The sequence below is a fragment of the Mytilus californianus genome, unplaced genomic scaffold (genome assembly GCF_021869535.1).
Source record: "Mytilus californianus isolate M0D057914Y unplaced genomic scaffold, xbMytCali1.0.p SCAF_5, whole genome shotgun sequence".
In the NCBI taxonomy this organism is placed as follows: Eukaryota; Metazoa; Mollusca; class Bivalvia; order Mytilida; family Mytilidae; genus Mytilus; species Mytilus californianus.
The window spans coordinates 36627874-36741810 of NW_026262701.1; the positions used below are offsets into that span (position 1 = coordinate 36627874).

Sequence of the window (113937 nt, forward strand, 5' to 3'; positions counted from 1 at the left end):
TCAGACGCGTTCCATTTTTGTATTTGGCAAACTTCATACAGGAGCTTCTAAGGCGAAATGGAAAGCTAGCCTTATCCTTTAACGTCATGTTCTGCTATAAAGATGATGTCCTCTGACTGAATAGTTCAAAGTTGAACGCATCCATCCCATCGAACTTGAAATAAAGAATACAACAGATACAGTTAAGTCTGCCTTATATCTTGACTTACATCTAAAAGTTGACAATGAGGGTCGGTTAAGAACAAAAGAATACAAATATATGGATGATTTAAGATTCCCAATTATGAACTTTCCATTTCTATCTAGTAACATTCTGGCAGTACCTACATATGAAGTATATATCTACCAGTTGAGATGATATTCCAATATTTCCTATCATGATTTCCTTGATAGAAGGTTTCTGCTTACAAAAAAGCTATTTAAACATAGGTTCCAAGCAGTGAAGTTGAAGTCATCCCTTCGAAAATGTTTCGAACCACATCACGAGTTGGTTAACCATGAAATACCTTATCTGTTTAACGGATGACGACGGATGTGTTCCAATAGTCATTAACAGAATTTCGTCCGTCTTTTCCTCAAATATGATATCCCCGAATTAGTATTTATCACCGAGTTTGAAATCAGATGAGCAACATGCCGGCAGCCACATTTGGAAAAGAATTTTCTTACCCTTTCGGAGCACCTGAGATCAGTCCGGCTTTTTTTTTTTTTTTTCTTTTGATCTTAGTTTTCTATGTTGTTTTTTGTTTACTAATGTTTGTCTTTTGGTCTTTTTTCGTTGTTTATTTTTTTTTATTGTCTCGCGTTGTTAATTTTCCATTGATTTATGTATTTAAATATCCCGTTTGATATCTTCCGCTTGTCTTCCGTGTGTCCGAAGCTAGAAATAACTTCCTTAACTGTCAAAGTTAAAGAATTAAATGCAATGAATGTATGAATACTTAAAAATTTCAGGAGCTATAGAAAGAGAGTTGAAATTTAAACATAACGCCAACTTTCTATTTACTTTTTGGATAACCCTCTTTTGAATCTATAAAAACAGAGAGAAGCGTGCAAGAAGTAGCATTAAGTAGTTCCTACGAAAATACAAATCATATATCTGCTGTACGATTTGAACATATAATTCGACAAAGTATTATTAATAAGGGAGTTCAGCACATCCAAATTATTCTGTTTTAAAATGCAGAGAGATTTTCAAAAATGTCCTTTTAATGGTAAAATCAATAAAACATTTTTTAATATTTATTGTCTTAAACAATCATACAAACCGCTATAAAAATGTGTTAATTAAATAGCAGTTATAAGTTACAGCAAGACATACATTTGCATTTACTCGTACCGATTGGTACATTCAAAGTTCATATTTCGTCAATTTCCTATCTGCACTTGGGCCTATCTGACAATGCAGACATAGCCTATACCATTAAAGTTAAGCTTCTATAACGAATAAACAGGTAACTTTCAAATTTTATTAATCGAACTTTGAGTTATCGATGGCGTAATGTTAATTAGGTTTTAAACATTAGAATAGTCATTTTATTTACAACATGCAGTATCCATACCTTTTACCCTCATGAATACATTCTTTATGAATTTATAGAACAAACTAAAATATTGCAAAAACTACAATATAGCATTCTTGAATTCAAGCATTCTTTCTCGTGGCATACTTATAGCGTTGATTTTTTGTCGTTTTTTAATGCCGGAATTGGGAAGTAAAACTCCTATTTGGGACATTTCCAATGTACGTTATTACTCTCTATCGTGTCTGTCCAATGTCAAATCAAATATATGTTCATATCTTTGGTTTTTCCCCCTGTGAGAAATGTGAGGTTAGTTGAGGAAAGGTCTCTGGTAATGTATGTTTAATTCAATCACAACTTGTTCATAGCCTTGGAGCGAGTTAGAGCTTAAAAAGATGTTGTATGATTACCGATGAGACATGTCTCCACCAGAGACCCAATGACATAGAAGTTTACAACTAACGATCACCGTTCGGCCTTCAACAATTGTATGCCTTAAAAAGACAAATATTATCTTCATCAATAATGAAAAAAACAATCTGATAATTATCAGTGTTAGAATAATTTAACACGTGACGAAACATCAGATACTATGACATAAACCTGAAGAAATATTTTGTCTGTTGAAGTCTCAACCGTACGGAGAAAGACTTTTTCGCTAAATTGAATATTGCAGTATGGAAATTCAAATTATTTTCAAACAGCATATCGAAATATAAAAAAATAAGGAAATTTAGTATGATTGCCAATGAGACAACTATCCATTTAACACTATTTTTTTACTTGAAAATGATTTCTAGCTTTATTGGTTGCTGTTTTATATGTTTGACCTAACACGTCCTTTTTCGTATGATAATAATTTGTCTTACTCGGGCAGAAAATACACTTTATGCTTTAAAAAGAAAATATTATCTTAATTATTAATGATAGAAAACCTGATTATTATCAGTGTTAGAATAAAATAACATACCCTTGAAAAATATTTTGTCTGTAGAAGTCTTAATCCTACACAGAGAACTGTTTCGTTTAAAAGAAAAATATTATCTTAGATAATAATGAAAAACAAATCTGTGTTTAAGTCTCAACCCTACAAGGAAAACTTTTTCGTTACGATGAATATTGCAGTATGGCAATCTAAATTATTTTTAAACAGTATCCTTCGAATCTGTGATTGCCGAAATAAAAAGTTAGGTATTGTTCAACAAAGACACGGCTTAAGTACAAACATCTTAAAAGTAAAATTGAAAGGATTTTTGCTTTTAAATTTGTATGAAAAATATGTTCAGAACAAAATATTCAAGTAAAATTATAAATGTGGTGTTGATGCTTTTACAATGTACAAATGCTTTTTATATAAGATATTTTACATGTTGACATGAATTCATATTACATGCCTTAAAGTTAACGATTAGATAAATTTAAGAGGAGTTTAAATGATATTAGAAAATGAACAGGTTAACATGTATACCCCTATCATAATACAAACATGTCTGATTTATAAACGTACAAATTAATACAAGTAAGTTATTCTGTATCATATTTCTTTTGCTATTGGTGAAATTTATCATTATGAATGTATCGGATGAGTTTATGTCTTACAAAAATGATAAGGGAATAACTCATAATGGTTGACACTTGTAGTTGGCATATATGAGACATATGTAAGTTTGTGTTTGTACACATTTATGTAGAGAACATGTTTCAATACCGCATTTCTGACAATATTGATAATTGATAAAATTTAATATTGAAATGGTATGTAGAGTAAATAAATATCAATTGCAAATTCAAATACAATATTAAATACATTGTTTCTTTTTCATTTTATTTTCAAATCAGTATTTATTTATGTAATATTCTTTCTATTTTCTTTCAATAATCTTTATGTCAATTCTGTATGTAACATATGTTCATTGAAACTTTAAAGCTGCACACAAAAGAATTAATGCTTTAAACAAAATTAATGGTCAATTTATGTTCATCTTATTCCCTAAAATATATATAAAAAAATCATTATGTGTAGAGTATTACTTTGTTTCATGATTGTTAAATAGAAACTACAAATATTAATGATGACATATTATAACAATACATTATTTAAAAGCAAAAGCAATTGAATAAAGGTGGATGGTAAGTAATGAAAACAAGTAGCAACAGTCGTATTCATCAAACTTAAATACACTAATAACGCGGTGTATCCTGATCATACTGTTCTGCAAAGCACGGTGACTTGGTGATTAGATCGTATGATGGTGGTACCGAGGCTTGTGTTGAGTTTGGACCGGTTTCGTCGGTATAAGCTGGAGGCTGCTGCATATATCCAGGGTTTTCTATACCAGTAGTACCATTTTCAACTGGCCCTCGAATCTGATAAAAATGCATTTGTATAACTCACATTGAAAAGAGAACTTAAATGCGTGTCTTTGCTGACCTTCTAATCGCTTTTGAAATTAATGCTGGTTAACTTCATTCGTACGGTATGGTTAACTGGCAGACATATTAGCAATAATATTCATCAACAATTTGAATGTTAACTATAAAACATTTGCATTGTAAAATGATTTTAAGTCATTACTTATGATACCAATTGCTTTAAACATGCAGATGCAGAATATATATATATTCAAATACATACATTATAATACGATCGAACATAAAGAAAATTGTTGAAGGTGCATTACTGTTTATTTAAAATAAACTGTAGTCGGTCACTATTTACACATATATTTTGTACTTAATATTGGATTTCATTTCTGAATCGTTTAAATTTCAAATTTGTTTAGTAGTAAAACTAAAAAGGGATGACATATATGCATGTATCAAAGTAAAACAGTTATCAAAGTAAAAGTATGAACCAAAACAGTTGAAGAGCTATATGACCAAAAGTGAAGTAAAAATAACAGCCAAATCCATCTAAGGTCAACGTTTGCTTAGATAGCTTTAAACATTTGATAAATGCTAAAAAAAAATATATATAACAAATTTTTTCGAACACACAAAAGTTGCAGGATAAATTTACAAATGTAAATATTTACAATGAGGTATTTCTACTGTGCATGAAACTTAAGGACTTGAAGTTTTTGTTTATATTTAGTACATTTTGTCATGAATTAGAAATGTTATATTTGAATGTTATTTTAGATATTTCACCAATACACTTACCGCTGTTGTTCGTTGAATAATTGTGCCTTGTGAACTTCTGGATCTATTTGAACACCAATAACAAACAGCTACCCAGAACATTATTTTTACGACAAGAAGTATAGGAAGTATCCTGGAAAAATACATAGACATATAAAGTATATAAATCACTTTAACGAAGGTTACAGCTCCCTCAGGGGTTGTTTTGCATGGATAGCTTTGGCTGTTCCGTATATGCCCTGATTTTGATTTTGATCTTAAAACGATTTGTGAATGTGGCCTTTTTCATTTCTTGGGGATTATCATTTTGATAAATATATATATATATTTGATTAAATTGTGAACATTCTTTATATAAGCTTCTGTCGTAATTAAATATAGGTAACAATTACATATCTTTTCCTTCAATATACTATATGATTGGAATTGTCAACTTATTTCTCGGACTTTAATTTATTTTCTTACTGTGGATTATTTTTCAACACATTCTAACCTTTAAAATTAGTAACAATTAATCAATTAATCATTTTACATTTAACTTACTAATTGGTTTGACATCTCTTAAGCGAACGTAAACATATGGTTAGAACTTGCACGTGTTTTCTTCTATAACAATCATGCATAGCTTTCGGTCCGTGCAAGCAACCACTCGATCAAGTGTGCTTACGTAGAATTTTAATAAAGTCTTTTACTGTTAAAAGAACAAAATTACAACTATATGATGGAAAATAAAATACATTACATTCCCTGCGATAAGAATATTGTATATCTCCGGTTGTCGGATTCAAACTTTCTTTAATATGTGAACCATTCTAATCTTTCTTACCATTATATAATTCCTTGGTTTATGGTCAAACTTAAACAAGCTTTTTGAAACGAAATGGTTTAAATAAAAGAATTGTATAAGAAGTATGGATTCGGATGGAATAATCCACTCGCAACTGATGTAGCTAATTGGTTATCCTTTCCAAATCCTCTACTTCTTAGTTATTATGTACAAGTTTTTGTAGCAAAAGTCTAACCGTTTCAATAACAGATGATATCTCACATTTATATTACGTTTTGTATAAGTACTTAGCATGCCGTTTGTGAATTGTTATTCAAATATGTAGTTTGTTTTATGCGTCTTCTTTGAAATGTCGGTCTTCATTTTACAACTTTTTTATATTTTAATGAAATACCTTTAATATCTTTAAATCGCTACCTATCCATTTAAATGATAGCACATTTTCCCATTTCAAACACAATTATTTGTATATACTGTAAGAATATTCGATATTATAATTTTCATACTTACACAAATAATGGAACACTTTCTCCCATTCTGAAAAAAAGCTAAATATATTTATAACGTAACAGTGAATAATAGCTAATCTGTAACTTATTAACCTTCATACACAATGTGTTAAACCCAATAGATTGTGTCTGTTAAGAATGGGATTTGTTAAAATTGATTGATTACAGATTGAGTGTAGAATTAAAACAGAACCCACAGTGATCGTCTATAAACGAGTAATGCATAGATTGGTTGCTTTTTAACGTCAAAGAGAGACGAAAGATACAAAAGGGACATTCAAACTTTAAGTCGAAAACTGATATTTCATAAGTCGAATGACAAACAGTGTATGCGATCAGGACAAGTTAATGTGATCTGAATATAAATAAAATATAAAAGGTTAACAGAATGCTAAACAGTACAACAGAATGCTAAACAGTACAACAGAGCACATTAACCACCAACTTTTGAGTTAAGTTGTTGACTTAAGTGGGTCTAAAAGGAACAACCAAATCATCTAAGGTCAACTTCGACTGCGGGAGCTGGAAAAGTAAAAAGAATAATTTACCTAATGAGAATTTAAGAAAGGTTTGTTATAAATCATGTCAGTACCAAAATACTGACTTCGGAGCTGATGACACCCTCAGGGATTAATATTCCACCAAGAGCGGTATCGACCCAGTGCTAGAAAACGTAATAAAAGCTTATCAATTTCGTTCGTCCTAAGCGACTTTCTGTACTACCTTCATCGGGAACGCTGAAACCATAATATTTGAAAGCCAAGATGTATAAATACCGAAAACGTGATGAACCAAATGAATAAAGGGGATCTAAAACGTACAACCAAATCTTTCGAATGTAAAGTTTTCCTGATGTAGTAATCCAATATTCAACTAACCGGTAACAAGGGAGATACTGTTAACGAGAACTGTATATAACAAGAAAGAATAATCTAAACAAATATGAAGTTGTGTTTTTCCAGTCTCTTTATTATACATTTTAATTTATGTCAATTTCATCTTTTAACGCAGATGACTTACCTTTATTTATCAATGTTTGTTGTAATAAACGGCTTATACAAAAATTTATATCAACACAAATTCTTCTATACTTCCTGAAACCTTATATTGTGTTATTTTACGTAGGCAATACAATAAATTTGACGACCCGAAACGACGCGAAACACCTTTAGCATCTTTTGAAAGAATATTTTCTCGCCATTACTTCACAATTTGAAAGGATAAACTCTCTCAAGTTTTCCGTTTTGTTTTAAGCCGATGTTATTTTTCTGGTTAACAACATCCTATCATAAAGTATCCGATGAGCGTCGTCCAACAAGTTGTACATTGAAAACAGAATTATATCTTATGATAAGAACCATTTGATCAGTGCTGCTGCTAAAACACTGATAGTCTGACCGGATGTTGAGGACCGTAGCACAGGGGGTATTCTTTAGACATAAAGGCCGGGGATGGAAAATATGCTCACATCAAAGTGTCGGAATCGAAAGCAAATCACCTAGAAGATCAAATTTTGAAAACTAAACGTTGATAAAACATATCTAGCCTTACACCCCAAAATACTGATATGGATTGAATAAAAACGAAACATTTGTTTTAAACATATAGAACCATGGCATTAAAAGAAAGCCTTCTTTTGGCTCTTTTTCTTTAGCACTTTAGTTCTATTACCCTTATGCATTATATTTGTAATTCATTTCTGCCTTTCAAACTTTTTCTAGGGTAATATATAGGTTGGTTTTATCCAGCGATACTCGAGTACTCGCTCGGGAATATATCTTCAGCACGGAAACAGAAAAGTATGTACTTTACATTCTGTGGTTTGTTGTTCAACGGACGAAAAATCATCTACATAAGTATCTAGGACAAAGAATTACACGCCGTAATTAATAGCTCATTACCTACAAGTACATATTTAATGTTTACAAAGGCGTACGGATAAGAAGTTTAACTACTCCCTGAGGGTCACCAGATGATGTTACGAATTTATTTTATTTGGAAACATTTCCTTGTCAAATATTATTTGGGACAGTCAGTTTTGCAACATTGTAAATAACAGTCTTGCAGATGAAAATATTTGCTCTGACGATACCGATGTGACAGAATGGCTACGGTATGTTTAGTTTAAAGTGTTAATCTAGATATAGCCAGCGTATTTTGGGAGGCATTTTAAACGACAATTTAGCACAAGCATTCGTAACCAAATGTATTTTATTTGCTAGTATGATTAATCAGTGATGCCTATTTAATTTTCTGAAAGAGGTTCTCAAGGAGATCAATTTTATATAAAGAAGACAGCAATATTCTAACAGGAAACCGATAAGTCGAGTATCATTTTGGTATTCACTACTCGGTACTACCGAGCGATACTCGAATACTCGATTACTCGTTGACATCCCTATTAATATATATTGGATGCCCAGTATTGTCATAAATTCAAATAGATCAGGTGGACTAAATAGGAATGCATACACATAAAATCTGCTGACTAACAAATGATTTCAACATCGGAAACCTGTTGTCTCTAATTTACCGCAATCATTTTGTATCACAGCGTATAAACATCAAAATATAAGATAAAACTGCAAAAACCAGGTAAAAAGTGACTCATCCGATCACCACAAACATTTGCAAGTTTGGCTGTACCTGTAAAAAACTTATTTCAGACGGAATAGCACATCTTAAATTTACGGTGATGTTGTTTACCGAGTCCAGAAATTTATATACGATCCGGGTAAACTTATGAATACTTCTAAAAGGTTACCAATTTAACACTTTGATTATATCTTTGAATATTATTTTTATTGGTATTAATATTTATTTTGTTATCAGTTAATTAAAACCATACTAAATAGTATTGTTATATACATATGCACTTTCACGGTAATACTATCTGTTGATATATTTTGGCATTGCAAAATGTCATGTCTTTCTCTGACTGTTAATGACGTCTTTACACTTAATTCATAGTTGTCTCATTGGCAATCATACCACATCTCCTTATTTTCATATAAAAATCAGTTGAAAAGGGCTTAACTCGTCAGATTGATACAAAGTAGAAAAACATCTAACAAAAACACAGACCGGACATAAGAGGGCATTTATACATCCCCACAACAAAAAAGACACTAAGTACAGATCTGAGAGTACTCGTAGTTACTGATAGCCAATTTCGAAAAAATTATGATAATCATTTGACTTCTTCGGACATATAATCTACTTTATGCATTAAAAAGAAAAAAAATATTATCTTAATTAATAATAAAAAAATAATCTAATTTTTATCAGTGTTAGAATAATTTAACTCGTGAGGAAACACCAGATACCATAACATTACTTGAAGAAATATTTAGTCTATAGAAGTCTCAACCCTACACAGAAATTTTTTTCTTTAAAATGAATGTTGCAGTATGGCAATTGAGATTATTTTAAACAGTATATTTTAACACCGTTTTTTACTTGGAAATGCCTTTCTAGCTGTATTGGGTTGCTGTTTTATCTGTTTGACCCAAAACTTCTTTTATTCGTACGATAATCATTTGTCTTATTCGAGCGGATAAACCACTTTATGCCTTTAAAAAAAGAATAATATTATCATAATTAATAATGAAAGAGAATCTAATTATTATCAGTATTAGAATAATATAATACGTGACGAAAAATCAAATAATATAACATAAACTTGAAGAAATATTTTGTCTGTAGAAGTCTTAATCCTACACAGAGCAGTGTTTCATTCAAAGGAATATTGCAGTATGGCAATCTGAATGTTGTTTTTTACAATAACAAATATAACAGCAGAAAAAATACAACATTGTCTTAAATAAAAACAATTAAGTCTAATGTATATTAAAACAAATAACCAAATTTCGAAACCTTCGGTTCTGTGATTATCGAAATAAAAATTTAGGTATCGTCCAACAAAGACATGGCTTAAGAACAAACATCTTAAAATGAAAATAAAAAGGATATATTTTTTTGAATTTGTATGAAAAATATGTCCGAAAAGAATATTTAAGTTAAATTATAAATATGGTTTTGATGCGTTTACAATGTACAAATGCTTGTTACATAAGGTATTTTGCATGTTGACATGAATTCACATTGCATTAAAGCTTACGATTGGACAAATCTAAGAGGAGTTTAAATGATATTAGAAAGTGAACAGGTTAATATGTAAAACCCGACCATAATGCATTTATGTCTGATTTGTAGTGTACAAATTAAGTTACATGTTATTCTGAATCATAATTGTTATTAAAATATTTAAACAATTGAATAATTGCTATTTTTGTAATAGGTGAATTGATGTCTTACAAAAATGATAAAAAAATAAATCATATTTGTTGACACTTGTAGTTGCCCTACATGAGACATGTGTAAAAGAGGGACGAAAGATACCAGAGGGACAGTCAAACTCATAGATCGAAAACAAACTGACAACGTCATGGCCAAAAATAAAAAGACAAACAGACAAATAATAGTACAGATGACACAACATAGAAAACTAAAGACTAAGCAACACGAACCCCACCAAAAACTGGGGGTGATCTCAGGTGCTCCAGAAGGGTAAGCAGATCCTGCTCCACATGTGGCACCCGTCGTGTTGCTTATGTTATTACAAATCCGGTAAATAGTCTAATTCGGTAAGTCACATTCGTGAAAAGGGAAGGGTATTGTAGTTACGACATAAGGAACATATCCGATATCATCTGTGAAACGGTTATTCCATAACGGTCAACCAACTCGTGATGGCGTCCGTAAAATTTACGAAGGGATGACTTCAACTTCAACATTTGGAACTCTTGGTTTAATAGCTTCCTTGTGAGCAGCAATCCTCTATCAAGGAAATCATGATAGGAAACACAAGCCCGGGAATATCGTATCAATTGGGAGATATATACTCCGTATGCAGGCGCTACTGGAATGTTGCTACATAGAAATGGAAAGTTCACAATTGGGAAGCTGAAATCATCTCTTTTGTCGTAAAGTTTTGTTTTCAACCGACCCTCATTGTCAATTTCTAGATGTAAGTCAAGATATGAGGCAGACCTAACTGTATCTGTAGTATCCTTTATCTCTAGTTCGATGGGATAGATTCGTTCAACATAGTCACCAAATATTGTATTATTTAGTGAGAGAACATCATCTATATAGCGGAACGTAGAGTTAAAGGATATTGCTAACTTCTTATCTCTCTTCCTAAGAAGCTCCTGTATGAAGTCAGCCTCATAATAATAAAGAAAGAAGTCCGCAAGAAGAGGGGCACAATTGGTTCCCATTGGAATTCCGACAGTCTGTTGAAAAACACGTCCTCCAAACGTAACAAATATGTTGTCAATCAAGAAATCAAGCATCTTGATAATGTCAGTTTCGGAAAATTTTTTGTTTGAATCAGAGTGATTCTTTACAAAGTAGGATTTATCCCTCCCCAAGACAAGATACGTGTATCTACGTTCGCCATTCTTTTTAATGAAACAAAGTATTACCAACTCTTTCAATTTGTCTTTTAGTTTGGAATGGGGAATACTTGTGTAAAGTGTAGAAAAGTCAAATGTTTTAATACTATTGCAAGATGAGAGAGTCTTAGATTGTATGTACTCTAAAAGATCTTTGTAATTTTTTAGTATCCACATCTGATTCACGCCACCTCTTGAATATGCAGTTTCACAATAACTTTGGAGCCCGGCTTTGATTGCTGATAAAATAGATGTTAATAATTTAGTAAGAGGTTTCGTGGAGCACTTGGAAGACCCAGCAATATACCGTTGTTTGTAAGGACACTTATGTAGTTTAGGTATCCAATACAGTGATGGAAGATCCAGTTCTTCGTCTTTGGAATAAGCTCGTGTTTGTACAAATGTAAAGAGAACATGTTTGAAAAGACATTTCTGAAAATATATATAATCGTTGAAGGTTAATGGATGTTTGCTACTGATATGGTATGTAGAGTGAAAATATCAATTGAAAATTTAAACATAATACATTGTATCTTTTTTGTTTTTTGTTTAAGGGCATACGATACAGTTGCAGGGGCAGATAATCACGATTTCAAAACTTTTCGTGTTGTTTTCGCAACGTTGATAATCAGAACGTTGTAATTTCGCGATGTTTCTAATAAGAAATATTACATTTTGCGACGTCGCTTTAAATGTAGTAACATTTGCGGAAAATCAACTGACGTCATAAATCCTTTCGCGCGAATTTGAAAAAAGTACCTGCTAAGAAAATCAGCCATATCACGAGAATTGTTATATTTATTCATTAATAATGAAGTCAACATTATTATATTGAAATGTGAAAAAAATCAAATCCACATTCATAATTTTGTATGTGTTTTATTTCATATAGGAAATGAATAAAAGAAATGTAAATAATAATACGTCGATGAGACAGAAATCCAACTACAAAAAAAGCCCAATAAGTAATTTAGATATCAACGTACTGTCTTGATTGTACGGATAAATTTAACAGAGACTATCAACAAAATGACAAAATAACATAATAAATAAAGACAACGCCTCATACTGTTTGACTTTGAATAGGTACATTAAAAAGATTTTTGAATTTAACCCAGTTGAATATATATGTGTATGAAGAAGAACTGTCAGTTAAAAAGACACAGCTATAAGCCCGGTATTATAGATCAAAACAAAAACGCACCCGTTGACGTGCTAAGCATACCCCTCTTGTACATATTGAGAGAAAAAAATGGAAGTATCGGCACACAGGAATTAGGTATCTGACAGACCAGAAAAGTGTTCACACGTTGCATTTCATTGATGTTAAGCTGCTGACCAAATATGAAGACTTTCTTTAATTTAGTTTCTCAGATATGTTGGACCACCGGACGGATGGACAAACAATGTGGTTGCGCCCACATCGAGATTGGAGGTATAATACAGACAAGTAAGTCAATAATTATATGTACCGTAATATAAAAAAATACCGTGAAGACAAGCTTAGGTAAATCCTCTATTGATACAGAATCATGCAATCCATGCTCTATAATACCGACTGCTGTACTTCTTATGAAATGTTATACTACACCGTAATGGACTATTGAAACAATTACGACATGAATTTGCTCGAAACAGCTCTAAATATTCACTTTTTAAACATGTTCAGAGTAGTTTCTAAGCTGACCCTAGTTAATGTGGGTATGGTTATTCGTTCATATTATGCCTATAGATTAGGCCGTTAGTTTTCTTGTTTGAATTGTTTCACATTTTCATGTCGGGGCCTTTTAACTATACGGTGTGGTTTTTTTGTTTTTTTTTATTGTTGAAGGCCGTACGGTGACCTTTAATTGCGTTTATCTTTGTCATTTAAACTATAGTGGATCGTTGTCTCATTGGCATTCATATACCAATTGTCCTTATCTTTATATTATCCCACTCACTTTATAATTGTTTCACATTTTGTCATGTAGGGACCTTTTGAATAATTAAAACTATTCTCAAGCTGTGTTGTCTACATGAATTGTAGGACTAATGTCGGACAGAGATGCAAATTCATTTTTCATCAGATTTATCTTTTTTGTTTACGAACATTTTTTTTCTAAAAGTAATTTACTAGAATACTTTTTCTATCCAAGTTTCGTAACAATTCATAAAGGTTTGGTAAATATTTTATGCTATTTTACGAGTTACCAGCTTTATAAATTTTGATGATTGATATCATTGCTTTCGAAAAAAAAACCTTGGCTATACCACTGAACTTGACAGCGAAGTCTTGAACGGCGGGAATGATTTCACGACGTTGTTGCGATTAAAACTTATTTCAACGCAGTTTAGCGACTTATTGGCAAACGTCCCTTTTGCCTTTAAAAATCAAGGTTTATTGCTTTTATTGAAAAAACAAGCACCTGGACCCCCAGTTTTTTCTTTTGCAATCAATCAAGTAATGTCTAAAGAACGCTCCGCTAAAATTTTAAGAAAAAATCAACGATCGATTTTTTTCTGCACTTCTGAAAGAGGGACGAAAGATACCAGAGGGACAGTCAAACTCATAGATCGAAAACAAACTGACAACGCCATGGCCAAAAATAAAACGACAAACAGACAAATAATGGTACAGATGACACAACATAGAAAACTAAATAGACGCAAAAATATTGTCAACTTCTTTATTTCACTAATAGTAATATAAATTCAGAAAATAATAATTTGCTTTAACCTTAATCTTGTTACAGCATGTTGATGCCATTGATCAAGGGAACATTTTTGTCTTAAATAAAAACAATTAAGTCTAATGTATATTAAAACAAACAACCGAATTCCATAACCTTCAGTTCTGTGATTATCGAAATAAAAATTTAGGTATCGTTCAATTTAGGTATTGTTACAGCATGTTGATGCCATGGATCAAGGGAACATTTCACAAAAAACCAATTAAGTTATGACTGTTCGTTCAAAAGTATTGTTACTTTCCTTAAAAGTCCTTATTTATGAAATTTCAGGGTTTTTTACTTCAAATATGCATATTTCGAACCAAATTATCTAAAAATAGTAAGTCAAGAAGGTATATTTTTCTTTGCATATTTTAAAAGTACACATTGAAATTGATTTCTCCGAAAATTTCAAGAAAAATTCAATGAGGGATCTCTACTGTATCGTATGCCCTTAAATCAGCATTCATTTATAAAATCTTCTTTCTACTTTCTTCCATTAATCTTGATGTCAATTCTGTGTGTAACATATGTTCATTGAAACTTTGAAGCAACACAAAACGATTAAAGCTTTATACAAAGTTAATAATCAATTGACATGCATCTTATTCCCCAAAACACATATAAAAAATAATTATGTAAAGATTCTTTCGACTTTGTTTCATGATTATTAAAAAGAAACTACAAATATTACTGATACTTATTATTACAATACATAGGTTAAAAACAAAACACCTTTGAATAAAGGTGAACGGTAAGCAATAAAAACAAGTAATAACAGTCGTAGTCACCAAAATAAAATACACTAATAACGCGGTGTATCCTGATCATACTGTTCTGCAAAGCACGGTCCTTTGGTGATTTGATCGTATGATGGTGGTACCGGGGCTTGTGATGAGTTTGGTATGGTTGCTTCCGTATTAGCTGGAGGCTGCTGCATATATCCAGGGTTTTCTATACCAGTAATACCATTATCAACTGGCCCTCGAGTCTGATAAAAAAAATACATTTGTATAACTCACATTGAAAAGAGAAATGAAATGCGTGTCGCTTCTTATCGCTTTTGAAATGAATACTAGGTAACTTCATTCGTATGGTATTGTTAACAGGCAGACATATAAGCAATATCAAGATTAGTCAACATTTCAAATGTTACTTTAAAACATGTCCATTGTCAAATGAGTTTCAATGATTATTTATTATACCAACTGCTTTAAACATGCAGGATATATATACAAATACATGCATTAGAAGTCGATAGACCATAAAGAAATCGAAAATGCATTACTGTATTATCTTAAATAAATCATGGTGATTGGTCTCTATTTACACATATATTTCGTAAGCTTTTGTTACTTAATATTGTATTTCATTTCTGAATCGCTTAAATTTCTAATTGGTTTAGTATTGAAATTAAAATTGATTGATTGATTGGTTTTTGTTTAACTCCACTTTCAGCACTATTGTGCTATTTCTCGGCGGTCAGTTTTTATTTGTGGAGGAAGCAGGAGTGCCAAGAGAGAACCACCGACCTTCAACAAAAAAACTGACAATCCTCGTTGTATTTAAAATTGGAGTCGAGCGCACCTGTAACGTGTTAAATTCGTACTCACAACCACAGTGTTGACAGGCTAGTTATACAGTAGTTCGTCTACCTAGACCACTCGGCCACCGAGGCCCCAAATAAAAAAAAAGAAATATACAGGTTTGAATGTAAAACGTTTATTTTAGTAAAAGTTAAAAGAGAAAAACAATAAAAACAATATACATGTAAATGTCATGTGTTCGACGCGCTTTTCTGAATGTATCTTCATCAGGAACGCTGAGATCCGAATATTTGAAAACCAAAGATGTATAAGAACCGAAAAAGTTGAAGAATTATATGACCAAAAAGGACATAAAAATAATAGTCAAATCCATCTAAAGTCGACATTAGTTTAGACAGCTTTAAACATTTGATAAACGCTTAAAAAAAAATATTACAAATTTTTCCAAACACTCAAGAATTTGCAAATGTCAATATTCACTATGAGGTATTTCTACTGTGCATGAATTTTAAGAGTTGTAGTTCCTTTTTATATTTTACACATTTAGTTATGAATTAGAAATGTTATATTTGAATGTTATTTTAGATGTTTCACCAATTCACTTACCACTGTTTGTTGAATAATTGTGGTTCGTGAAATTCGGGATCTATTTGAACATCTGTAACAAACAGCTACCCAGAACATTATTTTTAGGACAAGCAGTATAGGAAGTATCCTGAAAAATACATAATCTATATTATATTACAACTACACATTTTATTTTCGTGCACCCCATACTAAAAATTGCATGATAAATTTTTTTTTACCTACAAATATACATTTCAGTATGTCTTTGTGCATTTAAACATCAAAACTCTATCAGACAGGTACAAATACTTAATACCGAATCAAACCTCTTTAAACAATCTGCAATATGTGCAATAAATTTTTTTACATGAGATTATTTATTACAACTGTGTCGGCAACAGTGCAAATGATTGGTAAATCTGGAGAGAGCTTAGACATCCATCTAATAACCAGTGATATGGTAATGCCATTATAAAGGCAATACAGTGTGATTGACATTTCCGACTGATAAAGTATCTAAATAAAATCATCATATACCAGGATAAAAGCACTAAGATGAAAGTTACAGCTCGCTCAGGGGAGTTTTCCTGCGATGATATTTGGCTGTTCGGTATATGCCCTGGTTTTGTTTTGATTTCAACACGATTTATGAAATTTGCTTTCATAATTTTTGCGTTTAAGTTTCCAGGGGAATAAAATTTTGATATATCATTTAGTACATACATTGCCTCACGTCTTCTTATATATGCTTCTGTCGAAAAATATATCCAGGTAACAAATGTTTTTGTACTCGTATGAAGCAGAATACATTCAGAACCTTCTAAAAGACAAAAAGAAAAAGCACCTTGCAAAATTCTTTAATTTTACTTTCAGATATATTGATGATGTCCTATCACTGAATAACCCATATGTCAGTGAGTACTTGCATCTCATATATCCAAGTGAACTTGAAATTAAGGATACTACTGATACTAGAATGACTGCTACATACCTTGATCTTTTCCTCAATATTGACACAGATGGATGACTTCACACTAAAATTTATGATAAATGGGTTGATTTCAACTACTCAATTATCAATTTCCCATTTCTCAGCAGTAACATACCCTCTGCTATGTCGTATGGCGTTTACATATCTCAATTGATACGTTATGCTCGTGCATGTTCACACTATACAGACTTCATAAACAGGAGTGTTCTCCTTACGCAGAAACTGCTTCAACAGAGGAGGAAAGATTAAAAATGACACTCCGTAAATTTTATGGACACCATCACGAATTGGTTGATCCATACGATGTGTCTGTGTCTAAACTAACTAATGACATTTTTACCACCTCTTAGATAGTTGTTTTAAATCTACGTCGTCTGTCTTCCAAGTGCCGAACGTGACCTATTCCCGAATATGACTGTTTTGCCGAGTGTGAATTTGCATTGCTATACGACGTGCCTCGGTATTTATACATCCAACATTCATGTATTTATTTATGATGTTTCTGTTGTGGTTTCGGTTAGATATTGTGCTATGTCTTATCGTTTGTGGTTTGAATTTTGTATTTTTAAATGTCTTATTTGTCAGTATAGTCGAGTTAATTTCCATTTTCCATGGATAAATATTGTGCTAGTCCAAATTATTATGACGTCGTCACAGCATTTATTTAAAATAGCCTTTCAATACCGTCATAGTCATGATAATTGTTTGGACTAGTATTATGAAAATAATTGTATGAATTTCAGGATTATATATTCGTTAAAAAAATACGTCACTGTTTGTGATGTCCTGTGCCGTCGTCAATGGAAGATGTTCGTTTTTATTCTGTGGTTTACATGTTGTAACGACTATTATATTATTTATTTGTGCGTTTCTCTGTGCTGAGTGTTCTTGCGTTTGTATGTGCTGTATTTCTGTCACGTAGTGTTGTCTTTTTATCGATATTTTTTAACATTGCCATATAAGCGGGAGGTTTGGCTAGCTATAAAACCAGGTTCAACCCACCATTGTTTTATCAAAATGTCCTATACCAAGTCAGGAATATGGCAGTTGTTATCAAATAGTTCGTTTCTATGTATGTTGGCGTTTGTTTTTGTTGCACTTTAGTGTTTCTGTTGTTCCGTTGTTTTCCTCATATAGTTGATGTGTTACCCTCGGTTTTAGTTTGTAACCCGGATTTGTTTTCTCTCAATCGATTTATGACTTTTGAACAGCAGTATACTACTGTTGCCTTTATTTATAAAAAAAATAAGGAGATGACGTATGATTGCCAATAAAAAAACTATCCAATAAAGTGGATGTAAGCAATTATAGGCAACCGTACAGCCTATAATAATGATAAAAACCCATAACGTATAGTCGGCTATAAAAGGCCCCGACATGAAAAATATGAAACAATTCAATTGAGAAAACTATCGGCCTAATTTATAACAAAACAATTTACGAAAAACAAATATGACAGACAAGAACCAACGACAACCACTGAACTACAGGCTCCTGACACTTGGGACAGGGACATAACGAATGTGGCGGGGTTAAACATATTTTTTCAGATTGCACATGTTTTGCTTTAATGTACAATACTGTAGGATATTCTATCAACTTATTTCTCTGGCGTTAGTGTTCTTTCTGTGGATCATGTTTCAAGAATTTATTTGAAACTGAAGTTAACTTATGTTCTAACCTTTAAAGTCAGCAACAATTAATTAATCAACCATTCTAAACTTTAGCTTACTTTTTGTTTTAATCTCTCTAAAGCGAATGTAATATTTAGGGTTCGAACTTGCACGTTTTTCTGTGATAAGCATCATAGTCTATGTTCCATACAAGAAACAACTCGACCACGTTTGCTGACATAGAATTATTATTTGGCAATAAAACAAAATCTATTTCCATATGGCGGAAACAAAAACACATTAAACTCTCTGTGATTAGAATAATGTGTATATCCGGTACTAAGAATTTGAACTTTCTTTAACTTTTGGATACCTAAATACACATGTGAACCATATGGATACAATCTACTATCGTTATATAATTCCTTTGATTTTATTTAAATCTTAAACAAGCTTTTTACACGAAATAGTTTAGAAAAGAGAATTGTATAAGAAGCAGGGATTCGGATACAATAACAATCTCACGTCTGACGTAGCTCGTTAGTTTTTCTTTCTGAATCCTCTACTGTGCTATTTTTTAGCACAAGTCTAAACATTTCGAAAATAAATGATAACTCACATCTATATGACTTTTTGTATTGCGCATGCCGTTTGCGAAAAGCTATAAAATAATAATCGTATGTAGTTTTCAATCAGCATCTGCTTTTTATAGTCGGTCTACATTTTTTATCTTTTTTATATTATGAGATACCTTTAATATTTTTAAATAACTATATGTCCATTTAAACGACACAACATTTCCCATTACATTTCAGACAGAATTATTTGTTTATAAGAATATTAAACATAACATATGCATACTTACACAAATAATGGAGGACTGTCTCCCATCCTGAAATAACAGGCAATATGTATGTATTACAGAACAGAGAATAACAGCCAATAATGTAACGTGTAAGCCTTCATACAAAATGTATGAAACGACATATATTTCGTCCGTTTCAATGGGATTTATCAAAATTGACCTATTAGAGAATGTCCTCAGAGAAGCGTGTATAATTGTACCAGGACTCACAGTGATTGCCCAAAAACGATGGATGCATGGATTTATTGTAGCATTTACAGTTATTGCTTGTTGACGAAAGGAGAATAATAATATGTTTAAAATAGTGTGTAACCAGTGACAAACAACTTCCAGATTGTCATGCTTTCTCAGCACTATTTGATTGAGTAATGTCTTTGACTACGGACAAACAGTTGTGACAACGTCGAATCATAAAATGGAAAACGTAATGTTTAAAGTCAATGACAATGTCATAATACATATCACCGAATCAAGCTTTGCATCTTAAATTTAAATGTTGCAAGTTGTGGTCATAAATATTTCGAGCAGACTCAGACTCAGAATTCAATCAATCAAAATACAGGATATGGTGTTTCGAGACTCCGAGTACTGAAGTAAAGTTTTAAGACCGAAAGCCCAGGACTCAAAATTAATCGGATGCAAATTTCAGTAGTCTCTAATTAAGAACAGTTTATGTATTGGTCCACATTTTTTTAAGATATATTTTCATATGATTGCCGTACAACAACTAACAAACAAGTATTTTTTCTTCAAAAACGGAATCACAAGAACAAAATAAAAAAATACTGGGTAAAGGCTATTTATTGGTGTTTAACATCAAGTGACAAACAGTGTATCCTATCAGGACAAGTACAGGTTAATGTGATATTGGTATAAATAAAACATAAAAGGAGATAACAGGAATCACTTAAGCTGCTTGTTAAATAGTACAACAAAACACATTTACCACCAACGCTTGATGTTAAGAAATATAAAAATATAAGGGAGAACTTTGATTTGTATAAGACCGACTCGCAAAGCCAGATTTAAATAGTCTGATGTCATTTACTCGAGATGGAAGGAAAGGTTGATAGTATAGATATTTTTATGAAGTCATAAATACAAGTCCTGTTCAAGAACCATCAACTACGTATCTTCTTCGTGCGTTCAATACGCTTTTCTGGATTAACTTTCATTGTGAACGCTTAGATCCAAACATTTGAAGTCAAGGATGTATAAACACATACAGACGTCAAGAACTTAATGATTGAAGGGATCTGAAAAAAAGTTCAAATTTATCTCAGGTCATCTTAGCCTGAGGGAACTGGAACCTTGATTTCTAAATAATTTATTAATTCGTTAACGGAGAATACATAAAAATTTTGTTATAAATCATGTCAGTATCGAAACATTGACTAAAGAGCTGATGATACCCTCGGGGATTAACGTTCCACCAACAGTGGTATGTCATACACTTATCCAGAAATTACCCTTAACTCGGAAATTTGCCTTTATCTAATTACCCTCAACCAGGGAACAAACATATTCTGTAATATTTTTTCAACAAAGCAAAATTTGTCAGGTATTTTTTTTATAAGATTTATAGTAAACTAACAAACATTTTTTGGTATATAGTATTGTGATAATTTTTGAAGAATGCACAAATATTGACATAAATTCTTATTTGTAAAGGGAGAATACATCAAAAAATTGTATTTCATTGAAAGGGAGACAACTGCAACGTATCACTCTTAAACGGAAACGCGTTTACTTTTTTCTAGAATGTTTTATTATTGACTAATTGTTAGAACACAGAAAGGCATATCCAATATTTAATCAACTATGAATTAATAGATGTAAATGAAACCCATATGCAATTTTATTTCTTCACTAATCTTCTAGCTTTGAAGTTCGAAAGTAATTTTATTTTTGTATAATTAAGGAGACAATCATTTGATTTTCCAAGAGCTTGAACAGGAAGATTTTGAAAATTAACATATTGGCCTGGTAGGAGCCGAAAATGAATAACCTTGCATAAGAAAGGATTTAAATGAATATATTTTAAATAAACACAAAGTGCAGGAAACAGGTGTGTACAAAAGTGAAAATAAATTTTCGCGCAACAAATATAAGCGTGCATAACGTTATGAAAGATTGAAATCCGCAAAAAAAAGTCCTTCCCCACCTTCTCCACCCAAATAGCAAATGGTCGTCCACAAAATGGATAGAAATAGCTGTACAAAGTTTTGAAGTGCAAATGTAAGAATCACTCTGTCTCCCTCGGCAAATCTACCAATTTAAGCGGACTAGACAGATATTTGAAGAACATTTCCACAGTTGTATAACACTACTCGATGATGTACATAAACATTTATCATCCCGATCGTATGAGGAGCAGATTAAGGCAAAATTATTGTAGTTATGGACGGTCGCCTTTAATTGCTTAATACATCCACTTAACTTTGGTGGATGGTTGTCTCATAGGCAATCATACCATATCTCTTTCTCTTTATTCTAAAGTATTTCAATGCCTTCATAATTCGAATTCATGATATCCAGTTATATTTCATGAACTTTACAAATGATCGGTCAAAATTGCTTTTTTTCAGGAAGTCCTTCAGTATTTCAGGATATCTTTAATCTATTTGGAGCTCGATATTATTATATTTTTTTGTTTGTGTTTCTGTTCTTAAAATTTAACCATCATGGCCACCATGACTAAAAACTTGAATATAGGAATGATATAAATTAATTGTCTTATATTTAGAAAACCATAATAATATGAAAATGTGTCTTTCCAATCTCGTTTTTAAACATTTTAAAATTAATACGATTTCATCTTTTACAGATGACTTACCTTTATTTATCAATGTTTTTTGTAAAACAGCGGCTTATATAAAATAAAATGTTTATCAACACAAATTCGGCTACTTCCTGTAACTTTATATGTTATATTTTACGTAGGCAATACAATGAAGTTGACGACCCGAAACGAAGCGAAAAACCTTGATCATCTTTTAAAAGAATAGTTTCTTGTAATTACTTCAAAATTTGAATTGAACAAAAGGATAAATTCATTTAACAGTGCTCCTAAATTTGCGTTTTGTTTTAATCGGATGTTATTATTCTAATTGACTATATCCGATTATAAAGCACCTGACGAGTGTAGTTCTAACAATCATGATAATATAAGTTGTACATTGAAAATAGAATCATATACCATTTGATCAGTAATTCTGCTAAAGCACTGTTAGTTCGATCGTATATCAAAGACCGTAGCACACGGCTATCATATTTGGCATAAGGGGCGGTGTTGCGAGATGCATCCACTTCTGGGTGTAGGATTCCAGGGCAAATCCTTTGAAAGATCACAATTCGGAAAACCTAACGTCTGTAATCGGCTGGACCCTAAGTATCAAACAAAAAAAACTGATAGGGAGTAAATCGAAACGAAATGGTTTTTTCTAAAACATATAGGACCCTTGCATTACAAGAAAGCCACCTTTGAAGTTTGTTTGTATCTTTGTCTTTGACCTCTTTGGTTCTATAACTCTTATGCAATCAATGTATGGTTCGTTTCTGTTTTTCGATTTTTTTTACTGGTGAAAGTACTTGGACATTATTTCCGATAATTTTGATAGATCAAGTAGACTAAACTTAAAATCTGCTGACTGACAAATGATTTGAACATCGGTAAACTATTGTTGTCTGTCATTTGCCGCCATAAGATTGTATCACAGAAACTTTGTGTTTCGTAAATTGAAAAATATTTTTGAGAATTTTTTATAATTACTATTGTTTATGTGACGAAATTTAAACATTCTACGCTTTCAAATGGTTTTTGCATGAAAATATATCCACTACTTTACGTTCTTTAGCTGGTGTTTTCCATTTTTCAAATTACAATAGATCAACTTTAATTGTTAAATAAACATGTAGTTAATGCTGTATCATACTATCATAGCGGACAGCAACCAACCACAACCACTAGATTACAGGCTCAATACTTGACACAGATACATAATGTTGATGGGTTCAATATGTTTGTTATTCTTCCAACCTATTTCAAGAACAGTGGTTTAACAGCACAACATACGAAAACTGCAAAAGCAGGTGAAAAACTCATGACTATTTTGATCAGCACAAACGAAACAAAACAAAAAACATCAAAGAGTACTCGTAGTCTCTGGAAACTAGTTTCAAGTTATATTTCCACTAATAACCATACGATGTTTTCGAATTATTTGTGACTTTTTGAAACGGTTAGGATCAATTCCCTCTGATTGCGTTTCATCCACAAGGAAAAGTTTTAAATCAAATCCTTCTGGAATTCGATTATTTTACAGTCATATCATATATCAACAATCGTCCATCCATTTTGCATATTTCCATATAATAAAAGCGCTTTATATTATTGATGCAAAATTAAAAATTATAAATTTTTTGTAAAAAATTTTCATCGATGGACGACTTCCACAAAAACTAATTTATATATATGAAGCTATACTTTCAACAAAAATTTGGGTTTGGTTAAGAATGTCCTGCTCATACCTTTTATTGTCATTTTTTTGTTTTTTTACATCTTTCAAAATTGCAGTTTTCAGTCATCTCTATGAGCAAATGACTACGGTCATCTGATAACGGATATTATGTTGTATTTACCTCTTTGTGGTTATAACAAACACTTAGCCAAGAATGCCATATGAAAGTCGGATTTTCATACATTAAAATAGTTTCAAGACTGCAATTATTTAGCGTATAATTGAACTTTGTATTTAATACTAAACTTTCGACGTTAAATAGAACAACTGATCTCAACTATTATTATTTTGTTTTTGGATAACCCTCTTATAAATATATAAAACAAAAACAATCGATCAAGAAGTAGCAGACATTTTGTATTGCATTATGGTTAAGCTACTATAAAGTATGAAAACTGTTAACTTTCAAATTTGATTAATCAACCTTTGAGTTATAGATAGTGTTATGTAAATGAGTTTATAAACATTAAAATAATCATTTAGCTTTCAACATGCAGTTTCATACCTTTTAACCTCATGTATCAATCTGTTAAATAATGATAGAACGTAATAAATGATTGCAAAGATTAATATAGAGTATTATGAGCTTGCTATCAGTATTTCGAGCATTCTTTCCCGTAGCATTAAAAATAAGAAGGTACATCTAGGTCAAAGGATAAAACTTTAAAACATCACTGGTATGTTTGTGTTCATCATTTTTATAAGTATATAAAATAAGCTCCTAAATTAAAGGCAATAGTTGTTTACCGTTGTTCTAGTCATTAAATTATACAAATCAAGATAAAAATAAAAAGCCTGCGGAAATTTCATGAACTCCAAACCGACCGAAACAGTGTGAATGTCTTCTACGGTGCATGCATCAATCGTCATGAAAGAAATTTAATTCTAATTCACATGAAGGTTTCTAAAGCATTGATGAAACCCTCTTTTACAAACTCATTCATTAATGTGCTTTCCTTTAATTCAGGTCTACTCCCGTCATATCGCTGTACTTGCAGCTGTGAGTTTGTCGTCTGTTATGTCGAAATTGTAGAGTGAAGTTCCTATTCGTGACATTTTCAGTATATGTTACTTCTCTTTATCATGTCTGTCCCATGTTACAACAAAATATCTGTTTATTTTTCAGTGTTTTTTTTTTTTTAAATGCAAGGTTACTTAAGGGAAGATCTGTGGTTGTCTCTTTTTAATTTATTTACCAATTGTGCATAGCCTTTTAGCGATTTAGAGCTTGACTTACTATTATGTTAAAGGTACTTGTCTATTTTCAAAACTGTTTATGGATTTAAAAATGCCTTTCTGATTTCATTATGTTGCTGTTGTAACTGTTGCAACACCTCCTTTATTCGTATGATAATCTTTGTCATATTCCGTCTGATAAACTACTTTGCGACAAAAAAGGGAAATTGTATCTTCAATTAAAAATATTAAAATGGATAATAATTACCAGTTTTGAAATAATATAAAACGTAACGAAACGTCAATTACTGTAACATGATTAAACTTGAAAAGATATTGTCTAAAGAAATGTCAACCCTGGACAAAAATCTATTTCGAAAAAAATAATATTGCAATATACAGCCAATTTTTTAAACATAATCGAAGCATTGCAGTAATTGATTGATTTTTAAAAATTATTATTGAACATTATTTTTTTCAAAATGTGTACATTGTTTAATTGAAACACAATAATAACTATTACAACAACAAAAACAACATTGTCTTAAATAAAGACAGTGAAGACAAAGTGTGTTAAAAATTAAAAACAAGTTCTACAACCTTGCGTTCTGTAAGTATCGATGTATCAAAGTTAAATATATTCAAACAAAGACATACCACAATTACAAATATCTTAAACATAGAAATAAGAAGGAGTTTAATTCGGAACGTAAACGCATCATGGAATATATAATGAATTTCGTATTTTGAATATTTCCTGAAAAGAATAGGTAAGTTATATTTTAAATATTGTTCTGATCCGTTTACAATTTAAATATTCATCTTCACATACAATATTTTACATGATTATATTTACTTCCAAATAGGATATGAATGAACAACCCTTCAGGGAAGTTTATATAATATTAGAAGTTAGACAGTAGTTCTTGGCATTAATAACCCAACCGTAATACATTCACTCCTGATAGTAAACGAAAAAAAAATATACATTAATATAGTGTGCACAATATTTCTTATCAAAATGTTTAATTGCCATTTTTGTAATACGTAAAATGTATTATCATGAATATATCACATCAGTTGGTTGACTTACAAACCTTGTATGGTAATAACTCAAATCTGTGACACTTGTAGTTGCCCTACATGAGATATGTGAAAGTTCGTGATTGTACACAGTCAGGTAGAGAACATGTTTGAATAAGGCATATCTGAAAATACTGATACATCGTCGAAATTTCAGTGATGTTTGATATTCATATGGGATGTAAAAGCGTGACTCAATTATTACAGCTTAAAATTGTTTCTTGTTCATTTATTGAATCTTCTTTCTTGCATTTTGTTTATTTCAATTATGTATGTAACATATGTACATGGAAACTGAGAAGCAACACACAAGAACTATAGATTTATTCAAAGTTAATCGTCAATTTATATGCTCCTGATTCCCTATATTAGATTTACAAAATAGGTACACTAATAACGCTGTGAACTATAATTTTCTGCAAAGCACGGTGATTTTGTGTTTTGGTCGTAGGCTGGTGGTACCGAAGCTTGTGTTGCGTTTTGACTGAGTATTTCGGTATCAATTGGAGGCTGCTGCATATATCCAGGGTTTTGTATACCAGTTATACCATTATCGACTTGCCCTTGAATCTGAAACAAAAAATAATACGTTTGTGTAAATCTGATTGAAAAGAGAACTTAAATGTGTGTCAGCATGACCTTCTTATCCCTTTTTAAGTGAATGCTGTTTATATTCATTTATACGGTAGTGTTAACTTATAGAAATTTAAGCAAAATCAAGATTTATCGACAATTCAAATGTTTACAATAAAACATTAGCATTGTAATGTATTTTCAATTAATAATAAAGTTACAAAATGCTGTAAACATCCAGGATATATACTAATACATGCATGAGAAATCGATAGACCATAAATAAATTAAAGATGCATTACTGTGTTAATAAAAAACACTTTTATGGTAATAGATCTCTATTTACACACATATTTCGTATGCTTTTGTTACTTAATATTGTATTGTATCCTTTGTTAATTTATGTATCATTGTCATTTTGCTTAGTTTCTTCTCTTACCTATTCTAACTTCGGACTGGGACTTCTTTTAAACTGAGTTTTACTGTGCCTATTGCTGTGTTTTTGTTTACTTTACATTGGTTAGAGGTATGGGGGAGGGTTGAGATCTCACAAAACAGCCTTCCAATTGATATTTTATAGTGTGTCTTTCTATGTTGTGATGTTAAACTATTGTTTCAAAAAAGGGAGAAGGTTTGGTACCATTAAAACGTCTAATCCCGCTGCAAATGTTTGCACCTGTCCTAAGTCAGGAATCTGATGTACAGTAGTTGTCGTCTGTTTATGTAGTTCATACATGTTTCTCGTTTCTCGTTTTTATAAAGATTATACCGTTGGTTTTCCCGTTTGAATGGTTTTACACTAGTAATTTTTGGGGCCCTTTATAGCTTGCTGTTCGGTGTGAGCCAATGCTCCGTGTTGAAGGCCGTACCTTGACCTATAATGGTTTACTTTTATAAATTGTTACTTGGATGGAGAGTTGTCTCATTAGCACTCATACCACATCTTCCTATATCTATTTACCCTGTCGCATTCTTGCGCCTGTCCCAAGTCAGGAGCTTCTGTCCTTTGTTAGTCTTGTATGGTGTTTTTTTTTAATTTTGGTTCATTTATATGCTTCGGAGTTTAGTTTGACGTCCATTTTCGCTGAACTAGTACTCATTTTTGTTTAGGGGCCAGCTGAAGACCGCCTCCGGGTGCAGGATTTTCTCGCTGTGTGTATGACCCATTGGTGGCATTTGACTGTTTTCTGCTCTTTATTCGGGTTGTTGTCTCTTTGACACATTCCCCGTTTCCATTCTCAATTGTATATGTCATTTCTGAATCGTCTAAATTTCAAATTTGTTTAGTAGTATATTATAAAGGAATTCTCTTTATATATATATATATATATATATATATATATATATATATATATATATATATATACAAGTCTAAATTGAAAACAACGTTCAAACCTATGATTGCGTTGGATAAAAACCGCAATTTTTATACGTGTGCATGCAAAACAAATTTCTTGTTAGAGGGGTCTAAATACAGCACAAACAACATTTTCTAAAAGACCAAAAAAAGTGAAAAAGTATATTTTAACAAAACGCATTTGACTAACAGGTCGAACAACAAATGTTCTTAAATCCTGCTGACTGCCATTGGCGATTGCCAAATAAACGGATCACAAGGTGTAATAAATGGATCGTAACTATAAATTTAATACCAAAAAGAAAACAATAAACTTGCGGCGAAGATGGTATACCGCAAACAAGGTGCAAAGATTTTTTGTACACCATATCCGGATTTCGACAATTAATGTCTCTTCAGTGATGTTAGGAATCGAAACGGTTATTGAAAGGCCACATAATTTACCTCAATTTAGGATAGACTCTTGAATTTTGAGGAGTCAAAATAGGATGAACGGATCATATAAACCCGAAGGTAAATATAATACAAGCCCAAACGAAAAAATATAAACAAGTCTAAATTGAAAACAACGTTCAAACCTATGATTGCGTTGGATAAAACCGCAATTTTTATACGTGTGCATGCAAAACAAATTTCTTGTTAGAGGGGTCTAAATACAGCACAAACAACATTTTCCAAAAGACCAAAAAAAGTGAAAAAGTATATTTTAACAAATATATATATATATATATAAACATGTATCAAAGGAGACTACTTATCCAATTAAAAGTTATAAGAGCTTGATTTAAACACATTTAATAAACGCATTGATAAAAAAACTTATTACAATTTTTTCCAAACTCGCAAATGTTGAAAGATAAATTTGTTTTGTCATTATTTTCATTTAAATTTTTCTTCTACTGTACAAACAACTTTCGAGTTGTAGTTTGGGTTTTTCTTTAATATTTTTGCACATTTTGTCATGAATAAGAAATGCTATTTTGAATGTTTCACGATACACTTACCACTGTTTGTTGAATAATTGTGGTTCGTGAATTTCTGGATCTATCTGAACATCTATAATAAATAGCTATCCAGAATATCAATTTTACCACGAGCACCATAGGAATTAGCCTGAAAAAGATTGTCGGATTATACTATCTTACAATTGCATATCTATTTTATTTTCGTGCACCTCTCACCACAAATTGCATTAACAACTTCTTTTACTAACAAATAATAAATTTCATTATGTCTTTGTGATTTTAAGCATCAAAAACACTTTCGAACAAATATACATACCGTATACCGATTCAAACGGCCTTTCCTAATGAGCAACGTGTCCACTTAAATTTTTGTCATGATGTTATTTTGTTAAAACTCTGGGGGAACAACAGTGCAAATGACTGATGATCATAGAGAGTGTGTAGAAACCAGTGATATGGTACTGCCATTATAAAACTGATACATTGTGATAGAAATTTCCGACTGCTAAAGTATATAAAAGCACTTAAACGAAAATTACAGATCCCTCAGGGAATTTTGTATCGCGGAAAGTTTTTGGCTGTTCTGTTTATGCCCATAGTTTGGTTTTGATTCCACACGATTCATCAATTCAACGTTCGAAAAGTTTCTTTGTTGTGTCCTGTGGAACATCATTCTGATATATTATTTTGTGCATAAAACTCATAAAGCGTAAATGAATGCAGCTAACAAATGTTGTTTACATTGCACATGTTTGCCTTCGATATAATATACGGTAGGAACTTATTTCTCTGACGTGAGTTGTTTTGTTTTTACTGTGGGTTCATTTCTCAAGAATCTACTTTCAACTGAAGTTCATTCACATTATAACCTTTGAAGCCAGCAACAATTAATCAATCATCCATTCTTACATTCAACTTACTAATTGTTTATCTCTCTAAAGCGATTGTCATATATAGGGATCGAACATGCACGTGTTTTCTTCGAAAATCATCATGTTAGGTTCGTACAAGAAACAACTCGGCCACGTTTGCTGACATAGAATTATTGATAACTTCCTTGACAATCAAAAAGAGCAACGAAAATACATTAACTCTCTGTGATTAGATTAAGGTATATCTCCGAATGTAAGTTTCGAACTTTCTATGACGTGTTCGATACCTAAATATATATGTGAACCATATATATACAATTCGTCATTTCACGAGATAATTAAACATTTAGTGACTATGTTGAACCCATTTTCCCATCTAACTTGAAATAAATGATACCACATATACATTTAAGTCTGCCTCATATTTTGACTTTTATCTAGAAATTGATAATGAGGGTCGATTGAGAAGAAAACTTTACGACAAAAGAGATGATTTTAGCTTCCAAATTGAGAACTTTCCATTTATATGTAGCAACATTCCACCAGCGCCTGCGTATGTAGTATATATCTCCTAGTAGATACGATATTCCAGAGCTTGCATTTTCTATAATGATTTCCTTGATAGATTTGATGCTTACAAGGAAGCTTTTAATGCAAGATTTTCAAATGGTGAAGTTGAAATCATCTCTCGAAAATTTTACGGACGTCATAACGAGTTGGTTGACCGATGTGGAATATTTGTTTCACAAATGACAACGAATATGTTCCAATTGTGGTTACGACAATCCCGTCCTCTTTTCTTCGAATGTGACCTACCGAATAAGACTTATCAACGGATTTGTACTTACATGAGCAATACGACAGGTGTCACATGTGGAGCAGGATCTGCACACCCTTCCAGAGCCCATAAGATCACCCTGTTGTTGCTCAGTATTCAGTTTTCTATGCACTGTTTTGTCATGGAATGGACCTTTTATTTTCGACGTATGAGTTTGATTATCTTTTTGGTGTTTTTCGCCTCGCTTTTTTATCGTTATATAATTCCCTTGATTTATGGTCAAAGCTTAAACGAAGTGGATTAATTAAGAAAATTGTAAGGAAAAAGAAGTAAGGATTCAGATACGATAATCATGTCACGACTGACGTAGCTTGTTAGTTATTCTTTCCGAATCCTCTACTTCTTATTAATTTTTAACTATTTTTTTTAAATAAAGTCGTCTAAACGTTTCGATAATATATGATATCTCACATCTATATTACTTTTTGTATAAGTACTGTGCATGCCGTTTGTTAATCGATATTCACGTATGTAGTCTTCTTTCTGCGTTTGCTTTGAAATGTCGGTCTGCATTGTATATCTTTTAGATATAATAAAATACCTTTAATATTTTTTAATCACTACATGTCCATTTAAAAGGCACTTCATTTTTCCATAGCATTCCAAACAGAACTATTTGTATATATCAATATTCAACATTACAATTTTCATACTTACACAAATAATGGAGGACGTTCTCCCATTCTGAAATAACAAGCAAATGTATTTATTACGGAACAGCGAATAACATCTTATCCTGCTGTAACTTCTAAGTCTGCATACACAATGTGTGAAACCCCATAGATTTCCTCAGTTTGAAATGAGATTTATTAACATTAATTAATTAGAGGTTGTATTTAGAATTATGACAGGATTAACAGTGATTGCTTAAAACGATGGATCATACATTGATTGGTATCTAACGTCAACTGACAAACAGTGTACCCTATCAGGACAAGTACAAGTTAATGTGATCTGAGTATAAATAAAATATAAAAGAATAACAGGAATCACCAAAAAATCTGAACAATTCAACAGGGCACACGAGTCCCCAACACATGGTCCTTTGGAAAACAAAGGTCTAAAACTAAAGACAAAAACAACAACGAAGAACCCTGCTTTGTACAAGACCGATCCACAAATGTTAATTTCCAAGTATGAAGTTTTACCCCGACGTATGTCAAACCAAACGGGAGCAACACAAAATCCGCCAAAATAGTTTGGTGACAATTACTTGGTGAGTAGGAAATGTTGATTGTATAGAATGTCTTTGAAGTCATAATTACAAGAATCAACCACTACTGTACTTTAAATAAAACTAACATTTGTTTATTTCGTCCGCCCGAAGCTCTTTTCATCATTAACCTTCACCAGGAACGCTTAAATCCAATCATTTGAATTCCGAAGATGTATAATACCTACAAAAGTGAGGAGCTAAATGACTAAAAGGGATCTAAAAAGCATTTATAGCGGGATTTGTAGCCTTAGTTTCTAATAATTTATCAATTTATTAACGGTAAATTTAAGATTGATTGATTGATTGATTGATTGATTGGTGTTTAACGCCCCTTTCAATACTATTGTGCTATTTCGTGTCAGTCAGTTTTTATTGGTGGAGGAAGCCATAGTGCCCGGAGAAAACCACAGACCTTCGGTAGGAAAACTGACAATCCTAGTCAATTAAGATTGGAATCGAGCGCACCTGCCATGTGCGAGATTCGAACTAAGAACCTCAGTGTTGACAGGCGTGATACAGCGGTGCTACTACTTAGACCACTGGGCCACCAAGGCCCATTGGAAATATAAAGAAAAGTTTGTTATCAATCATGTCAGTACCGAAGCACTGACTGCTGTGCTGGTGATACCTTAGTGACTAACTTCCCCCCAGCAGCGGTATCGACCAAGTGCTATCAAACGAAATTAACCCTTTATCAGTTGTGTGCTTCCGATGCAATTTTCTGTGTTTACCTTCCTCTGAATAGCTCAAACCCAAATATTATAAAGCCAATAATATATAAATACTTAATGGGTAAGGAGATAAATGACTAAATGTGACCTAAACAGTATAGTCAAATTCATCTTAGGTGAACTTTGCTTGGTGGAGTGATTCAATATCCAACTAAATCGTGTAAACAGGGAATATATTGTTATAAAGAGTACTATACATTACAAAATATAATCCATAAAAATACCGGTATGAAGATGAGTATTTCCGATCTCGTTTTAGTACCTTAGTGTATGCCAGTTGTATCATTTAACTCAGATGACTTACCTTTGTTTATTAATGTTTGTTGAACAAAACGACTTATACAAAATATCAACACTGATCGGACTACTTCCTGAATTCTCATATTTACTATGTTACGTAAGCAATACAATAAAGCTGATGACCCTAAACGACCCGAAATACAGATGTTTATACATTTACCTTTAGTATCCTTTAAAAGAATGTTTGCTCGCCATAACTACAGAGTTTGAATTGAAGAAGATATAAATTCAGTTCACAGTTCTCTGAAATTTGTCGTTTTGCGCTAATCACATGTTATTGTTCTGTTTAACAACATCCTATCATAAAGTGCAAGGATCAAGGGCAACTTCCCTGAAGATCGCAGATTCGGAAACTTAACTTTTGTAATATATGTGACGCGTGAGCATTACACAAAAAAACCGGATAAATTTAATAAAAGAACGAAATGTTTTTAAAAGGTAATGAGCCATGTTTTTAAAAAAGCTTCTTTTGAATTTTAGTTTGTATTATTTGTTAGACCTCTTTGATTTCGATTCTCTTTTACAATATATGCATAGTTCGTTTCTGTTTTTAAATTTTTTTCTATTGGCGATGGTCATTAGATAGCCAGTATTGCCAATAATTTAAGTAGATCAGATGGGCTAAAAATATATATGCATGCACCTAAAATCTGCAGACTGACAAATCATTTGAACGTTGCTTAACTACTGTTGCCTCTAATATACCGCACTAAGTTTGTATATTAAAAACTATAAGAGAGAAAATATTATAATTATTATTTTTTTGGTGTGATGCTTAATTGAATTTTCTACGCTTTCGAACGACTTTTGCATGAACTGATATCCACTACTATACGTACTTTAGTGGTGTTTTTTTCTCGTTATTTTTTCTCTCAGTTGCAACCGATCAATTTTAAAATGCTAGATAAACATGCAGTGATGCAGAATTATATTAAATTGGCGGACAGCAACCAATCACAACCACTGGATCACTGGCTCCTAAAATGGCACAGAAACATAATGTGAATAGATTTAACATGTTTGTTCATTTTTCCCCAGGAACAGTGGTGTATAACAGCACAACGTAAGAAAAAAATGAAAAAAATTGGTGAAAACTTCTTGTCTCATTCGATCAACATTTAAAAAAAACAAACAAACAACAGGAAAATGTTACAAAGCATCGATCAAAGAGTATTCGCAGTTACGGGAATCTAGTTCAAAATAAAATTTCAACTAATAAATATTCTAATATTCCGGAAGTATGTTTTCAGTGACTTTGCAGTAGTCAGGCTTGGGTTTATTCGTTCTTTTTTTTTAAACAGACAGGGCAAATTCCACCTGTGCTTCACTCACAAGAAAAAGTTTTTTAAAAACTATAAAAAAAAAAACGTTCAAATAGAATTCGATTGCTTAAACAATTTTCAATCCGTTTTGCATATTTCCATATTATTATAATGTTATTTAGCGCTATATGTTCTGGATGTAAAATTAAAACTTTTATAATAATGGACATCTCTAACCAAAACAAATGAATGGATATAGCTTAATTCCAAACAACAAAACTTTTTGGTTTAGAATGTCCTGCTCATACACTAAAAAATGTAATATTTGCAGTTTTTTTAAGTCATCTCCAGGCGCTATTGATTTTAATCTCTCTTCAGAAATACGACATACTACGGTTACAAATATTGAGGCCCTCGATTATCATTGAAGAGACATTAAATTTGAAACACGCATCTGGTGCAGTAAAATTGATAAATTAATAGCTTTAGTAAAGCAACAATAGCATAGTCGCAAGCATCAGAGCTTTCCTGCTGCTATTATGCTTGTCTGTACGTGCAATAAGCATAAAACAATTTAGGCGGCATGGGATTTTCTCAAAAATAAAGCCTTATAATTATGTAATTAGAGTACGAGTCAATCAAATTGATATCTATAGATTATCATACACCAGCCCAGTCGTCAGCACTTTTGTGTTAACATGAATTATCATTGATATGATCATAATTATAAATTAACTGTTTACAAAACTTTGAATTTTTGAAATACTAAGGCTTTTCTACTTCAGGAATAGATTACCGTAGCTGTATTTGGCAAAACTTTTAGGAACTTTTGATCCTCAATGCTCTTCAACTTCGTATTTTATTTGGCCTTTTTAACTTTTTTTCTATTTGAGCGTCACTGATGAGTCTTTTGTAGACGAAACGCGCGTCTGGTGCAAATACAAAATTTAAATCCTGGTATCTATGATGAGTTTATATACTATGTTCTTGGTTTCTGTTTAAATTATAGTGCATTTAATTCTGTGTTAGGGGCTGAGTTTTGGTTGTATTGAGGTGAGAGATTTTAGTTCATGTCGGAACGGTGAAAAAGGCTATTCACTATGTTTTGGTGAAGGCAAGTGTGCGTACTGATTTTGCATCATGAATATATACTTGAATGCGATATAATTTCTATTCCATTGATCATTCATAATTTCTGTCTTTATAGGTCTTGATGTTGTTGGGTTTTTTGTCTTTTCTTTTGTGCTTTTTTTTCTGTTTTGGCTTTCCAGGATTTTGGAACTGTGTATTTAACTAAAAAATTCTTTAACCGCAAAAGATTTAGTATTACATGATTCAATAGGACTAACAGAAGCAACATTCGAAAATAACACAATATGGGTTTTCTTATCTCCATTATGTATCATTAAATCTTCAAAGAATCTCTTCACTTTTGAGGCTAATGGCAACTTTCTGTATCTTGTTTCAAACAATTGTCACTGTATATTACATCGCCATAATTTTTCTCTAAACGTTATCTAATTCTTGCATTTTTGTATTTTGATCTAGAATTTGTTGTTGTTGTTGTTTCATGTTGGTTTTTATATAATGTATGTCCTGGCTTTGTAAGTCAATTGTCTGCTTCAAATTAGTAATTTCTCCTTTTTGTATTTCTATCATCTCTTCAAAGTTGTTGACCATGTGATCCATCTTCTCAAATTTATCTTTGAAAATTGCTTCCCCTAGAAAGCACGTGGTAATGGCACTGCCAAACATACTTGACAATGGTTCGGTCGTCACCTACAATTAGATGAACACAACAAAATTATCAAATTCTGAGTATCTGTACACACTTGTACTAATGTTACAAGATTGGCCAGACTGAAACCATTTCTGATAGATTTAATACTTGAGGCATCTTCAACTTCATACTTTATTTTGGCCTTTTTAAATATTTTTATTTGAGCGTCACTGATGAGTTTTCTGTAGACGAAACGCGCGTCTGGCATACAAAATTTTAATCCTGGTATCTATGATTAGTTTATTAGTGGTATTACTTTTCAGATTTCCAGTTTAATTTATGATCGAGATCTTTATCGAGTGATATTTACTTCTAGATACAAATTATCTAAATATCATAATTTTGAACTACAATTGAACACTTCTAAAAATCAAGCATAGCGCTTGCCAATTAAGAGCTGACATTGTGTATAGATCCGGACGAGTAATACAGCCTTTTAAGAGTCTCTATTCAATGTCAAAACAACTACTATCTACTTAAAACAAATATCTGCGTAAAATAGTTAGGTACAAACATAAAATGGCTTTACGAGTGTGTCATAAAACATAAAATTTTGCAATTGTTTGTTAAATTTCCTATTTTGAGCATTTTTGACAGGCGTGTGAACATGAAAAGGGTCGTCCAAAAAATCCGTAAAGAGGATCACTGATATATCATTTCTTCACATCAAATCGTTTAATTATCATTTATGCAGATGGAAAACATATTATATTTTTCAAATTAAAGTCTTTCTATGATGTTTCAGTACTTCTTTCTTTAATTTTTTTCTGTTTTTAACTTTTTTGTAATTGTGGCTGCAATGTTTAAAATCTCATATATATTAAATTTTCTAAGGAGATAAACTACCATAAATGTTAAATTATTTCATGTACCAAAGTGTGGTAACCTATGGTCCTTCAACAGATTTGAAGTAGGATTTCTTTCCATTTTTTTGTCAACTATTCAAATTTCCATGGCAATAGTTGAAGACAGATATGATAATCAACCATACTACAAGTCTAAATAGAATCACCGTTGTGTCATTTTCTCAAGTGGTTAAAGCAATTGGTCACTTTCAGAATTTTCAAATATTTTCAATTGATTGTTTTGTTGATTTTTCCTCTATCTTCAATTCTGTAAATAGGGGCCCTATAGATAATGCCGGACAAGTTTGATCACAATAACCTAAGTGTTTTCAGAGGAGTATTTTGCTAAAGTTAATAGTGCACCACCGATAACAGACTATAGACATCATTTGGCTAAAGCTCACACCACCCTTTGGGCCAAATAAGTTATTTTGAATGTTGTAAATGTGAATTGTCTATGGTGGCTGATAAGGCCATTTCGCGTTTTCTGACAACGCCATAGGGCTAAAACTTCTCTACTTCACGTTTTCACTTTTTTTACACTTTTTCCACGTTTACGCACTATAGAATATGAAAGGCGATAAGGGGAAAGGCAAAAAAAAGGAAATGCCCTTATCCTGCCACCATAGAGTAGTGCTATGTTAGGAACAATTCTGATTTTACATCCACTGTTTATAATCTCATGTTTTTCATGTAAAAAGCACTTTTACTTTGAAACTGGTAATAGTTTGCCAGTTTTACAACACACTTATAAATCAAGATAAACAAAACAATGTGTCCATATGAAGCCATGCCCAACTCACACCATCCTATGTCCATACTCAGTAAACCTTGAAACCAGGGTCAAAATCGTTATTTGTTAAATAGTTTTAAAATTCACATCACAATGGACATGTCCTTAGTTTCAAGTTGATGTGACCAAATCTTCATGGTAAACAACCTTGGAGGCCGTACGGTGACCAATAGTTGTTAATTTCTGTGTCATTTGGACTCTTGTGTAGAGTTGTCTCATTGGCAATCATACCACATTTTCTTATTTTTATATTAACCAAAAAATTGAACCTGAGTTTGTACTTATTTCCCACGATCGCATTTCTGTGTTCAGTGTTATTGCTGGGACTTTTATACTAACGGGAATGGAAACCGTTACACCAATCAGTGTAATAATACTCAACATCACGGTCGTTAGAACGAGACTTTACCTGCGCGAGATTTATCTATACGCCATATTGTTTTGACAGTGACAACATGCCTTGATCGTATAATCTTTGTAATTTGTTTTTATTTTTCAGTTATTCGAAACGATAATCCTTAATGTAAACACGATTACTATAATGATAAAAGATATTTCGATCTTTGACAGTTGTTATTAATCACCAACTCCCAGCTTAAGTGTAAAAATGACATCTAAAGGTTGAATATTTTTCAGGATGATAATAGCGTGGGGACGCTGTGAAAACTAGTATGATTCATAAAATTGCTTAAAACTGTTGATTGAAAAGAGATACGCAGGTTCTGTTTGTTGTAAAATAGGTTATAGGTTGGATTTGCCTATTCCTATTGTCACTGATTAAGGTGAAAAGTGAAATATAAATCTCCTTCTCATTACAAATGGAAATCACATGCAGGGCTCAAATAAATTATACTGTTCCTTTAAAATTGCTTACTCCTATTTATATGTGCAATATTTGTATTAAAATCGGAGTGTTTTTTGCTTAGTAATGGTCTTCAGGTGGCATAAACATATGACTTCGTGAAAATATGTCCAATAGGTTCCACAATCAGAACTACAAAAGTAGGCCCTTTCACAGATTTTGCTGCCATATTGAAATTTAGGTGTAAACACGAAATTTAGAAAAGTTCAAAACAATGTGGCTATATTCTTATGAGACCCTGGATACCTTTTGTTATAGGGATTAATATGAACTGAAATTGCCAACATTGTTTTTATTGCACACTTATTGTTTTTAATTAGGATTAATTATGATCTGTTAACCTTCGACACGTTGTTTTCTTAGCGGTCAAGTAAAGCGCCGTCATTTCTACTATATTTGTTTTATTTTCAAAACTAATATATTGACTACTTGTTAATAATTTTTGTAAACAAAAAGAAAAGTAATTATCTTTCAAAACTACTTCGAAGATTAAGTTGAAATAAAGAAGAAGTTGTCCCAGTTTTAATCGGCATTAGTTTATCCCCGTGTGAAAACATTTATTTCAAGTCAATGAATTCAATTTGTTAAAATAGTTTTATTATTCATATATTTTTAGGGGGCCTCAATGGCCGAGTGGTCTAAGTAGTTACTACTGTAATCACTAGCCAGTCAACACTGAGGTTGTGAGTTCGAACCCCGCTCGTGCGGGTGCACTCAACTCCAATCTTAATTGACTAGGATTGTCAGTTTTCCTATCGAAGGTCGTGGTTTTCTCCGGGCACTCCAGCTTCCTCCACCAATAAAAACTGGCCGCCATGCAATAGCCCAAAAGCTGTGCTTAAAAGTGGCGTTAAAACACCAAAAATCAAAAATCAATCAATCATATATTTTTATTTTTCGCATTTAATTATTTTTTTTTTAATTTCAAATCCACCTATTTTAATGGTATTCTATATGCTGACTTGTTCGCCGAAATCTATTGTTTACGTGTACCGAAGGCTAATTAACCATGTGGCACAATAAGCTGTCAATCAAAACAAAAAATCAATAATCCGCTATCAGGACAATGAAATCTCAACAGATAGATCAGTTTCCAGTCCCGTTAGTATAATAGTCCCAGATTATCGGGGTCAAAATCCTAATTTTCCATATAACTAAACAAGTTCATATCATAATAAACATGTGTACCAAGTTTCTTTGTGACTACACCTTCATGGTCAACTACATTTACCAAAAGCTGTAACCTAATACAGGCCAGATAGACAAATGTACAGATGCACAGACCAGAAAACATATTGCCTTTTTACTACTGTAAATTCAGAAATTATTGCGAGGTTTTTATTAACGTGAATAATGCGACTTAGTGATTATCGCAAAAATAAGAACTGGCATTCTGATATCTGATACATATATCTCAATGCAGATTTTCCTCAAATCGCAATAATTTATCAAGCATTTTTGTCCATTCTTCAAAAATTGCTATTAATAAATGCACAAAATAATTTCTGAATTTACAGTATCACAGACTAGGCATACAAATTGCATACAACTTTCCTTGAATGTTTTATTTGAATCGATTTCAACTTAAATGGACATAATCATAATGCTTACATACAATTACAATATATAATATTAATTTCATTAAATGAGATAATGATGTATCTGTTCTAACCATACATTCACTCCAGTTCTCCTGATGGAAATTTTATTACACAAGAAAATCTGATGAAAAATGATAAGGACTAGATTATTCATTTGAAATTATTTAGAAGTAAATAGACTTGGTTTGAAAATCAATGAGGATCTGAAGATGAAATAAAATTAAGGAGAAATTGAAGGAAACCAATGATATGTTATGTCACAGTGCCTAAATTGCAACAATTACCCAATATGCACCCATTTTGCAAAAAAAGCAGCGTCAATCTTATAGTTTTTCTCCGAGACTAAACAGCTCATATTCTTATTATTTGCCATTTTGTATGTCTTACAACATTGCTGAATATACTTAAATAGACACAAAACCGTTACATAATATATCAAAAAACAAAGTATCCAGTGAAAAAATGTAGAATTGACGGAAATGTTACATGCAACATCAACAAAATGTCAACTTTTAAAATTAAAATAGGCCACAGAAATCCATTTCTTACTAAATACATAAGTAAGAATAGACTATTGTCAAATTGATCTACAAATGTCGATAAATAACACAAAACATCAGTTATCAATTTTTACTGAAGTAAAGTTAAGCAAGCATGCCATTTAGTTACTCCTTATAACAGAATCTTGGGTCATTTGGAGGTCGTTTCAAACTCCTTTTTCTATTATTCAGTATAGATTAAAAACTGATTTTGAGGATTTATATAATAAATAAGATAATATCGACAAAATAAACACAGAATGGAAACATTTGTCTGTTTCTTAAATAATAGTTGCAATTTGGGTACCCTCTTGTTATTGCTATTAACAGTTTCAATCACTCTGTATATAATAATAGATTATGTGTTTTTGTAGATTCCTAATACTTTTTACAAACATCATAATAAATACAAAATAATAATTAGCTACAATTAATTAAATAAAGTCATGATTTGTAAAAACTATTGTAGGCAAATGTTCACAATGATACCCCAGTTAAACGGATTTTCTTGTGTGTTGAAATATATGTTTAACGTAAACAATAATTTAAATTTGCATCTGAAAGATACATTAATAATTAGATATTTTGAAGACTGACTAGTCAGACTTCAAGCTTTAAGGCTGTCTCATGATATTTTGGTGTACATTAATTGATTCTCAGTTGAAAATCATGCAAATATTTATTACCCGAGTATACTCTAGTATACCCCAATATACAATTGCGTCATATGGAGAAGGAAAAAAAATATCAAAAATTAATTATTGTCTTTATAAAACTCATTAAAGACAAAAGAAAAGCAAATTTGTGATAGACCATATTGTTTTTTAATCTTATTATTGCCAATGAATAAAAAAAATGTCACAATATAAGTTGATAGCTTCAAATATAAGTAAATTGAAATGTTAACACAAATCCTTTAAAAATTAAAATAAATCTTATTAAAGGGGAGTAACTCTGTTTTTTCAAATATGAAAATCTAAATAAACTAATATCTTATGTTCACAAATTAAGCTCTGTACATTGCTTAGGAACTAGTTATATTGAGTACATGTATTTTACATCAAAGATAATTATTTTAAGAATTATGAATCATACACACACACACACAATTTTTTTTTTTTAATTTTACAAGAGTTTTCCTATCCTGGCAGCGTCTGGTAAACATGGTAAACCATTTGCATGTTATTTTAAGAATTCTATATAATATTTTTGTAAAATACATCCCCAAACAAAATATTTGTATAAAATGATCAAAATTAAATGTAGAAGATGTATGCCAACATTTATCCATATAATATAATGTATCAATAAGTATAGCTCAAAGCTATCAAATGCATCTTTTAGGACAAAATAATTAAATAGATGAAAAAATTAAAACAGGATTTTTTTTTACAATTTCCAAATCTATCTTTTCAAAAACTAGTGAATATATGAATTGCATAGTTTAAATGTTAACATCAATGTATGTCTATGTTATGTATACTGAATAAAATTATTGTTATATTCAAAAAAATATTTGAAAATGATGAAAATATTAAAAAATATTTGAAAATGATGAAAATATTAAAAAATATTTGAAAGTTGCATGCAATAATGTTCAAAAATATTTGAAAATTGTAGTGATATTCAAAAACATTTGAAAATTGTCATGATATTCAAAATTATTTGAAATTTGAGCCAATATGTAAGAATAGTTCAAAATTGTCATAATACCTTAAAATATTTGAAAAAGGTGGTAATATCTGTTATAATTCGGTCATTTGAGAATTGTGGTCATAGAAAAGAGAATTAAGAATTTTGGACATCAATATTGATGCAAAAGAACATTCTCCTATAACTTACTTATCATATGCTTTTAGGTGTTTGGAGAAGAAGTCATATGTTGAACTAACATGCTGGTCTTTTTAGCAATTAAGTGATCAATTATGGTAGAAATTCCTGAATAATTAAATCATTTAAATTCTATTTATATAAATGATGATGAAATAGGCAAATAAATGTTAAAATTGTTAATTTAAAAAAATCCTAAAATCCTAAAATATCAATGTCTTTTCATTTTTCTTTCCAACTTTTTCTGTTTCTTTTCATCTTGTTCTGGAGCTGGAGCAAAAAACCATGGTCCTAGTATGTTGACCCATAATAAATAAAATGCTCTCCCTGGAATCTGCAACATAAAGAAGGAGGATTGTTATTTCTTTTATTCCATTAAAAAAATATAAATATAAGTATTTAATGTCAAATTAGGTAAAAGAGATATCATGGGTGTTTTTCCTGCTTTTTTCTGTTGTTTTGTTACTTTATCTTTGACCTATAACCTCAAACCTGTTATTCATATTCATTAACAATGTTGCCTCTTCTGCCTACTCAAAATTGTTTACTGTAAATGCAGAAATTATTGTGATGTTTTTATTAACGCGGATATGTGACAATATCAGGTTTGCAAAAATAAAAATTTGCATTCAGAATTTTAGTTGTGTTCTTCCTCCACCAATTTTTTGCAATTGCATTAATTAGATCTTGCATTTTTACCAGTAGTCAGTGATTTGCAATAATTAATGCACATATTTACAGTACACAGTAATTACAACACTTCATATAATCTGCAGTTCTGATATTCAGAAAGAGTAAGGATCAACATACTATAAACATTTAAAATCAGGAAACCATGATTTCTTAGTTGTATGATGTGAATAAAATTTCACAGAAAAATCAGAGTGTTCTGAGGTACGCTGTTGAGTTACAAATACTGGAAATGAAAGAAAAGTTGTTGAATGTTGATTCTTTGAAATAACATATGACCCCTTTGTTTAAGTCTTTGAATTTCTTTACTTAAAAATGAAAAATTGCTGTTTCATCAACTTGGTAAAATTATGAAATTGCCAATGATGAAAGGGACTGTTGTGAACACCCGGGTGAGTTTTGACAGTCAGAAAAAACAAAGTGATGGACAGGAAAGCAACTTCTTTGCCCTAGTTGACCAATAGAAGAGAAATATTTGATTCAAAGCAACCTGTCATTTCCAGAGATCATTTATGAAGGAACAGATAAAGCAATTACCCTGTTCTGGGCCTCGCCTGCTTGATTTTATTCTTGTTTTTTTCTTCAAAGGCTTTCATAGAGAGCAAATATACAGTAGATGGAATAACTGGTTAATGACATCATAAAGGCACGTGATTTGAAAGATTTGCCAATTGAATGACATCGCAAGAAAGCTCTCTATAGTTCATTTAAACTCAGGAATTTGAATAAACATGCAACAAGAAGTTTCTAGAATGGTGTCCATCGAGTCCTTGGTATTGAATTATCATAATATTATTCAGGGTATTACCCAATGTAATTACTAATGGCTTGAATTTTCTTCCATAGAAGGCAGCACAGATATTGAAGCTATTATTATAACTAAAATCAGTAAATGGAAATTTAGAATGGGTAAAATGACTTGTTCCCTGTTTTTGAATACCTATAACATATAGTTGGCCACACAGATATACAATACATCTTTTTCTTTACAGTGTAACACTCAATGTAAAAACCCTTACCCTATTTGGAGCACCTTGGTTTTTACCCTTGTTTTTATTGGTGTATAAATAAACTCCTGTGTCTTTAGGTTTTAACCATCATTATCCTTTCAACCCTTATTTTGAGTCAGACAGATGAAATGATAATGTGCAACCAGAATCCATAGAAGTAATCTTAAGTATGAGGTATTATAAACTAATACTTACCACCAACCATATCAGCCAAAAATAGTTTGATATAATGCTCAAACTTTGGACGATACATGTGTATAAAAGAATATCTTTAGCATGTCTGAAATAGAAAAGTTATTTTCAGGAATATACAGTGGGTTCATTTATATATTTGTATATCTTTTGTATCAATTTTTCATTTCACGGATACCTATTTTGAGTTTTCATCTTTCGCACCAATTAAAGTTATTAAAAATTTGTATTTCGTTAAGAAACTTAATTCATGTATCTCCTTACCTACAAAATTCAAGAAAATATTTTCTAATGAAAATTAATTATGTTTATGAATCTGCAGTAAGACTTTGTTTTGGGAAGTCAAAACTAGTAACGCATAGAATAAAAAATTATGACATCTCAAATCATGCAAAGAACAACAAATATAAAGTGACAACATTTTAAATTTAATAATGATCTTTTTGGGGGATTTTCAGTTTTATTGATAATATCAATAGTAAAGCATTCCAAAAGACAAATGATCAAGGCCCCACTTGGAGAAAAACAAAAAGTCTCGTAATTTCAGAGTTTATGAATAGAATCATTGGTATTGTTGGGTTAATGTCTCATTATCAAAACACCCAACATCACCTGATACTCATGATCAGATAATTATATTGTTAGGTCCTATTGAGCTGTATCTCTTGGTATTGTGTAAAGATTTTTCCTATCATACTATTCCTAGATAAATTTTACTGCCTTAGTACCTTGTGTGACATAAATTAATAACTTACTCGGACATTCCTTCACTCATGTTAAGATCTATTTTACTGCCTGCCATGTGTGACATAAATTGATAACAACCAAAGTTTAAGGCAACTGCGAACACAGACAAAGTCTGAAAAAAATATCATAATGTATGTACAGTATTAAAATAATCAAAAGCAAGAAAAAAATTCATTTACATGTAAGAATCAAAGAAAGCTTTCAAATGTCCCCCTGCTGAGCAGGTATTTAATCTGTCCAAGGGCAATAATTCCAACAAAAAAAGAATATGTGGTGGTGCTAAACATGTCTCTACTTGTAATTAAAAGTATAGGAAAACAGGAAGGTGTCTAACAGACCATTTACAGTATATATGATACAACCCAGTGCTGTCAGTATGCTCACTTAATATGAAGTAATTTTGTTCTGTGTTACAGATAAGTTAATACAATATATCTCCCACTTCTAAGTTGGAGTATAATATAATGATATTTTTTTTTTTGGGGGGGGGGGGGGGGGGGGGGGGGGGGGTCTTTTAAATTTTTCCATAAATATCCTTCAAGAAATGTAGGCAGGAGATCCCTTACAATATTACTTTATAATTTCTATTTCCAATGAACAATGCTCCTGTCAAAACAGTTGATAGGTGCAGATTATTGAATTCTTCCAAGACCTTGACGATATAAATTTTCTAAAATTGACAAGAAATGTAGATGTGAGAGTGTTTACAATGCAATTTTCAATAAACATTACATTTCAAAGGGACAAAAGTTTTGTAAAAATAATTGATCTGCACTAATTTTCAAACAAGAGATTACTAATAAAAACCTGATATAAATTACATAAAAAGCTGGCAAAAAATGTTTATGTGAGAATGCTTACATGACACAGAAACGCAGAGACTCATGGACCCTTTTTAAAAAGTTGATCAGCACTGATTTTCAACCTCATCCTAGATTTTGCTGATATACATGATATAAACCTTTAATATAAATTTCATAAAAATCTGGCAAGAAATGTATGTGCGAGTTAGAGCACTTACATAATTGGAAGGAAGGGTGAATGGAAGGGGCATAACTCCTTTAAAAAATAATTGATCTGCACTGACTTTCAAATTAATCCAAGACATTGGTGATATAAACATGAAACTTTTGATTAACATTTCATAATAAAATGCTCCGCAGGGCGCAGCTTGATACGACCGCAGAGGTCGAACCCTGAACAGTTGGGGCAAGTATGGACACAACATTCAAGCTTGATACAGCTTTGCATTTGGATTGTGATTAAATATTTGACACAGCATAGGTTTCTGACACAGAATGAATGTGGTCTAAGAACTTAAAGATTTTAAATTGTACATTCACCTATTATGGTCCTATATCCAAAATCTAAATACATGGTTAGATTCAGCATATCAAAGAACCCCAAGAATTCAATTTTTGATGAAATCAAACAAAGTTTAATTTTGGACCCTTTTGACCTCAATGTGGACAAAGTTGATAACGCGGCCCAAAAATCAAAAATCTAAATACATGGTTAGATTCAGCATATCAAAGAACCCCATATATTCAATTTTTGATGAAATCAAACAAAGTTTAATTTTGGACCCCGATTTGGACCAACTTGAAAACTGGGCCCATAATCAAAAATCTAAATACATGTTTAGATTCAGCATATCAAAGAACCCTAAGAATTCAATTTTTGTTAAAATCAAACTAAGTTTAATTTTGGACCCTTTGGACCTTAATGTAGACCAATTTGAAAACGGAACCAAAAATTAAGAATCTAAATTCATGGTTAGATTCGGCATATCAAAGAACCCCAATAATTCAATTTTTGATGAAATCAAACAAAGTTTAATTTTGGACCCTTTGGACCTCAATGTGGACCAATTTAAAAATGGGGCCCAAAATCCAAAAACTAAATACACGGTTAGATTCATCATATTAAAGAAACCCAAGAATTCAAGAATAAAACCCCATTGAAATTGGTCAAGAAATAAGCAATTTATACGAAGTATCTTCTTTTGCTCAATACTGTGCAATTAAATATTTCTTGCTATTGCGCAATACTGTACAATTGACAATTTCTTGCTATTGCGCAATATTGTGCTTTTGGATATTTCTTGCTATTGCGCAATACTGTGCAATTGAAGATTTCTTGCTATTGCGCAATACTGTGCAATTGAAGATTTCTTGCTATTGTGCAATACTGCGCAATTGAAAATTTCTTGCTATTGCACAATACTTATTATATAATAATTTACACATCCTGTTTGGTGTGTATCTCCTACCATATCATTATTATTTGCTTTTAAATATAAATCAGAAATAACCAACTTAAAATGGAAAATTTTAAAAGAAAAAAAAAGGAAAAAAAAAAAAATCCCCCCCCCCAAATTTTTTGAACCCCCTTATGATTCATCACCCCCAAACTCAATCCCAGCCTTCCCTTTGTGGAATGGTACCTTGCAGTACAATTTCAGAGAGATCCATACACTTGAACACAAGTTATTGTCTGGAAACTAGAAAAATGTGTTTTTGGCCCCTTTTTGGCCCCAAATTCCTAAACGTTTAGGGCAATTACCCCCAAACTCAAACCCAGCTTTCCCTTTGTGATATGGAACCTTGTAGTACAATTTCAGAAAGATCCATACACTTACACACAAGTTATTGTCCTGAAACTAGAAAAATGCTTGTTTTTTGCCCCTTTTTGGCCCCTAATTCCTAAAATATTGAGGCAATTACCCCCATCATCAATCCCAGCCTTCCCTTTGTGGTATGGTACCTTGCAGTACAATTTCAGAGAGATCCATACACTTGAACACAAGTTATTGTCTGGAAACTAGAAAAATGCTTATTTTTGGCCCTTTTTTGGCCCCCAATTCCTATACGTTTCGGCAATTACCCCCAAACTCAATTCCAGCTTTCCCTTTGTGATATGAAACCTTGTGGTACAATTTCAGAAAGATCCATACACTGACACACAAGTTATTGTTATGAAACTAGAAAAATTCTTGTTTTTTGCCCCTTTTTTGGCCCCTAATTCCTAAAATTTTGAGGCAATTACCCCCAAAATCAATCCCAGCATTCCTTTTGTGATATGGAACCTTGTGGTACAATGTCAGAGAGATCCATACACTAACACACAAGTTATGTCTGGAAGTTACAAAAATGCTTATTTTTGGCCCCTTTTTGGCCACAATTCCTTTACTGTTGGTACCATAACCCCCAAAATCAGTCCCAACCTTCCTTTTGTGGTATTGAACCTTGTGGTAAAATTTCATAGAGATCCATTCACTTAAACTAAAGTAAGAGTGCGAAAACCAATGTGTCTTCGGACGACGCCGACGCCAACGTCATACCAATATACGACCACAAAAATTTTTTTGCTGTCGTATAAAAACCAACCAAAGAATTGTACCTATGAGAGTGCTGTCAAAACATGAAGGACACAGTTAAGGACAAGCACTTAGTATGTCTACTGCACCGTATAGCAGTGGGGTGTAAAAAAAGGTCATAAATAACTACTGTACAACAGTGTATACCAAAACAGCTATTAGGTTTACTTACTATAATACCACCTGTAAAACTATCCCAGAATAGAAAACACTGCAAAATAAAGTAGGTTACCTGAAATGTAGAATAATAAATTAAACTATAGCTTTTATTTGACCTTATAGACAATCATATTGTATATAGGGGTATTAAGTAAATGTTGTTTAAGAGATTTTTAAAAAGCTTATTCACATCTGATAACTTCACTGTCAGTAATATGGCACTGGTTTATACTAAGTAAGTTCTGTTTTACATAAGATAAGCTTGGAATATCTTATTTTTGTAATGGAAACCAATTCTGTATAAGTTAACATGTTTAATAAACATTTATAATTTTCCCCATCACTTTGAATAAGTAGAAAATGAGTAGAAAAGTTTTTACAGAAATATCATCTATCAATAATTACACGATAACATATTAGTTGTGCAATATTCGTGATATTAATTTTTATGTATTCAATGTGGAAAAAACAAAATTATAAGTGTTTCAGATAACCTAAAACTAAATACACTTATAGCAGGGTAGGGTTGGCAGTTATTGTTGAGCGTCAAACATCCCATTTTTGCTATTGCTTGTGTCAAATGAGCCTAAATATATATTGTCATTGATCACATTGTATATTTAAGCTACTTTACGAATCAAACTTAATGAAATGTTTATCATTGTTTATCTTTAATTTTATTTTAGCATTTTAACAAAAAAACTTGACTCTGGCTTAATCGTGGGGTACAAAATCCATTCCTACAGTCAGTATGAATGAGGTTGTTAAATGTGATATATGCTTTTTGTGCTTCTCTGTAATGTATTTGTTTGTTTTTGTTATGATTAAGATTGTGACACTGTGCTGACTGCTGTACCCCTATTTTGACATTTTTACCTATTATGTCTGTTTGTTTTATTCACGCATCGTTGTCAATATAATGGCATTTGATGCGACTGTCATACAAGTGAGAGGTTTAGCGCTATAAAACCAGGTTCAATCCACCATTTTCTACATAAGAAAATGCCTGTACCAAGTCAGGAATATGACAGTTGTTGTCCATTCGTTTGATGTGTTTGTGCTTTTGATTTTGCCATTTGATTAGAGACTTTCTGTTTTGAATTTTCCTCGGAGTTCAGTATTTTTGTGATTTAACTTTTTCAGTACTGTATGTAAATATCAAAATTTATGTAAACTAACACTTACTTACTGGTTATGTGAATGGTATATATAATATTAACACCTTAAATAATTACAGGAAGCCACAAATGTTGATAAAACATTGTAAAACTTACATTAACACCTAAAATGATGTATAAGTAGAACTTTAAGGTTGATGCATTTTCTTCTTCAATCTGTTTCAGTCCTTTAGTGCCTTGCTTACCTTTGGGCTGAAATGTATACAATTTGCATGATTAAATATCTATTGATATGGTAATCAATAATCAACATCACCAAACTCAAAATCTTGTACTGCATATTATATATCATTCATATTTGGTTTAAAATTCAGGAATATAGGTCTGCCAACTCGCCCCACTTATGAATAGGAGTATAATCCCATTTATAAAAATTGAGAATGGAAATGGGGAATATGTCAAAGAGACAACAACCCGACCAAAGAGCAGACAACAGCCGAGGTCTGCCCACTCGCACCACTAATGAATAAAAGAATTAAACTGTACTGAATTAAGGCCTACCAACTCGCCCCACTTATGAATTAAATGAATACTTATGAAAACCTTGGAAATGCATCTTTTTTTTTTAACTCTTTTCTTTTGGTTGAAAGAAAGCCGAAAGAAGTAAGTATCAGCATTTCTGTGAAGATCGATGTTATTGACTATAGTAACTGTTTATGATGTTTGTTTTCTGGAAAATATAATCACTGTTTTAAATGATAAGTCAAGAATCATGGTTGTTACATAATTTTATTCTTAGATGATAGGTTTGCACAATAAGTCTTTTATGACAAACACTGGCATAACTACACAAAACGAAGTACTAGATGAAATGTCAACACTAGAAACAAGAACATAAATACACAAATATGGCAAACAATAGATAAGTTTTTATAAGTGGGGCGAGTTGGCAGACCTTTATTATATATTTATCAGGATTTTACCTATTTCCATAAGTGGGGCGAGTTGGCAGGAGTAAATTTAACCGGACTTAACCTTTTTTTATTATAATTGGGGCGAGTTGGTAAACAAGAGTGGGGAGATTATTTAAAAAGTGGGGCGAGTTTGTGAAAAAATGGGGTGATTTGGTGTGGGGCGATTTGCCAGTGGGGCGAGTTGTCTTGCTTCCAATTTGATCATGTGAAACACAGACTTTGATTGGCTGATCACGATTGTCTTCCCTTGGGAACAGTTCAAAATCGAGAACAATCATATTTTTCGTGTAGATTTTCACAAAATCGTGTTTTAGAGGTTTTTTCACAATCACGATTGTGCAATCGTGACAAAGGGTCAAAATCGTGTAGTACACGCCTAAATCGTGAAAGTTGGCAGGTATGGTAATTAATTGTGATCACTGATCCAATATTTTGGGGGGACTTGTGTGATTTTTAGTAACCGCACGGCAGAAAATTTGCATACAAGTGTAACTAGTCTTTGGTTGTTGTTACTACAAGGCAAAGAAACACAATTTCGTCAATATTCAACTCTCAAGGTTGTAACAAATGTGAATAATAAACTGAAAAAGACAATTTTTCAGCTGGGTTCATGAATAATCAGAAATTATATGATGAACAACAAAATTAAATGCCCATCAACAGTGTTCTCCCCAGGAATTTTGGATAGCATCACATTTGGCGTAAAAAAAAATGTATTTATTTTTCAATGTCATTTGTTGCGTCGCGGCGATGCTCTCTTTCTTTTAAGTTATGTTGATTTTTTTTCAATTCATAACTGAGAATACAATTAAAGTATAACTGTTCTTTTAGTTTATTTCTTTAATATTCATTTATAGTTACAGAATTATATTTTTCTTGTTAGAAACTACCAACTAAAAATCTAGTACAAAAGAGAACTTCTTTTATATCAAAAAGGAAAAGAAAGTATCATATAGTAATACCATTTCAATTAAAAAATATTCTGTTTATCATGTTTCTGAAATTCATCATTTCCTGGGACTCAATGTATCAGTCCCAGTTGTTTCAAACAGATATATGTTTTTAACATTGTTAAACTACTTTAATCAGTAAATTAATTGAAACAATGCGTTTACATAGAAATAAATACATTTTGCAAGGAGATCTAACAAATAGTCTGTAAATTCATGTGGAATGAGTAGCTTTCCCTATTGGGATCATTATTATTCTGTCAGCTGTGCCGTTTCTGCGTCTGTAGTTATTACCGTAAAAATGCGGATTTTGATCATAGCTGGTCCGCTTCCGATCCATAATTAGTACAAATATATCAATGGCGGTCGAAGAAAAATTACGAAAATAAACAATGTTTGAGAAGCGAATTGGCTGAATGTATCACGATTTTACTGTAATAAATAGATGAAAAATTACCTAAACGCAATTTGCATCACGTTCTAATGAAGTATAGAACTTATTTTGCCCAGAATCGAAATGTTTTATGTACGCTCTCGAGTACCGGAATGGAAAGAAAACACTTCTTTACAAGTTGTTAGTTTGAAATAACAAACGACCAGCCTGTTAAGTTCGCCCGTTTTTTTTGTTTTTTTTTCTTCTCTTAGGAGACGAATTTGCCTTGATTCAAACGTAGATTTCGAATTGTTTATGATTTTCTCGATGTCAAAATTTTGCAATTGGGCCACGTGTTATTAGTCATGTCACAAGTGTCGGCTTGGAGTATTCGTATCCAAACAGTTATCACCCAAAGGGCAATTAACACCTATTTAATCAATCTTAATTGCCTCTTATGACCGATTTGAAGGGATTACAATTAAAGGTGATATAATTTTTATGATCACAAGCGGCAATTCGATGAAAGTTCGAAATTTAGGACATCGATATTGAGGCAATGCATAGAGCAGACAAGAAAAAAATAGCGTCCTCAAAATAATTATAGCGTCGCGGAAATTATTATAGCGTCACGGTAAAAAATTATAGCATCGCGGTGCCGCGACGCTAAAACGGCCTGGGGAGATCACTGCATCAAAACCAAAAGAATACTTTCTCCCTCTGAAACACAAAATGCATTCAACTTTTATATATTTGGTGGGTGCTAGACCTTTAAACTTTTCAAACTGCACAGGTTTTTTTTTTCTTTACTCATAGAATTAATTTAACAACACCGTTATAATTTGTCGTCTTTGATTTTTTTTAACCGAAATGAACATAAAAAAGTATATTTTCGAATTCCTTGTTAAGCGTCTGTTTGAAAACTATAATTTTACTGCTCTAGATACTTTACCGGCATATTCAAGTGCTAGAATCAAACAACTGCACCAAGGCGTTCAACATATGTTAAAGAAACAATTCGAGTAAAATTTTCCTCAATGTACAATCAAGACTTTTATTATGTTTACAACTTTGGTGACTTTAAAACGCATGTAAGATTATGAATAAAAAGCCACGCAAATGTCAGGATCAGGAAGGGACATGCTTTTATTCCGTCATTTGAAACTGACAGGAGTAAAAAGGAGAATACTGACCACCGAGGACACGGCTAACGGAAACATATTTCATATATACCTTAATGTTATATTAATAAATAGACAGGTTACTGTGTCATTTACTGAAAACTTGGTTTCAAAGTTGACAATTTAATCAAGTTCAAATAGAAGCCGGGATATACGAAATATGAATTAAACCGACTATGATTATTGAAAAAAATATATCAGCTAATCGAGTCCCTGTGTGATCAACATGTTTCAATGAAAAAAGTAATTATAGTTTATAACAAAGCCTTATGAAATAGTTAAGGACACCCGATACAGTTTTGATCCCACAGTGATTTTTTTTACGAAAATTTGCATACAAGCTATTTTTTAAATAGTCAAGCAATTCAAATATGTTATAAAAAAATATACCCTCATGTGCTACTTTAAGAGATGAATTGGATCGAAATTGTAGACATTTATTTAAAAAAAAAAATCTTTGGACATTTCTATCCTTTGGATAGACATGTACTGGTACCTAACTTTTTTGCTTCAAAAGATAAACAAAAGCAGATTTTTGTAAAAACATTTGGAAAATCTTCTTTACATAAGTATGCTATGACAATTCTTTGGAAAGAATTAATTTTTATCAAAGTTTCATGATTTTAGGAAAAAAGCGGCATTTTTTGCTGTATATTTATCAAATTTAAAAAAAATTCATAGGTGCATGACTTAAATTTTTCATGAAAATTGGTACAAATAATCTTCATACGTAATCAAACCTAATGTCATTTTAAAAAAGAGGGGTCCATGAACTCGTTATCAAGTTAAATCAGTCTGAATGATAAAAATCAGTCGAAAAATGCATCTTTTCCCGATATGTCACAGTTTGACGTCGAGTCGTTACCTCCCCTGTAACTGTATCGTATGCGTGATCATCATGGTAAAAAACCAAAAACTCCTAAAGACAAACAACAGTATACGAAATGAAACATAGAAAACTAAAGACTAGATAATGTTCAGTTATTTTTTTTTTTCATGCTGGCAGTTATTGGGAAGTTAATAAATAAATGTTCATTGTCGACAGATCGTTGTGATTCGTTTGTTTTTGGAACTAGTTGAACCGTCTCAGTGACTCGCAATGATGTTCCAATGATTTGTATAGTGAGACTCTTTTAGAACAAATACCAAAGATAAGATTGTAGACAAATATACTGAATTGAAAGCTGCCGCTGAACACCACAAATTTCACAATATGTATTGGCTTCCTAAATTAAACAAGAAACCATTTTTATATATTTTTTAAAGAAAAATTTTATATCTGTATCTAGTAAATGTTCACTGACTGCACACCAGTTCTTCTGACTTATGCTCTTAAAACTGTTAAGGAACTCGTTACTCGTTTTTTATGCCGCCCCGCCGTCACCGGAGGGGGCATTAAGTTCAATGAAAAGTAAATGGGCTGAAGGACGCCTCCGGGTGCGGGAGTTTCTCGCTGCATTGAAGACTTCGGCTGTTGTCTGATCTATGGTCGGGTTGTTGTCTCTTTGACACATTCCCCATTTCCATTCTCAATTTTATATTTCACAGATTTTGCTAAAATTTTGCATACAACGTTGGCTCGTTGAACTATAACAGAAAATCGAAAAAAATAATGCATTTATATTTTTTACTATCTGTAATATTACTGGTTGAATTATTTAAAAAATATATATTGTTGATACATAAATTTCCGTTTTAATGATATAAAATAATCATATGGTCACCGACTTCGTTTTTTGTCTAATGCCTAGTTCACACGTACATTTAATTCGAATTGAATTCGAATCGAATGCGAATCGAAATCGCTAATCGCGTTCACACACTCTTCCTTTTTAACGAATTGGCTAATTCGCATTAACCAATTCGCATTAGAAATTCGTTTTTGTTGATACGAATTAAAAGTTAACGTCGTTCGGACAGTAAAGCAAATTTGACGCGTATTGCAATTCGAATTAGAATTAACGTTTGGATGTAACACGATTCGAATGCGAATTAAACTAATTCGAATTAGTTAATGCGAATCGAATTCGAATTACGTGTGAACGCAGCATGATTATCAATCTTTTACCCGTGTAGTGAAACACGTCCAAAATTGACGTTTTACGGCCTGTTCAGTGATTTCGACGGTTTTTTGGTATTTCTTCAAATAGAACACCACTTTGAATTATGTATACCGTTAAAACGAAGTCGGTGACCCTATCATTATTTTACATCATTAAAACGGAAATTTATTTATAAACAACATTTAGATTTTTAATAAAAATCTATGTATTAAAAATTGGAGATTTGATGATTTTAAGTCAAATTTAAGAAATCTTTTCGCCGGTTTAATGTGCTTTCTATACAAATATTCACTTATTTTGAAAGAATTTACGGAAGCCGATAAGGGTCATTCAAAAAAAAAAATTTATGTCGTAATTACATCCCTGAGGTTAGAAACCATTTTGTTCAGTTTTCTCTCCAATTTTGATGTTTTTTTCGTCTTATTTGGGGCCTACAGAGGTTATCAAGGCCTTGGGATACGCTGGTTTGTTCAAAAACGCAACTCTCAACAAGAAACCAAATGACACAGAAATTTACAATTAAAGTCACCGTACGGCCTTCAACAATGATCACAGCCCATACCGCATAGTCAGCTATAAAAGGCCCCGAAATGACAAATGTAATACAATTCAAACGAGAAAAACTAGCGGCCTATTTTATGTACAAAAATAAACGAAAAACAAATATGTAAATTAAAGACTTGGGACATACACATACATAAAGAATGTGGCGGGGTTAAACATGTTAGCGGGATCCTAACCCTCCCCTTAAGTTTGTAGGAATAGTTGCCCTGGGGAACAGTGGTTAAAAGAACTTGGGGTACAAAGTTTTAATAGGGCTTCAATGGGGAGGACGCTTGAATAATCTCATTAAGAACCAACAATAGCAATGCAGTAATAATTTGCATCAAGCCTCAGTAGTTACTGTACATTAAGATTCAAGTGTGTACAAATGAAGATAAAGAGATCCGTGGGTCTGAGCACTATGAGTCCAAAGTTAAACAAAGTCTTTATTGGGAAAAGCTTAAAATTCATCTTATTCAGAACCTGCAATGGAAATGCAGGACTTCATAATTTACACAAATCTGTTCATGCCAAACATAATTAGAGACTCCAAGGAGCTTGAATTGCTCCCCTATTCAACTGGGTCTCATTTGACTTGATTATAAATAAAGTTCTAGTATGTGCAAGTCTGAGGTGCAAGTGAATAACTTTAATTAAGCTTGATTGCATATAGTGTTCATTATTCTAAAAAAAAAAAAGATGAATTTGTTTCCGCTACAAACTTTGCCTTTACTGACAACCATTTTGAAATGCCTATCGCATCAAAAAGTGAAAAGATAAACTATAAGGTTGCCGTTATTATCACATAGCGGTCAGGAGTCTGTAATTCAGTGGTTGTCATTTGTTGCTGTGTTACATATTCGTTTTTCGGTTTTTGTTTGTACATTATTAAAACCGTTATTTTTACTCGTTTTAATTAAAATATTAAACAGCTGTCATGTCGGGGACTCTCCCTCTGGTATCTTTCGTCCCTCTTTTATAGCTGACTATGCGGGGGCTTTTCTCATTGTTGAGGGCATTATGATGACCTATAGTTGTTAATTTCTGTGTCATTAAGTCTCTTGGCAATCATAATACATATTCTTATATATATATAGCGATGTCGTTATTACGACATAGCTATGTCGTTATTACGACATAGCTATGTCGTTATTACGACATAGTGATGTCGTAATAACGACATGTTATGTCGAAATTACGACATAACGATGTCGTTATAACGACAGGTTATGTCGAAATTACGACATAGCGATGTCGTTATAACGACATGTTATGTCGAAATTACGACATGCTATGTCGTAATTACGACATAATTTTTTTTTTTTGAATGGCCCTTATCGGCTTCCGTAAGAATTCAATCGGTAACATTTCAGATAATAAAACAGATAAATGCATTATTTTTCGATTTTCAATTATATAGTTTACCGAGCCAAAATTGTATGCAAAATTTTAGCAAAATTTGTGACATAGCCTATTTACTATAACTTGACCTTAAGTGTTACCTTTGTCCGTCCGTACGACGTATGTCCCATAATGGGTTTTTGTTCTCTAACTTTAGTTTGCCTCAACAAAATCATATGAATATTATACACAATGTCTATAACGACAAAAACACAGGTCAAGTTCGAATTTGGGTGGCGTCCCTTTTACCGTTCTCGAGTTATGTCCCCTTTATAACGTTATATATATGCAAGCGGGGCATCATCTGTGTGCCAATGCATTAATATTCTTCTTTAAAATATCTATATGTTGGCTTTGGGAATAAAATCCGAACATGTACTCGTCCAGATATGCCTGTAGATTTCAGTGGCGGATTCAGAAATTTTCATAAGTGGGGGCCCACTGACTGCCTAAGAGGGGCCGGGCCTGTTCCAGTCATGCTTCAGTGATTCCCTATATAATCAACCAAATTTTCCCCAAAAGGGGGGGGGGGGCGGGCCCTCTGGGCCCCCCTAAATCCGCCTCTGGATTTGTCACTAGAACTTAAACACCAATTTATAAATCCTCATCCTCAATGTACTAAACCACAAAAAGGGAGATGTGGTATGATTGCAAATGATACAACTATCCATAAAAGACAACCGGAAAAGGATGGTTACAGTTACAGGTCATCGTATGGCCTTCAATAATTAGCAAAACCAATACCGTAAAGCTATAAAAGGCCACGGGATGACAAAATGTGAAACAACTCAAAAGATAACTACAACATTTACAACAAAAAATAATAAACAATTATAGCAGACAGCAACCGAAGACAACCGCTGGATTACAGACTGGTGCTTTGCTTGGGACAGGAACATATAGCATGTGGCTGGTCATGGATGACATGTTAATGATCTCTCAACCCTTTCCCGACCTGCGACAGTGGAGAAACAAAATAAGCATACGAACATCCATGTTTACTTGCCGATATTGAAATCATGTGGTCGATCTATCATTGGAGGCAGTATAAGTTTGGAGTACATCTTGCACAGCAACGTCAGAACGGTGCAGCGAATAAAACACTATCTTGTGCAGTACATTCAAACCTGAGCAAAGACATGAAGAAGTATATGACAATAAAATATCATCTCTTGATCAAAGATATAAAGAAGTATATAACAATAAGATATCATTTCTTGATCAAAGATATAAAGAAGTATATAACAATAAGATATTATTTCTTGATCAAAGATATAAAGAAGTATATAACAATAAGATATTATTTCTTGATCAAAGATATAAAGAAGTATATAACAATAATTAAGATATCATTTCTTCATCAAAGATATAAAGAAGTATATAACAATAAAATACCATATCTTGAAAACTAATAGTAATAGTAAACTATTATTCAAACATATAAAAACTGAAATTAAACAAGATATCATTTGACATGCCCTAATCTTAATACACAAAAAACTTATATGCAAATTTAGAATAAGCAATCATCCCCTCGCTATTGAAAATAAGAGATATAAAACTATTCCACACCATCAAAGACATCGAAATAAGCGCAAAGTTCTTGACGAAGAATCCCATTTTTTGTAAAATAAATAAATGATTTAAGACATGTCATTTTAATCCAAATACTAACCAGCAAGTGAAATCTGTATAAGTTCTTTTATTACACAGTCTATGAAAACGAGGTCAGGGGGCACTTGAAGTCATTTGTTGTATTGTGCGTTTTATAAATATTTTATTTTATGTAAATGTTATGATGATGTTGCTGTTTAAATTGTAATTTGTATGTAATTATGTCTATTTACAGTGTTGAACAAATATAGTTGTGGTGACCCTTGTAAAATATTTACCGAATAAAAGATTTGATAATATGTGTACGACCTGAACATGATGTTATGTTAAAAATATACTTTACGTTGATATAACTGAATGATTTACTATGCACATCTGTTGGTATAAATAAAAAGATATGGTATGAGTGCCAATGAGACAACTATCCACCCAAGTCACAATGTGTAAAAGTAGACAATTATGGGTGAAAGTACGGAATCCGATTTCAACACGGAGCCTTGGCTCACACCAAACAGCAAGCTATAAAGGGCCCCAAAAAAGACTAGTGGTGCCTTTTTAATCCACTAGTAAACGTTTTTAAGTTTCGGGGGCAAGGAATCGTTGCTTTAAACTGTCCGTCTGTCTGCCGTCAGAATATGGTAGTTTTTAACATGTTTGTGGGAGCTCAATCCTCCCCTAATCTGCACTATCAGTTTAAAAATAAAACATGAGAACAAACTGTAATATTAGTATTCAGTTGGAAAGGACTAGCTGTTCTCGTGATATCGGTACTAAGCACACAAACAAAAAATACAAGAGAACTTGCATTTACTGAAAATTATGGTTCAAAGCAAAATTTCAACAAATAAATAAACCATGTTCTTTCGACTAAAATGTTTATCAGTACATTTGCGACGGATATTTTCATAATCAAATCAGTGCCATTTTACGGCAATATCACTGGTATTCATGAGGGTCTGTTTTGGGTCCTTCATTTCTAGATTCTTTAATTTTTTAGGCCATTTTTCTCTATTCTTTATACTCCCCCCCCCCCCCCCCCCCCCCCCCCCCCCCCCCCCCCCCCCATTATTCTCTATTCTTTATATTTTAGCACCTCATTATTCTCTCAGTATTCTTTATTTTTTTGGGCCATTTTTCTCTATTCTTTGTATTTCACCCTATTATTATCTAATCTGTAAACCCCGATCCACACCTTCATGCATGTCATGGACCATTTATCTATTCATCAATGTGTGATTCGGGAAGCATAGATTGTCAGTGCCAGCTGACTTTCTACTTGTTCAGCAATGTGTGATTCGGCAAGCATAGATTGTCCATCCCAACTTTCTACTTGTTCAGCAATGATTTGAAAAATTAGTTTCCGAAAAGGAATAATAATTGATCATACTTGATCATAAGAAAGTAACACACCATGCAGGTGTCATAGTTGAGCAGGAACTGCTGCGTGACCCATCTTGAGCACCTGATGTCACTTCCGGTTTTAGAGGCGCTTCGTGTTGCTTGGTTGTGTTTTGTAGCCCGTTGAATGTCTTTTCATCGTTGTTTTGGCCGTGGTGTTGTTTGTTTTAATCGATTACTGTTTCTTTTATGTCCCCCCCCCCCTTTTTAATAAAGTTAGAACATCTGTTGCACCATCAAGTATTATCATTGTATATCAATGCCGAATAATCTAAATATAAAATAATATGAGATGTAATTGGTTTTCAATTTATAACGTTTAATTTACATATTGTCGATCATAAATGTTTGAAATAAATTCATCGGATGAGTACAATATATCAGATCGCTTCCATTCGTCAATATATGGCCTACATATGATTAAAAATAAGGCTTTGATCATCTCAACTGTTTTGTCATCGATTTAACATTTTCTACTGCATACCAAACCATGCAAACGTGCACATATTGTTGAATGACATCATGCAATTTTATCCTTCTATAGACGATTACATTGATTACAGGAATATATTATCCACTGTGGATTTCCCACGAAAAAATAACAAAAACTTTCACACATTTAAGACGGTGAGTCAGAATAGATCCAGGTGAGAAAATTAATTCAAGAACATGTAATTTAAAAACAAAGCAAGGATATGTTTATTGTGTATGACAAATTGTAATTACTCATTTTTTTACCGTTAAGCTCCTTATTAATTTATACCTTTAATCAGTAAATGTTTCATACAGGCCGACAGATAAGTATTTAAATCAGTATTTATTATCAATTACAGTTTTTACTGTGAAACGGGACACCTCTAAACAGTATCATATCCTATGGCCATGGATCACTTCGTAATTGCTTAACAAGGTGTAGTTTCCGGCTTTCAAACTGTCATCTTTGACACAATTTGGATAATTGTAAAGGCACACTGAAACGGTAAGTCACTTTTTTTTTAAATTTTAAGTCAGAAAACATGGGGAAAATGCTCGTTATTTTGATTTTAATTTAGGTAATGAAAGTTTTATAGTTCAGTCATGATTTTATGAACTTATTGAAATTAAGCATTTTTTATTAGAAATATCAAGGATTTGTATACAAATCCTTGGAAATATTTATGGAAATATTTATAAAAAAACCTCATCTCAGCGCCTGGTTCAAATTTCTTAACTTCCTTGAACTTGGGACCATATTTTAATTGGATTGTTGGTCTGTGTTATCAAATTATGCATGTTAATGATATGCATGCATATGTAAGTAAGTTCGAACAGTAACGACAAGCAAAATACTGACCGAATGTTTGTATGTTAATTACATGTTGTGAAACACATTTTTAGATTCGTGTACAGACAATTTGATGGATTGTCAGAATAAAATGTTATTTTAAGTCGTGAACGTTCTTTGAAATTTAAATAAACGTAGTATAACCTAATTCAAATTGGAATCGTGGGAATATGAAATTCTTTACTCAACAAGATTAATTGCTGGTGTCTTCTCTTATGTCGTACCATTAATATAAAAATAATGAGATGTGGTACGATTGCCAATGAGAAAACTATCCACCAGTGTGTAAATAAGTGGAACTTGCATGTACACTACATCTGATGTTAAAAAATCATAATTCAATATTTGACTAGTTGCTGAACTGTGAGTTTGAAGTATTTTTTTGCCGAAATAGTTACCTTTTCTGAATGTTTCAACAGAGAGAATTAAATGATATATTACATAAAAATGTCTAATTTAATACAATATCTTAACAAATCCAGGGTTAAAGCTTCAAACCTGAATGATAACTATATATATGTAGATATAATTCTTTCATATCGTATTCGGACACTAGTCTACTTGACTCTCCGAAATGTAAATATGTCTTATAAGAAAACTAAACATGACCGATACACGGCAGATAAATTTCACTGTGAAGACGTTGTCTTATGTTAAGATATCATGTTGACATTAAATGATATGGAAAATAAGATTGATGTAGATTTATGTAGACTGGAATTTCAAATACCTGTCCGAACCTAATACAGCTAGGTCACGAAAATCTCTCCTCAGGCCAGTTTTATAAATATTTTAGATGTAAAAGACGATTATAGGAGTTTCTTTGGGTCTTGGTAAGTTAGACTTTAAAATTTAAATTTATAATACACGGACTTTAATGTTAAACTATTATAATTGTATATTTGGTTTAATTTAATGTTTGAATAACTAAATTAGTAAACATTATTATCTATGTATGTTACTTGATAATATTTGAACGAGATGACCACGAAAATCAATCCGGCTTTACATTAATTCTTTTCTCCACATTTTCAAAATTTCAAACGGTTTTGTTTTATAAAATGATGCATTTTATTTGTAAATTTCCCGATAATAAGAATATAGAATTGTGTTTTAACTTATGTTGTAAAGTTGACCTTAGACAGTTGATTGTTCCGTTGATAACCTTTTGATTTTTGTTATCTCCAACGTTTGAAGCTTTTGGCTTTGGATGTAATTTGCAAAAACTACCATAGCAGAGTTAGTAAGGAAGGTCGAACTCGACTTAACATGTCAGTCTTAAAGTTTTAACAGTGAAAGAAGAGAAAACATTCAATGTCTCATTCAGGCTGATAATATTTTTTTGTTACGTGTAACTAATTTTCCAATGTGTCTTTTCGGCGATGCTTGAAACCGGGAACGATTGTGAATTGCAATCTGATTAAAATTCAGATTTATCTTTACTAGCTTTCTGGGCGAAGATATAAGCATAGCGAACGGATCTTATTTTCATTAGATTACTTAATGTCGAAAGACTCCTTATTTTCTAAATGAATTTCTCAATCTTTCAACTATCGTGCATCAGTAAAACAAAAATGAAAAGCATACTACATGTACTAATATCATAAGTAATTCGCTGAAAAAAGTTAACGGACTAGATAAGACCAGACAAAAAATATGCCTTAAACTGTCACACGGGCAGGGTTTTTAACTGGTACTTTACCTCTCTTATACTGAAAGGGTTAAATGATATAGTTGGGTTTCTATTTAACATGAATTATCAAAAGAATTGATATTTATTTGAACTTGATTTTGTAAAACCACATAAAACCACATAAAAACTCATTCAATATGTTTACTATCATGTGTATTTTTTTTCATATAAAAAGAAAACAAAACATCGACCACAGTTATTTGTCAATAAAAACAATCCTTTTGAACTGAATACTTTATTTACAAAAAATCAAACATTATAAACTTGAACCTTTTTAAATTCTGTTTCAGGTAAAATGGAGAATGTAAAAAATTTAACAAACTGTGAAATTAATCCGACAGATTACAAGCTATGTTCCCCGTATACATGTGTTACGAGAGAGACCTCATGTCGGACAGGTATGTATGATTGTTAATGTCACACACGTATGTGTATAGTCTTCAAAGTCATATCTTAATGTCTTTTTTATTTGTTTGTTTATATTTTGATGTTTATGATAGATCTTTGATTATTTCTGGTTAACTTATTCATGTTATTCACAACTTTTTGTTTTCGAGAACAATTTAGAGTATTGCATAGAAACCCATTTATTGCATGATAAAGACTATGTAGCTCCCCTAGCTAGGATTCTTTTTTTTTTTGGAAAAAGAGGGGGGGGGGTGATATACTTTATTGTCGTTGGGTTGCCGTCTATCCAATTTCTTCTTTATTCATATTACCATCCGAAAAGTGCAATCTCTCATTGAGGCCTTGGAATCAGTCGGATCACAGGCACTTGTTTCTGAAAAAATACCTATATACTTTAATATTTAAGTACTTATATTGGGGTTTTTTTTTCTGAGACAAGTGCCTGTGAGTCCGACAGAAAGAGGTTAGTTCAATTCTAATACTTTGGAAAACAGTCTGAGCGATTTATTAGTCTGGTTGGAATGGGGATATGGAATCTGTTCTGATGTCCCGTTTGGGAGTGATGGATCTAGAAACAGGGTTATTTTGACTACAAATGATGCATTTTATTGCTAGTTGAACCGACGATTTATATAGTGCCCTAGTTTGAAACTTCTCTAAAAAAGTACATTTCAGTTATTTTTTTATCGTACTTCGGAGACATTTAGGAATATATATCACTGTACAAACATTTAGTTTTTATCTATCTGGTGATAACTTTTATCTTATTCTTTTCCATTGTTTGCTAACTACTCCATCGCTTATCTTTATCATGCTTTTTAACCTTTATAGCATGTGGCCCATATGAGTATACGTGTGCTAACTTCAGATGCATTCGGGACAGTAACCTTTGCGACACTATTGACGACTGTGGCGACAACAGCGACGAACACTTTTGTCATCGTCAGCAGACGACCACTGAAGTATTGTCTACACCTGTTTTGGCGGGAATTATTGCTGGATGTTTGGTGTTCCTTGTTATTATTATTGTAGTCACTGTTTTCTTCTTCAAATGGAAAAGAAGGAGGCGGAAAACGACAGGTATTCATTATTAACACATGCATTATAAACTTATTTAAATTCAGACTTGTGTTCCTTCTTGTTTTTGCTATATGTCCTATATAATTATTATTAGATATGATTTCCGTAATGTTAAATTGCAAGAACATGCAGTGCATGTACAAAGGTCACACTAAAGTCAAATCTTATTTAATATACACAAGGAAATATAAAGGTAAATGGGTACAGCGCATTTTAAAAAGTCATAGCTTATGTATAGGGAACGTCCGGTATATTTCTGGCAAAGTATAGAAAGGGGAGAAATGGGTTAAAAACAGTCGCGGGACATTTTAGCAAACCGTCACACAAATACTAGTGGAAATTTTAGTGTCGACATCGAATAGACAATTATAGAGACAGATTAATCCCTTCACCTGTACTTTCGAAAACCGATTTTTTTGTGATAACTTAGAGAGTCAAAATTAAAATACTCACCGTGGTATCTTGAAGAATACTGAATAATGTTGGTTATGTTAAAACAGGAAACTTGAGAGAAATATGTGAAGATACCATCGACAAATAATTAAACGGTCAAGAAATCTTGACAAGATAAAGAGAAGTAACAGTTCTTTAATACTGTAATGCTATGAACAATATTTTAGAGAGGATATCTTAAGAATGCATTAAATACGACCATTGGCGATATCTTGTATTTTTTTTAATTCAGAAACAGATTAAGTGAGATCATTGGTTTTATTGTGAAAACTATCAAGACGTTAACTCCTGCATTTTAATAGATTCTAATACTAGTATTTAATGCTGTAAATGACTTAACATGGATGTATCATTTGTCGCTAAAATTGGAATTGATCATTTTACTGTTACAAATCTTTCCCAAAAAAATTGTCCTCACGATTCACTAAAATGTCCTCTACCAGGGTTAAACCGGTTTGACAACGGCAATCCTAACTTTTGCATCATTGTAGTTCATGATTCCATTAAACCTCTGACACAGAAGGAAAGAACAGTTTACACAAACAAAGTATAATATAAGATAACAGGTTTGAACCTCAGTAATATAATTGGGCAATATGCACAATAATTGGACAATATCTGACACAGTATCGTTAGTTTTTAAAATAAGTGTAAGAAACAGTCTACATGACGAGGTCCAGGAAACCATCAAAGAATAGTATGGATAAATAAGGTCATCATAAGGTTAAGCCGTTTGGTTTCAAGATGCACTGAAAAAAGACATTTATTAATTACTTTTAATACTATAAATATTATTCTTTTAACAGGAAAAGATCATTCCAAAGATTGTGAAATGAACAAAGAAGATCATCTGCATGAAAACAAAGCGTTAGTTACAAGTGCTTCTATGGAAGATTCAAATGAACGCCCTACTACAAAAAAGGAGGAGACAGTTTCAAAACCTAACGAATTTCACACACCTCTCAAAGACAAGTTTCATATACCTTTTGAGTTTGAGGAAGGTTTACTGTGCACTTCTACTCCAAAACAACCTCTCAGACAGCTTTTGATGACTATTAAATCAATAGATGATGATGATTAATAATAATGGAATTAAAAATATTACCTTATTAAATTGCTTTTACTCAGGTCTTCCCACTTATATCGTTTGGAGCAGAATGCTATTGTTTTAATCAGGCTGTGTGAAAAGATTAAAATCTTAAAGTAATTGGCTTGATACTTTAATTTCTTTGTTTCTTTGTTCAAATAATTGGTAACCCTGTTGATAGCTGATTTTTTTTTTTATTTTAACAACATGCGGCTAAAATAGGCAAAAGTGGAAGGTTTGCCCCCACATAAAAGTTGTTTGAAGCTGATTGAAATAGACCCTGTGTCAACGCTTCTCTTACTAGAAGGCGAAGCATGGAAATAGGATCTGAATACCATAATTACAGAATTAATTAATCACTGATCCGATAATTTTTCTTTAAGCATCAATAAATCAGTCAGGGGAATTACTGGAATTAGTGATTTTTAAATCACTCATTTAAGTAGCATTTTAGAAATTCTGTGATTTTGTAATTTTACCAAAATTTTAAACATAAAGGTTTAGATTATAAATAATTATTAGTAAATTTGAAAAAAAAATGGACCTTTTGTTTCTTGTAAGTAGCGATGTTTATACCTTTGATGCAATCATTCATCAGTAAAACCTAAATTTGTTGAAAAAAATGCTTTAATGAAGGCTTTACATAATGATCTAATACAGATTTTCCCAGCAGTGGGAGTATTTTTCCTGTAAAATTCAAGGTTTCAGCTTACAGATTATGTAATAAAACTTTACTGTTCGCCAGCAAAATTTTACTGTTGGAGGGTATTGAAAATAGTGGGGGGTAATTAAATAAATAATACTTAACGGTAAATAAGTGATTTCTTGAAAGAAAATAGAGGTATGATACTTAAACAAGTGATTTTCATGTCATTGCCTGACAGACCGGTCATCCTATAAACACAGATGTTGGTTCTGATAATTTTAGCAACATAATTAGTCCCAGGATCATTAATATTATATATTTAAAGCTACAATAAGATAAAATCACTTAGTCTAGTGATTTGTTTGTACTACTTAAATAGGTGATTATTAAAGAAAGACAACTCTTACTTCTAACATTTCTGGACAAAATGTTTCTTGAAGCAGTGATTTAAGAAGTCGCTCATTTAAGTAATTCCCCTGACAGATAAATTGTATTTTCTGATAAATAAAAAAGTAAAAACAACAGTGACAGCAGTATCTATCTGTATGTTTGCTAGAGTTACTTAGAGTGTAAAGCCTGGTGATTATTGAATAACTGATATGCCATCTTGGCTTCTGATACTCCTGTGTTAGCATAAGACTAGCTATTTCAGCAAATAATAGTTGACTGTTTGTCATGAACAGTTTATAATACTGTAAACCAATTGTTTTCTAATATTTAGTTCAGAGCAAAACTGGCAATAAAAATATTTTTAAAAGGCAGAATTTGGTGCATCAAATAAGTTTCTTTAACTTTTGTAAAAATGGCTACAATACAATATGGGTAGGAGTCATAAAACGTTTAAATAAATACAAGAAAATTGGTGTTATAAAAGACTTTAATAAATATATTGCACATATTTTAGATGCACCACAGACAAAATATATTAACAATGCAAAACATATAAATCAAAACAATTAAAATAATCTGCAAAATTAACTTGGCAATGTTATACAATGAGATAATATTTTCAAGCCTACTTCAATCTACAAACATTCTAATATTTATCCATATATTTCTGGTAATGTCAATGACATAAATTTGGTCTTCTTTTTACATATCACAGATTTAGAATTTTAATTCTAGAAATTATTTTATATTGAATTGAGTTGATTCATGACTTCATCCCATCCCTAAACTCAAACATTTGGTAAGCATACATCTTTCCTATACAGGATTTATATCACAGAAGTTTAATATTTGGATATTTATACCATAAATTCAGAAATTATTACATGCATATTTATTTCTGTAGTTGCTAATCAAATAAAATGCAAACTCTATAAATATGCTTTATATAAATGCCAATTTAATTATTGGGATAAGTATCATGGCTTAACTTATAACTGTATAATGATCAATGTACACTTTAAGGCAGTAACTGTATTCTTCACAAACGTCAACAAAACATGACAGACCAATAACTAAGATGTAACACAATTTTAACAACTACTCTGTCACAAACCAGAAAATTACCATCTTATAATCATAATCATACAACAATTATGTATGAACTATAAATAAGATATTATGTGTTTTTTCTATGATTGTATGATATCTACTGGTAATTATGAACCATTGCCATATTCCTTTCGGTTGTCTTTTCATTAAATTTCACTACAAATTTGTTTCCACTTATAATAAAGCTTTTTGGAAAAGTTTCTGTCACAAGATCTCAGATACCAATATGAATAATATTGTTTTTCTGACATCATATGTAGGTAATGATTAACATTATTTTGTTCTGAGTTTAGTGAAACTTGAGTTTTTATATTCACTTTAATCATAACATATCATCCACATAGTTTCTTGTGAAAGAAAAAGTTGTCAAGTAAAAAAGAAAATTTAACACAATCTTATGCTGATACAGAATTTCTTAGAAGACTATCTCCATAGAAACACATCATTTGAAACTTCATCTGTGATTTATACTTGTTCAATAGATATTCTAACAGTCTGCAAAAAAGCAATAAAGTTATACTCATTTATTTGAGATTTCTTTTTATCTAGATTAAATTAATAATATGAAGATCTTTCAAGCATTTTCAAAATTTAATGTTTTTCTTTAAATTTCTAATATAATCTTGAGGAATTTGGAATTTCTACCATAACTGACAATATCATCTCTAAATATAGAAGATTTAAGTAAACAAAATTGTCACATATACATATTTTTAATTTGTCACCAAACAAAGGTATAGACATATTAGTGTATCATAAAATATCTATGCAATAAAGGAAATAAAAGACTGCTTTGTATAGACATATTAGTGTATCATAAAATATCTATGCAATAAAGGAAATAAAAGACTGAACATTTTCAAAGTGGCAATAAATTTCTTACTTTTTATCTTCTGGTTTCATACTGCCAAGGTTATCCATAGCTTCTTTAAAACATGCACTGGAAAACAGATATATTTAGTTCAGACAAATATAACAATATATTATCACTAATGGTTCTTCTGATTATTTCTGTATATACAGCAATTCAGTGAATATGACTAATATTTTCCATGTGAATTTACCCTAGAATGAGCTAAAAATGCAATCTCATATATTATAAATAAAAATTCAGGCCAATAACATGTTATATGAATATACCCTAATGTGTACTAGACTGACTCACTGAGTCTGGTTTTCAACATGCAACTAGAACTCAACAGGAAGACTACACACTCTACCTGGACACATTATTCTGACTTAAAGCCAATCAGTCTTTGCTTTTACTTCTCAATGTATCTTATTTGAAAAGCAGTAAATACCAGTTTTGAAGTCTTAGATTTGAAGCCATGATTTTGAGCACCAAAGTGTGCATGACACGTACAGTAAAACCAGAAAGGCTGTTTAAATCCTTTTTTTTCTTAATTTAATGTCAAAAGTTTGTGCAAAAAATCAAAGGAATTTAAAATTAAACACTTTTCCTACAAATACTACTCACTTTGCATGTGGTGTTATGTAAAGTTTCACTGTTTCCTGTAGAGCCATAAGTTCTACTCTAGCCTGAAATACATGATACATTTTGTAATCTTAAAGAGTAGATGATTATTCCCCCATTTAATGATTACATGATCACTTGTGCATTGCTTAACATCCAGTGGCAAATGTTTTATGAATATTCAACATGAAAAACAAGTTAACTATCTGGTTTCAATACTTTAATTTACAAAAAAACTTTACCAATAAAAAGAGCCCTGGAAGGCTGCAACAGCTAATGCTTTGCAAATACTCCTCAAAATTTTTAACCACTTTCTTGATGAAACTTGGCAAAACTATTACTTCTGAACATCAAGAAATTTATGCTTAAAAAATTCTAAAGATATTGTCAGCAATCTTCATTCAGTCCCTTTAATTTCTTCTAACTTCCAATAGTTATCTTATACAAATATTTCCATTACCTGCAACTTTCCATGTTCATTAAATTCAGTAACACATTCTATAACTCTTGTTATCTCCTCTGACACAGACTCAACAACTTTCTGTGTAACCCTGGTAACAAAGGATGGGGAAACAGCAAACACTTCAGCATGGACCTCTATCATTTTCATTATCACATCTTTCAGGTAATTTCTGACTCCTAAATTAAACAGAACATTACATTTCATCTGCATTTTAAACATATAACTTGAGATAAGAAGGAAATAGAAATTGTTTGAATATTTCATTATGCTAAAAAATACAGTGCTGAAAAGCCTTCACTTTTGAAAAAAAAAGATTTTGCTTATATGTACATAAAATATAAGTTTAAATTTATATCCCAGCAAATTTTGAGGACTCTCACAGATGGAAATTTCTTAAGACTTTAAATTAAAACTAACTGTAGACCATCCCTTCAAAATATGTCTCCACTCCACTAATTTCAAAATACTTGTTAACATACAAATTTGTGATTTTGTATCCTGCTTTAAAACCTTTATAGAAATTATGAAGGGGAACATACTGTTATGTATATGTTCACAAAATTCTACCACAAAAAATATTGTTCTTCAAAGTGGCTTTGTTTTAATGTCACAGCTAATTCATTGAGACATCACATATCCTGTACTGTCCTTTTGTTTATTCAATGCAAATCTAAACAAGATAAAACTTACTTCACATATCACATATTTCACTTCCACTTAAATCAATACAGGTAGCTTTTGTTTTGTTTCACTTGACTTGCAAAGTTACTGTACATGGATAAAATGAAAATATATCAAGAAAATCTGGATACCTACCAGCTGGTTTCCTGCACGTTTTCCAATCAAATCTTCCCCTATACATATTCTGTTCAATAGCTCCCACAATAGGATTTGATTTCTCTTCTATGTAGGCTTCAAATAATTTATTATCCAATTCCTCATATCTTTCTCTGGTGGTCTGCAATATAATATGAACTGGATATTACCTTAACAGCAAGCTTTATACATATGATATTCCAGAAACACATATTGGATTGGTACCTATGTTTATGGACCATAATTCCCTGAGGGTATTAACCATTGATGTGGTATTGGAAGGATTCAAATGATATTCAATCTAAATTTCAATGCATATAATTATATAAACTGTACACACAGAGATATGTCTAGCCTTTTTGTTATTTTGATAATGCAAATGTTGAAATTAAAATAGCAATACTTTAACATGTAAGGTATGCAAATATGCAAAGTAACTAAACCATGAATGAAGATAAATGGCTAAACAATCTCCATGGAAATGAGATGTGCCAATGCTAATAAAACTGCATACCAAATACCATTGACTTATCATAAGTCATTCCCTTTAAATAAACCTAAACACAAACATTAATTTGTAAACTATGTAAAAGTTTCGAGGTCAATGAACCATGATGAGGGGGTGGGGTTTTATAATCATCATGGAAACAAAACTTGCAAATGGCAATAAATTTGCATACCAAATATCATTGACTAAACATTAGCGGTTCATCTTAAATTGATCTAATCACAAACATGTAAACTAAGCAAAAGTTTCAAAGTCAATAGACCATGACTGAGGGGATGGGGCCAAATGCTAATACAACTGCATACCAAATATCAATGACCTACCACTAGTGGTTCACTATAAACTAGACCTAATCACAAACTAATACATTTTTGACACCACCGACGCCGGAAACAGCATACCTATGTCTCGCTTTTTGACTCCGTCAAGGCAAGACAATAATACTAACACAGTTTTCGTCATTCTTGATAGGTCTGAAGGTATTATAAGCGCAGTAACCAGCGCTTTTATAATAGAATGATTCAAATTATACTTTGTTTATTCATTTCCAGTTCATGAAATTACATAATTGTGCTAAAACTAAGGTTGCTACCTTCTCAGGAAAGGTATTCTTTATAAAAAATAGATGTGGTATGATTTCTAAAGAGACAACTCTCCACCAAAGACCAAATGATGTACAAGTTAGCAACTATAGGTCACCATACCGTATAGCAAGCTATAAAAAACACCAAAATGACACGTTAAACAATTCAAAAGAGAAAACTCAAGGCCTGATTCATGTACAAAACAATAAACGAAAAACAATTTATATGATATATAGCAACAAACGACAACCACTTAATTACAGGCTCTTGACTTGGGACAGGCACATTCAGAATGTGTCAGGGTTAGAGATGTTTACGAGCCATGTTTATTCAAGTTTTCGAAGAGTTTTGATGCCTTACCTGTAAGGCTTTATTTACTTCTTCATTTCCATGTTTATTTAGGTTTTCTATAATTCCAGGTTTGACTTTTAATGCCTTACATGTAGGGCTTTATTCATTTCTAAATATTCATGTTTATTCAGGTTTTCTACAAGTCTAGGTATAACTTTGTAAGCCTTACCTGTAAGGCTTTATTCATTTCTACAAATATATCCATATTTATTCAAGTTTTATACAAGTTGAGGTACAAATTTTTATGCTTTACCTGTAAGACTTTATTTATACATATCCATGTTTATTGAGGTTTTCTACTATTCTTGGTATAATTTTCATGCCTTACCTGTAAGGCTTTATTCATTTCTACATATCCATGTTTATTCAGGTTCTCTATGAGTCTAGGGATGATCCTTTCCATGGTGTGGCTACAGTTACTTAACATTATAATCAATCTTTTATCCTGAAATTAAAATAAATTTTATCCATAGAAATATCAATATATACATCATATAACCTACACAAATTAAAGATAATTCTGATAGGATTTGTTAAAATTGGCTCTGACAATTGTTTTCGAGAAAAATAATTTTGAAAGCAATTCTCAATAAGGTTAAAGGTCCAGAGTAAATTATATGCTTAGCACTTGCAACCATCTTTGATGTTGAGTAAGGTCATTTGGAAATTTAGCTAATCTCTTTAAAAGAATCATGAATTAACAAATGTATATCATGACTTGGTCATGACTTATAAAATTTATTTTTGTTTGGCTAGTATACGGCTTATGCAAATACCAAATATAGATTTGCCACTTTAATATAATTCAGAAAAAAAATCAAGGTTAAGGCCATCTTTTTTACTGGATGTTTTCCCTATCACAACCACACTTTTTCTGTCATAAAAGTGACACAAGGAGTAAATGCTATAAAAACAAGCCCTTATTGAATACCCCTTCACCAAAATATTTATTACTATGAAGGTTATCTTTTTCAAATTGTTTTTCATATTTAACTAAATTGCATTTAAAAAATTGTATCATTAAATAATTTATTTTACCAAAAAAGAATTTAAACTGATTGATTAATAAAATTTAAAAGGTTGAAGAATGAAAAAATCAATAGAACCACATTGTCTACATAAGTACAGGTCTGCGCATAGTTTGAATTTAGTTATGCATCAGAAAAGTTTCAAAATGATGAAAGATACAAATTTAGATAATTTATACCATGTATCTTAAGTTCATTTCAAGTATTTACTTGAAGAAATAACGTATAATAAAAGACTTAAAATCGATAATGCTTGACAATATTAAAGAGTTAAGCCCAAACATTTATCATCTGATGTTCCACACATCAAACGATGCACTGTCAATTGACAGAACTATCTATGTATGAACTAATGTCAGTTCACAGAATCGACATCAAAAGTACAGAGTAATCATTTCGTGTCAGTGTCATTGTCCCAATGTCGACTTTGATTCCACAATGATTACCTTTATTGCCTCAAGTTACAAAGTCTTTTGTGAGATTAAAAACAGGGTGCAAAAATGTCTGACTAGCTCAAATTTGTTTTGGAAGCCCTGATGTATATAAACCTCCTCAAGTTTATTAAAACAAATCAATGTCCATAAAAATATATAGGCCCCTTTCTAAATTTTCCTTTAAATAAGTATCATTCATTGCTAAAATTGATGAAAATATTTTGTTCCATTGGAAATTATACCACATCTCTTTATTTTTATATTCATTGCAAAAAAAGATGATTTAAAGTTTCCCGTAGTAAACTTTCCATTTTTTGTTTAGCAACATTCCAGTTCTCAACTAACAAAAAAGTTTTAAAAATTAAATTTCTTTGTTGGAGTTTTGTTTAAATGAATGGAGGACAGCAGATTAATATCTATTCTTATCTTTTTAATTGAAAAGTCCACATAACATTAAAACAATATTTTACACTAAAAATGGGAGTTCACCAGCACCTGTTGAATATTCAATATGATAGGATCCCTGAAGTGGAAACCTCTGGTATTCAGGGTGGTTTTAACAAAACAAATATAATGCAAAACCTCCTATGACAATAACGCTTTAGAGATTGCTGCAGTTATTTAAATATGTTCAAAATTGTTCTTTCATATTTACCGTAGGGTATTTCGATAAATCAAGAAATTTGGCAGGGTGGTATTATGAATTTGAAATATAAAAATAATTCATCACTCTGGTATCTTTCTGCAAAACAAAAGCATTTAGTATTTTAAGACCAAAGTTTACTTACAAACTGTAGGGAATGTTCCTCGAAGTCCATACTAGATGTTGAGAATCTTTTCTTTGAGTCGTCTGTTATACTGTAAATAACAAATGTTTAAAAGAAGTTCTTTGGAAATGCATAAAAGGAGACATGGTATACATCAATAGGTTAGCAACCAAACAACATAACATAATCAGAAAAGAGATCTATACTGGGAAATAGTAAAAAAAAAATATAAATATCTACTGCAAATTAAGAAATTATTGCATGTATTTATTATTGCGATTTTTGAAGAATGGACAAAAATGTTCGATTAATTATTGCTATTTCAGAAAAATCTGCATACATATATGTATTTGCATTAAATATCAGAATGTTTGTTCTTAGTATTGCGATTCTTGCCTAGTCGCATTATTTGCATTAATGAAACCTAACAAAAATTTCTGAATTAACAGTATATCATATTTCAAGCTGTTACCTACCTACAATTTAGACAATTGGTAAATAAATGTAACAGAGACTACCAATGGATAACAGACATATATAACAAGATAAAAACTGAGATATCCATTGACAATAATTGATATTTTTATGACTAGAAATTACAGACAAGTGATACTTTAACCCTGTTTTTTTTTTTTCAAAGGTGCCCAAAATTAATTTTAAAGGTTAGAAATTCGGACATGTATACCCATCTATTTATTACAATATGACAATGGCAAACATTAAACCACACACCATTATTTGCAAGGACAAGATGGAGGTTACATCACTAAAAAGAAGGAAAAACAAGTAAAACTGTGAGCTACTGCTCACTGATGATACCCCTGCAGGAAGTTGTTGAGTGATGAATCTGAAAACACATCTATAGCTGACTTATATAAACCCTGAAACCAAATTTCAGAAATCCTTGTCAAGTAGTTGCTAAGAAAAATGTGACGAAAATTTTCAACTTGGCTATCATGTGTAAAATAATACAAGTGTTCGGTAAACAGGAAGTTGTTGAGTGATGAATCTGAAAACGCATCACACGGTATAGCTGACTTATATAAACCCTGAAACCAAATTTCAGAAATCCTTGTCAAGCAGTTCCTGAGAAAAATGCGACAGAAATATTCATGGGACGGACGGATGGACTGACGGACTGATGGATGGACTGACGGACTGATGGATGGACTGACGGAAGGACAGACAGAGGTAAAACAGTATACCTTCCTTTTTTAAAGCGGGGGTATAATTATATCAAAGGGATATTATTCTGGAAAAACTGAACAGCACAAAAAATCTTGACTCAGTGATATTTATCTAATGGTCCTTTTCATGTCCAAATTTTGTGTGAACTGGATTTTCGAGAATGAATGAGGACTAACATAGAAAGTAGATAATAAAAATAATGACATATCCAGGGTGTGATCTTGACAGCCAAATGACGATTAAAGTCGCTAAAAATTTTGAAAATCGCCGCCCTACTTACTTCAAAGCAAATTCATATAGCCATCAAAATTGGTAAAAGAGAGACAACTCCTCGGTTACAAGTCGCACATGTAAACATAAATGGCAACTGACAAAGAAAATCAAGATTTTTGGTGATCAAGGACTAAAAGTGTGGATGATTAAAATATGATATTCATATTGTTAGAAATCACAAACATACCAAAACTGAGGAAAATTAAACAGCATAGGAGAAAGGGAATGAATAACACTTACAAATCATTTTACTTACCTGGATGATCCTCCTGACATTACAGGAGTAAAAGCTAAACAATCTAAACATGGTACAAATGCTTGTAGTAACTCTGAACACAACTGTGTAGAATCTTTCTGTACTGTTCTTTGACCAAATATCTGAAGATAAAATTACATGGACCAATTATGTTTGAAGAAGTAATTTTAAAATCATACGTGTTTCAAAATAATACATTCAGTCTCCTCTTAAACAAAATAAAAACACTATTTTCTGGTGTTTTATGTTGTTCCATTACAGTCAATTTAGATTTTTGTTTCACACTGAGTGGAAAACTTTGTTTCCTTATGCCTCGTACGGTAAAAAAATTCACCCTCAATGTGAAACAAAAATCTAAATAAAAAAAAAACCTTTCTTATATTATAAATTCATATACCCCTTCTGTGGTATTGTGCCCAATTAGAACATGGGAGATTATGGGTTCAATCTACACCTTGGTCAAACCAAATACTTGAAAATTGGTATTTGCTGTTTCTTCTATGAGCAATCAGAATAGGAGTCAAAGGGTAAAGAGGGTTGGCTTGGAATACTTTGATTTCAGAACCTCTCAATAATTTCTGAAATCAAAGAGTAAAGAGGGTTGGCTTGGAATACTTTGATTTCAGAAATTATTGAGAGGTTTTTATTAATGCCAATAATGTGACTGGGTGAGCAACACAATAATAACTTGGGTTCTGATATCTGATACATATATCTGTATGGAGATTATCCTTAAATCCCAATAATTAAACTTGCATTTATATTCATTCTTCAAAAATCACAATAATAAATGCACACAATAATTTCTGAATTAACAGTAATCTGTTCAAGTAGGCTGATCTGTCTTCCTGAGGACTGTGAACTACCACCTTAAAAATCAGGTTCTGTGTGTTGTTCCAGTACAAAGCAGGGTTTATCATTTTCACATATCTCATTAACATGTTCTAGTCCTGATATGCATGTAAAACTTGCCTCTGGATGTTGAGCAGCAATCCATCATCATCACCATCTAAATTCATACATTATTTTAAAATAAGGAAAAGTATTTATAAGCTAACATTTTAAAATACCTTTAGACAGGTTTGAAAAGGAATTAACGAGTCAATGATATACGAATAATCTTGTAATAAATTGTTCCTACCTCTGGTTCCCCCTGTTTATTCTGGACAACAACTTCATGCAGATGCTGGATAGTCTCATTAACAATGTTCTCAAATAATGCCGGCTGTAACATAAATGTTATTCTCATTAACAATGTTCTCAAATAATGCTGGCTGTGACATAAATGTTATTGTTATTAACAATGTTCTCAAATAATGCTGGCTGTAACATAAATGTTATTGTTATTAACAATGTTCTCAAATAATGCTGGCTGTAACATAAATGTTATGGAAATAAAAATTATATTATTGGTTTTCAGATGTATCCTTTTCAAATTCTCTTATAGTAACTCCAACAATAAACAATTCAAACCATTGATAAGTTGTCTTTGCATAGTATTTTTTAATGTAATAATGACTTCCTTGATTTGAAATCAGATGAAATAGAAAAGATATTTACCAATTGGGTTGTTCCCCCTGATTCATCATCCCTTTCTACAATCCATGTTTCTTTAATGTGAAGCTGTTGTATGTCTAAAATTAAACAAATAAATATACATCTGTGCTATTTTTTTTAATTAGAAACACCCTAACATTTAAGTAATACCTTCAGATATCTAGAAGATACAATGTCATTATCTATAAACAATTCAGATTTTTCTAAATATACAAAGAAATTTTATAAACCCCAAGTCCCTCTTTAATAATCAATGTTAATATTGAGTTATATCCCTATTTTGACTTTGATGTTAGAATTCCTTATGGTAATCTGCAAACTAAATAAACTGCCAATAAAAGCACTGTTCCTTTGCTTTTCGTGTGTTTTTGCTGTGCATGTACTGATTTTGTGTCATGGATGGATACACCATATCCTTTGTTTTTCTATTAAACTAAAATCAATGAATATCAGGACAAGTTTTCTATTCCTTTTGATGATAATGATGATGATGATGGCTGTTTAACCAATAGCAGCAAATGTAAATGCATATTCAGGACAAGAACATGTTAATGAAATATGAATATTTACCCTGCTTTGTACTAAACCGACACGCTCAGCCGAATTTTTAATGTGCTAGTTTCAAGGTAACAGTCTGCAAGAAGACATATCACCCTACCAGACACATTATTCTAACTCCGAGCAGTCTCTGCTCTTACTCCTTAATTCTGCATGCTAAGCGGAGAATCAGCAAATACCAATTTAAAAGCCTTTGAAAAGTCCACTGAGGCGGTCTATTCCTTTTGATAAATTTTGTTTACTTGATAGTAATGTTCCATTGACTCAATCTTATGGAGTGTCCATTTTTCAGTAGGTTTAATGTGAGTGTGTTTACATTGATGTCTTATATTTCAATAAATTTCACTAAAAAGAAATTTATAGTAGAGAAACATGAGAAAATTCACATGACAAAAGACTATACATTCTTTAAGCAGTCATTGAACCATGAAAATGAGGTCGAAGGCAATGGACATATAAACAGACCAAAACTTTGAGACATTAAGCATCTGAATACAAGGTACTAAACATTCAGGTATTCGACTCCCTGAAATATCAAACTTTATACAATTATTTATGCTTATGCACCCACTGCTGCAAAATTGAAATCCCCATGTCTCCCATTGGGCAAAAACATCAAAAGTACTGACAAAAAAAAGTCATTTATTAGACTAACCTGCAATTGCTTGTTTTAATAGAGTGAACATACAGTTTGTCCTCATATCAAAAGCTAGGTCATTTATTACTGTGGGGGATTCCCCTGGTAAATCTAGTAAGGACAGGGAACCAACACAATTCCTAAAACAGAATGAACAAATCAAGTCGTAAATAATTAATCATTGAATGAGGTCCTCTTACATAGGACATAGAACACCTAAAACTTCTGAAACAACAGTAGAACAAATTTTGTTTATTTTTTTAGAAGAACTCTTTAAAGCCTAAAAAATATTTTGCATGCATTGTGGTTTCAGTAATCAATTTTTACATGAAATTGTAAGGTACTTAAAAAAAAATAGTTTGTTCTTCAGTTATTTAGTAATGTTTTTTCTTCAAATATCTCTATTAATTTATACATTTTGGTTATTTTATCAACATATTATTTGCTGTGAATATCATGAAATACGAAAATCTCTTGCTGTAAATACAAATTATGAAAATTGTACACCATACCGAATATGTCTGACACAAGATGGTAACCAGTCTCCTGGGATATCTTGGTTCCATTGACCATATTTGGTAATGTCGTCTGTTGACATTTTTTCAGGTAAAGTTTGTGGTAGGAAAGCTGCTCTCACCAGGTTTGAGAATAAACTAATGGTATCTGTTATCATTTGCTAAAAATATTTATCAAAATATGTTATAATCACAACAACTTTAATGTTTACTACAACATGAGTTAACAATTCTAATTCTCAAAAAACAATACATTTAGACTATCATAAGCATTCAAAAGATTATAAAACACTGACACACTAGGAATTGTTAGCCATGGAATTATTAATATTTGTGGGGTACTTATCAGGTGCAGAGCCAGGATTTTGTAAAAGGGGACCCACCAGCAAGAAAACATTAGGACTTGTAAAACGTCTATGCGTTAACCATATTTGTAAGGGAGTACTTATTTTCATAGATTTCATGGGTATTGTTAATCACACATTTAAGTGATCAACAAAATACAAATTTCTTGTACGGAGAAATAACAAAAACACCAAAAATCAAATCTGCAGATGTACATTTTTTTCCTGTTGTAGGTATTTACACAAAGCAGTAGGTTCACGAAGAGTAATACAAATAAAAATTTGATGAAAAAATATCGAAAAATATCGGACAGATACAAAACAAACATTCTTTGAAGCATTTATAGTAACTTTGTCTAATGTTTGCCTCAATTTTTATACTTTTTGATTCAAACGATGTTGGCCACATGCAAGGACCACCATAACTTTTTGTTAGGATGTGTATCGGACCAATATACATCTTTATATAATGATTTTATTTTGGTTGAAAGGTGTGGCCAATGTTTATCAGACGTAAATAGACCTTACAAATGCTTATAAACAGAAAGAAAATATGGCTAAAAACTTGTAAATTATGGTACTTTTGAAGCTGTCAACATTGTTAAAACAAGCAAAAATCAACAAAAGTGTTGGGTTTATCTAAATATGCATATTTAAGATCCTAAATATATGGGCTTTTACATGTGGTATATCAAAATTTGATTTCTAATGCCAATTTAAGGCCTTTGTGGCCATACTCCTTTCACGATAGGTATATTTTTGCATAAATAACAACTAAAACTGTGAGCTACTGCTCACTGATGATACCCCCGCTGTAATATTTCGGCAAACAGGAAGTTGTTGCATGATGAATTTGAAAACGCATCACACGGTGTAACTTACTTATATAAACCCTGGAACCAAATTTCAGAAATCCTTGTCAAGTAGTTCCTGAGAAAAATGCGACGAAAATTTTCAACTTGGCTATCATGTGTAAAACAATACAAGAGTTTGGTAAACAGGAAGTTGTTAAGTGATGAATCTGATAACGCATCACACGGTGTAACTTACTTATATAAACCCTGAAACCAAATTTCAGAAATCCTTGTCAAGTAGTTCCTGAGAAAAATGCGACGAAAATATTAATGGGATGGACGGATGGACTGACGGACTGACGGAAGGTAAGACAGAGGTAAAACAGTATACCCCCTTTTTTAAAGCGGGGTTATAAATACACTGTAAGAAAAACAGAAAGTCTGTTATTAATGTTTTGATATTTTCAACAATACCACATAATTAAACAAATACAAATTCATCTGCAATACCTAATTCACGAAAATAAGTACAAGCAAAAAGTACATATACAGTATCCACAAAAACATAAATTTTCCTGAATTACCAAAAATTTGTTATCACAAGAAATATTGTATATGAATTCAAACTTCCTGATCATTATATCTGTTAATTAGATAAAAGACAAAAAGATTGGACTAAGTATATCAACCAATCAGACTGACATATCATGTGGCATTTAATGTAATAATTGATTGATATTTAGCTGCTGAGTCTGTGAGGACTGTCAAATTAAGAATAATGTGCAACATCTCATCTTTTCAGATATTTATTTTAGCAGATTGTAATGCAAGGATTTCAACATTGTGTGATTATAAAGCTGTGCGTTCGTTTTTCAATAGGAATGTGTGTGCAATTTGCAAAGGTAAATGGAACCTCAAGATATTTACTAAAAATTCTTTAAGAGAATCAAAAAGTGACTCCTGAAAGTATAAAACATTTTCATTTATTCAAGAAAAAAAATAATGGTCAAATACAATTAAATAAAATTGTGACAGCTTTTTGAATGACAAAATGTAAACCAATTAATCTTTTATAACATTCAACTGTATGTTATTTGTATATAATTAATGAATACAATAGTTTATGTTTACGTGCACATACACATGTACAAAAGTATATGTATATGTAATGGAGTCATAATAATAGCTGAGAGTTAACTTCATCCTGAAAATGGTCATCATTACTTTTGTTCCCTTATAATGACCACAATGTATGGCATCATTCCTGACCCTTGAACCTTTTATCACTACAATATCTTACATATTGAAAATGCTATTTCTCAGTTCTACTTAAACCTTACCTTAAACTGACTATGCTTAGAAACATCTATTTTAAATGCCTTCTCTCCTGTTTGCTGTAAAATAAAATGTCAAGTTAGCAACAGTATACAATTATAAAACAACTGCAAAAGATTCTTTGCAGTTTTATGATGTAAGGGAGGTAATTGCAACAATTTTTTGTATAATGAATTTTAGTTAAACTCTTTCCATTAACCAAGTTTCTTAAGACATTTGGATGTCAACATACAATAGACAGGTTATCTCTTCTCCTTTAATATTGCCTCAAAAATTATAAGACCTTAATGGATTGTAGTATCATGAATTGTTTGTACTTTAGTTTACGGTCATCTTAAGTTCATTAATTTCTTACCTCCTTTACAATTAATGCTCCAGAGAAATATGCCTGTCCCAATTTCCACAGGTCTGGTAAATTGTAAGTCAGAATCTCACATAATTCCTCTATATACATTATTCTTTGTGGATTTGTAAACTTTGAAGCTAAAAAAAATAAACAGTCTACTGTAAAATCAGAAATTTTAGATATGTTTGTTATTGCGTAAATGCGACGGAATAGGTTTCTTAAAAATAAAAATTCACATTCTAACTTTTGATAGCATTTGTATCCAGCATTTCTTGCAATCGCAATAATTCATATCGCATTAGTGTCTGTTGTTGCAATAATAAGTGTGCACAAGTTTTTTAAAATTCACAGTACATATACGGAAGGCAAAATAAAAAAAAAACATCTACAAAATATACCATCAATAAAACACTGTAGCTCTAGGAAAATTATCATTAGTTCCTTTTGTTTAAAAAGAAATAACTTGTGTACACATGATCTATTTTTTATCATTTATTCAAATTCCTGTTTTAATCTGTGCATTCCTCTATAGACATTTTTGAAATTAGTAAAGATCAATAGCATTTTTTGGGCAAAATTTACGCTCATTCAAGGGTGACTTTATGTATATTTATTTTGTATTAATTCACCTTTGTTTATTTTCAAATTAAATCATAGATATCCCTTTTCAATGAATGAAACTTGAAGAGTTGTTATATATTTATTGACATGATTTTCACCAACATGAAATGTGAAAAAGTTTTCATATTTGTATTTCTTTTCCAACATATTTAATGTGATGTTAACAATAAACCCTTTGCAGCAAATGCTTAACCTAGCTAAGCTTTGGTATAGAATTAATGAAAATATGATTTTTTTGTTGTAATGTTTCTCTCCAATAAAACATGCCACCCTATGAAAGATTCTCTAAAGATACATAAATAAGAACATCATAAATTCAACACTTACAACCATGATCTAATTTCAAACTGCTTGAATCTCCTGGTTTTGCTGAAAAAAAAATAACATCAATAATTAACAATGATCAATACGGAGATATGCATTTACTTTCATCTTATGTATATACACAAAAAAGATCAACAGAGGAAATAAGTTACTATTTGAATATGGCAACACATTCAGATTATTCATTGTATTGAAGAATTCAAGACTCATATACATGTAGATGCAAATAAGAATCAGTGTGACATCAGATGGTGACACATAGTTTTATAATGCAAACAAACACTGCAGAAATTGTGTTTGAATTTTATTATTAAAATGTTTATGAACTTTTCCGACTCAACATCCTACTTCAAACTGAGTTGAATACTGTAGGAGGAACTGACTACACAAATTTGGTAGTCTTTTGAAAACTTTTCTGAAAAATTACATAACAGGTACCCACTTTTCTGTGACATACCACCCACAAAACATACGGCCCAAGACCACAATTAATGACCCCGCTTTTCGTTGTCCACGAATATAGTTCCTTTTAATTAGAGTGTATTTTTTCTTAATTTTTTTTCTTTCCCTTCCTCACTCATTTCTTAGTTTTTTTTTTGGATGGAAATGAAAGAAGAGAGGTGAAATAAACTTTTGGATGTTGTATTTTAACTGATTTTGATATGGAAAGAGTGAGTAGGCCAGGTGCAAAAAGGTGATATTTACAGTTTTCGGAGCATCTCTTGACTTGTCCATAGGCGTATGGATGTGTATTGGCTAAATTTGTAAGAGTGATTGGTTCAATCTTTCTGAATTTTGGATATATTTTTGGACTAGTACTATACATTACACACACAAAAGATTTGACAAAAATGCATGGTGCAATTTTTTTAATGAAACAAAACGTTATAAAGAACTAATAGAGGAATTTAATTGTGGTCTGTGGCCATACCCATACTATATGCAGGTTTTGTACTTCATGCAACCTTGACAAATATTTGTATACAGACTTACCCCTAGATAAATTTGATGTCCTCTGTGGGGTGCCAAATACTTCACCATTTGGTTGGCTCTCTTTTTCTGAAATGTTTAAATGTAGTATTTTGTATTCATTTCAGATTTATAATTCTATAAACTCAAAGATGCCTTTCACTGGTTTTGCAAAAAAACAAAATTTTTCAAAACACAATTCCTATTTTTTTTACCAAAGGCTTCTTTGTTTCACATTTCACATTTTCATAAAAATACAAGATATGTATATAGATCTGTAAAATATCCTTCAAAAATATTTCAAGGTCAATTTACCAACCAATAGATGAATTGAGATACAATAAAATGTTGATAGCTTAAGCTGGTAACTATCAATAGAATAAAAAAAACAACTTATATACAATCATAAAAGATACAAGCAGATATTTTGGGGGATTCCTGTTATAAATTTGTAGATATGTGTATGTATATATATGTAAATAATAATGCTTGTTGTATGAATGCATCACTCTCGTTAATAATCTGAATGTAAATTTCTCAAGTTTGTGATCCACTTTTTTCATTTAGAGCAAACAAGAAAAAATTATTAAGTTTGCCATTCTTTAAAGATTGAGAAATATTCCTTAAAACAAGTCCATAATAGCAGGTCCAGGTGTCACTTCAGTATGAATGCAATTTTTCTGTTCAGTTTTATGGAATTTGGGTTGAAACTGTAGGAGGAGAAGATTTAACAAAGTATGTACCCATATCCCCTTCTTGTCAACCAACCAGCCTTCTGGCCCGAAATCACAATACCATAATGACGTTTTGCACTTTCTGAAACCCAGCTAATTCATAATTATGCTTTGTATCATAAAATAACTAGTTTACCTTCTTGTAAATGTTGTTCTTTACAACGTAGCAGTATAGTTGTCAGCCATTTCTGTTGATTAACTAGGCATTCCCATGCAGGATCACCACTACATTCTAAACTGATCAAATATCTGAGGGGAAAAATGATTCAAATGTGTTCATTAACCAGTAAACAATTTCGCAACAATTTTTTTTGGTCAAAAATACTTTTAGAACATGAACATATGAGCACACACAATCCCGTCCTTTTGTGACATTACGGAATGTGACTTATACCAGATTTTTACTTGCATCAGCGACTGCTTATCCTTTCAGAGCACCTGAACTCTGCCCAAGTTTTTGGTTGAGTTTGTTATGCTCTCTCTCTCTCTTTAAAATCAATCTAATTTGTAAGATGTTTTTGTGAAGAGCAATATTCCAAGTAATAAATTAATCAGGTGAAAATGTAAGTTGTATTATAGTAAACAAGTGAAAGCATGCGTATTAAGTGTTTTTAAATGAATCAATTACTTTAGACACAATGTATTCAATTATAAGTATACAATGTGATATATGTGCAAATATCAAATTGAAGAATTCATAAATGTGTTATACATACTTGATTAATTTTTTCTGATTTTCCAGCGAGTTTGGTAACTCCATTAACTTCTGTTTTAACATGTCTCTGAATTCATTTATCTGCTTCTCTACCTCTTTGTATACTGTAAATATAAAATAAATACAATACTGTCATTGAAACATGAAAATGAGGTCAAGGACAATATACATACTGTGGATTCATTTTATATTTTCTTGGGGTAGAATTTTCATGGATTGAGTAAAACTTACAATTTCATGGATATTTAATTTCGTGGTTTTACCAAAGCCTGCATACAAGTCTATGGAAAAATTTGTACTTCACTGAACATTGAAATTCTTGGTTCACCTGTACCCATGAAATCCATGAAAGTTGGTATTAAACGTATAATAATGAATCAACAATACGCCAGACAGAAATTTGAATTATTAGGCATCTGTATACCAGTTGCAGATTTTCCAGTTTTGAAATATGAATCTTTATACAAAAAGCTAACACCACCACTGGAGAAGCATCCCTATGTCTTGTATTTTGCAAATTTTGCAGCAGGCAAGACAAAAATTAGATCTGAATTTATCACTTTCAGAAAATTTGCATAACTGACCTTTCAACTCTTTCATAGTTTGAAACTTGTGCTGGTGTTTGATATAGTAAAGCTATTACCTTTTCTGAAAACTTGTACTTGTGTATCAGCAAACAAGGATCTGGCTCTGATATAATCATTTATAACCATGTTGTAATCTCCCTAGAAAAATATGTGTTAGATATCAATTAATGAAAAAACTGCAAAATAAGACACTTTGAAAATAGTCTTACTTTGAGAAAGTGTCACTAATATTTAAATATTAGTCACATCTGTACCCAAAAATGTATTTTGCTACAAGAGTTTTTTTACAAAGATATTAATAAGGGTAAATATCTTTTTAGGTAAAGTTATGGCTAACATTTTTTGCAAAAATTACTTGTAAATGGCGAATTTAGCTCAACATATGTCATGTATGTTTGATTTGAATATCATTATTAAGACATAATTCTTATGAAAGTGTATTGAATGTTCCTTACAATCCCTTGCTCCAATCTGTATTAGCCATATCTATTTAACAGAACATAAAATTTAAGTCTCGTCATAACAATAAGGGCAATTCCTGTAAAATCTGACTTATTACTTATACTGAGGATTCATTTATTTTCGTGGGTATCAATTTTCATGGATTGAGGAAAACTTGCACTTTTGTGAATATTTAATTTCATGGTTTTGCTAAAGTCATTGGAAAATTTGTAATTCGTTGAAAATTTAAATTTGTGGTTCACCTGTACCCACGAAATCCACGAAAATTGGTATCCAACAAATAATAATGTATTACCGTATTACCTTTTGTATATTTCTCTGTAGATTTAATGGAAGATAAAATAAGAACTTAAATCGCTGTAAAACACTCAGTGCATTTCTAGTAGAGTCTGCCTTGTCCTTCCGTCCTAGTACTTCTTGGAACAATCCATCAGCACATGACTTAGCCTCTAAAACAAAAGTTCACATATAGAATAACATCTTAGTATTTCAAATGTAAAAAGGAAATAAAGTACACATACCAATCTAAAATTTAGAGAGGAATATAATGGAAAATTGTGTGTAATGAATAAATGATCAATGGTTTGTTGTTTTGTTTCAATATTTCAATTGAAAAATAGTTATTCTTTTTATTTATAGGCTGATACAGTCAACTTAATACATAATTTCCCAGAAAAGATTACGGTTGAGTACTCACAAACATGTTGTACCCAACTACATTCTCTATGTGCCTGTCCAAAGTTAGAGGCCTGTAATTCAGAGGTTGTTGTTGGTTGCCATCGGTCATACTTGTTTTTCATTGGTTGATTTTAGCATAAATCAGGCTGATGGTTTTCTCATTTGAATAATCTCACATTTTAAAATGTCTTTTTATCGCTTACTATACAGTATGGGTTTTGATATTTGTCAGAAAGCCATATGGTAACTTATAGTTGCTTCATTCTTGTCCTATAGTGCCTGGTGGATAGTTGTCTCACTTGCAATCATACCACAGTATTTTTTATATTCTAAAAGAACAAAACTGGCTTTACAGTATATATTTTCCTATACTTACGCATCAGAAGAACTGCATAGGAATTTATAAATTCCCCTCTTATATCATCTTTACAGAATTTACTGTACATATCTGAAATATACAATCAAATTAATATACACATAAATTCCTTTAATTTTTTTCACAAAATTGATATTGCAACAAAGGGAATGGCTGAATCAGATAATGTGAACAAACTAGATAAATATGACATATGTATTCATATAAAAATAATTGATGCTTAAAGTACATCTTTTTAACATAATATCTTTTTCCACCTAAAATATCTTTATTGCACTTTTCTATTACAGTAGACTCCGGCAAATTGGATACTCAAAATGTCAGGAAAAAATATCCCATTACCCGATATATCAATAAATTATTAAATTAGACAACAAATTTATATTCATTGAATATCCTGCAATAATAAGTTGACCTAATCCAGAGATGTAACTAGTCCTGACCACTGCTGTATAGAAGGGTTAGAGTGACTATTTTTCAGGAACAAGACCACGATGTTTACAAGTGTAAAAATGTCTTGTCTGCAAGATTGTAATTGTGTAACTTCTGGGTCCATTTCCTGTCAGAAAACATTGAAAATATCCGATTGTGCATGGTTTTGACAAATTTGTTTTGAATATTCCTATCCTATTTGCTGATATTTGATTACACCATAAAACTTATATTAAACATATAGGAAAGGGTTTGGTGTTTTGAAATAATATTACAATAGCCGTTATATATTTGTTTAGCCAATATCTGATTAGGTAGAGTCTACTAGCTAGCTGTAATAAGAAACAATATAAGAATAAAATGCTCCGCAGGGCGCAGCTTGATACGACCGCAAAGGTCGAACCCTGAACAGTTGGGGCAAGTATGGACACAACATTCAAGCTTGATACAGCTCTGAATTTGGATTGTGATTAAATATTTGACACAACATAGGTTTCTGACACAGAATGAATGCAGTCTAAGAACTTAAAAATTTTAAATTGGACATTCACCTATTATGGTCCAATATCCAAAATCTAAATACATGGTTAGATTCAGCATATCAAAGAACCCCAAGAATTCAATTTTTGATGAAATCAAACAAAGTTTAATTTTGGACCCCGATTTGGACCAACTTGAAAACTGGGCCCATAATCAAAAATCTAAATACATGTTTAGATTCAGCATATGAAAGAACCCTAAAAATTCAATTTTTGTTAAAATCAAACTAAGTTTAATTTTGGACCCTTTGGACCTTAATGTAGACCAATTTGAAAACGGAACCAAAAATTAAGAATCTAAATACACGGTTAGATTCGGCATATCAAAGAACCCCAATAATTCAATTTTTGATGAAATCAAACAAAGTTAAATTTTGGACCCTTTTGACCTCAATGTGGACAAAGTTGATAACGGGGCCCAAAAATCTAAAATCTAAATACATGGTTAGATTCAGCATATCAAAGAACCCCATATATTCAATTTTTGTTGAAATCAAACAAAGTTTAATTTTGGACCCCGATTTGGACCAACTTGAAAACTGGGCCCATAATCAAAAATCTAAATACATGTTTAGATTCAGCATATCAAAGAACCCTAAAAATTCAATTTTTGTTAAAATCAAACTAAGTTTAATTTTGGACCCTTTGGACCTTAATGTAGACCAATTTGAAAACGGAACCAAAAATTAAGAATCTAAATACACGGTTAGATTCAGCATATCAAACCCCAATAATTCAATTTTTGATGAAATCAAACAAAGTTAAATTTTGGACCCTTTGGACCTCAATGTGGACCAATTTAAAAACGGGGCCCAAAATCCAAAAACTTAATACACGGTTAGATTCAGCATATTAAAGAACCCCAAGAATTCAAGAATAAAACCCCATTGAAATTGATCAAGAAATAAGCAATTTATACGATGTATCTTCTTTTGCACAATACTGTGCAATTGAATATTTCTTGCTATTGCGCAATACTGTACAATTGACAATTTCTTGCTATTGCGCAATATTGTGCTATTGGATACTTCTTGCTATTGCGCAATACTGTGCAATTGAAGATTTCTTGCTATTGCGCAATACTGTGCAATTGAAGATTTCTTGCTATTGTGCAATACTGTGCAATTGAAAATTTCTTGCTATTGCACAATACTTATTAAATAATAATTTACACATCCTGTTTGGTGTGTATCTCCTACCATATCATTATTATTTGCTTTTAAATATTAATCAGAAATAACCAACTTAAAATGGAAAATTTTAAAAGAAAAAAATAAGGAAAAAAAGAAAAAAAAAGAAAAAAAAAAAATCCCCCCCCAAATTTTTTGAACCCCCTTATGATTCATCACCCCCAAACTCAATCCCAGCCTTCCCTTTGTGGTATGGTACCTTGCAGTACAATTTCAGAGATATCCATACACTTGAACACAAGTTATTGTCTGGAAACTAGAAGAATGCTTATTTTTGGCCCCTTTTTGGCCCCCAATTCCTAAACGTTTCGGGCAATTACCCCCAAACTCAATTCCAGCTTTCCCTTTGTGATATGGAACCTTGTAGTACAATTTCAGAAATATCCAAACACTTACACACAAGTTATTGTCATGAAACTAGAAAAATGCTTGTTTTTTGCCCCTTTTTTGGCCCCTAATTCCTAAAATTTTGAGGCAATTACCCCCAAAATCAATTACAGCCTTTCCTTTGTGATATGGAACCTTGTGGTACAATGTCAGAGAGATCCATACACTTACACACAAGTTATTGTCTGGAAGTTACAAAAATGCTTATTTTTGGCCCCTTTTTGGCCCCTAATTCCTTAACTGTTGGTACCATAACCCCAAAAATCAATCCCAACCTTCCTTTCGTGGTATTGAACCTTATGGTAAAATTTCATGGAGATCCATTCACTTAAACTAAAGTTAGAGTGCGAAAACCAATGTGTCTTCGGACGACGCCGGACGACGCCAGACGACGACGACAACGACGCCGGACGACGACGCCAACGTCATACCAATATACGACCAAAAAATTTTTAATTTTTGCGGTTGTATAAAAACAGGACAAATTCCGTAATCATGCTACTAGTCTTGTCTGTATGAATGATTTATACAATTAAATTTTCATGACTTATGATCCCTTCCTAATAGGTGGCGCCAGGTTGTTTACATCCTGGTCCTTTGGTATTTGGTGGATAGTTGTCTCACTAATAATCATAACACATCTCCTTCTGTTTATTGTAATTGCAAAATCAGCTTCAAACAACAAATCTATTGTGTTTTCAAATAACAGGATTATTTTTTTTATTACGATAGATAACTTACTTTGTAAACTATCTAAACAGTCTAAGGTAGAAGACAAATTGGTTTTGACAAAAGCTATTGGACCCTCTGAACGATGTTTAGCTTTTCTCTTCATATGAGCAAGACCTGCCCTTAAATCATCAAAGCTGAAATAAAATGTAGAAAACATAAGCAAAAATCAACTAAATGAAAACATATATGTATATGATTACATTTAATTTATAATTTGTTAATTATTTCATTTGAAATAGCAAGCCATATTTATTATATTCAGAGACTTTTCCTTAGTACATTAAATTTTTTTGAAAAGAATCATATATTTACAACCTCCAAATTTATACAGTTGTAACAAATTTGTTGCACGCAGTAGTGGATACAAAAAAAAAATGGATGGAAAGGGCAAATAGATGAGCAACCACTATAATTATATACCATCCACTTCAAAAATTGGGAATTTGCCACTGGATATTAAACAGCCATCCATTCATCCACCAAAAAGCAGGGTGGTTATAATAACATAAGATAACAGAAAGATAAATAAAATTACATACCTAGTGGAATGATGATTCTCTAATAAATACCATGATGAAGAAAAATTCTCAATTGACATATTTCCAGATGCTGAAAACAATATACAAATTCTTATTATTCACATAGCCTTTTAGGTTAACCATAAAAAAGTTATAACCACCTTTAAAAATAAAACAACTAAAATTAGTTCCAATTAAAATAAAATGTTTCTCATGTTTTTCTATGTACATGAAGTTTGTTTTGGGCATTGTACAATATCATATCTTCTTGTACTGTTTATGACATTGCTGCATTAAATCTTCTATGAAATACAGCACCTGATATAAAGTGTAGGTTGGTATGGTTTCTTATCAGCAGGTTAAGTACTTCAATCTTGGTTTCAGAATCTGTGAGCATTCTTTAATATGATAGAAAAACAAAGGATATTGGGTAACCATCCATGACACAAAATCAGTACATGCACAGCAAAAAACACACAAAAATCAAAGGAACAGCACTTTTATTGCAGTTCTTCATCTCAAAGTCACAATGAGGCCTTTAACACAGAGCAATATTGTATTATTTGTTACCTAGTTTGTGTTTTTGTTATCTATAATATTGTACTGTTATTTAAGAGTTAGCTGTTTTTCATGTACAATCTTTTATTTACACTTGTTAATCTACTGATCAAGATTAAAAAAGGGGAGATTTGAGATCTCAAACACAGCGCTGAAATGTGGAAAGGCAGAAACCCCAGATCAATCAATAGTTGTCGTATATCATATTTCAATGTTTTTTATTATTTGGAGAATTTTGTGCAGATATATTTCACTGCTAAATTTATTCATAACTTTAATGAGGGTGTGGATGGGGTTTGCAGAAAAAAGGGCAAAAAAACCTAAAGAATAGAGAAAAATAGGACAAATAAATAAAGAATAGAGAATAATGGGGTGCTAAAATATAAAAAATAGAGAATAATGGCCCAAAAATATAAACAGAGAAAAATTACCTTTAAAGTTAAAGAATATGGGAAAAAGGACATCCAGGCCCTCTTTTATAGACACGAGACAATTTAGAACTTGAAATATTGTATGGATAACTGTCTGTTGTTGAAAACTGCATATTGCCCTCTAGGTGTTTTTTCGTTTTTTTTGTCATTGAATTTCTGTCTCGTTAACAAATATGCTACATCTCCTTTAGTTTGTAGTAATATATAGAGATATCTTAAAATGAAAAAAAATAAGATATTATTCTTTTGCGATCAAAAAGCAATATAAAAAAAGTGATTTAATATTGGTTGTAGGAATCTTACCTTCAGGGAACTGTTCTAATAAGTCTTCTTCTGAAAATTTGGCTCTGAAAAGAAGAGATTAAAATAATACAAGTAACTTAGGAAAATATGTGTCTTTTATGTGTTTTCAACATGTCCTAAAAAATCTAAATGTCCCATCTATAAAATGCACAAACTCAAACTGCACGGAAAAAAACTTGACATACAGTGTACAGAATTTATCTTTAGGACAAGTCTATCATGGAAAGATATCAAATGACTTATAATACAATACACACAAGGATATTTATTCTTTTAGATGTTATGTGAACTTATGTGAAAATTGCAGATTAAAAGTAATGAGTATACAAATGGTATATATAATAAATAGAATAAATTAGCATAAAATACTTGTCTACAGTTCAGCGACTATTTTCACAAAAAACAAGAATGTGTCCATAGTACACAGATGCCCCACTCACACTATCATTTTCTATGTTCAGTGGACCGTGAAATTGGGGTCAAAACTCTAATTTGGCATAAAAATTAGAAAGAACATATCATATGAAACATGTGTACTAAGTTTCAAGTTGATTGGACTTCAACTTCATCAAAAACTACCTTGACCAAAAACTTTAACCAGAAGACCAAAAACTTTAACCTGAAGCGGGACAGACGGACAAACTGACACACAGACCGAAAAACATAATGCCTCTCTACTATCGTAGATGGGGCATAAAAATATATGTAAGACATGAACATTTTAGTTTAATTTACGATCTATTTTCATCATAAGATTTTTTGTGAAAAGAGTAACAGGACTGTTTTTTGGCCTCTAGAGGTTATATGGTTATGTTTGTCGTTGGGTTACTGTCTTATTGACATAGCCTCAAAATCTCCTTTTACTCATATCTGTACTAATAAGTCTAAAACTATAAATACCTTGGAGGAGGAATAGAGTTTGCCATTAAATTGTGCTTTACATACAATCATTCACTTGTATCTCAATTTAGATTACTTACTGATTTCCTTCATCAGAAATCCCCAATGGATCCTCATCATCCTTAGAAAATAAAGGAGAAGATGGCCGACCATGTCGTAAATTGGAAGAAACACTCTGCGACTCATCTATCCATATAGCAGATTCCTGTAATGGGCCTGAAAGCAAATTTATATTAGGATGCATTTTATATTTGTTGACAGCAATCTTTATTGTGAGGATTTTGAGAAAACATTCAATTGGAACAGTAAATATAATTTTTTGCAAGTATCATCATGATCATATCGTATATCAGGTTTTTTTCACGTGTGTTTAATTTTAACTTTGTTCATGGCAAATAAAGAAAAGCGAAAACTTGACCAATCGTAAATTTCCCTGCATATTCCAAGATTTATCGTTGTTTAAACATATTAAACATTATAATGTTAATTTTCGAGTATACATGGAATTGATATGTAAACTCTTTTCACCATAAATAACATTATATATAAAATCAGTCTTTTGTGTTGATCAACAGATCACAAGAATGGGCATATTAATTAACTTCTCTGTTTCATATTATAATTATATTGGCTAATCATACATGTCATACATTTTGACAACACAGCAATCAGTGACATATTAGCTACGATCTATTGATTGTTGTCATAACATGAACATTTTGTCTATAATGTAAAAATAAAATAAAATAAAAATCACATTTTCACATATTTATTTGCACAAATATGCTTCAAAAATGCTCTGTTATGCCATCACAAAAGTTATCATAACTCTCAATTTTTAGCAAGCTACAATTTACATAATTTACTTCCCTTGAAAGTTCTCCTAATTATGTTTATTTCACTTTGTAGTTCTCTATTTATTTGTAATTGATTATCTGTCATTCAATCAATTTCATGTTGTTTATATCTTTAGCAATACAATACAGTGATTTTTTGTGTCTATTTTCCCATTCAGCGAAAATTATACACAGTGACAATTTAACCTTCCCATTTTGTCATCAAATTGTAAAAAAAAAAGAAAAAGAGAGTGCCATTAAATTGAACCAGCAAAATATGCAATTAATTCTGTTCTGATACTAATATTAAAGATACATTTATAAATATCTAATAAACAGCTGCGCCACGAGTGCATGATACGCCCGTCTTCTTGTGTGTGAGGTTTTATTCAATAAGCATAAATCATTTCTGAGATACGGCGCGACATGTGAAAAGTTTTTAATAAGTTGTGATCAAATTAAAAAATTAAAATTTTAGGGCTCTCTTTTTGTATCATTTTCAATGAAATACATTAAAACATAAAATTTCAATAGCTAATTAAACAAAATTTAATATTTTCCAAATATTGAATAAGGCTTTTTATCGTTTTGCGCATTAAATTAAACCAGATATCTAGTCCTAACGATTCCTGATAGACAAAGTATTATGTGCACTTCAGATTTATGTTTGGTTTTTCTTTATTCCCGTAACACACAAGATATTTAACTTTTACTCTTCTTTGATATTGGCTGAATTTGAAAATAATCACTGTAGATCTCATTTGTTATTACTATAAAGAAATGTATGATAATTATGTACCTATGATAGAATAAATGCATGTTCTAAATTTTCCATTCAAAAGTAATTGAAGTAATTAATTACATTTGCCAAGTAATTGGAAAGTAATTAATTACATTGTCAAAAAAAGTCAAATGTAATGTGTAATTTAATTGAAGATTTTGTAATTGTAATTGAATGTTATTAATTACTTTCAAAAGTAATTGACCCCATGTCTGGTGAAAACCCCCCTTTTTTATAAAAAAATCAATAACTCTAAAATAAAATTTTGAATCATCACCAAAAAAGTATACAGATCTTTAGATTAATATAATTAAGACGTGTGTAAAGTTTTAAGCAATAATCATAAATCATTTTTGAGATATGGTGCGACATGTGAACCCCCCCCTTTTTTTACAAAAAACTCAATAACTCTAAAATAAAATTTTGAATCATCACCAAAAAGTATACAGATCTTTAGATTAATATAACTAAGAAGTGTGTAAAGTTTTAAGCAATAATCATAAATCGTTTTTGAGATATGATGCGACATGTGAACCCCCCCCCCCCCCCCCCCAACCCCCAACCCCCCCTGTTTTAGTTACAAAGTCCTGTAACTCAAAAATTTTCAATCTTATTTTCACAAAAAAGTATACAGATTGTTTAACCATCATAAGAAACAACTATATTAAGTTTCATGAAATTTGGATAAGTCATTCTCAAGTTACGGTGCAACATGTGGATGCCAGACAGACGGACAGACAGACAGATGGACGCCGAACATTTATATACCATAATACGTCCTGTCAAAATTTTGACAGTCACATAAAAACCATCATCATTCTTTATATGAAGGTGACTCGCAGTGCGTTTCAGCATAGGAAATATTGTATTAAAATTTTTAAATTATTTTTGTGCATTTTGAATATAACACTGAAACAAAAAAAATACAAATACTGCAATTCTCATTTTGAAGCTGTTCGGTGCCTATTATTGCTTACATCCACTTCATTTGAATTTTGGTGGATAGTTGTCTCATTGGCAATCATACCACTAACCACATCTCCTCGTTTTTATATTGAAAAATCATTTGTGAACAGTGTAAAATTAGGACATTTGAATCGTTAGATATAACAAATCAATTTATGTATGTCACTCTGGGCTTAACAACAGTTTATAGATAGTTTGGTTAGCCTCCCAAAAGTATGTGGATCTCAGCTTCACTTCAGTCTATATATACTTCCTTGTGATGACCACCAAGTCCAAAAAAGTCACATTGCCATAAGTGTCATAAGAAAAATATTTATTAAATAATTTACTCTCTACGTCCTCCTGATCACCTGTTAAATTGGCTTTGTTGGTGTATGATAAATAATATTCTGAACTTAACCTTATTCCTTACCTATTTGTACATAATAGCCTTTGAATCCTACTGTACAGGTTCCCTGTCCACCTGACTTGGTAACTACTATGATCTCTCCTTTACCTTTCCCAGGACCAGACCTTGCAATGATCTTACTGGGAGATTTCCAATCAGCTGACAATAAACAGTCCACTCCACATATCTTCACTCCTGGAAATAAAGAATTGGAAGAATTAAAAATGTTGTTTTCTCATTTGAGTTGTTTTTACATTTTGTCATGTCATTGCCTTTAAGGCTTTTATGGCCTTCTATGCAATTTCCTTGTACAAAAGTGTTGTAAAATTTAAAACTATCAGCAAACAGGTAGTGGCTACTCAGCACATGTAAAAATTGATTAAATGCCACATGTACAACAATATACAACATTTGTCTTTAGTGATTTTCACATTATATGATGACTAAAATTTCAAATACATACCAATCAAATCCTTTTGGTCATAGCCCAGATTTTCTCCACGAATGGTAATGCGGGTGCCAGGGGGTCCTTCTTTAGGTGCTACCCCAGTGACTAATGGTGGTCCAGATCTTCCCATCCTACACTAGGTTTACACTAGTAGTTTTCTGTAAAAACATGCATACATAAAATGTACATGTATATAAGAATTAAGAAATGTGGAATGATTGAAAATGAGACAACTATCCACTAAAGTTCAAATTTAGTGGATGTAAGCAATGCATTTACTTCTACAAAAATAACCTTTTGAAAAGTAGGAAGTTCCAATCTAATGTGAAAATGCTGGTAAAACTAGAGGCTTTGAAGAGCCTGTGTCGCTCACCAAGGACTATGGACACTCTCCAACATTGTGGACTAGAATAGAATTCATGACAAACATCTCTTTTTTGTTGATCTTGTATTGCTGATCATGTTTTCAGTTTCTCTCTAGCTTCTTTAGTTTTTCCCAAAACACAAAAAGGGTAAAACAAGAGGCTGTCAGAGTGACAGCAAACTGGATTTTTACTGCAGAGGTCGAACCCTGAACAGTTGAGCAAGTATGGACACAACATTTAAGCTTAAAACAGCTCTGAATTTGGATTGTGATTGAATATTTGACACAGCATAGGTTTGTGACACAAAATGAATGTGGTCAAAGAACTGAAAAATTTGAAATCGGACATTTTCCTATTATGGTCCAATATCCAAAATCTAAACTTGTACATTGTTAGAATCAGCATATCAAAGAACCCCAGGAATTCATTTTTTGATGAAATCAAACAAAAGTTTAATTTAGGACCCTTTGAACCTCAATGTGGTATTATCTAATTAATAATGAAAATAAATACAGGTTTAGATTCAGCATTTCAAAGAACCTTATATATATTCAATTTATGTTGAAATCAAACACAATTTAATTTTGGACCCCGATTTGGACCAACTTGAAAACTGGGCCCAAAATCAGAAATCTAAATATATGTTTATTAATAAACAATATAAGCTTAGTTTTTAAAGGAGTTTGCTTCATCAAAAAAAAAATATATAGCATTCAGAAAATTAGTTTATACAGAATAACAAACAAACCTACCACAAAATTTTTCAAACAATTCACCAAACAAAAGAAGAAAAAAAAAATCCAAAATGGCATTTATCATTGACATTAATATTATGTCTTTTAAAAATCTATAAAACTTATCTGTAATTATCTATAAAACTTATCTGTAATTATCTTCAAAATGTCTAATATAAACAGTAAATACTATAATATATTTATACAATTCTACAGAGCTTATCATCATCAACACTTAGGAAACAGAAAATTCTCAAATAAATCTGTCACTCCAATTATAATTGTGTGATAGATATTTACCACATGCTTTGTAATCTGATAACAGGTGAAAAATATCCCAAATGATTGAATGGCAAATAATGATATATTGAATAAAATTAATATGTGTATAAATAATATACAGTGTTCTAAAGGCACACAATTTGAAGTTGATAAATTATATGATAACTTTGTTGAAATTTTACACTCTGAAATTAATGATAAATTAGAATATAAGGTCAAAGTTCTGAAGAGTACAAACAATCGAAAAAGACGAATTAATACCATGGTTGAATCACTGTGGAATGACAAACTAACAAATAAATGGAACAATGTTTGCACGGCAGAAAGAGACTATATATGTATCTTGTAAACAGGATAGCTTAAAACAACAATTATGCAAACACTTTGTTGATAAACGCAAAGACTTTGACAAGCTTACACAAAAATATTGGTACCGCTGCCAGGAAGAGCTGGTTAATTTTAGTGACAATGATCCAAATCAATTTTGGCATAGAATTGGTCAAATTGGTAAAGGTAACAAGAGACACATGTGTATTCCGAATAAAATTACTTTAGATGATTGAACTATAACTAACAATTTAGAAACTATTTTAAGTAAATGGAAAAGCAGTTTTCAGAGTTTATTGAACCCAAATGTAAATGCAGAGTGTAATAAGGTTGAAAATTGTAATATTAAAGAAAACATTATTTGTATTGATTTAGAAAAAGAAAATACCATTGATGAGGTTCATAAAGTTGTAATGAATGCAAAAAATTGTAAAAGTGCAGGTATTGACCTTATTCAAGCTGAGATATGCAAGAATATCTCTATTATTTCTATAATGGGGAATACACAAATAAATTTTATTACAGAAAATGCTCAGGTAAGAGTTATGCAATTGTGTTTATTGTTTCAACCAAATTACTGATAATTGTAACTTAAAAAGACCTGAGTTTAACTTATGTCAGATGATTATGACACTGATTTTACTAGTGAAATAAGATTTGGTTGCATTTTTTATACATATTTTATTTTTAGTCTTTTCTTTGAAAAAAACAAATCTTATTAATCAGTCAGCTTTCACACAAAATTAACAGAATAATTATGTAGTGTTGATCAAAATAAATAATAGGTACACTATTCAGGTCAACATTTTGTGTATTCAGTGAGATGTGTAACAAATTGAATACACAAACTCTTGGCCTCAATACCAGTATGATTATCAACTGTCATGATATATTGAGTCGGGTCATTTAAGACTGCATTAGAATGGAATTGATTCCAATAAAAACTTTCACCTTTGAGTGTAATTGTTTGTGATAACCAATACTCTTATTTAACTAATGAAAAATGGGAATAATAACATAAATTTCAAAAAAGTGTGGGAATCAACTCTTGATATCAATACACATCTTGAACTAAATTTTCTTCAGTGGCTTACACGAACATAAGATACTGATAAAACACTTTCATAATTCTGATCAACTGCTTGAATTTGATAAATCCCTTTTTCACATTAATTAATGAATGGCAATTTAAAAAAAATTTGATTTACATAGGAACTATATGCAAGTGTTTATCTAAAATAAAGAAGTTAATTGTTCGCCAAACCTTTTCTTAATTTAAGGACAAATAACATATAAAAAGTTGGCAGTTGATGATTAAAGTGGTGCATAAAGTTTCTGCAATTCATAGAAACACATAATAATTTTCATTTCTTCAACTAAGAATTCTGCACCATCTCCAAATCCAGAGTGATCACATAGATCCAGCATGGCTGAATCAAAAATCGTAAAATTCGTCATGTAAGGGGAATAACTCCTATAAAAAGTCATCTAACAGTTTTAATGTAAACTGACAATAAGTTGAGCTCATTCTTGTGAACATTTCTGCCCCTGTCAGATTTTCTCTTTTTATAGAGCTTTTCAAGATAGTAAATAAAACTTGCATTTTATCTCTGTGTTCAAATTATAGCCATGCCTGCCATTATGGTGGGCAGATGGGGTCATCGGACACACTTTTTAAACTAGATACCCTAATGATGATTGTGGCCAAGTTTGATAAAATTTGGCCCTGTAGTTTCAGAGGAGAAGATTTTTGTAAAAGTTAACAACGATAACAGATGACAAGTAATAAGTAATAAATAGGGCCAGGTGAGCTAAAATTATGAAGTAGTTGACTGCAACAGTTAGGTTTGCTTCATATCTTGACTTAAATCTTAGAAATTGACAGTTAGCATGGTGAGGGTATTTCAAAACTAACATTACAACATAGAATCTGAGATCATAATAATTTTAATTTTCTGATTAACTTTTATTGGCTTGCCAATATTATTAGTTTTTGGATGTGATATGTGATAATACAAAATTCAATGTACAGGTCAAATTAGGGAGCTACCATTTGATTTTTATGGGGGGGGCTAGGATGGAATTTGAAAAAAATAGGCAGGACAGGAGTTTTGATTAAAAAAATTTGTAAGGGTTCCACGGAACCCAGTGTCTCACCTACTTTTGCTGTTAATCGCAGGCTCAACAAAAATGAGGAAAAAAATTAATAAAAATATTCCTCTCTATACTATCTTTTGATTGTAAGTAGCTTCTGTCCAAGTTTGGTAAAAATCCAGGATAGTTTATGAATCTAATAAATGTTTTAAAAACTTAAACTGCAGACTGTACATTGTATGTAATGTTAACTGAAAGAAAAACTAAGTCCATTTATAAGTAAAATACGGAAAAAATGGAACAAAATTTTAACAAAATTTCCTTCTAGATACTAGCTTTTTAATCATAAACAAGCTTCTGTCCAAGTTTGGTACAAATCCAGGATAGTTTAAGAAAGTTGTTAAAATTTTAAAACTTTAACCACAGAGTGAATGTAATGTTAACTGGCAGAAAAACTAGGTCAATTTATAAGTAAAATACGGAAAAAATGGGAATTTTTTTTTTACAAAATTTACTTCTGGATACTTTCTTATGATCATAAACAAGCTTCTTTCCAAGTTTGGTAGAAATCCAGGATAGTTTAAGAAAGTTATCAAAATTTCAAAAACTTTAACCACAGAGTGAATGTAATGTTTCCTGGCAGAAAAACTAAGTCCATTTATAAGTAAAATACGGAAAAAATGGAATTTTTTTTATAAAAATTTACTTTTGAATATTATCTTATGATCATAAACAAGCTTCTGTCCAAGTTTGGTTCAAATGCAGGATAGTTTAAGAAAGTTATTAAAATTTCAAAAACTTTAACCACAGAGTGAATACTTGTGGACGCCGCCGCCGACGACGGAATGTAGGATCGCTATGTCTCGCTTTTTCGACAAAAGTCGAAGGCTCGACCAAAAAAGGTAGGATGAGACACTTGCAAAAAAAAAAAGTCAGAATGACAATTTAGGTAAAACAAGTCAGGATAAACTTTTAAAAAAAAAGGCAGGACCGAATAGAGTGAAAAATAAAAAGGCAGGACAGAGATTACAACTAAAAAACTAGAGGCTCTAAAGAGCCTGTGTCGCTCACCTTGGTCTATGTGAATATTAAATAAAGGACGTAGATGGATTCATGACAAAATTGTGTTTTAGTGATGGTGATGTGTTTGTACATCTTAATTTACTGAACATTTATCCTGCTTACAATTATCTCTATCTATAATTAACTTGGCCCAGTAGTTTCAGAGGAGAAGATTTTTGTAAAAGATAACTAAGATTTACGAAAAAATGGTTAAAAATTGACTATAAAGGGCAATAACTCCTAAAGGGGTCAACTGACAATTTCGGTCATGTTAACTTATTTGTAGATCTTACTTTGCCGACATTTATTGTTTTTTACAGTTTATCTCTATCTATAATAATATTCAAGATAATAACCAAAAACAGCAAAATTACCTTAAAATTACCAATTCAAAGGCAGCAACCCAACAACGGGTTGTCCGATTCATCTGAAAATTTCAGGGCAGATAGATCTTGACCTGATAAACAATTTTACTTCATGTCAGATTTGCTTTAAATGCTTTGGTTTTTGAGTTAAAAGCCAAAAACTGAATTTTACCCCTATGTTCTATTTTTAGCCGTGGCGGCCACCTTGGTTGGTTGACCAGGTCACGCCACACATTTTTAAAACTAGATAACCAAATGATGATTGTGGCCAAGTTTGGTTTAATTTGGCCACGTAGTTTCAGAGGAGAAGATTTTTGTAAAAGATTACTAAGATTTACGAAAAATTGTTAAAAATTGACTATAAAGGGCAATAACTCCTAAAGGGGTCAACTGACCATTTCAGTCATGTTGACTTATTTGTTAATCTTACTTTGCTGAACATTATTGCTGTTTACAGTTTATCTCTATCTATAATAATATTCAAGATAATAACCAAAAACAGCAAAATTTCCTTAAAATTACCAATTCAGGGGCAGCAACCCAACAACAGGTTGTTCGATTCATCTGAAAATTTCAGGGCAGATAGATCTTGACCTGATAAACAATTTTACTTCATGTCAGATTTGCTCTAAATGCTTTGGTTTTTGAGTTATAAGCCAAAAACTGCATTTTACCCCTATGTTTTATTTTTAGCTGTGGCCTCCATCTTGGTTGGTTGGCCGGGTCACGCCACACATTTTTTAAACTAGATACCCCAATGATGATTGTGGCCAAGTTCAGTTTAGTTTGGCCCAGTTGTTTCAGAGGAGAAGATTTTTGTAAAAGATAACTAAGATTTACGAAAAATGGTTAAAAATTGACTATAAAGGGCAATAACTCCTAAAGGGGTCAACTGACCATTTCAGTCATGTTGACTTATTTGTTAATCTTACTTTGCTGAACATTATTGCTGTTTACAGTTTATCTCTATCTATAATAATATTCAAGATAATAACCAAAAACAGCAAAATTTCCTTAAAATTACCAATTCAGGGGCAGCAACCCAATAACGGGTTGTCCGATTCATCTGAAAATTTCAGGGCAGATAGATCTTGACCTGATGAACAATTTTACCCCATGTCAGATTTGCTCTTAATGCTTTGGTTTTTGAGTTATAAGCTAAAAACTGCATTTTACCCCTATGTTCTATTTTTAGCCGTGGCGGCCATCTTGGTTGGTTGACCAGGTCACGCCACACATTTTTAAAACTAGATACCCCAATGATGATTGTGGCCAAGTTTGGTTAAATTTGGCCCAGTAGTTTCAGAGGAGAAGATTTTTGTAAAAGTTTACGGACGACGGACGCAGGACGACGGACGACGGACGCAAAGTGATGAGAAAAGCTCACTTGACCTTTCAGGTCAGGTGAGCTAAAAATGCAGGAAAAAATTTTTCATCCTAGCCCCTCCCCATAAAAATCAAATGGTAGCTCCCTTAAGGCCTTCCAGGCTGTACTTCTTTAACTTCACAAGTAGATATATCATAAGGTAATGTGGTAAACAGAAAAGTGGGTATTGGGTCCATTTGCTCTAACTACATGTTTGCCCTGGGTTCGTTTGCCCATAGAGTCTGTTTGCCCTTCTTTTATAAAAAAAAAATATCAATATTAATTGTATTAAGATTTTATAAACTTATTCAGATATTTATGTCTTTGATCTCACTGACTGTTGTATTAATTGTCTGTGGATTAATATCATGAGTATTATAATAATAAAAATAACATTTTTTATGAATAAAGGAAGCAAGTTAACTCGTACCATTGTAAACTCGTACCACGTAAACTCGTACCAAAAAAGTTAACTTGTACCAACGTGAACTCGTACCACTGGGAAGTCGTACAAATCAGAACTCGTACCACTGCAAACTCGTACCATTAAAAATATATTCAAAAATACGAATGTTTTATGATTTTTTTTTTTGGTAAACTTAATAAAAAAAGTTGAATTACTTGAATTTTATACTAGATTTTATTTTATGATTATTTTTTTTAAAGCTTTATACAAAAAATTAAAATATCTTTGAATTTTATACCAGATTTTAATGAAAACTTAGACAAAAATCAACTTGTTTAATCATATTATTAAATTTTGATTGTTGTTATATAATTTAACAGCTTGGAATTAAATGTATAATGTTTATTATTATATGAAATTCCTGATTATCAAAACATAAGCTGACATGAGTTGTCTCAAAGCTCACTTTCCTCATAAAATGGGGCATGTTTGTGAGGTTTCTCATAACCACAATGGAAGACGACAATTGTATATGGTGCCACTCTCTGGTTAGACCCCGACAAGAAGCAATAGAGTGTGATGTATGTTCTAAATGGCAACACAGAAAGTGCGGAAATATAGGTAGCTACAAATTGGTCATTGTAATTTCAAATTATATACATTTTACAGACTTAAGAGGTATCGAGTGAAATTAAAGTATATATTCATCATTAAACACCATTTGCATGCATTTAAATAAGTTGGTACGAGTTTACAATGGTATGAATTTACCGTGGTACGAGTTTGCATTGGTACGAGTTCTTTTTTAGTGGTACGAGTTGACATTGGTACGAGTTTACAATGGTACGAGATAACTATAATTCATGAATAAACAAGTCTACTTGGAAAGAGCAAAAACAAGGCACTGGCTATGATTACCTGCAAAAAGTAACAATAAGAAATAATTATTGTTACTTCCAAGACTAATCATGCTAATTGCCCTGAGGATTTTCAATTAGGGACCCATGGACCCGATTTCATAAGGAAATTTGCAGGTAACAACATTAGATATATCATTTTATGAATTGTAAGATATCAAAGGAAATTTTTTTCGCAGCTTGGCTTCTAAATATATTATGTCTCAGGTAAATCATAGTGTAGAAATGTAGTGAATAGATGTGGAACGAATACAAGTCAAATGGCATATATTTCCGCCCCAAAAACATCTATCTGATACGAGCCCCTGTGCTCTGATCTAACTAGCCTTTCAAAAATAATATATGCTTAACAGATTATGCTAATGCATTACTACTGTGTGTTAAAGTGGTAAAATAATTTCGATTTTTGACAAATCTTACTAGCTTATTCGGCTGAACACTGATAATTATTTTTTTTTCCGTATTCCACTTCCACTGTCAACAAGCAAGTGGAGATAACTCAGTAGTATATCCCCATTGAGATTGTTAATTCAGCGAATCATCAAAGAAATAACTATCAACAGTTAAAAAGTTAACAGCAACATAAACTACAAATACTCATATCATCAAAGAAACAACCAATGATCATCGTTAAAAAGCTCAAAGCAACATGAACTACTTATGCACATATTTCATTTTCCTAATATGATACTGTTCATTCTAAGCATATCAATCAAGTTACAAATACAGACGATACAATACACCTTATCGCTATTTGTTCGCCATTACGTGACATCACAAAAGTTCCCGTAAAATTTTGACGTCATAATAGAAAATATCTGACGCCACAATGGAAAAGTGATTGTTATATGACGTCAAAAATTCAAGCGGGACAGATTATCGGGTCAAGCGGGAATAGCGATAAGGTGTATATCGTTATGATTTATAACAGTAATAGTACATGTATGAAGATTAACCAAAAAGTGTCCTCGACATGAGATTACTATCAGCGGGATCTGAGACTACTATGCGTTATAGTAGTCTCAGGTTATAGTAATCCCAGGCGGGATCCATGTAAAACTCGTACCTTTGTCAACTCGTACGTAGCCACTCGGCGTACCCGATTTTTACTAACTCGTACTTTTATCAACTCGTTGTCTACTCGCACCCAATTTTCAGTTTCGTCAGTAGGTAGTTATTTTATGTCATATAAAAAAAAATTGCCTAGAAAAATAGATATTTGGACTGATTTGAAATTATGGGGGGGGGGGGGGGGGGGGTGACGAAACATCCGAAGTCTCCACCTTGAAGAAGAAAAATAAATTCAATACCCCGAAAGACGTAAAAATTTCACCCCCCCCCCTCACTTTTCAATATTTGTATTATTTACAAAAACAAATGCATACAATTTCTATTTATGATATTATTATTTAATAAAATAGTGCATCAGTAATGGAAAGCTTCAAGTTGGAAAGTTCTTGACTTGACAGGGAAATTTATCTAGATATGTCTGTTATGGTTTCATTGACATTTACCACACCTTCGTTCAATTTCAGCATATAATTGTTCCTATCCTTTATTAAAGAAGTTAGTAAATTAGTCTAGATAAAAATACTTTCCTGGAAGAGATAGTTGAAACTTAGGATTTTTATCTTAATAATTGCACTGAGCAAAGCGGCGAGGCGAACAAATGTGAAGTTTTCTAGCCAAAATTTTTTATTTTCTTATTGTAAGGGGAAACGTTGGGTGTGGGTCGCCTGACTCCACATCTCCAGGTCCTGGAAAGTTATTCACGTAAAGACATATTAAAAATTTCACACTTGACTCCATGATATCATCTTGAACTATTGAAATATATGATCAATCACGATTTTTTACGATTAATCATGGAAAGAAACAACTGTTAATATTATTAGTGTTTTATTACTATTAATATGGAAACTGAAACTACTATAACACAGTATAGTAGTCTCAGATGGAAAGGGTATAATATTAAGAAAACCTTATAGAAAACATGATAAATCAAAAACATTTATTATTCCCTATTATTGTCATTATGCATGTCCAACAAACAGACTGAAGATGGTCATGACTCGCATGAACAAAACATATTGAAATAAAGTTTGAATCCAAAAATGATGACACAAGAGGTATAGATATGACATCTGAATCAAGTGTTAGACACTTCTGCTGAATAATAATATATACTGATTTAAAGTATTCATCAAATTAACTATAATTTTTGCATGCTGAAATCTGGTGAAATTTTTTCGATACCTCTCATTAGAAGTATTGGAAAATTGGATACCACCCTTCCCATTCCCAAAAAATTTCAAGGCCCCCTTAATTTCCTCTCACCCCCTTTCAGGTTACAACTCACCAGTCCCTTAGGGGCATTATACAGTGGATCTAAAAACTGATTAAATTGGTGTTAATTCAGTTTATTAAGAATTTGATAAAAACATAAATTTTGAAATGCATGCAGCACTTTGAATACCAAAGCCAGTTAATTAACTCAGAGGTATACTTTGACAATCACTATTTTCACTTAAAAGAAAAAATATATGGCTTTAAACACCTCAATGTGTTATAGTAATATCAGCATTACTTAGAAATCTCAGTCATAAATAAAATAAAACATAACAACTGACCACGCCATAACATTGTTTATCTATTATTATTCTCATATTTTGATTAAAATAACTAAAGAAACTCATCACCCCATTAATTTCTTTCGAAATCAAATTTCTATATTACTTTTAAACAGTGACTGAAAAAAAATTGACGCAGTATCACTGGTCCAGGAGTATTACATATACAAAAAAAATGAAAATTTTCTGAAAAAAAAAACACATTTTCAAGCAAAAACACCGCATATGGGAAAATGTTGCTAAATTTGTGAAAACTGGCTGTGGTCGCATGTACATTTTCACATGTTGTACACAACAAAATAGCCTTGCATCCTAGCCAAACCTCCTCCTCTTCGTGTCGAGCAGTGAGCCTGAATCCATGGCTAACATAGTTGCTTACATCCACGTCTCCTTGTTAATAATTGTCTCATTCAAGTTAGGCAGTATACTTGTATACCTTATTTTTATATTGTAATCGTTAATCAACCTAATCGGCTGCAATATTAAAAGCTGTGAGAGGGTGATATATGCATGTGTCACAAGAATTTTACAAACAGCGATTTGATAAAGTAATTAGGATAATGAGGTTGGTCAATTCCTTATACTTTCCTACAATCTATCTATGTGTTATAGACTTTGTGAAAATAGGTAGTTTTTTTCCTGAATTTGGTTCAATCCAGGGCATTTAAGGATGTTTGCTCCTCTTGTTTTTGAATTTTTGCCAGATTTTCGGAATCCTCTTGTTTTATCCATGTATTGCCATTAAAAAAATTTGCCCACTAACCCCTACTTTTTTTTTCATAATTTTATTAAATATAGTTTAAAAAGCCGTATTTGAAAGTCTTATAAAATCCTTGTTATTTTTTCATAGTTTTTGAAACAAAAAAGCGACCAACGTTTAAAGAACGAAAAGTCTAGAGAGAATCGTTTCCCGCCAAATTTTCAATGGCTTATAACTCGAAAACAAGCTCACGGACCCTTAATTTTTTTCTGCTTTTTTAGTTCCTTTATTTAAATACTATCATTTTAGAATAGTCTTTTAAAAAGCTTGTTATTTTGAAACAGAGTAGCAAACATCCTTAAAAAACTGTATTGCAGTTACATTTGTGTAAGGTTTTTAACATATTGTGTCGTATTTTCCAACGTTTGACTATTTTCTTTTTTTTCTATTTAAATTTTAAAGTTTTTAAACAAAAAATGAAAATAAGGACGTTCTTAAGTAAAAGGTTATGTATTGTCTTTCAGATACCAATAAATTTATTTTGATTTAGGATGTCATTCGGTGCAGTTAAGCACTTGTTAAGTTTGTAATAACGTCTCAAAATTGCCTTCAACAGTTATTGGTGTACTGCTGAATAATATTTAGATCTATATATATGTGCTGAATTATTGAAATATGTTTAATTATTCAATATTATACGTGAACAGACACCGACTCGTGACAAACAAAATCTCACAGAAAGTCGACATTGATAATGTTTATTTGTTTTCAAAGGGGTGTGTACGAACCCCTCGAAACCCCTGTCTACAGTCCTAACAATTTATATATATTAGAATCAAGTTACAATTGTTTAAAATAAAAACATATCTCAGTTTAATGAACAGTTTAGTAAGTTGAACTACACACACCCAGAACGATGAAATCAGGGAACCAAAAAGTCAGATATACTATACATTTACATTAATAACTTGCTCATGTGACTGTGAGATGAAATCAGGTGACCAATGCAAAGGTTATAGAATATGTAAAATTTGTACTGATAAAGTAGAGGACGAAATGCATTTTATTTTAATATGTTCATCGTATTTAGAATTAAAAAGAGACATTTAGGCTTATCAAGCCATCAACGTGAGAATTATTAGAATGTTAAATGTTTCTATTGTAACTGAAGTGCGTTTTATTGGAAAAAAATACGTTGAAAATTTTTTTTTTTTTGTGATTTGTTAAAAATATAGTTTGTTGTATTTGTTCATATTTATATACTGTGTTTTTTTTATCCTTATTCTATCTGCATTAACAATATCATGTGTATTTATTGAAATGATGCGTTTTATACATATATACATTGTAAAACTTATTAGGTTCATAAAGTATTGAATAAACCAATTTATAAGTGACAAAGTCACGAATAAAATAAAAAAGCAAAAACGGACAACTTTTTTATACACTTAAGTTTTTGTCACACGACCGAGTTTGTAAAATATGAAGGAATCAAATGATTACTCTTTCAGCAAATGAATGACCAGCATGCACGGCTTTTTTTAATTAGCATATCATATCATTCAATAATTACTTCTGTAAAATATCAATACCCATACCCATAACTAATTAGTTTGGTAATTAGTTCTGGTATTAATTTTCTATGTAAACGAGTTCGTGATTTACCAATATATTTTTGACATCGATATCATCACTATTTGTCAACTTTATGTAAGCTTATAACTTCCAACTTCCATGTTTTTTCCAATTCTCAATATATATCTTGAAGTGTCCTTTTTAAAATTGTATCAGTTTTATGTATGACACTAAAGCATGTACTTATTCAAAATTATTTTAATATGACTGCGATAAGCTAAACCAAAGTTATTCAATTATGTTAGAGGTTCACAAATACTGATAACTTGTACACTAAATTAGTACAAATTATAATAATACAATACAAGTCAATGGAAGAATGTACGTGACCTTACAGACAGGCCCCTCACCGACTCATTTTTTTTTTCATAAAAAGGTATGTATAAACTATTTTGAATTTCTGCCTAGAATTTTAAGTATCAGCTAAAGTGCACCAAAGATCCCACTGATGTACATGACTAACTAACATTAATATAAATCATACAAGTTTCATAACAGTGCCGAGATAAGCAAATAGTGGTTATATTTTTATCACATTTGTTTGTTTTGCAAAAGCGGTTACTATAAGTATTCGAAAATATCAATCTTCTAAAAACTAATTAATTTTTTTAGCATTCGTTTTCAGAATCGTCAGGCAGCTATCTACTGTTACATATACCATCGTACGCCCTTTTGCTATGTACGATACATAAATAAACAGAACTTCCGGTTTGTTTCCAATGGTTGTTGATGACAAGAAACGTGTTTAAAGAAAATCAAGCTAATTGCATGTTACAGAACTTGAGTAAAAATAATTGTTCGGAGGGAATCAAAGGGAATTAAGAATTCGCGCTAATTATAAGTTCTGAGACTCGTGGAACTGACGTTTAAAACCTCTAATATGAAAAGCAATAATTTTCCTTTTTCCTGATTTGCGTAGATATTTCCGTTTCACATGGGAAAAGTAGCATGATTAAAAGATAAGCACGTCCTTAATCTGGGTTAACAATGAATAGGTAGACATTGTCATATTTTATGGACACATTGGGACGATTTATACCTTGACATATCACTAGTATATGGACCCCTTGTGACGATTTATACCTTAACATAGTGTTTTGACACCTTGGGACGATTTAATTAGACCTTGACATAGGTCTAAATCGTCCCAAGGTTTCAATACAATATGTCACGGTCTAAATCGTAACAATGTGTCCATACAATATGTCACGGTTTTATTTAGATCGTCCCAATGTGTCTATACACTATATGTAAAGGTCTAAATCGTCACAAGGGGTCCGTATTATATTTCAAGGTCTAAATCGTCCTAATGGTGTATATTCAATATGTCTAGGTCTAAATTTATCTGTTAAACAGAGAGTACGTATTTAACCTGTTTAAGTCCAAGCAGGGTTTAACAGTGAATACGTATATCTATCTGTTTAAGAAAAGCAGGGTTCAACAGTGAGTACGTATTCCATCTTTTTCAGAAGAAGAAGGGTTCACCAGTGAGTACGTTTTTAATCTTTTTCAGACGAAGAAGGGTTCAACAGTGAGTACGTATTTAATCTTTTTCAGACGGAGAAGGGTTCAACAGTGACTCAGTGAGTATGTTTTAATCATTTTCAGACGAAACACGGATTCATAATTGAGTACGAATTAACTGGTAATCCTTTAAAGGCGAAGCAGTGTTCAACAGTGATATTTGATTAGTTTAAGAAGAAACAGGGTTCAATACTTTTACATTGAGTATGTATTTAATCCGTTTAAAAAAGTGAGAACGTATCTAATATTTATAAGCCGACACCGGGTTAAACAGTAAGTACATATTTAATTTGTTTAAGGAGAAGCAGGGTTAAACAGTGAGTACATATTCCATCTAGTTAAGAAAAAGCAGGGTCCAACAGTGAGTACATACTTAATCTGTTTCACACGAAACAGGGTTCAACAGTGATTACGTATTTAATCTGTTTAAAACGAAACAAGGTTCAAAAGTGAGTACATATTTGCTGGAAATCATTTTAAGACGAAGCAGGGTTCAACAGTGATATTTAATTGGTTGAAGAAGAAACAGGGTTCAACATTTTTACAGTGAGTATGTATTTGATCTGTTGTAAGAATAAGAAGGATTCAAAAGTGAGAACGTACTTAATATGTATAAGACGAATCCAGGTTAAACAGTGAGTACATATCTAATCTGTTTAAGAATAGGCAGGGTTTAACAGTGAGTACATATTTAATCTGTTTAAGAAGGGCAGAGTTCAACAATGAGTACATATTTAATCTGTTTAAGAAAAAGCAGGGTTCAACAGTGAGTACATATTCAATTTGTTTCACACGAAACAGGGCTCAACAGTGATTAAGTTTTTAATCTGTTTAAGAAGAAGCCGCGATCAAAAGTGAACATAAAATAGGGTTCAACAGTGATCGGATCAATACATCAATGGTTTCATTCGGTTTATCCGAAATTATCGAGAACTCAGTCCATTGATCTGCGTTTGCATGTAGTTACATTGCAGAAACGCCTGTTGATCTAGTAGACTATGGTCTCTCGAGTGTAAATTGTAAAAGAGAGCTACATATTTCGTAGATTTCTTTTTATTTTCTAGTTAACATGCTGTTTTTGCATGCAGAATTGAGTATCTTACAAAAGGCTTCAACATCACAAAGAGAACAACATTAAATTTACGGGTCAAATGTAAGGAATCTCTGAATAAAAGTGAAAGGTGACGGGAGACTCTTTCAAATCTTCATGACAGTATATTTTAAAATGAACAATAACAAATTAGAGATGCGGATATTAACATCGAAATTTACATCTAAATATGACAAGTGCACTGAAGAAACTAAATGTGATGCATATGAACTATTTCCTAAACAAAGAATGAAAATTATAACATATTTTCATAATATTACAAATAAAATGTCCGTTGATGAGTTAATTACATTTAACTCAGTCCGTTGACAATATCATGACAATAAAACCTACGTTAATGTGATATTCAAAGTTCTCCATCTTTGTGTGTTCAGGTGGTTTCATCAATCCGTATACGAATTACGCCTTTGTACATGTATGTTTCATTTATTTCTGTATTTACTTTTAATAAATAAAATGATGTACGTAATATAGACG

The 113937-nt window shown here is 31.6% G+C and overlaps 4 protein-coding genes and 1 long non-coding RNA gene across 15 annotated transcripts; 1 reads left to right on the forward strand and 4 right to left on the reverse strand.

Annotated features, from left to right (window-relative positions):
• Nucleotides 1–3185: 3185 nt before the first annotated feature.
• Nucleotides 3186–7093, reverse strand: LOC127701760 (uncharacterized). Its single transcript, XR_007982212.1, has 4 exons — nt 6981–7093; nt 5962–5988; nt 4686–4797; nt 3186–3890 (listed from the first exon to the last, which is right to left on the reverse strand). It is a non-coding gene; the product is annotated as an uncharacterized LOC127701760 (long non-coding RNA).
• A 6981-nt stretch (nt 7094–14074) lies between these two features.
• On the reverse strand, nt 14075–33682 carry LOC127701757 (uncharacterized). Of its 6 annotated transcripts, none has more exons than XR_007982211.1 (4): nt 33349–33435; nt 31755–31781; nt 29427–29535; nt 14075–15121 (listed from the first exon to the last, which is right to left on the reverse strand). XR_007982211.1 is itself a non-coding variant. In XM_052205721.1 (4 exons), exons 1-4 carry the CDS (start codon nt 32435–32437, stop codon nt 14936–14938), a joined length of 360 nt encoding a protein of 119 aa, XP_052061681.1. In that variant the 5' UTR covers nt 32438–32449; the 3' UTR covers nt 14075–14935. The 6 variants fall into 6 exon arrangements, 1 of the variants encoding a protein (XP_052061681.1); XR_007982208.1 differs by lacking the exons at nt 29427–29535; nt 31755–31781; nt 33349–33435 and adding exons at nt 16284–16392; nt 19714–19740; nt 22550–22652; XM_052205721.1 differs by lacking the exons at nt 29427–29535; nt 33349–33435 and adding exons at nt 16284–16392; nt 32400–32449.
• A 6754-nt stretch (nt 33683–40436) lies between these two features.
• On the reverse strand, nt 40437–53502 carry LOC127701765 (transmembrane protein 208-like). The gene is made up of 6 exons (XM_052205736.1): nt 53401–53502; nt 50308–50403; nt 49047–49106; nt 45504–45607; nt 44752–44836; nt 40437–43190 (listed from the first exon to the last, which is right to left on the reverse strand). Exons 1-6 carry the CDS (start codon nt 53404–53406, stop codon nt 43068–43070), a joined length of 474 nt encoding a protein of 157 aa, XP_052061696.1. The 5' UTR covers nt 53407–53502; the 3' UTR covers nt 40437–43067.
• Nucleotides 53503–61135: 7633 nt separating this feature from the next.
• On the forward strand, nt 61136–66813 carry LOC127701764 (uncharacterized). 6 transcript variants are annotated; one of them, XM_052205730.1, is made up of 5 exons: nt 61136–61295; nt 61482–61627; nt 63956–64063; nt 64905–65153; nt 66413–66813. In XM_052205730.1, the coding sequence occupies exons 3-5, from the start codon at nt 63961–63963 to the stop codon at nt 66685–66687; spliced, it is 627 nt and encodes a 208-aa protein (XP_052061690.1). In that variant the 5' UTR covers nt 61136–61295; nt 61482–61627; nt 63956–63960; the 3' UTR covers nt 66688–66813. The 6 variants fall into 6 exon arrangements, with proteins under 6 accessions (XP_052061690.1, XP_052061692.1, XP_052061694.1 ...); XM_052205732.1 differs by having other exon boundaries at nt 61136–61275; XM_052205733.1 differs by lacking the exon at nt 61482–61627 and adding an exon at nt 62769–62805 and having other exon boundaries at nt 61279–61295.
• A 1385-nt stretch (nt 66814–68198) lies between these two features.
• On the reverse strand, nt 68199–106352 carry LOC127701762 (exocyst complex component 2-like). Its single transcript, XM_052205726.1, has 28 exons — nt 106281–106352; nt 97958–98100; nt 97519–97689; nt 94604–94739; nt 93624–93667; nt 92353–92422; nt 91823–91947; nt 88534–88605; nt 87783–87928; nt 87074–87155; nt 86432–86534; nt 85852–85964; nt 85006–85071; nt 84016–84057; nt 83077–83204; nt 82727–82780; nt 80246–80409; nt 79752–79873; nt 78542–78615; nt 78123–78206; nt 76982–77103; nt 75286–75355; nt 73364–73480; nt 71593–71734; nt 70774–70952; nt 70317–70378; nt 69723–69779; nt 68199–69334 (listed from the first exon to the last, which is right to left on the reverse strand). Exons 2-28 carry the CDS (start codon nt 98070–98072, stop codon nt 69235–69237), a joined length of 2760 nt encoding a protein of 919 aa, XP_052061686.1. The 5' UTR covers nt 98073–98100; nt 106281–106352; the 3' UTR covers nt 68199–69234.
• Between the last annotated feature and the right edge of the window lie 7585 nt (nt 106353–113937).

Coding starts and splice junctions, on each gene's coding strand:
- LOC127701764 (XM_052205730.1), top strand. CDS start 63,961: ATGGAGAATGTAAAAAATTTAACAAACTGTGAAATTAATCCGACAGAT. Junction 64,064..64,904: donor AGAGACCTCATGTCGGACAG/GTATGTATGATT, acceptor TAACCTTTATAG/CATGTGGCCCATATGAGTAT. Junction 65,154..66,412: donor AAGGAGGCGGAAAACGACAG/GTATTCATTATT, acceptor TTCTTTTAACAG/GAAAAGATCATTCCAAAGAT.
- LOC127701757 (XM_052205721.1), bottom strand. CDS start 32,437: ATGATGAAAAGAGCTTCGGGCGGACGAAATAAACAAAT. Junction 16,393..31,754: donor GAACGTCCTCCATTATTTGT/GTAAGTATGAAA, acceptor TGTATTTTTCAG/GATACTTCCTATACTGCTTG. Junction 15,122..16,283: donor CAATTATTCAACAAACAGTG/GTAAGTGAATTG, acceptor TTTTTTTATCAG/ACTCGAGGGCCAGTTGATAA.
- LOC127701762 (XM_052205726.1), bottom strand. CDS start 98,072: ATGGGAAGATCTGGACCACCATTAGTCACTGGGGTAGCACCTAAAGAA. Junction 97,690..97,957: donor TGACCAAAAGGATTTGATTG/GTATGTATTTGA, acceptor CTTTATTTCCAG/GAGTGAAGATATGTGGAGTG. Junction 93,668..94,603: donor ATTTCTGATGAAGGAAATCA/GTAAGTAATCTA, acceptor TCTTCTTTTCAG/AGCCAAATTTTCAGAAGAAG.
- LOC127701765 (XM_052205736.1), bottom strand. Junction 44,837..45,503: donor ATGAGTGAAGGAATGTCCGA/GTAAGTTATTAA, acceptor TTTCTATTTCAG/ACATGCTAAAGATATTCTTT. Junction 43,191..44,751: donor TTTGGCTGATATGGTTGGTG/GTAAGTATTAGT, acceptor TTTATGTTGCAG/ATTCCAGGGAGAGCATTTTA.